This window comes from Phyllobates terribilis, unplaced genomic scaffold, assembly GCF_046119375.1.
Source record: "Phyllobates terribilis strain yellow unplaced genomic scaffold, ASM4611937v1 Scaffold_5__5_contigs__length_657084704, whole genome shotgun sequence".
Lineage (NCBI taxonomy): Eukaryota > Metazoa > Chordata > Amphibia > Anura > Dendrobatidae > Phyllobates > Phyllobates terribilis.
The window spans coordinates 193,828,536-193,972,714 of record NW_027362765.1 but is presented as its reverse complement, the minus strand read 5'-3'; positions in this window follow the sequence as shown (position 1 = coordinate 193,972,714).

The window sequence follows — 144,179 nt, the reverse complement described above, 5'->3', positions numbered from 1 at the left end:
AAATTAAAAATAATTTTTTGTCTGCATCTAGCTCTGAAAAAATATTTGGCCTTCTAGCAGTGTGTGGGACTTTCTCTATTAGTCCATCTATACTGACCTCCATCAGGTTGCAAACTGAATATATTTTTTTTCTGCATCTACCTCTAAAAAAATATTGGGCTTCTTGCTGTGTGTGGGACTTGTTCTATTAATCCATCTATACAGACCTCCATCAGGTTGCAAACTGAATATAATTTTTTTCTGCATCTACTTCTGAAAAAATATTTGGGCTTCTAGCTGTGTGTGGGACTTGTTCTATAAGTCCATCTATACTGACCTCCATCAGGTTACAAATTGAATATAATTTTTTTCTGCATCTAACCCAGCAAATAGTTTTGGCCTAATACCACAGTTTGGCCACTCAGCTCTGCTCGGTTCCCATCCATTGTTTTTTTGTGCAAACAACTCCAGAGTTGTGAATTAGTTAACCACCAAAATGAGTGGAAAAGGCCTGCTGCTGGTGGAAAGGGGAATAGGTGTGTTGGGAAGGGGAAAAAAGGTTGTGTCCGTGGGGTAGGTGTTAAAGCAACAGTAACATCTGCAGAAGAAAGACCATCTTCCAGCCAAACTAAAATGTCTACTTCTTTTAGCGGACAATGTGATAAGATCCCTTTCTTACGGCCACGCCAATCGCTACAAATTCCAGATGAGGCACAAAAACAGCAGGTGCTTCAACGGATATCAAGTGCTCCTTTAAGTGGGCTCTCCTCCACATCAACTTCAACATCACAAATACTCCAGTCCTCAAAGGTGTCACCCCAATCGCACTTGCTTCCTCACAGCTCCCAAATCTCCAGCTGCCCATCTGAGTATGAGGTAGAACAGATGGTTGAGTCTGCAGAGCTGTTTACTCATACTATAGCCTGGGAATCAGAGGTCGACTCCAGCTCTTCTGTGAATCCAGGTGAGGAAATGATCTGCACTGATGCCCAGAATCTTTATGAATCGGATCCAGGACCAGAAGCAGAAGGTTCTGACCATAATGTAGACCCTCATTCCCAAACTGTAACTCCTGTTGGTGGAGACAATGAGGAAGACGATGATGAGACTCAAATACCTGATTGGAGCGACAACTTTAGTTTTTTGTCAGGGCAGGAACAGGTTGGCTCTGAGGACGACGGGTGTGATAACGCACAGGGTGATGATGATGAGGTTGGAGATCCCACTTACTGTCAACCCACAGTCAGCCAAGAGATGAGGTCAGCAGAGGAGGTGGAGGAAGATGCTAGTGACGACGAGGTCAGGTTGCGCCTTCCTGGACAGAGACGTAGTACTGGAAGCACGTCAACAACTGCATCCTCAAACACAACTCTGCCTCTCACCACAAGTCGTGGTGGCTCTTCAGGTCGCATGGGTGCTAAGCCTTGCATAGCCTGGGCATTTTTTCAGATCGATAAAGATGACCCAACTCGTGTTATCTGTAACATTTGTCAGCAAAAGCTAAGTAGAGGCCAAAAAATACATAGTTTGAGTACTTCATGCATGAACCGGCACATGGATATGAAGCATAAGTTGCAGTGGTAAGCTCAGTGTGCTACAATGCGGCCTAGCCGGCCGGGCCAACCACCGTCTGCCATATCTTGTGCATCCGCGGCCTCTTCATCCTCTGTGACTGGGGGGACAGCAGTCACACCTGTTTTGGGGCGCAGACCTGCCACCTCTTTACCCGCAACAGCCAGCGTGATTGGCAGGTCATCATTTTCTTTGGAGGTGGTAACACCAGCTGGTGTTGAGCGCTGTCCGACATCGATAGCACCACCTTTGGATCAAAGCAACCTAACATGTCCGCCTGCATCTTCCTCACAGACCGGCAGTTTGCCGGGGACACCCTTATCAACCCCGTCTAAGCACAATAGCCAGCCCTCGGTCCCTCAGATGTGGTCAAGTAAAAGACCATTTCCTCCTAGCCATGAGAAAGCTAAGAGGTTGAATTTCACCATCTGCAAGCTCTTGGCTACAGAAATGCTGCCTTTCCGCCTGGTGGACACAGAGGATTTTCGAGACCTTATGTCCGTCGCAGTGCCCCAGTACCAGTACCCAGTATGCCCAGTCGGAACTACTTCTCAAAGAAAGGTGTGCCTGCGCTTCACCAGCATGTCGCACACAACATCACCGCTTCTTTGAGAAACTCTGTGTGTGACAGGGTGCATTTCATCACAGACACTTGGACGAGTAGGCATGGACAGGGGCGTTACATGTCGCTGACTGGGCACTGGGTAACTATGGTGACAGCAGGACAAGGGGCTGCTGTCCAAGTCTTGCCGTCCCCACGAGTTGTGCGTCAATCCTCTTTATGTCAAAGTTCCTCCACTGCTTCTGCCTCCTCAACCTCCTCTCGGTCTTCCACGTGCACCCAAAGCCTGTCTGGTCATGCCACAAGCTTTCTAACTGCGCATAAGGGATCCTGCACACCTCCTTACTATGCTGGCAGTAGGGCTCAACGTCATCAGGCGGTTTTTACTTTGAAATGTCTGGGAAATGTGAGTCACACAGCTGAGGAGTTGTGGTCAGCTCTGGAGAACCAATTTCATGAATGGTTGTCTCCACTGGATCTGAAACCAGGGAAGGCCGTGTGCGACAATGCTGCAAACCTGGGTGCGGCCCTTCGCCGGGGCAATGTCACACACGTGCCTTGTATGGCTCACGTGTTGAACCTGGTTGTCCAGCAATTTTTAGCCCACTATCCCAGACTAGATGGCCTTCTGCAGAGGGCACGGTCGCTGTGTGCTCACTTCCGCCGTTCGCATCCCACAGCTCAGTGACTTACATCTCTACAGAAGTCGTTGGGCCTGCCACTTCACCGGCTAAAATGCGATGTGCCTACCCGGTGGAATTCAACTCTGCACATGTTGCAGCGACTGTGGCAGCACCGACAAGCCCTGGTGCAATACGTTCTGACGTATAGCCTGGGCCAATGAGATCCGGAGGTGGGGCAAATCACGCTGGAGGAGTGGTCTCAGATCAGGGACCTATGCACCCTTCTGCACAGTTTTGAAATGGCGACGAAGATGTTTAGTGCTGACGATGCCATTATCAGCATGACTATTCCTGTGATTTACATGCTGGAGCACATGTTAAACAGAATTCGGAGTCAGATGGTGGCACAAGAGGAGGTGGAGGAAGTAGAGGAGGAGGAGTTGTATGCGGAAGGGCTAACATCTGCAAGGTCCAGACGGTCGGCAGCACCAAGGCGGCAGGCATGTGAGGGTGGGGGAGATGGTTTTACCAGGGCGCATGGTAGCAGCCAAACTAGTGAGGAAGGTGCAGGAGCCCAGGAAGAAGTGGAGGACGAACTGATGGAAGACTCATCAGATGAGGGAGACCTTGATCACATTTCTGTTGTGCGAGGTTGGGGGGAGAGGACAGAGGAAGGAAGCATGATTATTACCTCGCCACCAACACAACAGGGACTTGGTGCTCCTGGATGCGCAACACACATGAGTGCCTTCATGCTGCACTACCTGCAACATGACCCTCGAATTGTGAGAATTAGAAATAATCCTGACTACTGGGTTGCCACACTGTTAGATCCCCGGTACAAAAGTAAATTTGCAGAAATTATTCCTGCCATAGAAAGGGATGCACGCATGCAGGAGTATCAGCAGAGACTGTTGCAGAATCTTACATGTGCTTTTCCACAAAACACCAGTGGTGCACGTAGTGAATCTCACAGTTCCAACTTGCCAACCGTGGGACCGTCAAGTGTTCAGCACTCAAACCGTAACAGAACCACAGTATCTGCTGGTAACATCAATTTTGCGGAATCATTTCACCACTTTTTTAGCCCATCCTTTGCAAGGCCACAGGAGACAAGAAGTCTGACACATAGTCAACGCCTAGAGACGATGGTACAGGAGTATCTCCAAGTAAACATTGAAGCCATGACTGTGTCACTGGACCCTTGCTCTTTTTGGGCTTCCAATCTGGATAAATGGCCGGAGCTAGCCACTTACGCCTTGGAGATCTTGTCATGCCCCGCAGCCAGCGTTCTGTCTGAACGTGTGTTCAGCGCTGCTGGTGGTGTGCTGACAGATAAGCGCACGCGGCTCTTCACTGATAATGTAGACAGACTCACGTTCATAAAGATGAACAAATCATGGATCCGAAACGACTTTTCTACCCCTGTGTCATCCTGGGGAGAGTAAAAGCTTGATGATTGGTTAAAATCACCCTACCAACCGTTTTAAGCTTTCAAATTACTAATCATGTTTATCTGTATCTTGACTGGAAAATAATTTGGGCTTTGTAGCAGTGTGCAGCACTGATCCTATTAGCCCATCTATACTAAGCTCCACCAGATTTAAAATGAATAATAATTTTTAGCTGCATCTAGCCCGGAAAATAATTTTGGGGCTCCGAGATGCGCAAGACACATAAGTGCCTTCTTGCTGCACTACCTGCAACATGACCCTCATATTGTCAGAATTCGAAGTAATCATGACTACTGGGTTGCCCTACTCTTAGATCCCCCAAACTTTTCGATCAACCTTTTCATTTTAATAAAGACCAAAAAAATGGTCATTTTTGAAATTATAAGCATTAGCAGGTTATTAGAAACTGAAATCAAACAGTTTTCAACTCAAAACTTTATTCTAGGTGATGTTACATTTTCACATAGGACCCCTTGTTCGAAAGGAGCTTCTGAACTCTCTCGTCCATTGAATTTGTCAGGTTTTGGATGGTTTCTGCTTCAATTGTTTTGCATGAGGACAGAATACCCTCCCAGAGCTGTTGCTTAGATGTGAACTGCCTCCCGCCATCATAGACACTCCTTTTGATGATGCTCCAGAGGTTCTGAATGGGGTAGAGGTCAGGGGAGCATGGGGGTCACACCATAAGTTTGTCCCCTTTTATGCCCATATCAGCCAGAGATGCAGATGTTTTATGTGCAGCATGAGATGGTGCATTATCATGCAAAAAAATGATCTTGCTGTGAAATACATGGTTCTTCTTCTTGAACCATGGAAAGGAAGTGCTGTTTGAGAAAATCCACATTCATTATGGAGTTCATCTTTAGCGCCTTCAGGGATCCTAAAGGGGCCGACAATCTCTCTCCCCATGATTCCAGCCCAAAACATTACTCCACCTCCTCCTTGTTGGCGCTGTAGCCGTGTTTGCGTGGGGTGTCCATCATCCAGCCATCCTCCACTCCATCCATCTGGACCATCGAGCCCTGCACGGCACTCATCCGTGAACAAAACAGTTTTGAAATCAGTCTTCATGTAATGTTTGGCCCACTGGAGCCGTTTCTGCTTGTGTGAAGTGGATAGAGGAGGTCGACAGGATGGCATATGCACAGCTGCAAACCTCTGAAGGACCCTGCATCTTGTTGTTCGGGGGACGTTGGAGGCACCAGCAGCTTCAAAAACTTGTCTGCTGCTATGACAAGGCTTTTTTGCCGCTGCTCTTTTAACCTGACGTAATTGCCTGTAGGAAAGAGTCCTCAATTTGCCCTTATCAGCACGCACACGTGTGTACTGTGAATCAGCTACATACTTCTTGATTGCCAAGACACTTCATCCTGATCATCGCACAATGTTGATTGTAGTCATGCCTTGACCTAAACACTCCACAATTTGTTGCTTCTCAGCAGCCGACACATCCTTTTTCTTTCCCATTTTGGCAGAAAATGTAGGCTGCTTAATAATGTGAGACAGCCTTCTTAAGTAGTCTTGCCTTTCATTGGACACACCTGCCAAACTAATTAGCACAGGTGTTTGCAATTGCTTACAGTGATATAAAGAGCCCTGACACACATCACCATCAATGAGTTTAACTGACAAACAAACAAATTTTTCCCTTATCACTCCTAAACACTTTTTGCATAATAATTTGGAACACAGTATACATGTGCTTTTCCACAAAACACCAGTGGTTCACGCAGTGAATCTTACAGTTCTAACTTGCCAACCGTGGTCTGTATGGAGTTGTTCAATAAAGGGCCCAAAATTAAGATAACATAGATGGGAGAGGTCTCTATGAATAGGAATTCCTAAGTATTTGATACCCTGTGAGGGCCAGGTAAAGGGAAAGTTGGACTGGATGGAATCCTATATGGATTTGGGGAGGGAGACATCGAGGGCCTCAGACTTCGCTGCATTGATTTTAAAATTTGACCATGTAACAAAGTGATCTATTTCAGCCATAACAGCATGGATGGATATATGTGATTGAGTGATATATACTAGTACATCATCAGCAAATAGAGAGCACTTGTACTCGGTGCCTCCCACCTCAATCCACCTAATATTGGGGTTATGGCGAATTGATGAGAGCAGGTGCTCTGTCACTAGGATGTATAAGAGAGGGGACAGAGGACATCCCTGCCTTGTCCCATTGGTGATTGTGAAAGGTGATGAAAATGTTCTGATGCACCCCCTGGGCCTTGGGACACCCGGAGCCGGACCCTTTTTGGTGGATGCTGGTGGTTGTAGTCTTCGTGGCGGCGACCCGGTTCCGTGGCTCAGGGTGGTCAAACTAGTGGCGGAACTATTTATGTGGTTTTGATGTTTAAATGTCCGACTACGCCACCCGTGGATTGCGGTCAGAGTGAACCGCCGCTGCAGGGCAGACCGCTGAGGCTGGTGTTGTGGGTGCAGCAGAGCGTAGCATAACTCCCCACGGGAGGAGTATAGCCTCAGGGCAGTGTATGCGGAGGATGGGGGTGATGGTGCAGGGCAGCAGCAGTAACGACACGGAGTCAGTGATGCAGTCCAGGGCCTTTACTCACAGTTCTTATTATCCAGACCACGTCTGCAGGTAACGGCTGCCCACGTCGTACTGTGCTCACCAGGTGAGGGGCTCAGACAACTCCCAGATAACTTTGGAGCGCTTCACAGGACCCCCTTTGTGTGTCCTTTGTCTGGCCTTTCTTACCAACCCTTCTGTCCGGCTGCCTCGGGCCTCCTCTTGGTAAACTTGGCGCCAGTTTCCCTGACCCTATGTGCTGCCCTCCTAGTGGGTGTAGCGAGGGGCTGCGCCACATAAAATGTCACAGCCTCCGGTTTCTAGCTGAGGGTCGTTTCCTGCCTCCACTAGTTTCGGGGACCGGTCTCCCCCTTTGGCCTGACCCCTCCATGCAGGTGGATTCGGGCGTGCGGTGGCGACTCGCCCGTCCGCACCCCTGGGATCCCTTCATTCCTCGTTCCTGGAGCCTTCTCCGCTCCTCTTCCTTCCTTCTCCCTCTTCCAGGCCTGGGCCTCTGTTACTAGGCCCGCCTCCGGAGCAGAGCTCATGCAGAGCCCCTGCTCCCTGCCACTTCTGCTCAGACTTCTCTGCACTGAACTAAGATGGTGCCCATCTTTTATACTCCCTTCTCAATGCACCCAGGAACTGCTTCCTCCCTGCTCCTGCTCTACAGGGTTCCCCTTCCTCAGTGTTCCCTCCCCCCACTCCAGCCAGGGACAGGGACTGTCATGCCCATCTCAGGGGCATATTGGTCGCCCTGCCCCACGGCAATGTGGTGTAATGCATGTAGGTGTCGGGTCCTGATCCACACTCCATCCTTACCTGAGAGTGAGATATCACACCTCTGGGTGAGGTGCAATACCTCTGTAGCAACCGAGCCCTCAGGGTGCTACAGTTCCATTTATCTTCAGCCTAGGTGACGTATTGTGATACAGGGCCGTGATTTTGGCTATAAAAGGGTCCCCTAGACCCCTACCCCAAGCTTTTTAAGAGAATCATATATGGCGTGCCAGGAGACTCTATGGAATGCTTTCTCAGCATCCAACGAGAGTATCTAATTACAAATTTTTAACTTCATCTAGCCCAGGAAATACTTTGTGCCTAGTAGCAGTGTCTGCTAGTCAGCGGATTATCCCGGCTGTTAAGCAAGCTACACCACCTGTAGTTTGGACACTTAATTTTTTCAAAGGAAATGCTTCGGGACCACGGGATACTCAGTGAAGAGCATCAGGAAGCACCCCAAGGCATAGGGGCTGGGACTGGCAGTAGGATGCCTTGCGGTGGACAGCCGAGCTCGATCCTTATAAAAGCTTTTTAACTGCAGCAGCTTTAGTGGACGCTACTGGAGCTGGAATTACGCGGCTGCTGGCATGAGACTTGCCCTCCAATAGATCCTTGTAAATGGATTTAAAGTGTATTCATTCAAATTAGAGAGACAATTTAAATTAAAAAGCTTAGAGCTGCCTCCACCACAGGGGGGCTCGCTCGACCCACCAGCGGACAGGCACCAGTATTGGGAGAGGGGGGCTGGCCGTCAGGGTTCACCGCGGCTCTGGCACAAACCCGGCGACACGGAGGTGGCACGGGCAGGAGCGGACTGAACGTGTCGGCTTCTCACTTTTTGGATTTTAGAAGGGCATGACATGCCTATATCTGTGTCTCCCACTCCTTTTACTCCTCCACCTCTTTTCTTTTCTCATGACTATATGTACTTGTCACTTTTCCATGTGTTAGTTGTGTCTTCTGAGCAGTTTGTCAGCTTTTGGACACCTTTGAAGGTGTTTTCTATGTGTTTCTATGTGTTTTTGTTTGCCTGCCATTGCTTTTAACGGTGTTCGAAGGTGTTCGACGAACAGTTCGACGAACAGTTCGGCGAACACACTGGTGTTCGACGAACCGAACCAAACTCGAACACTACGGGGGTGGCTCAACACTAGTCGTAACTTGTTACTGTGGCTCAGCTCTATGTGTTTTTAAATTCTTAGTGGGGTTTTTCCCAAATTTTGGCAGCCCTTGCAGTCACAGCATGGGCATTACCACTATAGGAGACCCACTCCTTTTTACTGGAAACATTTTTTTTTACTGAGACCCTCCTCTATGTCTCTTCAAAGGGGTATTAGGTTGCGTCCAAATTTTTGGCAGCCCTTGCAGTCACTGGATACGCAATAACAGTATAGGAGACCCACTTGTTAATAATGGGAACAACAAAGCAAAGCCGGCTGAAGGCTCTCTAACAATAACTAGGGCCGACTGCTGGCCTTTTAAGAATAGTAAGGGCCATCTGATGTCCCTGTAAAAATAGGCTTTATGACTTTCAGAGTCCCTCCATCATAAATAAAAAAGGATGTGTCTGATGATGTGTCACACACCACATTGCCAGATAAGGTTGTAAAATGTTAAAATGACATTACCCGGTGAATGCATTTGTCTTAAAAAATAACGTAAAAAAAAACAAAACAATAGGATCTTTCTTTAGTATAAAAACAGCGTCACCAATTTAACCTCAATATAATCACATTGTTCAGCTCATGCACTTCCTCCTCCATCTCCGAAATGATCTCATCAGTCACAAGCTGACAGCACTGAAGCACTGCCTTGGCCAAGCGGCAACAGGCTGTGCTGAAGATAACATGCTTAATGCTTAATTGACAAACCACCCAGTGCTGCCGAGTTGTTGAAAGCTGTAACATAGCAGCCTGATCTGTGGCTCTCACCGCTGAACATACAGTCAGGCATGGTCGTGTATGACAATGGGCAGAACCTGGTGATGGAGAAATGACAGCCGGGGTAGATACGGTTTCCCTCTATGCCAGTCCTTTCACCGAGCTAAAGAATATGGCTTTGGTGAAATACAACTCCCACTGAGAAGCTCTTTCAGATTGAAAAACATTGTGCCCACCAGAGGATTTGATTCTGAGGGCTAACCTTTCTCACCCGCTCAAGAGCCCCATAGCAGCTGCAAAGTTAGCGCTATCATGAACTCTCCTGAGGTAGAAGCCAAGGCACACCAGAGGTTTCTCTGGTGGGACCGTCCAACCCTGCTGAGAAGCAGTCCTTGCTAAGAAAAGTGTGTGGGAAGGTTCTCGGACACTCTATGGCTGCTTTTTTTACTGAGGAAACACACGCAAACACGGGGAGAACATACAAAGTCCTTGCAGATGTTGTCCTTGGTGGGATTTGAAACCATGATCCCAGTGCTGCAAGGCTTCAGTGCTAACCACTGATCCAATGTGCTGTGGTTCACCCCCTAATATCTAACAGGCTGGAGAAACTTGCACCTACTGCCACTCTATCTTCAGCTCCTTTGTGAGAAAATGTATTTGGGCAGCCACTCAGTCTACCAAATAAAATTCTTGAGAAGGAAATTGGGGATGGCTTCGCTACTGGGGGCAGTGCTAATACCATGGCGTCGTACCATAGTTTGCTGGAAATATTCCAGGCTGGTAGTAGGCAAGCAAATTCCCACAGAAAAATACCAGCAGTAATGTTCAGGCCACATTTCAAGTGCAAGCAACTTTAGAGGACTTCCTGGGAGAAATGACACGCAGAGTAGATACGGTTTCCCTCTATGCCAGTCCTTTCACCGAGCTAAATACAACTCTCAGCCAAAAAAGTTGTGGACTGGCTCCGTCCCGTCCCTGTCCTTATTCACCTGTCCACGTGTTTGTGGTTAGGCGGTCCTTCCCAGTAAGTGCACTGGGGAGGGCACGGGTAATGTTGTGGGACCCGAGGTTGTGGAAGGCGGAGGCGATACCGGGAAATATAGTGGCGACTGGGGACCAAGTATGGACACCCGGCCGCCGCCGGCATGAGGTTGTGAAAAGTTTCCGCCTCCACGAGCTTAAAAGGCCATAATCTGGCAGTTTAGTGTTGCAGCCTGTGGGTGGGTGGGTGGCTGGCTGCATAATTGCACTTGCATTCCAAGTAACCGAAAACTAAGCAGATGGTGGCCTCTATCATCATCATTGCCTCACCTCGGCACTATGAACTCTCCTGAAGGAGAAGCCAGGGCCCGCTGGAGGAGTCTCCGGTTCTCTGGTGAGCCCGTCCAACCCTGCCAAAAGCAGCCCTGGCTAAGAAAAGTGTGGGGGAAGGTTCCCAGACACTATGGCTGCTTTTTTAATGTGGATCTGCCATGCTGATGCATGTTATTTCTCAAAACGCATTACAGATCAAGCCATTGTCCAACTCTGTATTCAAGAAAATAAATGCGCAAAGAAAGATGTGTGTGTGTGTCAAAGCTCCACCGACAAGTGTGAGTTGATGTTTGACGGGCTGCCATTGCTTCTGCAACAAGCTCAATTACAGGACTTCCTGGGAGAAATGACAGGCAGGGTACATACGGTGTCCCTCTATGCCAGTCTATTTACCGAGCTAAATACAACTCTTAGCAAAAAAAGTTGTGGACTGGCTCCATACCGTCCCTGGCCACATTCACCTGTCCACGTGTTTGTGGTTAGGCGGTCCTTCCCAGTAAGTGCACTGGGGAGGGCACGGGTAATGTTGTGGGATCCGTGCTTGTGGAAGGCGGAGGCGATACCGGGAAATATAGTGGCGGCTGGGGACCGAGTATGGACACTCGGCCACCGCCGGCATGAGGTTGTGAAAAGCTTCCGCCTCCACGAGCCTAAAAGGCCACATTTCAAGTGCAAGCAGCTGTCAAAAATTTGGCAGTATAGTATTGCAGCCTGTGGGTGGGTGGATGGCTGCCTGCATATTTGCGCTTGTGTGGCACTCCAGGAGTCCGGTTGCCACAGTGGCATTGCCTCCCTCACAAGGGGGTGATACCATGCCTGGAAGCATGGAGGGGTCCCCTAATCAGGTTTTGCTAGCATGCAACACTTCCTGGCTCCAGACCAGCAAGGGGAGCTCCTCTCCTTAACAACTGGGATCTGGAGGCGGGGTTAGTTAGTGTGAGGAGAGCAGACAGGAGTTGAAGTCAGGACGTCGACGAGGAAGGACCTAGGGAGTGGAGCTGCACGACAGTTCACCCCAGAGGAAGCGCAGAAGAACCGGACACTGGAGTCCGAGGTTGTGGGGCACCGAAGGCCCAGCAGCAGAAACTGAAGGGCAGGAGACTGCAGGTATCCTGGTCCCATCAGACGCCCGAAGGCTCAGCAGCACGATAGGGCCCAGCACGGCCACGTGGGAGCGACACTCCAGGAAGGCCCGAGCTGCCTGCCATACGGGTGAGAACAAAGACGTTTTACGCAGGGACGAGGGCCGCAGCATAGCTATACGCAGCAGGGCCAAAGAGGTAGTGCAAAGGGAAGGCCTACAACTCCACCTGGCTAGGTGGATCACCCAACTTGCTTCCAGGCCGCCCGGACCTCTACTACCAGCTAGTACCCGTGCCCCGGGTCTGCCTAACCATCGCAAGTAAAGATAAGAGGAAACCGCCATTAAGTTGTGGACTGATTATTAACTGCACCATCCTCTGCACTACACCATAACAGCAACGTCTACACTGCCCTGGAGCTAAGCTCTACTTGTGGAGAGCTAAACCAACTCTGCTGCATTAACAACAGCTCCAGAGGACCTGCTTCGCAGCGGCGGCTCCCTTTAGCCGCATACCACAGGTTGGCGTCACGAACATTATATATAGAAACTCTATTCCCTTTCAATAATCCCCCTTTTATTGACCGCCCTGGGTCACGGACCGGGTCACCGCCACTGTGACATCCCCCAGCATCGACCGGCCCGGCTACCGATTACCCCACAGCCCAGGGGTCACGTCAACTTGGCGTCACGAACAGGATACACGAAGCCCGGTAAAACCGGGTCCTGTGTGCCATAGACTTTACTGAACTGTGTCATCACGTCATTTGCCGTCCGCCAAGGGGAAGCAAGAGGCCCCAATCCTGAACCGTCGGGTAAGCGATCCCTGCCGCCTGCAGAGCAGCATACTGGTACGTCAGCAGAAACCCAGGACCTGGCTGAGGTTCACTAGGGGGTAGGAAGATGCCCAACCTGGGAGAGGATTCAGCCGCCACTGTAATGCCGTTATCAATGCCATACATACCAGAGGCTGCATGGTTGCCCCAGTACTCAGGGGAGTTGCACACCCTGAGCGACTTTGAGGAGAGACTGCACAGTTTGTTTAAAGTGTACCCCCTATCTGAGGAGCAAGAAGTCAGCATCCTCAAAGGCCAGCTAATCGGTGCAGCCCAGAAAGAGGTGAAGTCCTGGCCGGGCAGGGACAAAGGCACTGTTAAGGAAATACTGGCCCGGTTGAAGGATACCTTTGACACCCGCACCGCAGCAGAAATTAAAATGAAGTTTTACGGGTGCAAACAAAGGGTGCAGGACAGTGTACGGGACTATGCTCTAAACCTGCAGGAGGTGCTGCAGGCTATTAAATAGGTAGACCCCAACAGTGTGCGAGACGAGGACAGATTGCTAACTGAGCAGTTTATTGAGGGGCTCCTGTCTAACGCTCACCGGACAAAGTTGCGCATTATGGCTCGGCAAAACCCTGATCTGGACTTTGCGCAATTTAAAGACCGAGCCATCCGGGTGCTACGAGAACCAAGCCCAGGTGGCACTGCACCCCCCCTGGTGCCCAGCTATCACATACCACCAGGAGGTGGCATCCTTTTCCCCAGCACCTGTGGAGGCTGACGCGCAGACCCTAGATAATGACTCGTCTGCAGACCTATGCCTTCAGGTCCAGGAGCTGACCAAAAGTATGGCTGCACTAACCAAAACCATGCAGGCCATGCAAGTGTCTCCAAAGGAAAGGATCCAGCTGGCTTCCAGTCCAGATGACGTCCCATGGCGACGGCAGAGAAAGATTCCACCGACCAGAGGGAGAAACAGCGATCGCTACGACCAGAACGGACAACTCATCTGTCGCTGTTGTCAAAAGGCGGGGCACCTCGCAAGATTCTGCAATTTAAAATGGGCAACCCCTGGGGCAGAGGGCCAACCCCCAGGAGTAAGACGACCAGGTCCATAAAGCTGGCGAGACAAGTACGTGGGAGGACGACCGGTCCTACCTGTCGTGCTTGATGGCATCCCGATGAACGCATTGCTGGACGCTGGTTCCCAGGTGACAACGATGCCATATATCCTTTATAAATGATACTGGACTGATTCAGACATTACCCGCAGTCCAGATGAACATCTTAACACCTATGCCAGAAATGGTCAGCCCTTGCCTCAGGTGGGGTATAAAAAGGTGACCATAAAGATTGGCCGAGTAGAATTGCCATCACAAGGAATGATTATTGTTGATATTGATCGCCGAGAAAGTCATCCTATGATAATGTCGAGCCCAGGAGATGGGGATGAGTCGGCGTCCGGGCCTTGTTACGGCCTGACCCTGGGGGATGTCGCGGTGGTCGGCTCCCGGACCCGTACCCTGGGCCTCTCTTTAAAAAAGGGTTAATGATTATGTTACTAAGTTCGTGACGCCACCCGTGGTGTCTGGTGAGGATCACCAGCGCTGCGGCAGCCCACTGAGGCCGGTGTTAAGGCAGCTTGCGTGGTATAGCTCCCCACAGGTGGAGCTAGGCCTCAGGGCAGTGGGGATTTAAGGATGCAGGACACATGGGACCCAGCCAGGTCAGAGCAAGAACAGGGACAGACACGATAGTCACTTCAGTACCTTTTACTGATGGAAATTCAGGCACGTCCCAGAGCACTGTAGGGTGAAGGATCCTCCCCAGTGAGCGGGTGTAGGGCCTCCTGTTTCTTGCCTTTGTGTGGTAAGTTTCTGACCTGCCTGGAGCTAGGCCTAACCTGGTTTCTGTACTTCACCGGCTGACTTTGTGGTAGGGCCTTCTCTTGGAACACGCGCTCCCAGGTTGCGGGGCCTCCGTGACTCCTGGCTCTGGTACGTATCAGCTCTTGGGTGATCCTGGGACTTGAAGTCTTCCAGAGGTCTCCGGTTGTCTCTACAGGGGGATATACGGCCCTGTAGACGTGGACCCGGTGTCCGGTATATGTTTTCTGGAATGAGCTTGTACAGCTCCTCTGCCCCCAATGCTACTCACTCCTCTAGCCTTCGGCCTATTCGGGGCCCTCACTAGGCTATACACACTAGCGGCAGCTTGCTGCGCTTCACCGATCTTATGGCGCCGACACACCTTGAGCTCTAACTGAGCTCCCTGAATCTAGCTAGCAGGAGCCTCGTGCTCCACTGCTGAACTATTAGCTGAGTTCTCTAAACTAAACTGAGCTCCACTGCAGACTGACCTCTCTCAGGCTTCTCTACTGCAGGAACTGCTTACTGCCTAGCTCCACCTTCCATTTTTATATCCCTAACGGGCTCCCTCTGGTGGTCTGAGGTGGAAGGTGGAGGTGTGTGTGTGCTGTGGGGGCCTCTTGTGGAGGAATCCTTTAATGCACCCCTATAGGATCTGTGGCTCCAAGCACAGCTGGGCGCCACATTCCCCCCTAGCAAAGCTCAGCACTCCCGGGCTGAAGTACGTTTTAGAAAACGATAAACATTAACAATAACAATCTTCCCTTTATGGGAGGCACATTCTTAAACGTTGCATAACATTCTAAATAACAAATTTATACGTATTGACCATAAGCAACCTCAGAATTTAAGTCTCCTTTGGTGAGGTTCCCCGGAAGGATGTCCATCTCACAAGGCAGAGTACTTGGTAGTTTGAGGGACCTGTCCCAAACCCTCAACGTAGGCCCTGGGGTGGCTGCAAGGCATGAAGATCCTGAGTTGGACCTCCAGTAGAGCCACTCCAGACAGGTTTTACTTCTGAGGTCACCTAAAAGGGCACTCCAGGGAGTGCAAATATTTACAAGAAATAGTTTTTGGGCTGCACATAGTCCTCAGCCACAAAGTTCTGTATGTCACAAGGAAAGTGTCCGTATCACTTAAACTGTTCTTCAATAAGGCAAAACACGAAGTAATATACATATGCACGAAAACTCACAGAATTACAGTTCAATACCCCAGGGGTAACTATCTACACTTGTCAGAGTTTAGCTATCTTACTGATTATACCTGACAGGGGGTTGACCTTTAGTACTACCCGTGGACCTGCGTGGTACTGGAATGCGTGAGGCACTAATAGGTGCTCTACCTCCCAATGTGTCAGTACTAGGTGTGGAGGGGCTACTAGGCTGCATTGACCTCTCTACAGGACTGGCAAGTATACCATAGGCTGGGCCTTCTTGCTCTGCTCCAACCGGGGATCCTTCTTCTGGGGACTTTTCTTGAGCTGGCTCCTCTTCAGCACTTACAGGTTCTTCTTGCTGTGGGTAGAAGGTAATTACAGGGATGATTACTGCTCCTCCTAGTTGGGGCCAATCTGCTGGGAAATCTCCTAAGTCAGTGTGTATTACTGCTTCTTTAGGCTCCTCCGGGATAGTGAGAGGCACCTCTCCTTGGGGCTTTAGCAGGTCTGGACACAACTTTAGGTGATCCCTGGATATTGTTGCAGTCGTCCTTCCTCCGTCTGTACTAATTACGCAGGTCTTCTTATTATCAAATCTTGAATTCAACACAGTGTATGGTTCCCTCTCCCACTGGTCATCAAGTTTGTGGTTTTTTCTTTTCCTTTTTAGTACTACTTCACCAGGTGTGAAGGGTTCTGCTTGGTCACCTCTGTTGTATTGAGCTTCCTGCTTGTCCCTCACCCGAGTGAGATTGTCTTCGACACAGGCTTGTACTCTTCTGTACTGCTCCTGTCTGGCCATGTCCCAGTCCTCAGTGGTCACATCCGCTTCTGGTTCTACAACACCAAGCTCCAGGTCCATGGGCAGCTTTCCTGGCCTTGCTCGCATGAGATATGCCGGAGTACAGTTGGTGGAACATACTGGTATGTGATTGTACAGATCTACTAGGTCAGGTAGTAGGTCTGGCCATTGATTTCTCTCCTCAAGTGGTATGGTCTTTAGCAGGTCGATGATGATGTTATTCATCTTCTCACAGAGACCATTGGTTTGTGGGTGGTACGGTGTAGTTCTTATCTTCTTACACCCGTATAGATGGCAGAACTCCTTGAACAACTCAGCCTCAAAGGCCGGGCCTTGGTCCGTCAGCACCTGCTCAGGATAGCCATGGGGTCTACAGAAATACGCTTGGAACGTCCATGGACCAGAACATCTTGTAGAGGACATCGGGCATTATGGTTACCTGAGATCCTGTGTCCAGCAGAGCGTGCGTCGGGATGCCGTCCAGCACAATGGACAGGAAAGGTCTTTCTCCGACGAACCTGTTGTACCAGTCTGAGGGGCCTGGCTGAGTTACTCCTGGGTGTCGGCCCTCGGCCCCAGGGTTTTCTCGTTTAAAGCACAATTCTGGGCGGTGTGTCCGGTCTTGCGGCAGCGGTAGCAGGCAGGGTCCTTCTGTGGACGGCGTTGGTCACTGATCCTTGTAGAGGGTGATGTTGTCCTCCTCCTCCTTCGCATCCAGGGGACATCCTCAGGGCTATCGGCTAACAGGATTTTCCCTCCTTCCTCGGGCTCCGTCCGCAGCTGCAGAGCACTCAGCACAGCGGTCAGGGTTTTGATCAACTGGCGCCCTTCAGAGCGCAGACTGTCCTGCTCTCTAGGGGACGTTGCTGGAACCTTGGCTTCAGCAGCCACTGGGGAAAAGGGGGGTGTAGCAGACACTGGGGTAGCCCCACCCTGGTAACATAGGATGGCATTTGTTTCCAGGGGCTACAGTCCTTTTATAGCCATGTCCTTAAGATTGTCAAAGGTGGCATCTGGATGATCTAAGGACCACCAACGCACAGTCCTGCTCTCCTCTGGAGACCTCAGTCCCCGGACAAACTGTTCCTTCAGCATTCTGTTCTCATTTTCGATGCTGGTTGGACTAACCTGTTTCAGAGCCCGCAGGGCCCCTTGTAGACGCCAGGCATAGTCCCGAACATTGTTCTCCGGCTGTTGAGAACAGCTGTAGAACCTCATCCGGAGGTCCGCCTCAGTATGATCCTTAAAAACAGTCTGTAGCTTTTTAAAGATTGCGGACACTGACTCCTGGTCTGCGGCCGACCATGTTTCCACTTCCCATTCCGCAGCACCAGTCAGTTGTCCTAATACAACAGCAGCCCTCTGCTTGCCTGTCATAGAGTACATGTCCAAGATACCGCATATCTTCCGTTTGAATCCAGACAGGGTATCTGGTTTGCCGTTGTACTGGGGCAGCCACTTTGCTCCAGGAATGTACGGTAGAGTTATGGGGATGACAGGAGTTACAGGTGCTGCTGGTGGAGCGGCCGCCTCGGCCTGCCCGGCGTCGGGCGCGGGTTGAACATCAGGGCCGTTAACCGGTATTCCGGCGTCGTGCTGTTCCTCGGACATTCTGACGCCCCCCTAGCGAACCGTGGCCTACCTTCCTTTCTTTTCTTCCGGTAGGCCGCAGCTCCGCAGGTGACGGTCGTCTTCAGGACCTTGCGTCGCTTGTGTCCTATGTCAGAGCGTTCAGCGACGCTCCTTGCAGGACCTGACGCTTCCTGGTTTGACGTCGAGGCATGGGGCGTGTCCGGGGCTTCGCACGCTTTTGCAGGTACGCAACTCAGTTTCCCGTGGTTACGCCCTTCTTCTCGCTCGGTGGCCCAACAATGGCGGCAATCTTCACCACAGTTTAGCATACACAGTTTTTAATTAAAGGCACACAGTACCTGGTGGCAACGGGCATAACACTCCGTCATTGTAGCGGGCACGGAATCCTGTTTGTGACACCAGGAAAGAGAATGTCGAGCCCAGGGGATGGGGATGACTCGGCGCCCGGGCCTTGTTACGACCTGACCCTAGGGGATGTTGTAGTGGTCGGCTCCCGGGCCCGTACCCTGGGCCTCTCTTTAAAAAGGGTGAATGATTATGTTACTAAGTTTGTGACGCCACCTGTGGTGTCTGGTGAGGATCACCAGGGCTGCGGCAGCCCACTGAGGCCGGTGTAAAGGCAGCTTGCGTGGTATAGCTCCCCACAGGTGGTGCTAGGCCTCAGGGAAGGGGGGATTTAAGGATGCAGGACAGATGGGACCCAGCCGGGTCAGAGCAAGAACAGGGACAGACACGATAGTCACTTCAGTACCTTTTACTGATGGAAATTCAGGCACGTCCCGGAGCACTGTAGGGTGAAGGGTGCATATCAGGATCCTCCCCAGTGAGCGGGTGTAGGGCCTCCTGTTTCTTGCCTTTGTGTGGTAAGTTTCTGACCTGCCTGGAGCTAGGCCTAACCTGGTTTCTGTACTGCACCGGCTGACTTTGTGGTAGGGCCTTCTCTTGGAGCACGCTCTCCCAGCTTGCGGGGCCTCCGTGAATCCTGGCTCTGGTACGTATCAGCTCTTGGGTGATCCTGGGACTTGAAGTCTTCCAGGGGTCTCCGGTTGTCTCTACAGGGGGATATATGGCCCTGTAGACGCGGACCCGGTGTCCGGTATATGTTGTCTGGGGTGAGCTTGTACAGCTCCTCTGCCCCCAATGCTACTCACTCCTCTAGCCTTCGGCCTATTCGGGGCCCTCACGAGGCTATACACACTAGCGGCAGCTTGCCGCGCTTCACTGATCTTATGGCGCCGACACACCTTGAGCTCTAACTCCCTGAATCTAGCTAGCAGGAGCCTCGTGCTCCACTGCTGAACTATTAGCTGAGTTCTCTAAACTAAACTGAGCTCCACTGCAGACTGACCTCTCTCAGGCTTCTCTACTGCAGGAACTGCTTACTGCCTAGCTCCACCTTCCCTTTTTATATTCCTAACGGGCTCCCTCTGGTGGTCTGAGGTGGAAGGTGGAGGTGTGTGTGCTGTGGGAGCCTCTTGTGGAGGAATCCTTTATTGCACCCCTCTAGGATCTGTGGCTCCAAGCACAGCTGGGCGCCACAATAACCTTAGGCACCAATGTGATAGAAAATTGTCTTGGAGAAATTATTGTTTTGTTGCAACAGGTTGCAGAGACTGCCAGTTCCAGTCAGCATCGAGTTCTGCAGAAGGAGATCAGATCCCTGATGAAAAGACAACAGGGAGAGCTGTCTGGTGGAGAAGTCGGCAGTGTCAGGATGAGTGATCCATTCCCCATTGCAATGCCCCCTAGGAGTGAAATGTTCATATGGTATCAGGCAGCAATCGGTCTCAGGGGTCAAGATTATCAGGCCCTGGTAGAACCCGTGTACTCTGATAGTAGGCCCACCATCTTGTCAGCCCGGGGGGTAGTCGATGTCCGCAAGGGGAGAGTACTGATACGCATCCTGAATTGTGGGGAGGAAGAGGTTCATTTACCCTGGTGTGCTAAGCTGTTCACTGTCAGTAACAATGCAATAAAGGCAGTGGAACCCTTGCCTCCATCCAAACCAGCGGAGGATAATGGCTCCAAGGGGCAGATGGAGGATTGGTGTCAGAAGCTACAAGTGGGCACTGACTCCACCCCTTTGCACCAAAAGCATGGAGTATACCGGGTGGTCCAAGAATATGAGCGAGTCTTCAGCAAACACCCACTAGATTTTGGGCAGGTAAAAGTGGTCCAACATCATATCCCCACGGGAGATCATCCGCCTATTAAAGAGAGGTACCGGCCTGTACCCCCAGCTCACTATCAATGTGCCAAACGAATGTTATGGGAGATGAAGGAGGCTGGGGTGATCAGAGATAGTTGTAGCCCCTGGGCAGTTCCATTAGTTCTTGTTAGAAAGAAAGATGGTACAATGAGGATGTGTGTTGATTACAGGCAGATTAACCACATTACACATAAGGATGCCTACCCATTACCCAGAATTGAGGAATCATTAGCAGCATTGAGATCAGCTAACTATTTCTCCACTTTGGATCTCACCAGTGGGTACTGGCAGGTTCCTGTGGCAGAGGTGGACAGAGAAAAGACTGCGTTTACAACACCAATGGGCCTCAGCGAGTTCAACTGCATGCCGTTCAGGCTCTGCAACACCCCAGGAACCTTCCAGCGGTTAATGGAGTGTTGCCTAGGACACAAAAACTTTGAAACCGTCCTGCTGTACCTAGACGACGTAATCGTCTACTCAAAGACATATGAAGACCACCTGGCCGAGGTGTTCGAAACCTTACCTGGTTATGGCCTGAAAGTAAAGCCGTCTAAGTGCCACCTGTTAAAGCCCAAGGTGCAGTACCTAGGTCATGTGGTAAGCGCCGAAGGTGTAGCACCAGATTCGGAAAAAGTCACTGTGATCAAGGACTGGCCAAGACCCTCCACTATCAAGGAAGTGCGGCAGTTCCTCGGGCTGGTAGGCTACTACAGGAGATTTATGAAGGGTTTCACCTGTTAGAACTCTCCTGTTAGGTTTTTTTTAGTTTGCTGGTCACATGACCATTTTTGCCTATTTAATCCGGCTCCGCCCTCCTGGTCTTGCTGGACTTCATTGTATTTACTACTCTTGAGCTAGCTTGGTGCTCTGTTGCCGTTCTCTGTTAGTTTTGCTAGGTCTTCTGACCTCTATGCTTTTTGTTGTGTTTGTCTTTGACTGCTACTATTTCTGCTAGGAGGTGTCCAACTTATCCCAGTCCCTAGTTCTTGTAGGGATCCCTCCCTCACATCTATAGGTCTTCGTACAGACTAGCCGAGGACTTTAGCGGGTCTGATCGCAGGATCAGGTTCCCCGTTACATCGTAGGGATCTAGTTTAGTTCTATTGTAGGGACAGTTCTCCTGTCTTTCCTTAGTCCCTGTAGCAGATCATAACAGTAAGTCCAGCCTTAAAAAAAAAAAAATTTATCTAAGGAAAGACCTCCAGTTTTCCATCATGGTCTCGGTTCAAGATTTGGCTCAACGCTTGCAGGGACTCTCTCTGGAGGTGGCCGAGCTCCAACAACACGTGAGTAGCTGTTCTGGAGCGCATTTTGTGGAACCAAAGGTACGTCTGCCTGATCTATTTTTTGGCGAACAACAAGATTTTTTTTCTTTTAAAAATGCTTGTTTATTGTATTTTCGTTTGAGACCCGGATCCTCTGGTGATGAATCACAGCGCATAGGGTTCATAATGTCACTTTTGCGCAAAGATCCTCAGGGATGGGCCTTCTCTCTCCAACCTAGTGATCCGTGCTTTAGATCAGTGGATAGTTTTTTTTCTGCTTTGGGTTTGTTGTATGATGATCCTGATCGTGTCTCATCTGCTGAGTCTGAATTGAGACGTTTGAGGCAGGGATCAGGTAATGTGGAAAAATATTGTTCTCATTTCCGTCGGTGGTCTGCCCAGGTGGGGTGGAACGATTCAGCTTTGAAAAGCTGGTTTCTTGCAGGGCTAGGTGAAAGGGTTAAGGATTTACTGATTGCTTATCCCACACCTGGAAACTTGCAGGAGGCAATGCAATTAGCTATACGGGTGGACAGGAGACTGCGTGCAAGGGTTAATGAGAGCAAATCCTCTGCTATGTCAGCTCCGAGTCCTGAGAGGGTCTGTGCTGACAATGGAGAGCCGATGGAGATTGGGGCGATGACACCCCGCTCTCAGGAAAAAGACCGCAGGCTTTCTGAAGGGTTGTGCTTCTATTGCGGAAATTCTGGTCATTTTATTAAGAACTGTGTGCTTCGTATGAAGAAAGAAAAAAAAATGGTCAGTTATGCCCGTATTGCCTGTTTAAATTCTAAGGGAGTATTTCTATCTGCCACTACTGCTGCTCAGGATGAATTAATTGAATTTCGGGTATTTGTGGATTGTGGTTCTACTCTGAATGTGATTGATGGGGGATTCTTGGAAAAACTTAGATTAGAACCTAAAACTTTGTCATCCCCTATTGCTGTGGTTTCTGTTGATGGCTCTCCCTTGAAGAGTGTTACTCATAAGGTCTGTGAATTTCCCCTCACTATTAATGGTATTCACCAAGAAAATTTGGATTTGGTGGTATTGGATAATTTGCCTTCTCCAGTAATATTGGGGTTAAAATTGCACAATCCTATACTGGATTGGTCTACCAATGAAATTAAGTCCTGGAGCCCTGTTATGACAAGTGTTGTAACGGCCGTATAGCTGCTGTGGATAAAGGGGAATTGCCTGTACCTATTCAGGATTTTTGGAGAGTTTTTTCTGAGGAGGAGTCACAAATTTTGCCTCCCCATAGAGACTATGATTGTACCATTGAATTTGTCCCTGGAGCGACTCTTCCTAAAAGTCGTTTATTTAATCTTACTATTCCTGAGAGAAAGGCTTTGGAGGAATACATACAGACAAGCTTGGCCGCCGGTCACATTAGGCCTTCCAAGTCTCCTGTGGCTGTTGGATTTTCTTTTGTAAAAAAAAAAGATGGCGGTTTACGTCCTTGTCTGGACTTTCGTGAGATTAATAAAATTACTGTACGCAATCCTTACCCACTGCCATTGATTCCTGATTTATTTAACCAGTTAGTGGGGGCCAAGTGGTTCTCTAAAATTGATCTCCGGGGGGCATACAATTTGTTGCGCATGAAGGAGGGTGATGAATAGAAGACTGCTTTTAACACTCCTGTGGGTCATTTTGAGAATCTGGTTAGGCCTTTTGGTCTTACCAATGCTCCAGCATTTTTTCAGAATCTTATTAATGACATCCTTAGACCTTTAATCGGCAAAAATGTGGTTGTGTATTTGGATGACATTCTGATTTATTCGCCTGATCTGGAGTCTCATTGGCGGAGCGTACGTGAGGTATTACAGTTATTAATGGACAATTCGCTTTTTGCTAAGCTGGAGAAATGTGAGTTCGCTGTACAGAGAATTAGTTTTTTGGGCTACATTATCTCCAGTGAAGGTTTTGAGATGGACCCGGTTAAAGTTCAAGCTGTGCAGGAATGGCCTAGGCCTATTGGTTTGAAATCGATACAGAGGTTTTTGGGTTTCGCCAATTATTACAGAAAATTCATAAAAAAAATTTCTGTTATTGTCAAACCGCTGACCGATCTCACCAGGAAAGGTGCTAATGCGGTTCAGTGGACTTCTGAGGCCATTGAAGCTTTTGTGTTTCTAAAGGAGAGGTTCACCTCTGCTCCCATCCTTATGCAGCCTGATGTGACTAAGCCGTTTTTGGTTGAGGTTGATGCTTCTTCGGTGGGGGTCGGTGCGGTGTTGTCTCAGGAAAACAAGGATGGAGTACATCCCTGTGCCTTTTTTTCAAAAAAATTTTCTGAGACTGAACTTAATTACGATATTGGTAATCGGGAATTGCTGGCTATTAAACTCGCATTTGAACACTGGCGTCACCTCTTGAAAGGTGCTGAATTTCCCATTCAGGTTTTCACTGATCATAAAAATCTGATCTATCTTGATGCTGCCAAGCGCTTGAATGCCCGTCAGGCTAGGTGGGCACTTTTTTTCTCGCGGTTTAATTTTTCCGTTACTTACATCCCGGGTACCAAGAATGTTAAAGCGGATGCTTTGTCTCGCAGCTTTTCTCCCATGGTCGGTGTTGAGGAGGAAGAGGAGAGCATTTTACAAGAAGGTGTTGTGATTGCTGCTTTGGACTCCGTTTTGGAGGATGAGATTCTTAAAGCTCAGGAGAATGCCCCATCTAACACTCCCCATGGGAGGTTGTTTGTGCCTAGGACCTTTAGGAGAGATTTGTTTGTTGAGTGTCATGAGTCTCGGTTGGCAGGTCATCCAGGAATTTCTGAGACCAAGAGACTTGTGGGTCGCAGTTTTGGTGGCCTGGATGGCAGAAGGAAGTCATTAAGTGGGTGCGCCAATGTACTGTGTGTGCTAGCTCCAAGTCTTCGCATGCTCCTGCTGCGGGGTTGCTTTGCCCTCTGGAGGTTCCTAGTGCACCTTGGACACATCTGGCTATGGATTTTATTACTGACCTTCCCCCCTCTGAAGGTTTCACGGTCATCTGGGTGGTCGTGGACCGTTTTAGCAAGATGTGTCACTTGGTTCCCTTCATCAAACTGCCTTGCGCTAAGACACTCGCTAAGGCCTTTGTCAAGGAAATTGTCAGGCTACATGGTGTTCCTACTGACATTGTTTCTGATAGGGGACCTCAGTTCGTGGCTTGTTTTTGGCGTGCCTTTTGTGAAAGGTTGGGAGTTCATTTGTCGTTTTCATCTGGATATCATCCTGAGTCTAATGGCCAGACAGAAAGGAAGAACCAGGATGTTGAGCAGTTCTTGCGTTGTTTTGTGGCAGACAATCAAGAGGGGTGGTCTGAGTTTCTGCCACTTGCTGAATTTGCTCTTAACAACCATACATCCTCTTCTGCTGGGTGTTCGCCTTTTTTTGTTGTTCTGGGAGACATCCGTCTTTTGGGTCATTCTCCAAATTGGTTTCGGCTGTGCCTGAGGAGGAGAGTTTTTCCGGTGATTTGGAGAGAGTTTGGACGGATGTGCGTGGTAATCTTCAGGAGGCTAACAAAAAATCTAAGAGGTACTTTGATAGGAAACGGCAAGAGGTTTTGTTTGCTGTTGGTGACCTGGTTTGGTTGTCCTCTAAGAATCTGCGATTGAGGATTCCTTCTAAAAAATTGGGTCCCAAGTTCGTAGGGCCCTTTAAGGTGCTTCAGATAGTTAACCAATCTGCTGTTAGGTTGGAGGTTCCTACATCCTGGAAGATTAACCCAGTGTTTCATGTTTCTCTGTTGAAAAAAGCTGATGTGTCGGATGGTGACGCCTCTGCCACTGTTCCTCCGGTGGTGGAGGACGGGGAATATGAAATTTCATGCATCCTAAATTCTAGACGGTATAGAGGGAGTTTGCAGTATCTCGTCGCTTGGAAGGGTTTCGGACCTGAGGATAACTCATGGGTGAGGGCGGATGATGTTTCTGCTTCCAGACTGGTCAGAGCGTTTCACAGGAGGTTTCCTGGTAAGCCTGGGCCTAGGGGATCCGGAGGATCCTCTTAGAAGAGGGGGTACTGTTAGAACTCTCCTGTTAGGTTTTTTTTAGTTTGCTGGTCACATGACCATTTTTGCCTATTTAATCCGGCTCCGCCCTCCTGGTCTTGCTGGACTTCATTGTATTTACTACTCTTGAGATAGCTTGGTGCTCTGTTGCCGTTCTCTGTTAGTTTTGCTAGGTCTTCTGACCTCTATGCTTTTTGTTGTGTGTTTGTCTTTGACTGCTACTATTTCTGCTAGGAGGTGTCCAACTTATCCCAATCCCTAGTTCTTGTAGGGATCCCTCCCTCACATCTATAGGTCTTCGTACAGACTAGCCGAGGACTTTAGCGGGTCTGATCGCAGGATCAGGTTCCCCGTTACATTGTAGGGATCTAGTTTAGTTCTATTGTAGGGACAGTTCTCCTGTCTTTCCTTAGTCCCTGTAGCAGATCATAACATCACCAAGATAGCGGCACCCATGCAGGACCTCTTAGTGGGCCAGTCCAAGAAGGCCAAGAACCCGAAACCTCCGTTCAAATGGGGTAAACCAGAAGACCAATCTTTCACTCAACTGAAAATGGCTCTTACTGGAGACGAAGTCCTGGCCTACCCCGACTATGGCCAACCCTTTGTACTCCATACAGATGCCAGCAACGTGGGATTGGGAGCAGTGCTGTCCCAGGTACAGCAGGGCAGAGAGAGAGTGATTGCCTATGCCAGCAGGAAGCTCCATCCTACGGAAAGGAACCCCGACAACTATAGTTCCTTCAAGTTGGAGTTTTTAGCCATAGTCTGGGCTGTAACAGAGTGCTTCAAACACTACCTCGCCTCCTCCAGATTTACAGTCTTCACACACAACAACCCTCTGACACACTTGGAGACTGCAAAGCTTGGTGCCCTAGAGCAACGGTGGATGGCCCGACTGTCTAACTACAAGTTTACCATCAAGTATCGGGCGGGGCATAAAAACACTAATGTTGATGCGCTGTCCAGGATGCCCAACTTGCCAGATGGGGGAGAAGACCCGAAAGATCTGGAGGAGATAGAGCTACCCGCTTTCCATTGTCACGGGCTCCCACTGTGTGAGGGACAAGCGCTCCGCCAACAGTGAGGCCACGTTCAACCCATTGCCCCACCATGGATGGGCAGAGACGCAGGATAGCGACCCGGCTGTCCGCCTGGTAAAGGAGTTGCCGACACAAGCTGACTCGCACCCTGATCCAGATACTCCACAGGAGACCCAACAGTTGTGGAAGGAAAAAGACAAGCTGTTCATCTATGAGGGAAAGCTGTGTCGAAGAAGCATCAACTCCCGGACACACGAACTAGTCTGGCAGGTGGTAGTCCCGAGGCGGGATGCGCCAATGGTCTTAGAAGCATACCACGATGGAGCAAGACACTTCGGGTGGAAGAAGTTGGAAGCCCTGCTACGTGAGCGATTTTACTGGGCTGGCATGAGGAAAGCAATTGAGAGATGGTGTCGAGAATGTGGTCCATGCAACCTGAGACGGAAAGACCATGACAGCCAAAGGGCTCCCCTGCAGCCCATAATCACCCAACAACCACTTGAACTGGTAGCCTTGGACCACGTGAAGCTAGCCCCAAGCCGGTCAGGCTATGTCTACGCTCTCACCATAGTAGACCACTACTCCCGATTCCTTGAAGTAGTGCCAGTGAAAGATCAGACGGCTCAGACGGCAGCCAAAGCGTTTCAACAACACTTTTGTCTCCCGCACGGTTACCCTGAACGAGTGCTTACCGACCAAGGTCCAGCCTTTGAAGCAGAGGTGTTCCAGGAATTCTGTAACTTGTACGGCTGCAAGAAAATCAGGACGATGCCGTATCATCCCCAGACCAACGGTTTGTGTGAGAAAATGAACCAGGTGGTAATAGACCTGTTGAAAATGTTGCCGCTTGAAGAACGTAGCCTGTGGCCAGAGATGTTACCAGATTTGGTGGACCTATATAACCACATCCCAGTGAACTCCACCAAACTGTACACCCGCTTACCTGATGAGAGCAAGACCTGGTAAGCTACCCATCTACTTAGACATGGGAGACTTAACACCAGAGACGACATCACCAGATGCAGATTGGGATACAGAGCGGCAGCAACAATACCGCAAGGTGCAAGAATGTGTGGAGAGAAGTTTGTCCCAGGCGAGACAGAAGCAGGAGAAAACTTACAATCAGCACGCACCTGCAGTTCCCTTATCACCTGGAGAACAGGTACTCAAGAGGAAGAGACGAGTCCACAAATTAGATGACCAGTGGGAGGTTGAGCCATACACCGTCCTACCCTCAAATTACGATAACACCAAAGTGTGCCTCATCAGTAAAGATGGAGGGCAAACTTCAGTGGCAGTCTCAAGAGACCACTTGAAAATATGTCCTGAACAGTTGAAACACAGAGAAGAAGACCAAGACAGCCCTCAGCCCACAGAAGAGGTGGAACAAACGGTCCAGCCAGTCCTTGTAGCATTTCCCCGGTCTTGGACGCAGGTGAACAGAGCAGTTGTGGTACCGGTCCTGACCTTCCTCCAAGCGGCCTCACCAGAATCTGCAGAGGCTCCAGAACAGCAGAGAGACCAATCGGCCTCAGAGACAGATGCTTCATCAGCAGCAGATCAGGAAGATCTACCCTTTGCTAGCAGTGAACCTGTCGTACCCAGGATGAGCCAAAGAATTCGTAGGAGATTACCCAGCCTACCAGTGTTACCTCAGACTACCCGTAGTGTAGTTCACACTGAACCCACCACACCAGGGGTAGACACTAGGGACCAGGGTAGGTCAGTGACAACAAATGTACTACGTAGATCGACCCGGAGTACTAGAGGTCAGCTCCCTGCCCGCTGGAGGAACTAAAGTGTAAGAGAACTAAACAGGACTAGGTGTGGTCAGGACAATGTTGGATATAGTTACTAATTGGCCTAGAAAATAAATCACAGGCGTGGCTGAAGACCAGGCCCACCGAAAGAGTGCCCTGAAGCCATGCCCGGGGACGATACACAAAGTGGGTTGATCTGGTTCCCACCAGCCAAATTTCAGTTACCCGGATTGTGGCGTAAAGACTAAGCACCGCAGTGACTGCAGTATGTTTTTGCTTGGGTTTTTGTAGTTTTTGCTTTTTGATATTTTGTAAACTGTTTGTAATGTGAATTGTTATGATTGTTAATTTTAAAAAGGTATCCTCAGTCCGGGAGTACTAAAGTTAACTAGAGGGGAATGTGGCACCCCAGGAGTCCGGTTGCCACAGTGGCATTGCCTACCTCACAAAGGGGTGATGCCATGCCTGGAAGCAAGGAGGGGTCCCCTAATCAGGTTTTGCTAGCAAGCAACACTTTCTGGCTCCAGACCAGCAAGGGGAGCTCCTCCCCTTAGCAACTGGGATCTGGAGGCGGGGTTAGTTAGTGTGAGGAGAGTAGACAGGAGTTGAAGTCAGGACGTCGATGAGGAAGGACCTAGGGAGTGGAACTGCACGGCAGTTCACCCCAGAGGAAGAGCAGAAGAACCGGACACCGGAGTCCGAGGTTGTGGGGCACCAAAGGCCCAGCAGCAGAAACCGGAGGGCAGGAGACTGCAGGTCTCCTGGCCGCATCAGACACCCGGAGGCTCAGCAGCACGATAGGGCCCAGCACCGCCACGTGGGAGTGACACTCCAGGAAGGCCCGAGCTGCCTGCCACACGGGTGAGAACAAAGACGTTTTACGCAGGGATGAGGGCCGCAGCATAGCTATACGCAGCAGGGCCAAAGATGTAGCGCAAAGGGAAGGCCTACAACTCCACCTAGCTAGGTGGATCACCCAACTTGCTTCCAGGCCGCCCGGACCTCTACTACCAGCTAGTACCCGTGCCCCGGTCTGCCTAACCACTGCAAGTAAAGATAAAAGGAAACTGCCATTAAGTTGTGGACTGATTATTAACTGCGCCATCCTCTGCACTACACCATAACAGCAATGTCTACACTGCCCTGGAGCTACTGTAAGCTCTACCTGTGGAGAGCTAACCCAACTCTGCTGCATTAACAACAGCTCCAGAGGACCTGCTCCGCAGCGGCGGCTACCTTTTGCCGCATACCACAGGTGGCGTCACGAACATTATATATAGAAACTCTATTCCCTTTCAATAATCCCCCTTTTATTGACCGCCCTGGGTCACGGACTGGGTCACCGCCACTGTGACATTCCCCAGCATCGACCGACCCGGCTACCGAGTACCCCCACGGCCCAGGGGGCGCGTCACTTGCATTCCAAGGAATGGAGTAGGGACAACTGAACACTGCAGTGGGATGAGGACATGGACGGTGATTGTTGCAAGTCTGCAACAACAGGTGCATGGCGGGAGGCATCTTCGCATGCGCCAAGGATCACTTATGATGGGCACACTTTTAGGCAGTGACCTGGGAGTCAGAGATGCTTCCAGAGGTCTTCCCCATGCTGTTCCCAGGACTTTTCAGCACTGTATGCATGTGTCTGATGATGTGTCACACACCACATGGCCAGATAAGGTTGTAAAATGTTAAAATGACATTTCCTGGTGTATGTGACGCGCCCCCTGGGCCATATTCTTTAGGGGAATACCCGGAGCCAGATCAGATGGGGGTTGTAGTCTCCGAGTGGCTGTGACCCGGTCCGTGCCCAGGGTGTCAAGCTCAGAGTATGTGGCAGTCCTACAGATGTTACAAAGTTCGTTATGTCGACTACGCCACCCGTTGGATTGCGGTCACTACGGCCGCCGCTGCAGCAGGGTCCGCTGAGGCTGATGGTGTTGGTGCAGCTTTAGATAGTATAACCCCCAACGGGAGGGGTATGGCCTCAGGGGGTCAGGTGCAGAGGATGGGGGTTGTGGTGGTGCAGCGTAGATGATAATTAAAGACAGAGTCGGGTTGTGCAGTTCAGGGTGTTTACTTACTGCAGATATTCCGGTCACTCCGGCCTTGAGTGACCACCCGAGCCGTGCTGCGTCCACCAGGTCCTGGATTCAGCCAACCCCCAAGCAAGTCCGGAGCGTGTCCCTGAGCCCTCCTTCTTGTCCTTTCTTCTGACCGTCCCCACCAGGGATCCACCTAGGTCCAGCTCCCTCGGGCCTTCTGTTGGGAGACCCTTGGCCTTGGGTTCCCTGACCCTACACGTGGTTTGCCTTCAGGGTGGATGTGGTGGGTGGCCGTGGCAGATCCTGCCCACGGCCTCCGGTCTCTGGCTGAGGTATGCTTTAGCCCCCACCAGTTTGGGATCCGGTACCCTGTTGCCAACTCTTCACCCTAGGGTTGTACTTGGGTTCTCAGAGTTCCTTCTGTCTCCCCCTCTGGGTCTTTCTTTCTCTCCTCTCTCACTCTTGCTCTGGGGCTGCTCTGCTCTTCTGCTTTCTTCCTCTGACTCTGCAAAAGACTGACTGACCTCTCACAGACTGACTGACTGACCCTGATCTTAGATGGTGCCCACCTTAAATACTCCCTCTATGTGTGAGCTCAGGTGACCAGCACCCAATGAGCTCCTAACTTTACCCAGGCTGCTCCCCCTATCTGCCCCTACACTACTGGGATGTACCACCCCCCTCCCACTCCAGCCAGGAACAGACTCGGTCGTACCTGCACATTTCTAAGTGGGAGTACCGTTGGTCTGTTCCTCGGAAATGGGATGTGTGTAGTGCATGCAGCTTTCTGAGCTCAGTTCCACACTCCATCCTTACCCGGGAGTGGAATATCACACCTCTGGGTTGAGGTGCAATACCCCTGTAGCAGCCGAATCCTCAGGGTGCTACATTCCCCCCTGGTAAATCACAGCACGTCCTCGGGCTGTAAGATATAAAAACACCAAAACATACAATTTTTGCATAAACAACATAATAAAAACATATAAAACATATATATCAGCAATAAAACTTTTTTTCATAAATAACATTCTCGTAGACTTCTCTTGCTTCTAGCTCCTCCTCCGGACACTGTGCAACGTGTGCCCGGGAAAAGTGCAACAGTTTCTCTAGAAAAATGGTCTTCCTATAAAACCGGTAGGGGGCGCTTTAGGAAGCGCAACTATATACAAGGGGATATGGCCGCTCTCAGTCCTCGGCCAGGTATTTAGGAAAGGGATGACCGCTCTCAGTCCTCGGTCAGAGGGATTAAGGGAAATACGGGTAACAGTTCAATTCTCTGGTCCCAACGGGGACTATAATAGCAGCAACGGTTCACTGTGCCCCGACGGGCAACCATATACAGCTTCTACTCTGCTGTACTCAACGACGTCGTCCTCCTGCTCTTTCTTTGTGGACAGTTTCAGTTTCAGACCCGTTCGGGCACGTATGCTGGGCAAACAGATCTTCTCCCAGATGCGGCACTCTTGGTTTTATGGGCGCGGTGGTGGTAGCGCCCGGGTTGCCCAGGCCTTGCGGCCAGGCCTGGGGCACCTGGAAAGTGAAGGGCACCGTAAGGACGGCGGCGCCCTGGGCTACTTGGCCCTGCGACTAGGCCGGTGGCTCCGCAGAGGAAGGGGGCGCTGTTGGTATTGCGGCGCCCGGGGGTACTAGGCCCTGCGACCAGGCTGGTAGTACTTCCTGCTTGGTCACGCTCGGGGTCGAGGCGTGTGACGTCACAGGGGTCGCGGCTGCGGCTTCCGGTTGAGGCCTAGTCTGTGGCGGTGACGTTGCGGTTACGGGCACGGCAGGGGGTACTTCGGGCTCTGCGACGGGGAGCTGGGGCAGGCACGCGGTTTCCCGGTTTGGGGTAGAGACGTCCCCTTTACCTGCCTCCTTTCGTTCGGCTCCCTTCTCGGCGCCGTCTCCGGCCTTCAGTCCTCCTGCGCCATCCTCAGAGGCGGTCTGTCTCCTCGTCTCGGGTGGCGTGCTCCGCTGACGGGTTCTTGTCTGCTGGGCCATCTCTCGGCTCCACTCCGCTAACGTCTCTCGCTGCACCCCGGCCATCCTCCGTGCGAGGCCCTCCAGCGCAGTCTGTGCACACTCCCGATCTCGGGGGAGCTGTGCCAGGACCTCCACTAAGCCTAGTGGGGTCGTTGCTTCTAGCAGGCTCCTGACCAACGGGTCGGTGCTGCTCTGCTCTCCTCTCGTTGTCTCCAGCAGGCCTTCTGGAGTGGCGACCGGCAACAGGCTCCTGACCACTGGGTCGGTGCTGCCTGGAGTGGCGGCCCGCATCAGGCTCCTGACCACTGGGTCGGTGCTGCCTGGCTCTCCCTCCATCTCCGGGTAGGCTCTTTCTGGACTCTGCTCCAGGCTTCTTGTCTCCGGGTGCGCTCTCTCCCGACTGCTCCAGGCGACACCCATCTTTGCTCTCTTCTTCTCAGTCCTCCCACTTCGAGGGCGGTCCCGGGGCCACTTGGTGATTGTCAGCTCCAGGGGCAGTTCTTTCACGCTGACAGACACCTCTAGCATCACAGTCTCTGTTGGTGGGGGCGGTTTCCACTTTTGGCGCCATTTTCGGTCCTGGCCCACGATGGGAGGCGGCCTCTTGCCATCCTCTGGCACGCCCATAATGGCGTCCGCTCTGACAAGGCGGGAAACCTTTGGAAATGGCGGGAATCGTCTCCCAGTGGCGGGAAACTCTGCAGATGGCGGGAAAAAGCTGTTAATGGCGGACAACCGGCGGGAATCGACCTGTGATGGAGTCCGATGGCGGGGACCCTCCGGAACCGGCAGGAGACTTCTTTTTGAGGTAAACTTGTTCTTTTCTTCAGGCACGCAGTACCCGGATGTTGCGGGCACGTTATCCTGCCGACTACGCCAAAGTTGACGCGCCCCCTGGGCCATATTCTTTAGGGGAATACCCGGAGCCGGATCAGATGGGGGTTGTAGTCTCCGAGTGGCTGTGACCCGGTCCGTGCCCAGGGTGTCAAGCTCAGAGTATGTGGCAGTCCTACAGATGTTACAAAGTTCGTTATGTCGACTACGCCACCCGTTGGATTGCGGTCACTACGGCCGCCGCTGCAGCAGGGTCCGCTGAGGCTGATGGTGTTGGTGCAGCTTTAGATAGTATAACCCCCAACGGGAGGGGTATGGCCTCAGGGGGTCAGGTGCAGAGGATGGGGGTTGTGGTGGTGCAGCGTAGATGATAATTAAAGACAGAGTCGGGTTGTGCAGTTCAGGGTGTTTACTTACTGCAGATATTCCGGTCACTCCGGCCTTGAGTGACCACCCGAGCCGTGCTGCGTCCACCAGGTCCTGGATTCAGCCAACCCCCAAGCAAGTCCGGAGCGTGTCCCTGAGCCCTCCTTCTTGTCCTTTCTTCTGGCCGTCCCCACCAGGGATCCACCTAGGTCCAGCTCCCTCGGGCCTTCTGTTGGGAGACCCTTGGCCTTGGGTTCCCTGACCCTACACGTGGTTTGCCTTCAGGGTGGATGTGGTGGGTGGCCGTGGCAGATCCTGCCCACGGCCTCCGGTCTCTGGCTGAGGTATGCTTTAGCCCCCACCAGTTTGGGATCCAGTACCCTGTTGCCAACTCTTCACCCTAGGGTTGTACTTGGGTTCTCAGAGTTCCTTCTGTCTCCCCCTCTGGGTCTTTCTTTCTCTCCTCTCTCACTCTTGCTCTGGGGCTGCTCTGCTCTTCTGCTTTCTTCCTCTGACTCTGCAAAAGACTGACTGACCTCTCACAGACTGACTGACTGACCCTGATCTTAGATGGTGCCCACCTTAAATACTCCCTCTATGTGTGAGCTCAGGTGACCAGCACCCAATGAGCTCCTAACTTTACCCAGGCTGCTCCCCCTATCTGCCCCTACACTACTGGGATGTACCACCCCCCTCCCACTCCAGCCAGGAACAGACTCGGTCGTACCTGCACATTTCTAAGTGGGAGTACCGTTGGTCTGTTCCTCGGAAATGGGATGTGTGTAGTGCATGCAGCTTTCTGAGCTCAGTTCCACACTCCATCCTTACCCGGGAGTGGAATATCACACCTCTGGGTTGAGGTGCAATACCCCTGTAGCAGCCGAATCCTCAGGGTGCTACATATGCATTTGTCTTGGTTGAAAGAAATTCAAAAGTGCAAAAACGCATCAAAAACGCTACGTGTGAACATAGCCCAAGTTGTGGAGGAGTATTTTTGTTTTTGGCTATTTATTTTGCCTTATATACAAGTCATTACCCTGGAAAGGATGTTCCTTAACATATTTCCCTGGAAAATCCATTTTGGTTTCGTTTTTGTATGTTTTATTGTGAGTCCGTAAAAGTGGTGTAATACTCTGACCATGTTGCTGACAGCAGTGATCTGGGAGTCAGAGATGCTTCCAGGGATCTTCCCCATGCTGTTCCCATGTCATTTGAGCACTGTTCCCATTGATTTGGGCAATTTTTAGGCCCTTTGCAGACTGCCGGGGAGAGCCGCCTGAAAAATGCTCGTTTCCCATAGACTTACATTGGGCTCATTTGAATTTTTATGCCCTTAAATAAGAGAGATATATCCAGGGGTGGATTAAGAGGAGCAAGGGCCACACACACAGATACCCACACACACACACACACCTGATGTATCAGGTGACATGTCACATGATCCCCTGTGATAGATCATGTGATAGTTCACGTGAAATTAATTTGGCACAATATTAATTATAATAATTTTTTTTAGGCTGTGTGCCCACTATGCGATTTTTAAGCGTTTCCGCAGCGGCAATTCCGCAGAAGAAACGCTTAAAAACGCTTGGTAGAAGGTCTGCCATGTTCCCCAATGATAATCCGCATGTGCTGTGCACATGCTGCGGAAATTTCCGCTGCGGATTATCATTGCGGAAAAATCCGCAGCACTACCAATTATTCTGCGGAAGAGAGGCGCTTTCGCCGTCATTGACTTGCATTGGAACACATGGAATCCGCATCACTGCATCTGTACATGCAGAATCCATGCGTTTCAATGTGCGGATGGTACTCGGGTTTGGAGAAGAGGAGACTCTCCTCCGGACCCGGGTACCATAGAACCTGTAAAAAAAGAATAAAATAAAAAATAAATATTATACTTACCTTCTGATGGCCCCCGGTGTCTTTATCCGATGTGTCCTGGCTTGCCGGCAGCTCGCGATGGTCTGAAAAGGACCTGCCGTGACGTCATTTAGTCATGTGACGGGTCACGCAACCGCTGACGTCGGCAGGCCATCAGAAGGTAATTATATATTTTTTTTTTACCATTCTTTTACGGTCACACTATATAAATCCATGCCGGTTGCATGGATTTATATAGTGTGACCAAGTTGTCAAGCACTTTCCAAGTGATGCTAAAATCGCTTGGAAAGCGCTTGTCAACCCGAATGCAGAAATGCATGTGAAGAACGCTTCACATCAGCAAGTCCCTGGCAGGAAAAACGCATGTACAATCCGCATGTACAATCCGCATGTACAATCCACATGCGTTTTTTCTGCCAGGGAGATGCAGAAACGCTCAAAAAAAATCCTGAGCATTTCTGCATCGTGGGCACATAGCCTTACATTAATTGTATGACTCAATATTGAGCACACGCAGCCATCTATACACAGCAGGAGGCCACACATAGCCATCTATACACAGCAGGAGGCCGCACGTAGCCTTCTATACACAGCAGGAGGCCACACGTAGCCATCTATACACAGCAAGAGGCCGCACATAGCCATCTATACACAGCGGGAGGCCGCACATAGCCATCTATACACAGCAGGAGGCCGCACGGCGCCATCTATACACAGCAGGAGGCCGCACGGCACCATCTATACACAGCAGGAGGCTGCACGGCGCCATCTATACACAGCGGGTGGCCGCACTGCGCCATCTATACACAGGGCGAGGCCGCACGATGCCATGAATACACAGCAGGAGGCCGCACGGCGCCATCTATACACAGCAGGAGGCCGCATGGCGCCACCTATACACAGCGGGAGGCCGCACGGCGCCATCTATACACAGCGGGAGGCCGCACAATGCCATCTATACACAGCAGGGGGCCGCACATTGCCATCTATACATAGCGGGAGGCCACACAATGCCATCTATACACAGCAGGGGGCTGCACGGCGCCATCTATACTCAGCAGGAGGCCGCACACAGTCACGCACGCACACAAACATATACAGACATATACATACACACATAAACACATTTGAAACACAAAAATACATATAAACAGACATCACACAATGATATCTGCCTGCACACACACACACACACATACACACACACACACACACACACTCACCATCCCCCGGCTCGGCTCCAGTCCTCCTGGCTTCTGCTCCTCTCCGGTGGTAAGTAGCAGTGCAGGCCGGGTGCGCACTGCGTGACGTCACAGCTAGGAGACACGGCCGCGCACAGTGCCGTGTCTCCTAGCAGTGACGCGGCCGGGCCAGCACAGGGAAGTTAACTGATGCAGTGCTGGCCCGGCCGAAGAAAAAGCAGCGGTCGTGCGCCGCTACTGGGGGAGCGGTCCGGGGGCACCCCCCTGCCATTGTCTGCCGGTATGTGCCGCGGCGCCGCACATATAGTGAGGACAATCTGGCCATAGACACCCCGGAGCCCCGGGCCCCCTGGAGGTTCGGGGCCCCGGGCGGTAGCCCAGATCGTCCTCATTATAATCCGCCTATGGATATATCACACAAAAAAGTTAATAAATAACATTTCCCACATGTCTACTTTACATCAGCACAATTTTGGAAACATTTTTTTTTATTAGGGAGCTATAAGGGTTAAAATTTGACCAGCAATTTCTCATTTTTCCATCAAAATTTACAAAACCATTTTTTTAGGGACCACATCACATTTGAAGTCACTTTGAGTGGTCTTTATGACAGAAAATACCCAAAAGTGACACCATTCTAAAAACTGCACCCTTCAAGGTGCTCAAAACCACATTCAAGAATTTTATTAACCCTTCAGGTGCTTCACAGGAATTTTTGGAATGTGGAAGAAAAAAATGAACATTTAACTTTTTTCACAAAAATGTTACTTTAGATCCAATTTTTTTTATTTTCGCAGGGGTAACAGGGAAAAGTGGACCCCAAAATTTGTTGTGCAATTCCCCCTGAGAAGTGCACCATGCAGTTTGTTGTGCAACTTCTCCTGAGTAAGCAGATACCCCATATGTGGGGGGAAAACCACTGTTTGGGCACATGATAGGGTTCAGAAGGGAAGGAGTGCCATTTGACTTTTTGATTGCAAAATTTGCTTTAGTAATTAGTGGACGCCATGTTGTGTTTGGGGAGCCCCTGATGTGCCTAAACAGTGGAAACCCCCCCACAAGTGACACCATTTTGGAAACTAGACCACTCAGGGAACTTATCTAGATGTGCGGTGAGCACCTTGAACCCCCAGGTGTTTCACAGAAGTTTATAACATTGAGCCGTAAAAATAACATTTTTAAATTTTTCCCACAAACATGTTTTTCAGCCCCCAATTTTGCATTTTCATAAAGGTAACAGGAGAAATTGCACCATGCAGTTTGTTGTGCAATTTCTCCTGAGTAAGAAGATACCCCATATGTTGGGGAAAACCATTGTTTGGGCGGACGGCAGGGTTCAGAAGGGAAGGAGCGCCATTTGACATTTTGCTTGCAAAATTTGCTTGAATAATTAGCGGACGCCATGTTGTGTTTGGGGAGCCCCTGATGTGCCTAAACAGTGGAAACCCCCCACAAGTGACACCATTTTGGAAACTAGACCCCTCAGGGAACTTATCTAGATGTGTGGTGAGCACCCTGAACCCCCAAGTGTTTTAGAGAAGTTTATAACATGGAGCCGTGAAAATAAAAAAATCAAACTTTTTCCACTAAAATTATGTTTTAGCCCCAATTTTTTTATTTTCACAAATTTTTGTGCAATTTCTCCTGAGTACGCCAATACCCCATATGTTGGGAAAATACAGTGTTTGGGAGCATGGCAGAGTTCAGAAGGGAAGGAGCACTGTGTGACTTTTTGAACGCAAAATTGGCTGGAATCGAGAGCGGACGCCATGTCGCGTTTGGAGAACCACTGATGTGCCTAAATAGTGGAAACCCCCCGCAAGTGACCCCATTTTGGAAACTACACCCATCAAGGATTTTATCAAGGGGTATAGTGAACATTTTGAACCCAGAGGTACGACACAGAATTTGATAACATTAGGTCATCATATTGAATAAGTTGTCATTAGTCTTGAGCACAAGTGCTCACTACTTGAGTTTGCATCGGGTACTCAGGTATGCACCATGTATCGTGGGTGCTCGAGTGACATGCTCGAGTTCCCGCCCGCATGTTTCACGGTTATTAGACACCCAAAAAAAAAACATGCGGGGATCGCTCGTGCATGGCAGGCAATCCCCGTGAGGTTTTTTGGCCGCGAAGCATATGAGGCGGAGACTCGAGCATGTCACTCGAGCACCCGCGATACTCAGTACATAACTGAGCACCCGAAGCAAACTCAAGTAGCGAGCACTTGCGCTCAACACTAGTCGCCATATCTTCATCTTCTTTTTTTTTAACTTTTGAAAAAAAATCCCAACCCTAACCCTAGCCCAACCTTAGCCCAACCCTAACCCTAGCCCAACCCTAACCCCAACCCTAGCCCAACCCTTACCCCAACCCTAGACCAACCCTTACCCCAACCCTAGCCCAACCCTAACGCCAACCTGAACCCAAAACCTAGCCCAATGCCCAACCCTAGCTCAACCCTAACCCAAACTCTAGCCCAACCCTAACCCCAACCCTAACCCTAACCCCAACCCAAACCCCAACCCTAACCCTAGACCAATCCTAACCCTAGCCCAACCCTAACCCTAACCTTAGCCCAACCCTAACCCTAGCCTAACCCTAACCCCAACCCTAACCGTAACCCTAGCACAACCCTAACACTAACCCGAGAGTTTATTTTTTACGCCATTTCTCGTGCGGTATAAGTGATTAGACGACTTTATTCTTCGGGTCGGTGCGATTACAGCGATACCAGAATCATATCAGGTTTGTATGATTGACAGCTGTCACACACTAAAAGACGCATTTTTTTATAAAATCTAGTTTTTGCATCACCATATTTTGAGAGCTATAATTTTTCCATATTTTGGCCGACAGAGTCATGTGATGGCTTGTTTTTTGCAGGATGAGTTGACATTTTTATTGGTGCCATTTTTAGGCACATTACATTTTTTGATCGCTTTCTATTCTTATTTTTGGGAGGCAGAATAAACAAAAAACAACAATTCAGGAATTGATTTTTTTTTACATTTTTTATGCTGTTCTGCGTGTGGTAAAATTTATAAGGCAGTTTTATTCTTCGGGTCAGTACGTTTACAGCGGCACCACATTTATATTGTTTTTCTATGTTTTGGCGCTTTTACACAATAAAAGCTATTTTATAGAAAAAATTATTTTTTCACATCGCTTTCTTCTGAGAGCTATAACTGTGTGCGGGCGCGATCGCAAAGACGTATTAATACGTGTCAGGCTCTTAAAGGGCGCAGATATGTATTAATACGTCTTGGGCTTTAAAGGGGTTAAAACTACAATTCTGCCTCACTGAAAAGTCCCTGGTCAGCTTGGTCAGCTCAGCTCCACCCCATCTTCAACTCCTGGTGCAGCTGCTCTGCATTTCCGCCTGACAGGGACTTTGCAGTCATGTAGAACTGTAGTTTTAATGCTAACTCATGCGGGAAAATATACTTCCTGTTTCTTCATAGAGCTTAGAAGGATTCAGCTATGTTATTTTTAATCATGTGATGTCAAAGACAAAATGAAAAAGAGAAGAATTAAGTAAGTAGATGGGCAAAATGATCAATTGTAAGTACACAGTGCCATATAATATGATGACTGCAATATATCAAGAGGATAAAACTTTGATGGGAGTGCTTCTTTAAACATTTAAAGAGGAGCTGTAATTTGCCATCAATATGAATATACAGTGGGTATGGAAAGTTTTCAGACCCCTTTAAATTTTTCACTCTTTGTTTCATTGCAGCCATTTGGTAAATTCTAAAAAGTTATTTTTTTTCTCATTAAAGTACACTCTGCACCCCATTTTGACTGAAAAAAATCAGAAAGGTAGAAATTTTTGCAAATTTATTAAAAAAGAAAAACTGAAATATCACATGGTTATAAGTATTCAGACCCTTTGCTCAGACACCCATATTTAAGTCAGATGCTGTCCATTTCCTTGTGATCCTCCTTGAAATGGTTCTACTCCTTCATTGGAGTCAAGCTGTGTTTAATTAAACTGATAGGACTTGATTTGGAAAGGCACACACCTGTCTATATAAGACCTCACAGCTCACAATGCATGTCAGACCAAATGAGAATCATGAGCGCAAAGGAACTGCCCAAGGAGCTCAGAGACAGAATTGTGGCAAGGCATACATCAAGCCAAGGTTACAAAAGAATTTCTGCATTACTCAAGGTTTCTAAGAGCACAGTGGCCTCCATAATCCTTAAATGGAAGAAGTTTGGGACCACCAGAAGTCTTCCTAGACCTGGCCATCCAGCCAAACTGAGCAATCATGGGAGAAGAGCCTTGGTGAGAGATGTAAAGAAGAACCCCAAGATAAGGCTTAGGGGAGACCTCATAAACATGTATAAATACATCAGGGGGCAGTACAGAGATCTCTCCCATGACCGTTTATACCAAGGATGGTGACAAAGACGAGGGGGCACACTATGCGTCTGGAGGAAAGGAGGTTCCTGCACCAGCATAGAAGGGGATTCTTTACAGTCAGAGCCGTGAGACTCTGGAACTCTCTGGGAGAGGAAGTGGTGATGTCCAACTCACTTAATGAGTTCAAAAGAGGCCTGGACGCCTTTCTTGAGACTAATAAAATTACATCTTATGCTTAGTGATAGTTAATTAATCCAGGGATTTAATCTGACTGCCAGTTTGGTGTCGGGAAGTGAATTTTTCCTCAATGATGTAAATTGGCCTATACCGCATGTTTTTTTTTTGCCTTCCCCTGGATCAACGCTGCGGAATAGCTGCAGTGCACAAGAAATAGGCTGAACTGGATGGACGCTTGTCTTTTTTCGGCCTTATAAACTATGTAACTATGTAACTATGTAACTAAGATCACTGTAGCTGAGCTCCAGAGATGCAGTAGGGAGATGGGAGAAAGTTCCACAAAGTCAACTGTCACTGCAGCCCTCCACCAGTCGGGACTTTATGGCAGAGTGGCCCAACAGAAGCCTCTCCTCAGTGCAAGACATATGAACGCCCGTATAGAGTTTGCTCAAAAACACATGAAATATTCCCAGCTATGAGAAATAAGATTCTCTGGTCTGATGAGACAAAGATAGAACTGTTTGGTAATAATTCTAAGCGATATGTGTGAAGAAAACCAGGCACTGCTCATCACCTGCCCAATACAATCCCAACAATGAAACATGGTGGTGGCAGCATCATGATATGGGGGTGTTTTTCAGCTGCTGGGACTGGACGACTGGCTGCAATTGAAAGAAACATGAATGCGGCCAGGTACAGAGATATCCTGGATGAAAACCTCTTCCAGAGTGCTCTGGACCTCAGACTTGGCCGAAGGGTCACCTTTCACAAGACAATGACCCTAATCACACAGCTAAAATAACAAAGGAGTGGATTCAGAACAACTCTTTTACCATTCTTGACTGGTCCAGCCAGAGCCCTGACCTAGACCCAACTGAGCATCTCTGGAGAGACCTGAAAATGGCTGTCCACCAACATTCACCATCCAACCTGATGGAACTGGAGAGGATCTGCAAGGAAGAATGGCAGAGGATTCCCAAATCTAGGTGTGAAAAAACTTGTTGCATCATTCCCAAGAAGACTCATGGCTGTACTAGATCAAAAGGGTGCTTCTACTCAATACTGAGCAAAGGGTCTGAATACTTATTACCATGTGATATTTCAGTTTTTCTTTTTTAATACATTTGCAAAATTTTCAGTCAAGATGTGGTGCAGAGTGTACTTTAATGAGAAAAAAAAATGAACTTTTTAGAATTTACCAAATGGCTGCAATGAAACAAAGAGTGAACAATTTAATTTAAAGGGATCTGAATACTTTCTGTACCCACTGTATTTTACTTGGGATAGATGTTCTCCTGAATCAAGCACTGTTTAATTTTTACTCCTCTACTTTCTGCACCCTCTTCCCTGAATATAAATCTAGTCTTGTTAGCCAAGTGTGCATGGTCCTTAAGACTTCCATAGAAAAGAGTTGATAACCACACTAATTGGGTTAAAAATCCCGGATTTATATACATGGAAGACAGAGCTATAATCTCAGGAATGTGGAGGCACAGAAAGCAAATAATAATAAAGCCAGATACAGGAAAAGATTGGCATTTACAGCAGATAAAAAATGCATATTTACAGCAAGTGACAGGTTTACCATAACGGTACCTGATGAGCTTAATACAGCTATTGCTTTGATAGTATATTGTGCAGTTTTTCTTTTTTTATGTAAACTTTTAATACTTAATTTGCATAGCCAGAAAATAATAATGGAAAGCAGAGAAAGTAGATTTGATTTTCCAGGGTTATTGTTAGCTTCAAATAGGGCGTTTTCGAGAAACAATTGAGAAGCATGTAATAGCTCCTAAAACTACTGAAAATGAAATTGCTAATAAGAGAAGTCTGTTTATAGGAAAAACATATTCCCCCACTTGATACATCACCTTTAACATACTATATGTTAAATTCTTTATAGGTGTATATATCCTTTGGCAGAGTAGGAAAATTAGATTTTCCTATTTGCACACAGAGCATATAAGGCACAAAGGGCTAGTTTGGATTATAGAGATCTGTGATGTCTGACTTGCACAAGAATTAAGCAGGTTTTGATCCATTGTATATAACTGCTCACTGGAATTTGTACTATGCTATTTGGACCTCTAGTTATAGTTATTCCAAACTAACTGGCCAAAAACTAAGCCAGGAAACAAATAAGAAGCTGAAAGCAAATTCACATAAGCATCTACAGAGTGTGTTTTCAATTTTTGGAAAATGCCCTCAATGATTTTGACCACATTTTTCCCCTTACATGTAGTATGAATTATATTGACAATATGTTATGGAGGCGCTCGTCATATGATGAAGTCATCTGAAAATAATAGTAACAGTGACATAGTACAGTATGTAGGAACATCTACTGAAGCAAAGAAGGGAAAGTAATGTATCCCATATGCAACTTGTAGACATATACAGCTGATATATTGCAAGTCAGATTTACTATGATAGATTATATGCACAAGAATCTAAGTAGATGAGATACCGATAGGAACAACTGATCTGTGAGCCCCCAGAGTAATATAAATTGCATAGATATTGCCCCTCTAGTAGTTAAGAAGGAAATAAATATTTATAGAGTTTTTTCATTCATCTGAGCACATTATTATGGTTAATAAATAGTGATGGGTGAGCACTAAAATGCTCGGGTGCTCGTTGCTCGGGTCGAGCACATTGGAATACTCGGGTGCTCGACCCGAGCAACGAGCCTAATGTAAGTCTATGGGAAACTCGAGCATTTTTCAGGCGGCTCCCCCCCGCGGTCTGCAGAGGGCCTAAAAATTGCCCAAATCGAGGGGAACAGTGCTCAAATGGCATGGGAACAGCATGGGGAAGACCCCTGGAAACATTTCTGACTCCCAGGTCACTGCTGTCAACAATGTTGTCAGAGGTATTACGCCACTTTTACGGACTCACAATAAAACATACAAAAACGAAACCAAAATGGATTTTCCTGGGAAATATGGTAAGGAACATCCTTTTCAGGGTAATGACTTGTATATAAGGCAAAATAAATAGCCAAAAACAAAAATACTCCTCCACACCATAGGCTATGCTCACATGTAGAGTTTTTGATGCGTTTTTGAACTTTTGTGTTGCTTTCAACCATGACAAATGCATTCACCGGGAAATGTCATTTTAACATTTTACAACCTTATCTGGCCATGTGGTGTGTGAGACATGAACAGACACATCCTGTTTCATTTATGAAGGAGGGACTCTGAAAGTCACAAAGCCTATTTTTATAGGACCATCAGGCAGCCTTTACTATTCTTAAAAGGCCAGCAGTCGGCCCTCACTATTGTTAGAGAGCCATCAGCCGGCTATGCTTTGTTGTTCTCATTACTAAAGAGTGGGTCTCCCATACTGTTATTGTGTATGCAATGAGTGGCAGGGCTGCCTAAAATTTGGACGCACACCAATACCCCTTTGAAAATTTGGATGCACCCCAATACCCCATGGAAGAGACTTAGAGGAGGGCCCCTTGAAAACAACGTTCCCATTATTAGGAAGTGGGTCTCTCATACTGTTTGCCTATGCAGTGAATGCAAGGGCTGCCAAAAATTTGGACCTAATCCAATGCCCCTTGGAAGAGACGTAGAGGGCCTCATGAAAAAATGTTCCCATTATTAGGAAGAGGGTCTCCCATAGTGGTGCCTATGCAGTGAATGCAAGGGCTGCCAAAAATTGGGAGGCACTCCAATGCCCCTTGGAAGAGACGTAGAGGGCCTCTTGAAAAAATGTTCCCATTATTAGAAAGTGGGTCTCCCATAGTGATGGCCTATGCAGTGAATGCAAGGGCTGCCAAAAATTGGGAGGCACTCCAATGCCTCTTGGAAAAGACATGAAGAAGGGAATCATAAAAAAAGTTCCCATTAGAAAGGAGTGGGTCTCCTATACTTGTAATGTGTATGGGCTAACAAACATTTACCCCTGGGGGGTACACATGAACATACTGTATAAAAAATTTTTTTACGGGCATCATCAACACCCTTTAAAAAAATCATGTGGGTGTTGCATCATGGACCACGGTCACCCTGGTGATATGGTGGTGGAGGATGAGGAGAAGGAGGAGGACAAGAGCAAATAGACAAAATCAGGAAGCATATACCCATGTGTGGGGGTGAAAAGGTGCATGGGAATACACCTCCCAAAAAAAGACACTGGATTTTAGTTTATGTTACGCTGCTATCATTCAGTGGTGTTGAGAATAGAGATGAGCGTTGTTCTACTCGAACTGTTCGCCAATCTCAAATTCGAGCTGTTTTGGGCGGTGTTCGAGCCGGTCGGCGAACACGAACAATTTGAGAAAAATTCGGCTGTTCGAGGTTATGTTCGATAACTGTTCGTGCACCAAAATCATAACTGGATTTTTTCTCAGTAATGATGAAAATTAATGTTAATACGCAGTTTGAGTGTACAGTGGGGCGGGGGGAGGGGCAGGGGATGGATCTCTGCAGGAACAATGAAGATCTCCATTTTTTTTTCTCTTTCCCGCATTTGCAGTGGGGAGGTGCAATCTGTCAGCCTATCAGCAGCGCACACACGGAGCGAAGTGCTTTTTTTCACACAAGCAAGGGCATGTGTGATTGGCAGTGTATGTCACATGTCCTTGCCCTATAAGACCAAGCCATTTTCCCCGTCGCCACCATTTTCTCACTGCTGCAGCTGCGTGTTAGACGGCACCGCTGTTGCTGTGTGCGCTATACCTTGTTAATTTCAAGCCACTTTTCGCACAAATATACAGATAGCTTGGGAGTAGGGAATAGTTGTGATTGCAGTCCTTTTAAGGACTAGGTTACAGCATTTCCTACGATTTTTATCAAGCAGGTCTGTGCTCTTAAATAGATAGATTGTGGGAGTAAAGACTAATTGTAATTGGAGTCCTTTTCAGGACTAGGTTACATCAGTTCCTATCAGTTTTTGCCAGGCAGGTCTGTGCCAGTGCTGTGCAAGTTTTTTTCACAGCATTTGGCTGAATCTAGCAAAGCTAATCCTTTTTGGCCTACTGCAGAGTGTGTTAGTCAGTGGAGGAGCCTATCTGTGTTGCAAGATATACCACCTGTGTATAGAATACCAATTTTTTTACTGCACCTAGTGAAGTAAAATCTTTTGGGCATAGCATCATTCTATTAGTCCATCTATACTGACCTCCATCAGGTTGCAAACTGAATATAATTTTTTTCTGCATCTAGCTCTGAAAAAATATTTGGGCTTCTAGCAGTGTGTGGGACTTGGTCTATTAGTCCATCTATACTGACCTCCATCAGGTTGCAAATTAAAAATAATTTTTTTCTTCATTTAGCTCTGAAAAAATATTTGGGCTTCTAGCAGTGTGTGGGACTTGTTCTATTAGTCCTTCTATACTGACCTCCAGCAGGTTGCAAATTGAATATAATTTTTTTCTGCATCTAGCTCTGAAAAAATATTTGGGCTTCTAGCGGTGTGTGGGACTTGGTCTATTAGTCCATCTATACTGACCTCCATCAGGTTGCAAATTAAAAATAATTTTTTTCTGCATCTAGCTCTGAAAAAATATTTGGGCTTCTAGCAGTGTGTGGGACTTGGTCTATTAGTCCATCTATACTGACCTCCATCAGGTTGCAAATTAAAAATAATTTTTTTCTTCATTTATCTCTGAAAAAATATTTGGGCTTCTAGCAGCGTGTGGGACTTGTTCTATTAGTCCATCTATACTGACCTCCATCAGGTTGCAAATTAAAAATAATTTTTTTCTGCATCTAGCTCTGAAAAAATATTTGGGCTTCTAGCAGTGTGTGGGACTTGGTCTATTAGTCCATCTATACTGACCTCCATCAGGTTGCAAATTAAAAATAATTTTTTTCTTCATTTAGCTCTGAAAAAATATTTGGGCTTCTAGCAGTGTGTGGGACTTGTTCTATTAGTCCTTCTATACTGACCTCCAGCAGGTTGCAAATTGAATATAATTTTTTTCTGCATCTAGCTCTGAAAAAATATTTGGGCTTCTAGCGGTGTGTGGGACTTGGTCTATTAGTCCATCTATACTGACCTCCATCAGGTTGCAAATTAAAAATAATTTTTTTCTGCATCTAGCTCTGAAAAAATATTTGGGCTTCTAGCAGTGTGTGGGACTTGGTCTATTAGTCCATCTATACTGACCTCCATCAGGTTGCAAATTAAAAATAATTTTTTTCTGCATCTAGCTCTGAAAAAATATTTGGGCTTCTAGCAGTGTGTGGGACTTGGTCTATTAGTCCATCTATACTGACCTCCATCAGGTTGCAAATTAAAAATAATTTTTTTCTGCATCTAACCCAGCCAATAGTTTTGGCCTAATACCACAGTTTGGCCACTCAGCTCTGCTCGGTTACCATCCATTGTTTTTTTGTGCAAACAACTCCAGAGTTGTGAATTAGTTAACCACCAAAATGAGTGGAAAAAGGCCTGCTGCTGGTGGAAAGGGGAATAGGCGTGTTGGGAAGGGGAAAAAAGGTTGTGTCCGTGGGGTAGGTGCAGAAGAAAGACCATCTTCCAGCCAAACTAAAATGTCTACTTCTTTTAGCGGACAATGTGATAAGATCCCTTTCTTACGGCCACGCCAATCGCTACAAATTCCAGATGAGGCACAAAAACAGCAGGTGCTTCAATGGATATCAAGTGCTCCTTTAAGTGGGCTCTCCTCCACATCAACTTCAACATCACAAATACTCCAGTCCTCAAAGGTGTCACCCAAATCGCACTTGCTTCCTCACAGCTCCCAAATCTCCAGCTGCCCGTCTGAGTATGAGGTAGAACAGATGGTTGAGTCTGCAGAGCTGTTTACTCATACTATAGCCTGGGAATCAGAGGTCGACTCCAGCGCTTCTGTGAATCCAGACGAGGAAATGATCTGCACTGATGCCCAGAATCTTTATGAGTCGGATCCAGGACCAGACGCAGAAGGTTCTGACCATAATGTAGACCCTCATTCCCAAACTGTAACTCCTGTTGGTGGAGACAATGAGGAAGACGATGATAAGACTCAAATACCTGATTGGAGCGACAACTTTAGTTTTTTGTCAGGGCAGGAACAGGTTGGCTCTGAGGACGACGGGTGTGATAACGCACAGGGTGATGATGATGAGGTCGGAGATCCCACTTACTGTCAACCCACAGTCAGCCAAGAGATGAGGTCAGCAGAGGAGGTGGAGGAAGATGCTAGTGACGACGAGGTCAGGTTGCGCCTTCCTGGACAGAGACGTAGTACTGGAAGCACGTCAACAACTGCATCCTCAAACACAACTCTGCCTCTCACCACAAGTCGTGGTGGCTCTTCAGGTCGCATGGGTGCTAAGCCTTGCATAGCCTGGGCATTTTTTCAGATCGATAAAGATGACCCAACTCGTGTTATCTGTAACATTTGTCAGCAAAAGCTAAGTAGAGGCCAAAAAATACATAGTTTGAGTACTTCATGCATGAACCGGCACATGGACATGAAGCATAAGTTGCAGTGGGAAGCTCAGTGTGCTACAATGCGGCCTAGCCGGCCGGGCCAACCACCGTCTGCCATATCTTGTGCATCCGCGGCCTCTTCATCCTCTGTGACTGGGGGGACAGCAGTCACACCTGTTTTGGGGCGCAGACCTGCCACCTCTTTACCCGCAACAGCCAGCGTGATTGGCAGGTCATCATTTTCTTTGGAGGTGGTAACACCAGCTGGTCTTGAGCGCTGTCCGACATCGATAGCACCACCTTTGGATCAAGGCAACCTAACATGTCCGCCTGCATCTTCCTCACAGACCGGCAGTTTGCCGGGGACACCCTTATCAACCCCGTCTAAGCACAATAGCCAGCCCTCGGTCCCTCAGATGTGGACAAGTAAAAGACCATTTCCTCCTAGCCATGAGAAAGCTAAGAGGTTGAATTTCACCATCTGCAAGCTCTTGGCTACAGAAATGCTGCCTTTCCGCCTGGTGGACACAGAGGATTTTCGAGACCTTATGTCCGTCGCAGTGCCCCAGTACCAGATGCCCAGTCGGCACTACTTCTCAAAGAAAGGTGTGCCTGCGCTCCACCAGCATGTCGCACACAACATCACCGCTTCTTTGAGAAACTCTGTGTGTGACAGGGTGCATTTCACCACAGACACTTGGACGAGTAGGCATGGACAGGGGCGTTACATGTCGCTGACTGGGCACTGGGTAACTATGGTGACAGCAGGACAAGGGGCTGCTGTCCAAGTCTTGCCGTCCCCACGAGTTGTGCGTCAATCCTCTTTATGTCAAAGTTCCTCCACTGCTTCTGCCTCCTCAACCTCCTCTCGGTCTTCCACCTGCACCCAAAAGCCTGTCTGGTCATGCCACAAGCTTTCTAACTGCGCAGAAGGGATCCTGCACACCTCCTTACTATGCTGGCAGTAGGGCTCAACGTCATCAGGCGGTTTTTACATTGAAATGTCTGGGAAATGTGAGTCACACAGCTGAGGAGTTGTGGTCAGCTCTGGAGAACCAATTTCATGAATGGTTGTCTCCACTGGACCTGAAACCAGGGAAGGCCGTGTGCGACAATGCTGCAAACCTGGGTGCGGCCCTTCGCCGGGGCAATGTCACACACGTGCCTTGTATGGCTCACGTGTTGAACCTGGTTGTCCAGCAATTTTTAGCCCACTATCCCAGACTAGATGGCCTTCTGCAGAGGGCACGGTCGCTGTGTGCTCACTTCTGCCGTTCGCATCCCGCAGCTCAGCGACTTACATCTCTACAGAAGTCGTTGGGCCTGCCACTTCACCGGCTAAAATGCGATGTGCCTACCCGGTGGAATTCAACTCTGCACATGTTGCAGCGACTGTGGCAGCACCGACAAGCCCTGGTGCAATACGTTCTGACGTATAGCCTGGACCAACGAGATTCAGAGGTGGGGCAAATCACGCTGGAGGAGTGGTCTCAGATCAGGGACCTATGCACCCTTCTGCACAGTTTTGAAATGGCGACGAAGATGTTTAGTGCTGACGATGCCATTATCAGCATGACTATTCCGGTGATTTACACGCTGGAGCACATGTTAAACAGAATTCGGAGTCAGGTGGTGGCACAAGAGGAGGTGGAGGAAGTAGAGGAGGAGGAGTTGTATGCGGAAGGGCTAACATCTGCAAGGTCCAGACGGTCGGCAGCACCAAGGCGGCAGGCATGTGAGGGTGGGGGAGATGATTTTACCAGGGCGCATGGTAGCAGCCAAACTAGTGAGGAAGGTGCAGGAGCCCAGGAAGAAGTGGAGGACGAACTGATGGAAGACTCATCAGATGAGGGAGACCTTGATCACATTTCTGTTGTGCGAGGTTGGGGGGAGAGGACAGAGGAAGGAAGCATGATTGTTACCTCGCCACCAACACAACAGGGACTTGGTGCTCCTGGATGCGCAAAACACATGAGTGCCTTCTTGCTGCACTACCTGCAACATGACCCTCGAATTGTGAGAATTAGAAATAATCCTGACTACTGGGTTGCCACACTGTTAGATCCCCGGTACAAAAGTAAATTTGCAGAAATTATTCCTGCCATAGAAAGGGATGCACGCATGCAGGAGTATCAGCAGAGACTGTTGCAGAATCTTACATGTGCTTTTCCACAAAATACCAGTGGTGCACGTAGTGAATCTCACAGTTCCAACTTGCCAACCGTGGGACCGTCAAGTGTTCAGCACTCAAACCGTAATAGAACCACAGTATCTGCTGGTAACATCAATTTTGCGGAATCATTTCACCACTTTTTTAGCCCATCCTTTGCAAGGCCACAGGAGACAAGAAGTCTGACACATAGTCAACGCCTAGAGACGATGGTACAGGAGTATCTCCAAGTAAACATTGAAGCCACGACTGTGTCACTGGACCCTTGCTCTTTTTGGGCTTCCAATCTGGATAAATGGCCGGAGCTAGCCACTTACGCCTTGGAGATCTTGTCATGCCTCGCAGCCAGCGTTCTGTCTGAACGTGTGTTCAGCGCTGCTGGTGGTGTGCTGACAGATAAGCGCACGCGGCTCTCCACTGATAATGTAGACAGACTCACGTTCATAAAGATGAACAAATCATGGATCCGAAACGACTTTTCTACCCCTGTGTCATCCTGGGGAGAGTAAAAGCTTGATGATTGGTTAAAATCACCCTACCAACCGTTTTAAGCTTTCAAATTACTAATCATGTTTATCTGTATCTTGACTGGAAAATAATTTGGGCTTTGTAGCAGTGTGCAGCACTGATCCTATTAGGCCATCTATAATAAGCTTCACCAGATTTAAAATTAAAAATAATTTTTAGCTGCATCTAGCCCGGAAAATAATTTTGGTGCTCCGAGATGCGCAAGACACATAAGTGCCTTCTTGCTGCACTACCTGCAGCATGACCCTCATATTGTCAGAATTCGAAGTAATCATGACTACTGGGTTGCCACACTCTTAGATCCCCCAAACTTTTCGATCAACCTTTTCATTTTAATAAAGACCAAAAAAATGGTCATTTTTGAAATTATAAGCATTAGCAGGTTGTTAGAAACTGAAATCAAACAGTTTTCAACTCAAAACTTTATTCTAGGTGATGTTACATTTTCACATAGGACCCCTTGTTCGAAAGGAGCTTCTGAACTCTCTCGTCCATTGAATTTGTCAGGTTTTGGATGGTTTCTGCTTCAATTGTTTTGCATGAGGACAGAATACCCTCCCAGAGCTGTTGCTTAGATGTGAACTGCCTCCCGCCATCATAGACACTCCTTTTAATGATGCTCCAAAGGTTCTGAATGGGGTAGAGGTCAGGGGAGCATGGGGGTCACACCATAAGTTTGTCCCCTTTTATGCCCATATCAGCCAGAGATGCAGATGTTTTATGTGCAGCATGAGATGGTGCATTATCATGCAGAAAAATGATCTTGCTGTGAAATACACGGTTCTTCTTCTTGAACCATGGCAGGAAGTGCTGTTTGAGAAAATCCACATACATTATGGAGTTCATCTTTAGCGCCTTCAGGGATCCTAAAGGGGCCGACAATCTCTCTCCCCATGATTCCAGCCCAAAACATTACTCCACCTCCTCCTTGTTGGCGCTGTAGCCGTGTTTGCGTGGGGTGTCCATCAACCAGCCATCCTCCACTCCATTCATCTGGACCATCGAGCGCTGCACGGCACTCATCCGTGAACAAAACAGTTTTGAAATCAGTCTTCATGTAATGTTTGGCCCACTGGAGCCGTTTCTGCTTATGTGAAGTGGATAGAGGAGGTCGACAGGATGGCGTATGCACAGCTGCAAACCTCTGAAGGACCCTGCATCTTGTTGTTCGGGGGACGTTGGAGGCACAAGCAGCTTCAAAAACTTGTCTGCTGCTATGACAAGGCTTTTTTGCCGCTGCTCTTTCAACCTGACGTAATTGCCTGTAGGAAAGAGTCCTCAATTTGCCCTTATCAGCACGCACACGTGTGTACTGTGAATCAGCTACATACTTCTTGATTGCCAAGACACTTCATCCTGATCATCGCACAATGTTGATTGTAGTCATGCCTTGACCTAAACACTCCACAATTTGTTGCTTCTCAGCAGCCGACACATCCTTTTTCTTTCCCATTTTGGCAGAAAATGTAGGCTGCTTAATAATGTGAGAGAGCCTTCTTAAGTAGTCTTGCCTTTCATTGGACACACCTGCCAAACTAATTAGCACAGGTGTCTGCAATTGCTTACAGTGATATAAAGAGCCCTGACACACATCACCATCAATGAGTTTAACTGACAAACAAACAAATTCTTCCCTTATCACTCCTAAACACTTTTTGCATAATAATTTGGAACGCGGTGTACATGTGCTTTTCCACAAAACACCAGTGGTTCACGTAGTGAATCTTACAGTTCTAACTTGCCAACCGTGGTCTGTATGGAATTGTTCAATAAAGGGCCCAAAATTAAGATAACATAGATGGGAGAGGTCTCTATGAATAGGAATTCCTAAGTATTTGATACCCTGTGAGGGCCAGGCAAAGGGAAAGTTGGACTGGATGGAATCCTATATGGATTTAGGGAGGGAGACATCGAGGGCCTCAGACTTCGCTGCATTGATTTTAAAATTTTACCATGTAACAAAGTGATCTATTTCAGCCATAACAGCAGGGATGGATATATGTGATTGAGTGATATATACTAGGACATCATCAGCAAATAGAGAGCACTTGTACTCGGTGCCTCCCACCTCAATCCACCTAATATTGGGGTTATGGCGAATTGATGAGAGCAGGTGCTCCGTCACTAGGATGTATAAGAGAGGGGACAGAGGACATCCCTGCCTTGTCCCATTGGTGATTGTGAAAGGTGATGAAAATGTTCTGACGCACCCCCTGGGCCTTGGGACACCCGGAGCCGGACCCTTTTTGGTGGATGCTGGTGGTTGTAGTCTTCGTGGCGGTGATCCGGTTCCGTGGCTCAGGGCGGTCAAACCAGTGGCGGAACTATTTATGTGGTTTTGATGTTTAAATGTCCGACTACGCCACCCGTGGATTGCGGTCAGAGTGAACCGCCGCTACAGGGCAGACCGCTAAGGCTGGTGTTGTGGGTGCAGCAGAGCGTAGCATAACTCCCCACGGGAGGAGTATAGCCTCAGGGCAGTGTATGCGGAGGATGGGGGTGATGGTGCAGGGCAGCAGCAGTAACGACACGGAGTCAGTGATGCAGTTCAGGGCCTTTACTCACAGTTCTTATTATCCAGACCACGTCTGCAGGTAACGGCTGCCCACGTCGTACTGTGCTCACCAGGTGAGGGGCTCAGACAACTCCCAGATAACTTTGGAGCGCTTCACAGGACCCCCTTTGTGTGTCCTTTGTCTGGCCTTTCTTACCAACACTTCTGTCCGGCTGCCTCGGGCCTCCTCTTGGTAAACTTGGCGCCAGTTTCCCTGACCCTATGTGGTGCCTTCCTAGCGGGTGGAGCAAGGGGCTGCGCCACATAAAATGTCAGAGCCTCCGGTTTCTAGCTGAGGGTCGTTTCCTGCCTCCACTAGTTCGGGGACCGGTCTCCCCCTTTGGCCTGACCCCTCCACGCAGGTGGATTCGGGCGTGCGGTGGCGACTCGCCCGTCCGCACCCCTGGGATCCCTTCATTCCTCGTTCCTGGAGCCTTCTCCGCTCCTCTTCCTTCCTTCTCCCTCTTGCAGGCCTGGGCCTCTGTTACTAGGCCCGCCTCCGGAGCAGAGCTCATGCAGAGCCCCTGCTCCCTGCCACTTCTGCTCAGACTTCTCTGCACTGAACTAAGATGGTGCCCACCTTTTATACTCCCTTCTCAATGCACCCAGGAACTGCTTCCTCCCTGCTCCTGCACTGCAGGGTTCCCCTTCCTCAGTGTTCCCTCCCCCCACTCCAGCCAGGGACAGGGACTGTCGTGCCCATCTCAGGGGCATATTGGTCGCCCTGCCCCACGGCAATGTGGTGTAATGCATGCAGGTGTCGGGTCCTGATCCACACTCCATCCTTATCTGAGAGTGAGATATCACACCTCTGGGTGAGGTGCAATACGTCTGTAGCAACCGAGCCCTCGGTGCCACAGTTCCATTTATCTTCAGCCTAGGTGACGTATTGTGATACAGGGCCGTGATTTTGGCTATAAAAGGGTCCCCTAGACCCCTACCCCAAGCTTTTTAAGAGAATCATATATGGCGTGCCAGGAGACTCTATGGAATGCTTTCTCAGCATCCAACGAGAGTATCTACTTACAAATTTTTAACTGCATCTAGCCCAGGAAATACTTTGTGCCTAGTAGCAGTGTCTGCTAGTCAGCGGATTATCCCGGCTGTTAAGCAAGCTACACCACCTGTAGTTTGGACACTTAATTTTTTCAAAGGAAATGCTTCGGGACCACGGGATACTCAGTGAAGAGCATCAGGAGGCACCCCAAGGCATAGGGGCTGGGACTGGCACTAGGATGCCTTGCGGTGGACAGCCGAGCTCGATCCTTATAAAAGCTTTTTAACTGCAGCAGCTTTAGTGGATGCTACTGGAGCTGGAATTACGCGGCTGCTGGCATGAGACTTGCCCTCCAATAGATCCTTGTAAATGGATTTAAAGTGTATTCATTCAAATTAGAGGGACAATTTAAATTAAAAAGCTTAGAGCTGCCTCCACCACAGGGGGGCTCTCTCGACCCACCAGCGGACAGGCACCAGTATTGGGAGAGGGGGGCTGGCCGTCAGGGTTCACCGCGGCTCTGGCACAAACCCGGCGACACGGAGGTGGCACGGGCAGGAGCGGACTGGCCGTGTCGGCTTCTCACTTTTTGGATTTTAGAAGGGCATGACATGCCTATATCTGTGTCTCCCCCTCCTTTTACTCCTCCACCTCTTTTCTTTTCGCATGACTATATGTACTTGTCACTTTTCCATGTGTTAGTTGTGTCTTCTGAGCAGTTTGTCAGCTTTTGGACACCTTTGAAGGTGTTTTCTATGTGTTTCTATGTGTTTTTGTTTGCCTGCCATTGGTTTTAACGGTGTTCGAAGGTGTTCGACGAACAGTTCGACGAACAGTTCGGCGAACACACGGGTGTTCGACGAACCGAACCGAACTCGAACACTACGGGGGTGGCTCAACACTAGTTGAGAAGTCTGGCCCAATCCAGCCCTTGTTCATTTTTATAAGAGTCAGCCTGTCAGAATTTTCAGTTGACAGGCGGATGCGCTTATCAGTTATATTTCCACCAGCGGCACTAAAAACCCGCTCTGATAAAACGCTAGCGGTAGGGCAGGCCAGGACCTCCAAAGAGTAGAGAGCCAGTTCATTCCACATATCCAGATTGGATACTCAATAATTATAGGGCACAGAGGAATCACGGAGGACGTTGGTACGGTCAGCAACGTACTCCCTCAGCATCTTCCCAAACTTTGCACTCTTTGTGAGTACCCCGCCTGTGCGATGGGAGGGTCTGAGAAAATTCTCCCAGAACTTTGACAGTGTTCCCCTGCCTCTGCTGGATTGGAGTTGTGTCTCTCTCGCCTGTAGTCCTTGGTTGTCCAACGAACTATGACCTCTGCCACCAGCGTTTTCAGATGGGAATTTTTTTAATAGTTCTGCAAGAAGGGCCTTCTGGTACTGCCCCATTTTTGTAGACCTGTCCGCCTCAGGAATAAGAGATATAAAGTTCTCCTTGTAGCGTGGGTCTAGAAGTGTCACCAACCAGTAATGACTGTCATCCAAAATTTTGAGAACGCGAGGATCATGGGAAAGGCAGCGTAACATAAACTCAGCCATGAGTGCCAGACTGCTAACAGGCAAGACTTCCATGTCCTCACAAGAGGACGACTGACCATGCCCTCCTCCTCCTCCTCCTCTCTGTCCTCAGGCCATCCACGCTGAACAGACGGTATGACTGTTGTGCAGGTAGTACCGTCTATAGAGCATGAAACTACCTCCTGTTCTTCCTCATTGTTACCCAATCCACGTTGGGATGAGATGAGGCTGGGCTGTGTGTAATCACCCTGCATGGTTCCTTGCTCCATCTCATCATGCTCCGCCTGCAATGCATCCTCTTTGATTGTGAGCAGAGAGCATTTCAGAAGAGAGAGAAGCAGGATGGTGACGCTAATTATGGCATCATCGCCGCGCACCATCTTGGTGGAGTCCTCAAAGTTTTGGAGGATGGTACATATGTCTGACATCCATGTCCACTCCTGAGGTCTTCAGTGTGGAGTCTGAACTGAATACCAACGGCCTTGTTGATGTTGGTACTCAACAACTGCCCTCTTCTGCTCACAAATTCTTCTCAACATCTGCAGTGTAGAGTTCCAAAGCGTGGAGACATCACACACCAGTCTGTGAGCCGGAAGTTGCAAACTTTGCTGAAACACGGCAAGGGCGTGCGGAAGCTGTAGGTGACTTTCTAAAATGGGCACACAAGCGGCATACTTTAACAAGCAGATCCGACAGCTCCGGGTAAGATTTGAGGAATCGCTGAACCACGAGGTTAAGCACATGGGCCAGGCATGGTATGTGTGTGACCTCGCCTCGCCTCAGAGCCGCCACCAGGTTCCGGCCATTGTCACACATGATCATGCCTGGCTGTAGGTTCAGTGGTGTGAGCCACAGATCTGCCTGCTCTTTCAGAGCTGTCCATAACTCTTCAGCATTGTGCGGTTTGTCATCTAACCATATTTGCTTCAGCACAGCCTGTTGCCGCTTGGCCAAGGCAGTGCTGCAGTGCTTCCAGCTTGTAATTGATGTGGTCATTTTGGAGATGGAGGCTGAAGAGGAGGAGGAGGCTGAGGAGGATGAGGTGCAGGAGCTGTAGACTGTGGAGACAACCCTAATTGACCTAGGGCCCTCTATCCTTGGCGTCATGAGGACGTGTTCCGTCCCAAGGTCCGACTGGGTCCCGGCTTCCACTATGTTAACCCAGTGTGCCGTCAGTGAGATGTACCGTCCCCGCCCACAAGCACTTGTCCACATGTCTGTGGTTAGGTGGAATTTCCCAGTAACTGAATTGTTCAGGGCACGGCTAATGTTTTGGGACACGTGCTTGTGTAATGCGGGGACGGCACACCGGGAGAAATAGTGGCGGCTGGGGACGGAGTACCGAGGGATGGCTGCCGCCATCAGGTTGTTGAATGCTTCCGTTTCCATGAGCCTAAAGGGCAACATTTAGAGCGCAAGCAGTCGCGAAATGTGGGAATTTATTAGTGTGGCCTGTGTATTTGCACTTGCGTTCCACGGACAGGGGTATGGAAATCTGAATGCTGCGCTGGTACAAGGATGTGGATGTGCTTCCTGATGCTGCTACTTGAGAGTGTGCAATGCCAGGTGCAGGGCAGGAGGCATCTTCGCATGCACCATGGACAGGGGAAGACCTAATAGTTGTTCTGGCAACTTCCTTTGTGTTGGTGTTGTGGGTAGTGGTTGCTTGCCTTCTGTCTGCGGCCACCACACTGCTTCTTCCTGCTTGTTGGGGTGTTCTGCCTCCCTTCCCTGTGTGCTGCTGTCCTCGCTCTGCATGTCCTCCTGCCAGGTTTGGTCAGTTACTATATCATCCACCACCTCGTCTTCCACTTCCGCACCCTAGTCCTCCTCCTGACTTTCTGGCAGTTGTGTGTCATCATCGTCCACCTCTTGTGACACTTTCCCACCGTTGCCTTCGTATGACCATGGCTTCTCAAATATTTGGGCATCGCTACATGCGATCTCCTCTTGCCCCGCTTCAAGTGGACCGGGCGAGAGGCCCGAATATATAAATGGAAAAGTGAACAGCTCTACGGTGTGTCCAAGTGTGGGATCAGTTTTCTTCGGGCACTCGGCATGGTGGGAGGAAGGAGGATCAAGTGAGGAATATGCAGTCCAGACTCACGGCTACTGAGACTTGACCATGTGGAAGACGGTGGTGGTGGCAAAGTGACTGGAAGCATTATCCGCTATCCAACCAACAACCTTTTGACACTGCTCTAGGTTCAATAATGGTGTGCTGCGTTCCCCTATTAATCGGGACAGGAAGGTCGGGCGAGAAGATGTGGGTGTTTGATGTGGCACAATTTCAGCTTGCCCACGGCCTCGGCCACAGCCTCTGCATGCACCATCACCATCACGTCCAGTTCCCTGTCCCATGCCATGCGCCTTGCCCATTATAAATGGAGGACAATATCTTCCACACTCACTAAATATGGCTGAAATTGGAGCGAAGTTATATGTAACTGTTTTGAATAGCAAACCGGTGTCAAAAACTTCGCTAACACATTGAAACAAATTTTTAATGGAGGCCAGAAATGGCAATGTTTCTGAAAATGTATATGTGATCCGTGTGACGGAGAAAACACAGTTTTAAATACCTGGCCTGTAGGTAACTGTTTTGAACAGCAAACCGGTGTTAAAAACTTCGCTGACACAGTGAAACAAATTTTTAATGGAAGCCAGAAATGGCAGTATTTTCTGAAAACATATATGTGATCTGTGTGATGGAGAAACCACAGTTTTAAATAGCTGGATTTTTAGCGCTGTAATATGGATAGGACCTGGCTGTATTCTGCAGTGCCAACAAGCAAATGGCGCTTAAAAACGGTGTTCTCTGGATTGCTTTTTAAGCAAATAATGAGGATTAAGTTCCCAAAAAAAATTATTCCTGGCCCCTGAGACCTGGGCCTTTGTCTAGAAATATCTAACTGCAGCAGAAAGCAGAATTGGAATGGAGCCTCTTTTGCTATATGCACTGCAGTCTGCTATATACACTGCGTTCCAGCCTATATACACTGCCAGCCTGATATCTCTGCAGATGGATTAGTCCTCTGAAGGACTGTTTGTTGAGATGGATATGTGTCTCTAATATAGTTTGGTACACCTACACTAACTAAAAACAAGGAAATTTCTCCCTAGCTCAGTAGCACCTCTCCCTACACTGTCTGATTGCGGAGTAGACTGACGAGCATGGCGGCGCCAGGTCTGATATAGACCTGATGACGTTGTGCAGCCAGCCAATCACTGTAATGCCACAACCAACATGGCTGCGGCATTACAGTGAGTGGCAGGCAATCCCTGCATGTTCATTGGCTCTGTAAAGAGCGCCAAACATGCAGGGAGGGGACCCGAGCATCTGCCCGAGCATCTCGCAAGTACTCGGCGAGCTCCGAGCATCTCGAGTACTGAGATGCTCGGGCAAGTACCGAGTACTTGCGAGTATGCTCGCTCATCACTATTAATAATTTCTTTTATAAGAACTGAAAATTTTAGTTATAAGATTGTTGTCAATGCAGGGTTTTGTAGCATTTGTAAATTTGAGGTCAAGTCAGCTAAGCTTTAATTCTGTTAAGAAAAATGGCAAAACTAGAAACAAAAATATAAAAAAACCTCAAGTTAATTTACACAAATCTACTTTGGTTGATTAAACATCAAGATTCAGTAAAGAGCTATCTCTCCTAAATTCCATCATAAATAAGCATACTGGTATGTCGATAGAGAGAGTGGGAAAAGTCACTGTCACTGTCCTCTGATACTGTCTTGTGACCAAACCTTTTTGACTCCTATTGCGTTACAGTCCTCAAAGGTAAGGTTACAAAAAAGAAAAATAGACTAAGCACACCTTTAGTATTAAGTGAATTCACAGGTGCACAAATACGCTATGTGGCCATTGTACAAATATACACAAACACGATATGTCAGCACACTGCGACTAAAGAATACTTGAACTGCAAATGTTAAAAACGTAAGATACATTTTTTGATCAAAGAGCTCAAAAGACATCCAATCATGTCAAGGTGTACCTTTTAATATGAATGGTCCCTAAGCACTATATGTTATACCTCTCTATGTGGAAAACCAGCCTCATGTGAATGATAAAAGATATACTTTGACATGGTTGGATGACTTTTGTGCTCCTTGATCAAAAAACACTAAGTACATTACATCTTTGACGTTTGCAGCAATATTGAAGTTCATGTATTCATTAGTTGCAGTGTGCCGATGCATCGTGTATGTATGTTTGTATATTGGCCACATAGCGTATTTGTGGACCTGTGCATTAATTTAATACTAAAAGTGTGTGTGCCCTATTTTTCTTTTTTGTAGTATAGATCGGGGGGTGGTCCCCTCCAGGGCTCAACATCCTTATCCACCGATCTTTCCCGCACAAGGTTTTCATTGCGAGCTATTCCTGGTTTCCTTTTCATTCCCCATTCACATGGTTTGCTATATGGAGAGGTAAGACATTTAGTGATTAGGGATCATCCATATTAAAAGGTACACCTTGACGTGCTTGGATGGCTTTTCGCCCTTTTATCAAAAAACACTAACTAAGCACCTTACATTTTTAATGTTTTCAACAATATTGAAGTTCATGTATTCATTAGTTGCGGTGTGCTGACACATGGTGTATGTATATGATCAAAAATAAGGTTGTCCTGGCAAGCACTGAGGGAAATCAAATGACAAATGTTTAATTTTTCTACAGGGTCATCTCAGGACAAATGAAGCACTAAATTGCAATTAATAGACTCAAGAAAGTTAGATGGTCATAAGTCAAAATACCCTAAAAATGTATTTAAAAATAGGTTTTCCAAACAATTTAACAACCTTTTTTAATCTGTTTGGCCAGCAGTAACATGGATCTTAAGAATACCTAAGAATCCCTTTAGACTACAAGATCTGTATGATACTCCATTAAAGGTGGCCTCAGGGGCAATCAAACTGATAAAATACCCCTTAAAAACTGGAAGAATAAACTCAGCCAAATGGGAGAGTGGTCACAGAAATGAGAGCAGAACCATATACAGTCCTGTGCAAAAGTTTTTGGTCGGTGTGGAAAAATGCTGCACAGGAAAAATGCTTTCAAAAATAGAAGTGTTAATAGTTTCTTTTTATAATTTAACAAAATGTAAAGTGAATGAACAAAAGAGAAATCTAAATCAAATCAATACTTGGTATGAACATTCTTTACCTTCTAAACATTATCAAAGCATTGATTCTTCTAGGCATACAAACAACTCAGCAGGGAGGTTGCTCCAAACACCTTGGAGAACTAACTACAGATCTGTATATTTAGGCTTGCCCAAGTCCTTACCTTCTGTCTCTTCATGTAATCCCAGACAAACAGGATGAGGCCATATCATCACTTTTAGGACTCCTTGCTATCTTTTGCTCATTCATTCAGTGTTTTGTTAATTTATAGAAAAAAATTATGAACACTTCTATTTTTGAAAGCATTCTTACTTTGCAGCATTTTTTCCACATCGACCTAAAACTTTTGTACAGTACTATATGTTAGTTAGGATTTACAGTATAATAAGCTTATTTTCTTGCCAATAATTGGCCTATCATAAAGATAGAATCTGGATTTTGAGGCCACCACCATTCAATAAAGTACTGATTTCCTGACATAAGAGGAGATCAGAATAGTGTTCATGTTCAGATGACTGCTTCTGTTCTTTCATTTTAGCAATCAATTGTGGTCTCAGCTGTGAGGGGTAGAGGGTGGTAGTAGTGGCGAGGGACTGCTGTTGTGATATATGCTTCCCCTGACAGCTCACAAATAAAATACAATGTCCGTGTTGTATTGTGCTTTGCATGTCGTGTAAAACACTTACAGTTTTCTGTTGCTTCTCCATCTTCTTTAGGAGTCCAGAAGTTAATGCAAACAATCACTTGCACACTCTGTTCTTTTTATATAAAAAAAACAACTTTACTCAACTTCTTTTGTTCAGTTCTGGTCACAGATACAGCAGTCACAGTTTCAATAGCAGATACAGTACAGCACATGTTCTGATGCCCATCCTGAGCTCTCCCTGCATTCCCTGCTACCTCAGGCTCTGCAATGCCTTCCTCTTCCAATACAGTTTTCATGCTTCCTGAGCCATTATTCTGCTGGTTCAGCATCCCACTGAACAAAGTAGAGGACGTCCGCATACTGTATATACTACCCTTTTGTGTGCTCCTTGTACTTCCTATGGCTCCACGATTAGTCTGCTTCTCCAGTGTCCTCTCTTCTCGCTGCATGTTACCTGACTTTCCATCCCCAGGGCCCTGAACTTCTCCTCAGTCTTCCTCCAGCACAGACTTAAACGTTACCACTAATGACGACATCTCTGACAGAACTGATTCCTGACAGGAATAACCATTGCTCTCCTCTGGCCAAAACTCCTCCCCCTTTTTTAACTGGACCAATCAGCAACCGTCTCCGCCGGTCGCTGGGCAAACTTCTCCCTTCACCAATGAACTGCCGTATTCACCCACTAATAGCGTACACTAAACTTCCTATACTCTACACTATGCCTTATCTTCTATATACTAATAGGCCACCACTGCCTATCAGCCCCAACATTTCTCTCTATCACTAACCAAACGCTAGGCAGTGTCCTATATCTTCCCTATATACCACATACAAACAACATTATACAATAATCACAATACATTACATTAACTGTGTACATGAATGCCTATAAAACAATGCAGATTTATATATTAGTATAGTCACCAAATTATAATACAAACACTGTTTAGAGAGGGAGAAGCATATGACAGCCCCTGTCACACCCTTACACAGCACTTTGGGCCCCCAATAATCAAAACCTCTGACGTTACAAAAGCTTTCTAAATGTGCAGTTACTTTTTCATTTAGACGCTTACTTCGATATAGTTTAATGCTTTTCTGCATGAAGTCACGTTTCTTTCAACACAAAGAGTACCTTGACTTACCTGTGTAACCTGTAGCACTGATCTTCATATGTTCCAGATGATGTACTGTAAACTAGTTGACTCTGGGAATATCTACATCAAACCTTCCCTCAATCTGTAACTCTAGCTAACTCAAAGTAAGAAGTATGAATACCCAAGATTTGCACCACTAGAAAAGGCCCCTTCAACACTGATTTCAGCATATGTATCAATATTAATATTAAAGTGCATAAAGACCAGAGATACCGCACATACAACTCCTGACGAACGTTTCGCTTTTCCAGAACTATGACTTCTGGTATAATGACAAAGAAACAAATATTGTTCATGCTATAGGCCAATTTTGTCAAGCCCCTGACACTTTTTATAACAATGTGTATGATCAAATTACAAAATTATTTTGACTCTTTTTCATTCAAAAATCTGGGGGTAAACTGGTTCCCCGGTCCTGTATACTAGTAATGCCACATTTCTAAATTAGTGTGCACTGGGAGAATATGGTACAAGCTGCACTTTTTGCCAGTATAAGTCAATGTTCTATCTAGTGTCCTTTATGACTGTAAACAATGTGGATTCAAGGGCTATGAATCACTATGAATAGTTACACCTTCCAACTCATGTAATTACTGTAATTATTAGTATGATTTGTTCCCTTTTATCATTTTGGATTTCAAAAATATGCTGTGTGTTCTGTAATATATGTTTCTACAACTAAAGATGGTAATTTACAAATTGAGTAAATCATTTAATATTGTCTTCAACATTGCCATCATCACTGAGTCTTATCCACATGGCCTTCTGTGGCCTCCTATAGAGCTGTAATAGGCCATGCAGAGTAGAACAGAGGACCATACTATACCTTAGTACAACCCCTGGCAAAAATTATGGAATCACCGGGCTCGGAGGATGTTCATTCAGCTGTTTAATGTTGTTGTAAAAAAGCAGATCACAGACATGGCACAAAACTAAAGTCATTTCAAATGGCAACTTTAGGGCTTTAAGAAACACTAAAAGAAATCAAGATTAGTAAGGGTAATTTTTTTCAGACCAAGCAGAGGGAAAAAGTTATGGAATCACTCAATTATGAGGAAAAAATTATGGAATCATGAAAAACAAACACACAAAGGAACACTCCAATACATCACTAGTATTTTGTTGTACCACCTCTGGCTTTGATAACAGCTTGCAGTCTCTGAGGCATGGACTTAATGAGTGACAAACAGTACTCTTCATAAATCTGGCTCCAACTTTCTCTGATTGCTGTTGCCAGATCAGCTTTGCAGGTTGGAGCCTTGTCATGGACCATTTTTTTCAATTTCCACCAAAGATTTTCAATTGGATTGAGATCCGGACTATTTACAGGCCATGACATTGACCTTATGTGTCTTCTTTCAAGGAATGTTTTCACATTCCCCCACTATTCCCACAAACTCAGTCCTGTTTAGGCCCGTTACCTTCGGTGTTGCAAGCTAGGGGGTTCGTGACTCGGTGTCCTCTACAAGGACCCTTTTCTGAAAGGCCTCTATGACTAGCCAGTCAATTTTCCTCAGGATCTTGCTATCCCTGGCCTTAAGTCTGCTCTACCTTGGATCACTCTTTGGCAGCACTGCTCACTTAGCACTCCAAATTCTAACTCCCCAATTACAAGAAGCAGTCACTTGCCCCAACACTATACCCTTCACACTATGGGCTAGTCCCAAACATTAATTCTGTCTTACCCTACCGTCACTACCTAAACTAAGGTCAACTATCTATCACTATACTACCTATCTTATACCCTATGCCTTACACTGTACATTACTAACCATATACTATACTTATCACACTCTATATCACAATATATACAAAGATGCAGGACATTATTCACATTACATAATGCACATCACGTGATTGATGCCTTCAGGGGTAGGAATGCGACAGCGCATGTGCAACCGCATCATGTCAAACTATAATTTGTAGCTGAATTCTTAGGGTCAATATTGATTTCTGCCAATTATTCTCTTCAAAATCCTTGTTGGATTTATCCACATGAAATTTCAAAATACAGAGTGATTAGCAGAAGTGAACACTAAGAACCTAGATCCACAGTTTTTTGTATGAAATGGGAAATAGTCAGTGATAGTTTTTAATTAAAGTGATTGTCCAAATTGTAATCTTGTCCTTTCCTTGTACTGTTACTGGTGTTCTAGCTCAGCTTTATTCACTTGAATGGTACTGATCTGCACTATTTTTTCAGGATAAAAAAAAGCAGACTCTATTTCCTTATCGTGGACAATCCGTTTAAATTTGGGAGCATTTGAATCCTGGTGCCATCTTGTCTTCTTCATTTCTCAAATTGCCAAAAGTTTACAGAATCGCCTTTTGTAGAAAACATTTAATAAACAAAAATTAAAAAAGCGATTAAAGTTTCTGAAGCTAAAAACTAGTGCATACATTATTTTCACAGATACTTGAAAATATAAAAGCTGAGTGAATGATTTTCTTTTTTTAGTTTGCCCAACAAACAGGTCTTTATGGCTTGTGACACAAATTATATGGTTGGGTAAGGCTCATTTATCAACATAGAAGGCAATGTTCTTTACAAGTCTCGCACTCCATAAACATGTATTTTGCTACTATCTAGGCAGAAAATCTGGCAGGCAATTTGTATTAAAGTTTCCAAAGAAGCTAAAAGGGAACAGCATCATTAAAATTACCCAATTACTGCCTGGTAAATGGAGGGATAAAAGTATAAAGTTACTGAGCACATATCACACACTGAGTTTTAAGGAGGTTCCCTAAGATAATCACTGGAGAACTGTGTTCAAGGGATATTTATAAGGCAGTATAGATACTGTATGACATGTGTATATATATGTAAAATATAATGTACAAATTTCTGTAAACATTTATCCCATGGGAGCAAAATGTTACAAATGTTACCCCATATATATATATAAATGCATCTACACTGTGTTCCAAATTATTATGCAAATAATATTTTCTCAGATTTTCCCAAATTACCTATATGAATTGCAGTCATTGTAATTTTCCAGTCAAATAACTATTAGAGTACAATTGAAAGGTTTTTGTACAAACTGCCTATGATAACAGTATATTTTTTAAAAATTAAAAAACTCAAACTGCACTCAAAATGCATGTTCCAAATTATTATACACAGCAGAGTTTTCAACCTTTTCATTTTAATAAAGAACAAAAAAATGGTTATTTTTGAAATTATAAGCATTAGCAGGTTATTACAAACTGAAATCAAACAGTTTTCAACTCAAAACTTTATTCTAGGTGATGTTACATTTGCACATAGGACCCCTTGTTCGAAAGGAGCTTCTGAACTCTCTCGTCCATTGAATTTGTCAGGTTTTGGATGGCTTCTGCTTTAATTGTTTTGCATGAAGACAGAATACCCTCCCAGAGCTGTTGCTTAGATGTGAACTGCCTCCCGCCATCATAGACACTCCTTTTGATGATGCTCCAGAGGTTCTCAATGGGGTTGAGGTCAGGGGAGCATGGGTGTCACACCATAAGTTTGTCCCCTTTTATGCCCATAGCAGCCAGAGATGCAGATGTGTTATGTGCAGCATGAGACGGGGCATTATCATGCATGAAATGATCTCGATGGTCCAGATGGATGGAGTGGAGGAAGGCTGGTTGATGGACACCCCATGCAAACACGGCTACGGCGCTAACAAGGAGGAGGTGGAGTAATGTTTTGGGCTGGAATCATGGGGAGAGAGATTGTCGGCCCTTTTAGGATCCCTGAAGGGGTAAAGATGAACTCCATAATGTATGTTGAGTTTCTCAAACAGCACTTCCTTCCATGGTTCAAGAAGAAGAACCGTGTATTCCGCAGCAAGATCATTTTCATGCATGATAATGCACCGTCTCATGCTGCGCATAACACATCTGCATCTCTGGCTGCTATGGGCATAAAAGGGGACAAACTTATGGTGTGGCACCCATGCTCCCCTGACCTCAACCCCATTGAGAACCTCTGGAGCATCATCAAAAGGAGTGTCTATGATGGCGGGAGGCAGTTCACATCTAAGCAACAGCTCTGGGAGGGTATTCTGTCCTCATGCAAAACAATTGAAGCAGAAACCATCCAAAACCTGACAAATTCAATGGACGAGAGAGTTCAGAACCTCCTCTCGAACAATCGGTCCTATGTGCAAATGTAACATCACCTAGAATAAAGTTTTGAGTTGAAAACTGTTTGATTTCAGTTTGTAATAACCTGCTAATGCTTATAATTTCAAAAATGACCATTTTTTTGCTCTTTATTAAAATGAAAAGGTTGAAAACTCTGCTGTGCATAATAATTTGGAACATGCATTTTGAGTGCAGTTTGAGTTTTTTATTTTTTAAAAAATATACTGTTATCATAGGCAGTTTGTACAAAAACCTTTCAATTGTACTCTAATAGTTATTTGACTGGAAAATTACAATGACTGCAATTCATATAGGTAATTTGGGAAAATCTGAGAAAATATTATTTGCATAATAATTTGGAACACAGTGTATACTCTCAATCCTTGTAATTTTAAGCCAAAAAGCATATCATAAACACACACCTAAAGAAATGAGGCTTTGTTGAAAGGATAAAAACATCTTTAACATCTATATCCAATATTTAACAATATATATACATAAATTAAAAGAGCATGTAAGTACATAAAATTGAGGCAGTCCAGATAGGAATACAAGAGGGTATTCCTGGAGGATAACATAGTTCAATACTGATAGATAGTAATCTTAATAAATTATGCAAATAAAAATTATATTGATGGTATCAATAAACAGGGATAAGATATAACAAATATATATATATATATATATATATATCAGCTATAGAAATGTGATTTCACATATATACACATAAGCGTAACCTGAAAAATATGGTGCCAGCATAATAGACCACTCATAGGTATCTATATCATAATACGAGGGGCGTTAATTAAAGATTTCCCCTTACCCAATTCCTGTGGACTGAGAGCATTGAAACTTGGCACAGTTATTAGTCCTTCTCTACATATGTGCCACCTAGAGACACACACTTCTCCCATCTCTTTAAGCAGCTGTAAACACCTCGCTTGTAGAAGTCGACAGGTTGCTCCAAAAGCCACATTGTGAATTCGGAAATCAGAGTCTCATCATCTGGAAAATGCTTGCCCTTCAAAAATAACTTCATTTTTGGAAAGAGGTGGAAGTCTGATGGTGCGAGGTCGGGTGAATAAGGGGGATTAAATTTGCTGATGATACAAAGCTAGGAGGGATAGCTAATACTAGAGAAGAGAGAGAGAGGATTCAAAAAGACCTAAATAAACTGGAGCAGTGGGCAGCAACCAACAGAATGGTTTTTAACAGGGAAAAATGCAAAGTACTACATCTGGGCAATAAAAATGAAAAAAGCATATACAAAATGGGAGGAATAGAGCTAAGCAACAGTACATGTGAAAAAGACTTAGGTATACTAATAGATCATAGACTGAACATGAGTCAACAGTTTGATGCAGCAGCAAAAAAGGCAAATACAATTCTGGGATGTATTAACAGAAGCATACAGTCTAGATCACGTGAAGTCATTATCGGACTTTACTCCTCTTTGGTCAGACCTCATCTGGAATACTGCGTCCAGTTTTGGGCACCACATTTTAAAAAAGACATCGACAAACTGTAGCAAGTTCAGAGAAGAGCAACCAGAATGGTGGCCGGTCTGCAAACCACGTTCTACGAGGAACGGTTACAGGATTTGGGAATGTTTAGCTTGCAAAAAAGAAGACTGAGAGGAGACTTAATAGCTGTCTACAAATATCTCAAGGGCTGTCACATTGTAGAAGGATCATCTTTATTCTCATTTGCACAAGGAAACACTAGAAGCAATGGGATGAAACTGAATGGGGGGAGACATAGATTAGATATTAGAAAAAACTCTTTGACAGTTAGGGTGATCAATGAGTGGAACAGGCTGCCACGAGAGGTGGTGAGTTCCTCTTCAATGGACGTCTTCAAACAGAGGCTGGACAGATATCTGTCTGAGATGATTTAGTGAATCCTGCTTTGAGCAGGGGGTTGGACCAGATGACCCAGGAGGTCCCCTCCAACTCTACCATTTTATGATTCTATGATTCTATAATTTCAAAGCCACGGGAGCATGCTTCCATTTTGGCAACATGTGAGTTGTGAACTGGTGCATTGTCTTGCAGAAGGAGGACACTTTTGGAGAAAATACATAGAAACCAGAGCCGTTGCTTGTCTTGTAATACAGTTAAAGTAATGATGGGGTTTTGGGTTACATTTTGAGATTTGTTGTATGCATACTATTAAGAAATAAGTCTAGGAAAGATCATTATGAACTCTATTCTTAAGTAGCTATCAATTCTGGACAATTAAAAATGGAATATGAAAGACAATGTATTTACAAAATTTAGACTAGGTTTAATACAATCTTGCCTAAATCTTCCTTTACCTGGGGCAATGATTCAGTTTGCTGCCTTAGGGTATGAGCACATGTTAAGTACTTAGTACAGAAATTTTTGCACCATTTCTGCATATCTTGGCAGGAAAAATGTAGTGTATAATGAGTGCATTTTTGGTGCGTTTTTGATGCGCTTTTTAAATGCATTTTTGGTGTCGGTTTTTCCCTACTCATTAGTATGGGTGAAATCTGTAGCAAAAAAAGCTGAAATAAGTGACCTACTGCAGATTTAAATCTGCATCAAATCACTAGTCACAAATAGGTAACGTGTGCATGCGACTTCAGATGATTGACAGCATGTTTACATGGGCCAATATAATTGAGAATAAGCATTCTTATGAATGCTCATTCATCTATTCTGCCTGTCTAAATGCACCTTTATTCTGGCACTTAGATACCCTGTTCAAAGCAGAGAATTTTGATGGTACCTCTGATGGAAGCGAGCCCATAGAGCAGATGCCTCATTGGCAACGCTATGAGCTGGGCCTATAAAGCTCCCTGTATGAATATTCACCTAAATAACTTTCTTATTTCGAGTTTGAATGGATGAGTTTATTGAGTTTGTCAGCATGGACAAAATATTCAATGTAAGATATTTATTATGCCATTGTTTCAGCACACAATGGTGTTTGGTTGAATTTGTGTTTGCAGCAGTTGATTATTACTTGCATGAACCCAAAAGACCCTACCACACTTCATGTAAATGTGTTAGTAATATCTTCATCTTCCTGGCTATTAAACCACTTCCCCGAAATGTTACATAGTGTTATCTGGCTTCCTCTTCCACACATCTGATCTCTTCCTGGCTGCCGGGAGGCTTGAATATAAAAATAAACTGTTTTGTCTCAAGTCAGTGAACACACAGCCCCGAAACTGATGAAGACACACCTTTGCCCCCAGCCAAGTAACAATACCATCATGTAAACAGAGGCAAGCACATGGATATACACATTTTTCCAAAGCAGTTGGATCGAGATGAAGCTTTGGATATTGTATTATAGAGTCACAAAGGAATGGTTGGATGTTCTGAGGGTAACCTGCACACTTCCTTCATTTATTTAGCAGGCGGAATGCTATAAATAATGGATGTGGCATCTGCCATCAAACAAGTTTTTCTAAAGGAACTTATGTCAAGGTCACTGGAGGTTACAGTAAACCAAGGTGGACCTTTCTTATGCTGAGAATTGACTTTGAGTCTATGCTTGTTGGGAATATTAGCTGTATTAGTCACATTTATCATATTTTGTTTTTCAGACTCTGCAGTTTTACACAGAATGTACTTTAGACTTCTTTGTCATGGATGATAATGGGTATTGAAGTACTTAAACTTTTGTTTTCAAACTCAAAGGGAAGACAGTTTCATCATAAACTTTCTTAGGCTTCCAGAGGTAGGCTTACTATTCCACCATTATAGCAGCCCCCTGAAGACCCATTATCAATCCACAGTTGCATGACCACTTGGAGCATGATTTCAAGTGCAATGAAAGAGTTTGTACCAAGAATGTTAGTTATCCCATTTTTGGCTTTCTTTGGCAACTTAAGAACAACAATGAAGTGTATCATGGTAGAGACAGGTCAGGATTCATGAATGTCCCAGAGAAGCCCTTTCATAATTGTAGATTAGTATCAAAACTGAGGTTCTAGTTAAAAAGTATGGCATGAATTTACGATTTTGGTTTAAAGTTTTTAAAAGGATGGTCTAAAGCAAATTTAATTCGGGTTAGATGTAAACCCTGATGAGTTTGGTAGAACAAATACCCTTTCAACCTGAATATTTTTGAATAAATTAATTTAATTTAATTATTTTTACTAACAACAGAGAACGTTAATGTATCCAATTCTTTTTTAATGCTGAAATATAACAATGTATAATTACATATTGTATAATATAAATGACAATGCTAATAATAATTTTTCTCGGAATGTAAGTGAAATGTGTAAAATCACAATGCTGCCACCTGGAGATTTTAAGTTTGAATGAAATGCTTGAATTTTTTAGTAGAAGTAGAATAATATTATTTAGACTTGGAAAATCTGTTTGATAGGGGCAAACATTATATTTCTGTCTACATACATTTTGTATACAAGAAAAATGGTTTAAGGGATACGTGCCATGCTATAGAAACCAATTAGACTTAAGCTTCATTTTCTAAAGTGGATTAAAACGAATAAAGGAAGAATTTGTTTGGATGACTTATCAGAGATATTGAGTTTCCCTAATGCTTATAATAATAATAATAATAATAATAATAATAGACTTTTTATTTATAAAGCGCCAACATATTTCACAGCGCTTTACAATTCAGACAATGCAGTAATGCGCCATACCCAGAAATCCACAGTCAAATCCAGGGTGGTTGGAATACAATGTGCTGGTTGTCCATAGGGTATCAACAAGCTTCTCTACATATAGCCCAAATATTTGGACCAGATGAAGGAAAGACTTTCTAATCTTCTATAAACCACTGAGCGAGTGCACTAGACTCTCTAACATTCCAATTAATCTCTTTGTAGAGGGATGGTGTATGCTTTCCCTATTCTCCAGTTCAGTATGGTCATTTGAAGCCACTGATTCTTAAAATGTAGGGTGTTCCAGAATTGACAGACTGACAAATTATAAAAATGAAATAGGAGTCATTGGACAAGTTCACTAAAGAGGTTGTTTCATGAAAATTGCATTTTTATATATATCCTGTTATAATATACCGTATGGGTGATAATATGAGCAAGAGCAGAGAGTGACTTTAACATTAATTAAAGGGATGACATTTAATGCCACATGTCCCTGGAAAGTACATGGCATGGAAATGCATGGTTGGTCACAACCTCCTCCTCCTGACTTCCTGGAGTTTCTATAGCCAGACTCGGGGCTATTAGGTAATGGCTGCAGGACCGGACAAACCATTGGGCAAATCTGGCAAATGCCAGGTAGGCTGGTTCAGCCGTGGGTAGCATTGATTGCAGTGCTGTTAACAGCTGTGTTGGAGCACAGAGACCAGCTTCCTGCTTTGTTACTTACTTCAGCAGGATGCAGGCTACTTTCATTGCAAAACAGGATAGAAAAGGAGAAGGCAACTGTGTTTTATGGGGAGCCTAGATATGGTGAGTATAAGGTTGTTTTTGTTTATATTTTTGTGGGCTATGATGACCATCATACTGTATGGAGAGATGTGTGGTGAGACTACCATACTGTAAGGGGGTGACCATCATACTGTATGGGTGCTATGGAGGGACCATCATACTGTATACAATGTAGTGCGGTGGTGTTCACACTGTGCGGTAATGAGGCAGTGACCCAAGGAAAGTTCAACTTAAATGTCTTTATTTGCAAAAACTCACAACGTAAACGCAAATGATGTCCTCCGGATCGCAGCCAGATGGTCCAAACAGTATGTGTAAACTTGTTGCTGCGCTGTTTCACTCTGAGGTACACCAGTTATGTTACCTTCACAGGCCTGTGTTATGCTTTCACACAGGCTTACAGTGCCCAGAGCCTCCTGCATTGCAGTTAGCAAACAAACCACTGACCCACCCAAACCTTTGCTGCAGGTTTTTAAATGGAAACTGTGGCCATGAGCCACTTGTAAGACCCGGGCTGGAGGGAGTGATCCACCCCACTACCATCCTGAGAAAGCACAAAAACAAACGATACACAAGCCTCTAAGTTTTATGAAGGTATATCAAAGTTTATTTAGGGATAGTGGCAAGCACAAAAAGGGGGTAAAGTGCAAGTGCAACCGGTAAAACCTAAAACACGCAGCTCCACATGGCAAACGCTAAAATTAATGAATGTACATATATAATTACATCATTCATGTCTAATGTGCAAGGTCCTGAAGGATGGTACCATGAGTAAGATTGCAACAGAATACATCTCAGTATAACTATATATTTTACCAACAAGGTACTGCCTTTATTTTAGCTGTTACACCAAATTAACCATAAGTTATAAACTAGAAGATATGGTTTACAATATAGTACCCTTAGTTGTTAATTAATGAATTATTCATTCAACTTAATACATCTGAAGTCATGTATCAAACATATAAGGTCCGCAAAGTGCCCTGTGTATACATACCAGGGAGTCACATGCCCCCGGACAAAGGGACACCAAAACGCGCGTTGGGGCGTCCGCTCCACGTGTGCAACTCCTCAATATATGCCCTTGCATCCATCTGGCCATCCTCTGTTGTCTGCCTGTGACTCCCTGGTATGTATACACATCAAAACTGGTCGCTACAGTAAAGCATAAATAATGTTTATTAAATCTGTTATTGTAACGTTCAAGCCAAGTGCCTCCCGTAAAGGGAAGAAAAATAGTTACATTCATAAAATTATTATTGATATCATTGTAACCTGTTTTAAAAAATTTGTTTCAGTCCGGGAGTACTGACTTTTACTAGGGGGGAATGTGTGACACCCTGCGGCTGCAGGCTGTCACAGAACTCCTGGGTGTTGCACAGATGGATTCTCCCCAGTGGCCTCAATTCATGCAGACACCTCCACCCAAGTCCACTAGATGGAGCCCTGTCAGGTATATATATACTGGGGGATGGAGTTCAGGAAGTCAGTCAGTGGGAAGCAGTGATTGTGACACGATGCTGCAGCACCAGACAAGCTGAAGTCTGTGTGGCTGAAAGCCAGGCTAGGCCCAAGCTGCGGGCTAGTCTGGCCAGTGAGAGCCTAGAGTGGGCTAGAAGGCAAGGAGAAGAGAAGAGCCATGAGGGACCGAGGAACCACAGAAGGTTCATCCCCTGATGCAAGCCGGGCACCGGGCCCGAGCATATTGGGATCTCTATGCCCAGTAGGGAATCCGGCATACTGAGGAGGATTTCATATCCCTCAGTCTACCCTTGAATACCGCACATTCAGAGAACTAAGTACCACGAAGGCCCCAGCGTCCAGGGATTGTGGTAACCAGTGGGAAAGCCCTCGCTGCCAAGCAAGACGGGTGAGAGAAACATCAAGGGAGCTAGACCCTGTTCCAGGCAGGTCAGAATCTCCAGGGAGAGAGACAGGAAGATACAGAAAGGAGGCCTTACACCCGCTCACTGGGGAGCAAGTCCAGAAGTGCACACCACCTACAAGTACCCCGGACCGTACCTGACTACCGTCACCAGTAAAGGTACTGAAGCGAACCCCTGTGTGCGTGTCTGTTCTTCCTCTGACCCGGCTGGGTCCCCTCTCTCCTGCATCCCTTCACACCATCCCTGCCCCGGGGGCCCGCTCCACCTGTGGGGAGCAGAAACACCTCAGCTGCCATCCCAATGCCCCCGGAGGTCTGAAGCAGCGCTGGTAATCATTACCAGGTACCACAGGTGGCGTCACAAACTATTTACTTTATTTTTATTTTCTATCCAAGTTCCAATTCCCCTTTTCAAGAGTGACCCCAGGGTACGGGCCCGGGAGCCAACCACCGCGACATCCCCAAACCAGGTAAAGGCCCGGGTACAGAGTCATCCCCATCCCCTGGGCGCGTCAATTGCACCCCACTGTTTCTGTCAGTTTTTTCTACCACGCTAACGCTCCTGCACTACAACGCCCAGCATCACCATCTGCACCTACACTGCCATGCAGCTGTGCTCTGCCTGTGAAGAGCCCCACCAACCCAGCTGCCCTAACATCTGCTCCAGAGGTCTGCAGCAGCGCCGGTACCCATTACCGGGAACCACAGGTGGCGTCACAAAACAAAACTGTTAACAAAACCCCTTTTAAAGAGTGACCCCAGGGTACGGGCCCGGGAGCCGACCCCCGTGACATCCCATAGAAGGTCAAGGCCCGGGTACCGAGTTTCCCCCATATCCCCCTGGGCGCGTCACTTACACATAGTTGTAGAAAAAGGTTGCCTCCATCAACCCCAAAACGTGTTTCGCTAAAGCTTTATCAAGGGGTGGTCTTAGGCTAGTGCTGAAGGTCTTTATATATCCCCATTGCCAGGTGGAATAATTAGTGCATGAGGGTGTCACCATACCCCTATTTAAGCAGACCTATATTCGGCACGCCAAGCAACACGTGTATATCAGCAGGTATGTGGGGTCATAATGTCATCGGCACTGGGATATTTCATGCGGAAGTTAGTGGCACTAAGATACTACTCCCTTAAGGCAAAAAAAACAGAAAAAAATTATAGGGAGAGGTTATAGGATGTATAAATATAATTTACACCCACAAGCAGATGAAGACGTGGAGGACCTGAGAAGTTCTCCTATAGGTTTAAGAATGCAGAATTGGTGACTTGTTTCTATTATACCTTTTCTCTGATTGTTCCTCACCTGCTTTTGGCTCCCACTCCTGAGAAAAAATGCTGACCGAATACTGACCAAATACTGATAGTGGGGCCATGACCTAAGGAAGGCTCTCGGTCAATGATAGGACAGCCCAGTGGACCCAAAATCCCAGAAAGAGCAGAGGTTTAAATAAATAAAACACAGGTTATACTGAATATTTTCTCACAAGACTACATCAATCCGCTCTGCTGCCCCTGCTCTATATCATGGTGTCTGCAGATTGAACTCTATTTTCATGGTGACAGGTTCCCTTTAGGAGCCACCACCTGGTCATCCTTGTATCTTACATTATAATCTCCATGTTGTGGTCACTTATCCTGAGTAATTAGACTATGCTATATTATGAGTACAGTATGTAGTCTGCCGTATGACATCTATAGATACTCGTGTTGATAGAGCTGTGGTGCAGCTGCAAGTTCCAGACAAGACACAGATCTCCATCACAGCTGGAGACGCAGACTGGCCAAGTCTGATGAAGACCAAAGTGCTGCTCATCATTTATTAAACCAAGTTATATTAGATAAATTTACCATTGACACTGCTTGACTCTTATAATAAAGAACATATGTGAGAGGACTACGTTTTGTATGGAAAAGTTTGTGCATCCTGCCACTTCTGCTTCTAGTCTTCTATATGGAGTGACAGATAAATGAAAACTTACACTGGACTTTCTGTGTCCTGAAGTATAGTGTTCTGTGTAAACCTATACTATAGGGGTGATAGTGAAGGCTCATCCATCATGTTCCACTGACATGATACATATTATTGCCTCCACCGTCTCTGCTTGCACATTAAAGTTAAACCCTGCTGTTTACCAGACTTGTCAGATGGAGCTGGATTTCTGAGTCTTGTCTTTCCATGAATTTGGCATCAGCTGTTATGGAGTCTTATACATTGTAAGTCAATGTTTAGTTACACTTGGCGCCACAAGGCATGTGCACCGCCTAACCATACACATGAAAACAAACAGGCAATTGGCTATAAGCATAGGTGCCAACATAATGAATGAATTCAACTGTGGAATCGTCACATGTCAGCATCATGTCAGATATTCAACTCTGGATACAATAAAAGTAGATAAAAGTAGAAAAACTAATAGAAAGATACACACTGCGTGCAGACATTGAATATATAAATTTTAAATACATTACTACTATACAGACTATACTTATAAAAATTGAGGTACGTATAGTGAATCTATATGTCAGTTTTTTACCAGCAGCACAGATGACAAGGGCCAATACAAGTCAATGGGTCTGTAGAAAACACATACAGCACATGGATGGCATCTGCGTGTCATCCGTGTGCTATACGTGTGCTGTACGTGTTTAACATTGCAAAGTATAGGAGAAGCTTTGGAATTGATTTTTCTTAAGCCATACCAGAAAAAAACAGATGGCACACTGATGACCCACGGATGACACATTGATGGCTCACTGATGACACACTAATCCAAAACACTGATGACATCGGTACCGGTATTATATGGACGTGTGAAGGGAGCCTAAGACTGATGGAGGAGTGCTCAGCCAACTAGGTAAACGGTCACTATCTCCAATTTTGTACTACAAGAATGAAATTTGTCCAGAACCTCCTAATAAGAGATGCGAAAATCGATTCACAGTACTCTGGTCCTTCAGCCAGGTCAATAATCTGTGACCGCTGGACTGGAGCTCTGCAATTCTTCCCATGTCCCGGCTCTTCTTGTGTTTAACTGGACTGGCGTGACCTCACATGTGCATCAAACCACAAGGATGATGTTGCTAAAGCCTGGCTAATCAAAAGAAGAGTCAGGAATGCCGAGAAATAAAGAGATTTGTAGGGTTCTCTATTCCTAACAGAATAAAGCAAATGTGAATTGGTACTAGCTGCTATGACTGCATTCTGTACAAACCAAAGAATACAGCAGCTCTATGTGAGCCCTAAGATGTATACATTGAACATTTGTGTTTTAAACTGCATTACTGCTGTTTAAAATTCATATTCAATGTTTGCATATATATTGGCTCACACACAGTATGCTTCTGCCATCTTTGGTATCTATCCATTTATCTTCATAATCTTTAATCAGAGGTGTTGCTAGTTCTAAAGATCTGCTTGCCTGGTGCCTGGATCTCACAGTGCTCATTTGATCTCCAGATGGAGAGCAAAGGCTGAAATGGAGCAATTGAGGCTGGAATAGAGGATTATCTTCTACAGCAATGAGTCCCATTTTGTCTTGGACCCAGTGATAAACAGAGATTGGTCTAGAGACCATATAGGCAATGCCATGAGAAGGACGCCATAAGGGAATGTCATACCGGTCCTACTCCCAGTGGCATGTCCATTTCTAGGCTTCATGATGCTCAAGCATGCGTGGTCTACATGTACTACCACGGTCTGCAGTGTCTAGGAACTTGTCTCCCGTCAAGAGCATTTGGATTGTCATTAGTCGTCACTTGCAAATGGAGCTGCCAGCATTGGACCTTGATGATTTTCAAGCCCAAGTCAGTGAGCCAGAACATTCCTTAGACAACCATTAATAACCTAATTGGTAGGAGACAAGGCATGTAAGTGCTTATATTTCTGTGTGAGATGTTTTTGAAAAATGTAATTTCATCATTTGCATATAATTAACATGTCTATCGATCCTGTGATTTCCATACGTCCATGACTTTTCTGTCTTGGTGCTGCAATTTCAATGTTGAGGAGCATATATCACAGCATGGCCATTGTCATTCATCTTAAATGAAGCAGTGCAGTACGAAAATAGCCGCTATTGCTTTTATGTTTGTCTCTACCTATCTGTCTATCTTTCTATCTGTCTGTCTATTTATCTGTGTTATCTATAACAAAGAAAATGACGGCACTTCCACTACAAGAAATAGGTGTGAACAGGTGCTTACTAAGAGGAGCTACCTCCATGTACAATGAACAAACAAAGTAGCACTCTGTAACGCTGATTATGTAAATATCAATATTGCTAAAGTATATCAAATAGAAAAAAGTAGGCAGCACTCCAACATTTACCAAAAAATACAGTGGACTTTAATCAGCCCATGTTGTGTGGGGACATTTCATTTGAAGTGAACCTTTCTCAGGCTTGAGAGAATTATCTAATCTATCTACTTATCTATCTACTTATCTATCTATCTATCTATCTATCTATCTATCTATCATCTATCTATCATCTATCCATCTATCTAATCTATCTATCTATCTATCTATCTATCTAATCCATCATATTTCCAACTATCAAATTATTTTGCATTCTCACCTACAACATCACACAATAGAAAATTGATTTCATATGTGAGTTAATCACAAAATTTTATGGGTTAAATGACCCCAAGCTGTTAGTGAACATGTCTATATTAAACCTCCGTCACGCAGCGCATAACTGATCCATCAGACACCTTCTATCATTACCACTCTGCTGCCAAACATCACTCATGTCCAACATTTTATTTCTTCTCATTTCATTGTGTAAGTGCTCATCTTTGATTTGTGGTATGTGTTCCAAATTAGGACTTTTTTTGTTAGTAAAATACATAGAAGCTGCTATCATAACAATCCCAGGCTTGGCCGAGGCACAAGATACACCATTTAGTGTATTTATTTAGGCATTTAGTCTATAAGTGTTCATGTGGTTTTGATTCGGCAAAGTATAGCCAGCAAGACTTTTCTTATTTCTCCAATAACTGCAGATATTACTCCTATATTGCAGCAATTAACATGACCGAGCAAGATTTGAGTTATTTAATGATTGGAGACACAGTTAACCATTAATGCGATGCGGTCATGGAGCAGAAATCTCCTTCCTGTCGATACAAGACTGGAAATGAAATAAAGTTATGTACATATGATACGCATCAATGGAAAGTTTTCATTGACATTAGTGTAAATGCTATTTGTAGATGGTCGGAGCTCATGATACGAAGACAAGTGGCACTTCATAGGTGCTCCTCATGTCCTACTGCAAAAATAGTGTCACAGATCGCTTCTGTAGAAAGCTCCTTCTCCTCTGCCAACACATGCAGAGCTTTCTTTAACCCCCTCTTGACATAATCATTTCTCATTTTTATATACAGTACAGACCAAAAGTTTGGACACGCCTTCTCATTTAAAGATTTTTCTGTATTTTCATGACTATAAAAATTGTACATTCACACTGAAGGCATCAAAACGATGAATTAACACATGTGGAATTATATACTTAACAAAAAAGTGTGAAACAACTGAAAATATGTCTTATATTCTAGGTTCTTCAAAGTAGCCACCTTTTGCTTTGATGACTGCTTTGCACACTCTTGCATATTCTTGATGAGCTTCCAGAGGTAGTCAGCGTAAATGGTCTTCCAACAATCTTGAAGGAGTTCCCAGAGATGCTTAGCTCTTGTTGGCCCTTCTGCCTTCAGTCTGCGGTCCAGCTCACCTCAAACCATCTCAATTAGGTTCAGGTCTGGTGACTGTGGAGGCCAGGTCATCTGGCGTAGCACCCCATCACTCTCCTGCTTGGTCAAATAGCCCTTACACAGCCTGGAGGTGTGTTTGGGATCATTGTCCTGTTGAAAAATAAATGATGGTCCAACTAAACGCAAACCGAATGGAATAGCATGCCGCTGCAAGATGCTGTGGTAGCCATGCTGGTTCAGTATGCCTTCAATTTTGAATAAATCCCCAACAGTGTCACCAGCAAAGCACCCCCACACCATCACACCTCCTCCTCCATGCTTCACGGTGGGAACCAGGCATGTAGAGTCCATCTGTTCACCTTTTCTGCGTCGCACAAAGACATGGTAGTTGGAACCAAAGATCTCAAATTTGGACTCATCAGACCAAAGCACAGATTTCCACTGGTCTAATGTCCATTCCTTGTTTTCTTTAGCCCAAACAAGTCTCTTCTGCTTGTTGCCTGTCCTTAGCAGTGGTTTCCTAGCGGCTATTTTACCATGAAGGCCTGCTGCGCAAAGTCTCCTCTTAACAGTTGTTGTAGAGATGTGTCTGCTGCTAGAACTCTGTGTGGCCTTGACCTGGTCTCTAATCTGAGCTGCTGTTAACCTGCGATTTCTGAGGCTGGTGACTCGGATAAACTTATCCTCAGAAGCAGAGGTGACTCTTGGTCTTCCTTTCCTGGGGCGGTCCTCATGTGAGACAGCTTCTTTGTAGCGCTTGATGGTTTTTGCAACTGCACTTGGGGACACTTTCAAAGTTTGCCCAATTTTTCGGACTGACTGACCTTCATTTCTTAAAGTAATGATGGCCACTCATTTTTCTTTACTTAGCTGCTTTTTTTTGCCATAATACAAATTCTAACAGTCTATTCAGTAAGACTATCAGCTGTGTATCCACCCGACTTCTGCACAACACAACTGATGGTCCCAACCCCATTTATAAGGCAAGAAATCCCACTTATTAAACCTGACAGGGCACACCTGTGAAGTGAAAACCATTTCTGGTGACTACCTCTTGAAGCTCATCAAGAGAATGCCAAGAGTGTGCAAAGCAGTCATCAAAGCAAAAGGTGGCTACTTTGAAGAACCTAGAATATAAGACATATTTTCAGTTGTTTCACACCTTTTTGTTAAGTATATAATTCCACATGTGTTACTTCATAGTTTTGATGCCTTCAGTGTGAATGTACAATTTTCAAAGTCATGAAAATACAGAAAAATCTTTAAATGAGAAGGTGTGTCCAAACTTTTGGTCTGTACTGTATATTTTATCTTTATATTTATATATCTTTATATATCTTTATATTTATTTTGATTTTAGTGCTTCGAGTTTTTTCATCAACAATGAAGTATCAGGGTATGTTTCATTGCAGAACAAGTTGTATTTTATGTTGATCACATTTAATATACCATAAAATGAAAAGCTTAAAAAAAAGTGTAGTGGAATGGAAAAAACAGCAATCCATTGTTTTTCAGGATTTGTTTTAAAACATTAACTGTGCAATAAAAAGTATATGTTTTTGTTGTGTTTTACTACTAGAACAAAGTTGTTTTGCATCGCCGTATTCTAAGAGACCTTTTATTTTTAGTTTTTCCACCTATGTGACTATGTGAGGCAGTGTTCCTCAACTCCTCAAGAGCCACCAAGAGTTTATGTTTTCAGGAATTTCTTAGTATTACCCAAGTGATATAATTATTGTCTATGCTGGTGATGCAGTTATCCCCTGTAAAATGCTAATTAAATCCTGAAAATATGACCTGTTGGTGGCTCCTGAGGGCTGGAGTTGGGGAACACTGGTGTAAAATCTTTTTTTCCAGGGTGTTTTTTTTTTTAATTCCATGTTTTTTTGTGGAACTTTATGTGACCAAAATCTCTAATTCTGTATTTTTCATTTAGTTTTTTTTTGACACATAACATAAATATGGGATTATATTTTGAAAGTTCAGACTGTTACAGATACTGCGATGCAATTATGCCAATTTTGTATATTTTTTATTGTTTATTTTTATGTATGAATGGACAAAACTTAATGTAATGTAATTAAAAGTAGCGTATTGTTTTTATATATTTTTGAGCAGTTTTTACATGTTTTTTAGGCTCACTCGAGTGCTTTAACATGAGTTGGTTTGACCACTTGTATAATACAGTGCAATACTTCTGTATTGCAGTTTATTTTCCTGTCAGCTTTTTCCTAATAATCATTCCTCGGAAAAGAGTAGAAACATGGAAGACTGTGGGGTTTTTCTTAGGCCCCAGGCTGAAATAACAACCAATCAGCACCCTATGATTAGCACCTCATGGGGTGATGGGATAACAGACACTCTTCCCTTTGACTAACCACTTAGATGCCTTTACCGCTATTGACTGCAGCATCTGAAGGAGTTAAACATTCGTTATAGCAGAAGTCACTTCCATAAGGTTGGCAGATCTTATAGAGGAGGTCAGGAAGGGGTTAAGAAGAAATTTTAGCTGGGTGATATAAAATAATTGAACTAAATTGCATTAATATAACCCCAAACCTATGTTGAAACACTTTGCTGTACCATGAAAAAACGATTACGACATTAAAATTGTCCCCAAGAGATATGGCATTCAACCTCGGAATACATAATGTATTTGAAGACCTAGTATGTAATACTGAAGTGCAACTAGCGATGTAGGATATTAACAATCACCAGTTTATGGTTCTTATGTCAGTGCAAATTACAGCATGTAATGTTGGGGCTTCTAAAGTAGAATGGAAAAGAATCTATACATAGTTTCTTCAAAATACTGAAGATATTTGAAAAAATGTAAACATTGTATGAGTACTAGTATATATGTGGTTTATGATCTTAAATGATCTGAATCAGTCATTGAACACTTAAAGGTTGTATTGTTTGTACATAGTGATAGATCTACTGATACTTTCCTATCTAGAATCACATATATTGTAATATTATACATTGGACCATATGTCAAACCGTGCTCTGCTACATCCATACTTTTATATTGTAGGTTAATACATTTCACTTTGTAACGGAAAGCATGTACAACCAGCATGATTTAGTGTGAATTTACGATCAGCACATAACTTTAACTCCTTTCTTATTGTCCAATGATACTATGTAAGGTATTGGCAGAAGCTGACAAACTCCAATTGTGTCCCTTGGTCCATAGAACTAGATTTTCCAAAGTGTTTGCCAAGTGTATTTCCTTTCCAGAACCCCTGGCTTATCTCATCAGGTTCCTCATTTCCTCACCCATCTCACTTCCATCCTCTTGCTTTCCATTTCCCTGACTTCATCATCTTTCTTCTAACCTCAGTTTAATTACCCGTACAACTCTTGGATTTCTATACCACTGGTGTGCACAATCCATCCTCCTGCACTAGAAACACTAGATGGATGAATTTAGGTTAACTTTCCATATTAGTGATTTCAAGCCTAACAAGGATTTTCCTGTTGTCCCCTACTGGTTGGTTTCAGATTCATCATTGGGCTATTAATCAAAATCTGTGGACTTCGGCTGCACTAAAAAAGGAATAATGTTACTGAAAAAATACTTTGACATAAGTAAAGTTATTTAACAACAAGAACTCTATAGAATCAATAAAACTTTTCATGTTATAAATCCAGTCTCTGATTTTCAAGTTCTAACCTATAGCCACCAAATTATATGTCACTTAGTTAGCATCCTAATGATCCATTCGCTGCATCCTTTTAGACCCATATACCAGCAGAAATTGCCTTTTATACATTGCTCTCACTATATGGTAATGCGAGCCATGCCGGTCGAAGGGCGAGAATAGACCAACCTTGGCACTTGCCAACCCAGCTCCTGTGCTTTTGAATGATGAAATAATGGCTCCATCTGTCAAAAGCAGAGGAGCTGGATTAACAGGCGCTAAGGTTGGTCCGTCCTTTGATTGTTTGCCCCTTATTACCATGTAAAGAGAATGATGCATAAAGATAATTTCTGCAGGTATGCTGGGCTGTAAGGAATGGATTGTTAGAATCCTAATTAAAGGGAAAATGTCACCTGAAAAAGCGCTATTGATTTGTAGATATAGGAATAATCTGCAGGTTAATAGCGTTATTAACCTGCCTGTACCCTTACTTAGTCAAACGCTGTGAGGAGAAAATGACCTTTAGTCTCCTCGGCAGCATTCTGGTTTTAGTCATGGGGGTGGGTTCAATTCCCAAAGCGGAGGTTGTAACCGCACCCCCATCCCTGACTGACACTTGCTCTGCAGTGCACACGACCATTTATATTGGGCGAGTGCTATCTGTGCTTTTGACAGATAGCACTCGTATCCATGTTATTCTATGGGAATGTGCACATGTCTGATTGTTTTTCTCAGACCGAGTGGTCTAACGAAAAAAATTGGTGACATGTCCGATTTTGATCCAAGTGTCAAAATTCGGCAATGCATGTCCGTGTTTTCATGGAAAACACGCAAATTGCCTCTTCAGAGAAAAAGAGGACTTGAACTCTATAGCGCCACCTATTGGAAGCAGCAATCCTACAAGTCATAATCAACCCTTTAACGAGTCGTGCAATATGACTTAGGATAAAAGCCAAATCAGAATCTCAATTTGCAGGCTGTTGACCCTCGTCAGTGCAAAGTATGAGAACTGATTTCGCTAGATGAGAGGCTCTGGACTGAGGTCTAAGGGGTAATGTTTCTCCTTGTGGAGAGTGACATACCGGCTCTGGCATGTCAAGGTGCTCCTCTGGGAAATTTAATATGCAAATTGCCTCTTCAGAGAAAAAGAGGTCTTGAACTCTACAGCGCCACCTATTGGAAGCAGCAATCCTACAAGTCACAATCATGGAAAACACTGGACCGAACTTGGATAACCGAACTTGGATAAATCAGTCTGATTTTCACAGACTGAATGAATGGAGAAGGTGGAGAAAAAATTTTTCTCCACCTCCGAGAAAAACTAATGTCACTCTGATCAAACTATAATCAAACTCAGATCAGAGTCAGATTAGCATAATTTGACTGGTTTTATCTGAGAGAAAATCGGTGATGTCCACCTCTCCTGTGTTTCTTGTCACCACTTGTGAATATCCTTTCAGTAGATTCAGATGTTTTACCTGGCCACCATTGTGGATGGACTGGTTGAAAAATTAAAAAGAGGAAGTTAAAAAAAAGTTAAATGTAAAGATGATTATTTTTTTTATAAGTAATAAACATAATAAGTTTAAAGGGCAAACTATTATTTTCATGGTCAATTTATTTTCAACAAGCTTTGCTTAAATCAATAGCACAAGGGTTATAAAAGAAACTTTGCAATATAACTTTATATTATCAGAGCCACTTATTCTCCCCTTGACGAGTGAACTCATCACTTCCTCAAAAATACAGCTAAATTCAGGTTAGCTCAAAATTAAGTAGATGCCAGCTCATTTGTATGGAGAAGAGAGGTGAGAGGAGGGACAACACTGTTCCTTTAAAGTAAGTGTTTCTTATTTAACCCTTGAGTTGGTCTCACAGCTACACTTCTGAGTATTGATGTATAATATCCTCCATCCTGCTACTGCTTCTAAATGTGTGCTATAGAGAGATAAGAAAGCAGAGCTGTGTGTTATTATAACTAACACAGTACATCACAGTTGAACTTTATTTCATTACAAACACATTTGGAGCTGCAGCTTTCTTCTCACAGTGCTGTCAGCTCTGCTGTACTTACCTTCCCCCATACTGGCTGCTCATAAGATGTGAGCTGAAGAACTATGAGAGTACAACTGCAGCTGCAAATGTGTTTGTAAGGAGACAAAGCTCAGCTCTGCTGTACTGTGTTATTTCTAATCACACACAGCTCTGCAGTGAGATCAGGAGAGCAGACTGTCAGTCATTATGTGTCTCACATCGGTAACATCCCCTTCAATTTAAAATAAGCTCTGGAGGCAGACCCTTAGGGAGATATGTGTCCGGCCCAAAGATCTTAACAATTTGTATACATATTAAGAAAAATGTGTCTTTCTCTGGAATAAGATCACGGATATCAATGTATCTTTTTATTCAATTTTGTATGACCTACATGCATTTATAGATGGTTTATGAGGGTTTATCCTACTGACAGATGCCCTTTAAAGGGAATCTGTAAGCCTGTTTTTGCTATGTAATCTGAAGACAACAGGAGATAGAGACTGAAGAAAAGAACTCAGAGATGTATCATTTGTCAAAGTGCAGTGCTGTTGTTTACTAACTGTGAAAGATTTATCACTAAGAGATTAACATTGCTGGACTAGTCTGGCAACCCTCTCCTGTGATAAGTACCTCACAGTCTATGGACTTTGTACACAGAGATCCTAGGGTGGGTGGGGTTAGCTTCCTCAGCTCTGCTTCACTCTAAATCTAAAAACTCTGATTGTTTCAGAACTGCTGCACCCTGTAATCTAAGTGATAAATCGTTGGATTCAGCTTCTCTTTGCCTACATTGGCCTGCCCTCAGATGAGGTAGCAAAAACCTACTGACAGATTCCTTTTATGAGTTAACTTCCTGCATTGTAATATCTTTAAATGTCTTCCATCTAACTGATGTTCTGAGGGTATGCTACAGAAAAATTGTTAGAACTCTCCTGTTAGGTTTTTTCTATCTTGCTGGTCACATAACCTTTTTTGCCTATTTAATCCTGTTCCGCCCTCCTGGCCTTGATGGACTTCATTGTAATTTCTACTCTTCAGCTAGCCTGGTGCTTAGTTACCTTTCTCAGTCAGTTTAGCTAGGTCTTCGGACCTTTATGTTCTATGTTGTGTGTTTGTCTTTTACTGCTACAATCTCTGCTAGGAGGTGTCCAACTTTATCCCAGTCCCTAGTTCTTGTAGGGATCCCTTCCTTGCATCTATAGGTCTTCGTACAGACTAGCCGAGGACTTTAGCGGGTCTGATCACAGGATCAGGTTCCCCGTTACATCGTAGGGATCTAGCTTAGTTCTATTGTAGGGACAGATCTCCTTTCTTTCCTTAGTGCTTGTAGCAGATCATAACAAAAATAGAGGAACAGGAATGTCTCATGATTATGTGAGCAGTGTAAAAAAAAAGCTACAAGAAAAGAAAGTGAGGAGACTAGTGCGCACATAGGGTGACACTGAGTGATATGTTAAGAGTAGGGGGTGAGAGATTGTTCACCTGATGGAGTTGTGATTGTCACAACTCCGATAAAAGTCTGTGTTAAAATCAGTCGCTGCAGTCACACCAGCAGGTAGAAGATCTTTTTCTGTGTATAATGGGTATAGAATGGAGGATAGGCATTTGAAGATGACTGCGCTGCTGTAGCTGATGAGAGTTGCACACTCCAAGGTAGATGCAAGTAGCTTTATTTACACATTTCTAGTTCGAACTGATCCCTTTTTTAGAATAACTACAGACAGTTGTGTAGATATTTTGAAAAAGGATTCGGTTCGAACCTGAACCGAGTAAATAAAGCTACTTGCATCTACCTTGGAGTGTGCAACTCTCATCAGCTACAGCAGCGCAGTCATCTTCAAATGCCTATCCTCCTCCCTATGCCCCAAAGAAAAGCTAGTCTCCATTCCCACTGGAGTTGAGCTCAGGGAAGACTGATAGTTAGATATTAAACTTATTAAGGAAAAACTGCTAAAAAATACAGCCAGAATTCTAAAAGTCATAATTTCCAAAATAGTGCTGTTGGATTGGGTCAATATCAGTGTTTCTGGTCATTTAGATCTGCTTGACTTCCCTTACTTTTTATGTCCATCAAATATATAAAAAAAGGTTTTGGTTTACAAATATAGTAAATGTTAATAGCCACTGGTCAGAGTTTACTTGGTATGTCAAAAATAATGCATATAACCCATGCTAACTACAGACATTGTGAGGATATTAAAAAAAGATAATATGCAAATGACTGTAATCTTACTTATATATTACCATATTTTGTGTTAAGAAACATCAGATTTAATTAAATTGTGTAACAAAAATGTAATGAAATCTACATAGTAAAATTATCACGATGAGTATAAATTGTTGAATGGACGTCAGCTCAGTAAGTGGCAGATTATTGCAATGTTTTGCATTCTAAAAGAGTGAAAATAAATTGGATTAGCTAGATTCCAAGTTGTCAGGTATGCTGGGATTTTTGTCATTCTAACATCCTATTCATATGAAACCTAATCTCAGAAGCATACTGACCCGAGTCTACATATCTGCTCAATATTGTGAGGGTGTATTTGTCAAGCACCATAAAGTGTTGTTGTTGCTGGCATTCAGTGTTCACAGAGAAATTCTTTTTTGGTCATGCATCCCATCAATTTATCATGTACACTTCAGTTTTCTCAGCTGGAGCCAACTTGCAACTCGAGGAATAGTTATTTAGAGAGGACGGATGAGCCAAAAAGTAGTTGTATGAAGCATATAGGACATTTTTCAATTGCTTGATCCACGGTGTCACTTTTCATCTATCTTCCCTAGTCAAAGTGTCAGGGAGCTCATTGTTCAGAAAGAAATGACGACAAGATCAAGGACCACACTGATTGAGGCTTTGAGGTTTCTGGACCAAATTTTCAATGTTAACGGAGAAGCTTCAGTGATCATAACTGGGAAATGGTGGGTAAAGTAGATGTTCAAATATTTCAACGAGAAAAAACATCTCCAGGGTTTCTTGAGGACAATGTACAGTAGAAGAACATCAACTACAAAAGACATAGTAGATGTACAGGCTTTTAGACTTGCAGAATGAGATGAATAGGAGTAAGGTAGACATATGTGCTTCATTAATATCTTTTTATATCCTATAAATGTGGACTAAGCCATGTTACCTGTGAGGATGCCCTATTGCATTGAATGTGCATCTCGAAGTCTGGGCTCCACCTAATGATGGAGTATCCTGACACACAGGAAATCTTGCAGACACACTGCTTTCTGGTAAGTTTCAGGAGGCTTCAGCAGCATCCAGAAGGCCTGACAACTCTTTCAGGAGTCTGGGAGGTCTCTACTTTTCTAGTAGTCTTCTGGACATTTCAGAAGAGTTGGCAAGTTTGTAGTTGTCTATGAAAATTGTCAGTGTTAAAATAGTTTGTACCCCAATCGTTCACCATTTTTTGCATAGTATGCACAAAACCCCACATAACTGATATCAATTGGCTGCCATTGGCATGTGTTGCTTTTGATACATCTTTATGTTCAGGATGTTAATCTATATATATAATCGTCTTATCCCATCTGTCTGTCTGTCTGTCTGTCTGTCTGTCCAGGAAATTCCGCTTCGCTCATTGGTCTGGTAGCGGCCAATCAGAGCCAGGGGATTTCTAAAAAAAGATGGCGGCCGTTAGCGGCTCATCTGCGGGACGGAGCTGAGCGGCGATGCAGCCGGGAGATGAGCGCCGCGAGGCGCTCATCTCCCGGCCGGCAACAGGAGAAGGAACCCGACCGCCGGACCCATCTGCGGGACGGAGATGCAGCCGGGAGATGAGCGGCGCGAGGCGCTCATCTCCCGGCCGGTATCAGCGGAAGGACCGCCGGCGCCGCTGACCTCCATGCGGAAGGGAGGACCGGGGAGCGGCGCTGCGGGTCGGGATACTTCTGCTGCGAGCGCCCGCGATGTCCCGGGTTCTCGCAGCGTAAGTAGCCGCACAGGCAGCGCCGCTCCCCGGTCCTCACCAAGACAATTCGATGATTGGTCGCGGTCTTCGGACCCGACCAATCACTGATCTTAGCGCAAAACTTAAACACCGCTGTGCTGATTGGTCGCCGACGCTGCCCGCGACCAATCACCGATTTGGGCGCCAAATTTAAATATCGGCCGCAACCAATCACCACAGCGGTGTTTAAATGTGGAGCCAAGATCGGTGATTGGTCGCGGCCGATATTTAAATTTGGCGCCCAAATCGGTGATTGGTCGCGGCCGATATTTAAATTTGGCACCCAAATCGGTGATTGGTCGCGGTCAGCGTCCGCGACCAATCAGCACAATAGTGTTTAACTTTGGCGCCAAGATCAGTCATTGGTCGCGGGCCAAGACAGCGACCAATCACCGATTTGTGCGGCAATTTTAAATAGCGTCCGCGACCAATTGGATGTAAGCGGCGCTGCCTGTGCGGATACTTCCGCTGCAAGAACCTGGGACATGAGCGGGCGCTCGCAGCAGAAGTATCCGGACTCGCAGCGCCGCTCCCCGGTCCTCCCTTCACACCCTAGCCGCTGATTTCCCACTGTATCCGCATGGTGTTACAAAGGTCCGGAAATTTGTGTTAAAAATCGCTGATTGGTCGCAGGCGCTGCCCGCGACCAATCACCTATTTGGGCGCCAAATTTAAATATTGGCCGCGACCAATCAGCACAGCGGTGTTTAAATGTGGAGCCAAGATCGGTGATTGGTCGTGGCCGATATTTAAATTTGGCGCCCAAATCGGTGATTGGTCGCAGGCAGCGCCATCGACCAATCAGCGATTTTTAACACAAATGTCAGGACCTTTGTAACATCATGCGGATACTGTGGGGACATCAGCGGCTAGGGTGTGAAGGGAGGACCGGGGAGCGGCGCTGCGGGTCGGGATACTTCTGCTGCGAGCGCCCGCTCATGTCCCGGGTTCTCACAGCGGAAGTATCCGCACAGGCAGCGCCGCTGACATCCATGCGGCTAGGGTGTGAAGAGAGGACGGGGGAGCGGCGCTGACATCCAATTGGTCGCGGCCGCTATTTAAATCTGCCGCACAAATCGGTGATTGGTTGCGGTCTTGGCCCACGACCAATCACGGATCTTGCCGCAAAAGTTAAACACTACGGTGCTGATTGGTTGCGGACGCTGCCCGTGACCAATCACCGATTTGGGTGCCACATTCAAATATCGGCCGCGACCAATCACCGATCTTGGCTCCACATTTAAACACCGCTGTGCGGATTGGTCGCGGACGCTATTTAAATGTGGCGCCAAAATCGGTGATTGGTCGCGCCCAGCGTCGGCGACCAATCAGCACAGCGATGTTTAAATGTGGAGCCAAGATCGGTGATTGGTCGCGGCCAATATTTAAATTTGGCGCCCAAATCGGTGATTGGTCGCGGGCAGCGTCCGCGACCAATCAGCACAGTACTGTTTAACTTTGGCCGCAAGATCAGTGATTGGTCGCGGGCCAAGTCGGAAACCAATCACCGATTTGTGCGGCACATTTAAATAGCGGCCGCGACCAATTGGATGTCAGCGACGCTCCCCGGTCCTCCCTTCACACCCTAGCCGCATGGATGTCAGCGCCGCTGCCTGTGCGGATACTTCCGCTCCGAGAACCCGGGACATGAGCGGGCGCTCGGAGCAGAAGTATCCCGACCCGCAGCGCCGCTCCCCGGTCCTCCCTTCACACCCTAGCCGCTGATGTCCCCACAGTATCCGCATGGTGTTATAAAGATCCGGACATTTGTGTTAAAAATCGCTGATTGGTCGCTGGCGCTGCCCGCGACCAATCACCGATTTGGGTGCCAAATTTAAATATCGGCCGTGACCAATCACCAATCTTGGCTCCACATTTAAACACCGCTGTACTGATTGGTACTGACCGGGGAGCGGCGCTGCGGGTCGGGATACTTCTGCTCCGATCTCCCGCTCATGTCCCGGGTTCTCGCAGCGGAAGTAGCCGCACAGGCAGCGGCGCTCCCCGGTCCTCACTAATACGATTCCGCTCCTCACCAATACGATTCGCTGATTGGTCGCGCTCTCCACACCCGACCAATCAGTGATCTTGGCGCTAAAGTTAAACACCGCTCTGCTGATTGGTCGCGGCCGCTGCCCGCAACCAATCACCGATTTGGGCGCCACATTTAAATAGCGGCCGCGACCAATCACCGATCTTGCCGCCACATTTAAACACTGCTGTGCTGATTGGACGCGGACGCAGGACGCGTCCAATCAGCGAGATTGGCGCCAAATTTAAACAACGCTCTGCTGATTGGTTGCGGACTCCAGCCGCGACCAATCAACGAGATTGGCGCCAAATTTAAGCAACGCTCTGCTGATTTATTGCGGTCGCTGGCCGAGATCAATCAGCAGTATTGGCGCAAAATTTAAACACCGCTCTGCTGATTGGTCGCGGTTGTCGGCCGTGACCAGTCAGCAGTATTGGCGCCAAATTTAAACCTCACTCTGCTGATTGGTTGCAACCACCGGCCGCGACCAATCTGCGTTTTTTGTGCCAAAATTAAACAACGCTCTGCTGATTGGTCACGGTTGCCGGCCGCGACCAATCAGCAGCATTGGGGCCAAATGTAAACCCCGCTCTGCTGATTGGTCGCGGTCGCCGGCCGCAACCCATCAGCATTATTGGTGCCAAATTTAAACCCTGCTCTGCTGATTGGTCGCGTCCGCCAGCCGTGAACAATCAGCGAGATTGGCGCCAAATTTAAACACCTCTCTGCTGATTGGTCGCAGTTGTCGGCCGTGACCAATCAGCAGTATTCTCGCCAAATGTAAACCTCACTCTGCTAATTGGTCGCAACCACCGGCCGCGACCAATCTGCGCTTTTTGTGCCAAATTTAAACACCGCTCTGCTGATTGGTCGCGGCCGGCGACCAATCAGTGATTTTGGCGCCAAATTTAAACCCCGCTCTGCATCGCTCTGCTGATTGGTCGCGGTCGCCGGCCGCGACCAATCAGCACTATTGTCGTCAAATTTAAACACCTCTTTGCTGATTGGTCGCGGTTGCGACTAATCAGCGATTTTGGTGCCAAATTTAAACACCGCACTGCTGATTGGTCGCGGCCACCATCCGCGACCAATCAGCGATTTTGGCGGCAAATTTAAACAACACTCTGCTGTTTGGGCGCGGCCGGCGACCAATCAGCGATTTTGGCGCCAAATTTAAACCCCGCTCTGCATCGCTCTGCTGATTGGTCGCAGTCGGCGGCCGCGACCAGTCAGCAGTATTGGCGCCAAATTTAAACACCGCTCTGCTGATTGGTCGCGACTAATCAGCGATTTTGGTGCCAAATTTAAACACGCTCTCCAGTCCTCACTAACACGGTTCGCTGATTGGTCGCGGCCGCCGCCCGCGACCAATCATCGATATTGCCGCCAAATTTAAACACCGCTTTGCTGATTGGTCGCGGTTGCCAAACGCGACCAATCAGCGATTTTGGCCCCAAATTTAAACACAGCTCTGCTGATTGCGCCTGGTCGGCCGCATACCTATTCTAGAATACCCGATGCATTAGAATCGGGCCACCATCTAGTAAGTTCATAAATGGCTTATTTTTATTTTAAAAAAAAGGTGCATTGTTCAAGTGACATTACCTGCTTGAAGAAAAAGCAATGAGGTCGGCTGGCGACATAGGAAGTGCTGCGGTGGAACAGTGGCGGTCCAGTAGGTGAACTTTTGTTTTCTTTTTTGCACCACTCTGGGTCCAATATTAACATAAAAATTAGTAGTAGACAACCCCAAATGAAGCAATAACTGCTCTGGACAGGAGCATATCTATAGAAAGTTCAGAGACAACTAGTGCGTGGGAGAGTCCAAAAACCTCTCTTCTACATACAAAGACAACAGTGTTATATATGGTACATGGTAAGTGAGGACGCCTTTCAGATTTTGTACTAGGTCCCAAAATATACCTTTGAACTTGGATATGCCAAAATACGAACAGTAATTTACCTGTAACTCACCCTTTAACCTCATTATAAATGCATGTATTAGTACAGAATGTATTCATTTCAGCAATAATAAATTCATCATTATCCAATTCACCTCAACATTACCCTGGCCTTATGAGGACTATAAATTAACTAAAACAACTCCAGCTAGAATGAGTCTAGATGAATGCGTGCAAGAAAAAATAGCTATCGATTACAATGTAACTGGGACTTAAATAAAGAATAGGATTCCGTGTTTTTTCATTTTTAACCTAAGTATGCGTGCCAATAGATTCTAGGAAATAAGCACATGACAGTTTAATGATTCTGTCTTACTCAATGAAGAACATACGCTATTTATTGTTTGTAAAAGGAGCAATAATAATTTCCCATGAATCGGCAACTGCGGAGATGCAATAGTTTAGTAATGAATGTAATAAATGTACTGGATATCACTGTCATTTCATGTTTAAGAGCTGCAATATGTTCTTATGCCAACAATAAGAAGCATTTATTAGACAATTCCCACCAGGCGCTTTAAGACTGTATCGTTGTAAGGAAGTATCTGAACTGCGAGTAATAACTTTCCATCATTTCCATCCAATTTAACCATAAACAATTGGCAAAACATAGTCAGCACTTGGAGTTCTAACATTTATTGGAAAATGACACCAAGTAATTGTCTTTCAGAACTTCCAAGCCTAGTGAAGCAGAAAACAGAAGTTCATTTGGTGACTCTGGAGTAATTTACACATATGTCCACTACATTCTATTTATATCAGAGGTACAAATTGTAATTCCATCACACCCACCTCTTTTAAATTCATCGATCAGAAGGAGTTATGACGTATGTTAGGTAGAGGTCCAGTGAGTCTCCAAGATCCCCAGTAGTCTCCAAGAATAAGGTGTCCTAAATTTCTATTCTTGGTCAGGGAGCACTCTGAATCTGCTCAGAAAAAGCATATCTATAAAATGTGATCATACTAATCCTCACCAAGCCTAATATAAAAAGATTTGAGATGCTCTTCCTCTGTTTCTATAGTTTTTATCCTATTGTCCTGGTTCCCAAGACGGATGTGAATGCCAGGAACTTCAACCCTCTAAGGTAAAGTATGACAGCTGATGAATGGACAATCATTTTTTTAAAGGGTTTGTGCCATCATATCCACAGGGGGTAGTATGCTGGCTCAATGGTAAGCACTGTTGCTTTGTAGTGCTGGGGTCCTCTGTTCAAATCCCTATAAGGAAAAATCTGCAGGGAGTTTGCATGATCTCCCCGTGTTTGTGTTGGTTTCCTCTGGATTCTCCGGTTTCCTCCCACACTCCAAAGATAGGGAATGCTAGGGGATACTGATAGGAAATAGGGGATATTGATAGGTAATTTAGAATGTGAGCCCCAATGGGGATAGTGATTATAGCATATGTAAAGTGTTGAGGTATATGATGGAATTATATAAGTAAAGCATAAATAAATAAATAACAATGGGATATGCTATAAATGCCTATGGGATGCAGGTTTCACAGCTGGGGCCCACATCTATCTTAAGAATGGTGCTGGAAATGGAGAGGTAGCTAAATCCAATCACTTATATGGGAGTTATGCAAATTGGCAAATATGATTTAAATGGAACCTATACTTATTACACATTTGTGGCTTATCCAATATTTAAAATGGAAATATCCTTGCTTCTCAGAAAAAAATGTGATGAAAGTTGTGTTGAAAGCTGTTGTCACTTCCCTTCTCCCCATTTCTCTATGTGACATGCAGAAGTAGTGCTGTTGCTTCAAAAGCATCCAGCAACTGTTACAAATAACACAAGCACAGGAGACAGGAAGTGTTGTGCTTCAGAAGCATCCAGCAACTAGAGGGGTTAACACGGTCACAGGAGATAGGGAGTGTTCTAGCAGAGCCCAGGGGGATTTTGGGGAACTTGTTATTGTAGTCTGGCTGAAGCCGAAGAGAAAGGTGGTGTGTTATCTGGAGCTGACAGAAGGCAACTGAACAGGATTCAGATCAGGAGAGAAACTAAGCACAGCTCAGATAAACTCCCTGAACTAACAGTGCAGAGTATTATTGGGCAGGAAGTTAAGGCCTGGAAGGAATTGTGTCACAGGGATCATCTCCCTCATCAAACCTTCCCCCTCTCCATCTCCATGCAGGATAAAGAATGTTGTGTACTATTGTGTCCTTGTGAAGGAAAAGCCTGTAGTTGTATATGCATAGAAGTGTGCTGCTAAGAGATCTAATCTATGCTGAATTATGCTACTGAAGAGACTGTAATACTGTGCCTTGTGAAGAAACTACTGTATTGTTACTGGAGCCGGTTGCTCAAGAAACTCAGACTGTACTGTAATGAAGATTGTTGCTGTAATATCCCTGAATTGCACTGGCCGTGCTTCAGATTAAATTGCACTGTTAAACTGTTGAAAAAGACTCTTGTCAGATGTGTCTGGTCAGCAATTTAATCTATCGTGTGCCTGAGAGAAACTGCAGCCTATGGTCGCCCTGAGTAACGGTTCCTCCAGGATTCCAAAGAATTCATGAAACCCGTCTCGCCCTATCTGAACCTAGCGGCATGCGTGTAACATCTATCTCAATACATACAAAAATAAATTACTTAGAGAAAATAACTTCTAAGGGTCAAAAGATTTGAAAACTGTGACTTTAATGTGCAGTATGATTTGATTGAAAGCAAGAACAAATAAGGATTAGCAGGATATCCACTAAGACTCATCTGTGAGGAAAATACCTGTTAATCCTCTTTTCATTGGTGATTATGCTCCTTGCAATCTAGTCTCTATATTATAATTATATTTACTTTATGCACTGTCTTGTGGGAGGTGTTAGGCACAGCTAAATGATGTATTCCTACTATAGCACATCACACTGTAGAATGATGGACCCCCACTAATGAAACGTTGATGGCCTATCCTAAGTCATTAATGTTAAAGTCCCCAAAAACCCTTTAAACAGCAGTCCCATATAATTTTTAAGATTACTCCCCCACTTTCACATTAAGACAAAAATGCAGTATTTGGCTCCACTGCTTTGAATATTTACTGAATACAGTTGCTTCAGTAAAAAGTTGTAAATGCAAAGATACATCGTACAGTACAAGTTGTAGACTGCCCAGGGATCTAACATCCTATAAATCTATGAGCAGTAACTAAGCTGCGTCAACCATCAGCCTGAATCAACATATCTATAAACTCACCTATTCATATTAATAGCTTCCAATCCTGTAAGAGTCACAAATATAAACAGTCAGGGAAAACACAGCGATACTTTACTTCCTACCTGACAGCTAGTGAAAAGAAAAGTGTAGAATGTTCTCAATGGGAAGCTATATCAATGAATAGTACATTGACTTTTCTAGGGAAGTGAATTACTGTAATTTGCTGAATTTTCTGGTAATTTTTGCAAAAAAATAAGAAATCATGATATTATTGTGTAAAAAATTTCCTAAATATTACCAATCCTTTTGTGCAGTGGCATACAAAACAGAGGGAAGGCCATAAAGATACTGTATCAAAGATTAAAATGGCCTACATTATTGTTCTGGGTTCTTGCCACCCAGGACAGAAGTAGAGAAGTAGTGTAAATTTCCACATGTAGTTTCTATAAAGAAGTGGCGTATGTTTCCATTTTCACCACTTTTCCATGATCCTTCGGCAAATTCCTAAAACCCTTGTTTGCCAAGAATGGAATTTCCACTGAAGAGACTACATCCAGTAGCAAAGGAAATGAGACAAACTAGAACTTGACTTCATCTCTCCCAGGGACTTATTTCAGCCTTATAGTCTTTATGGTATGTATGCCATGTTTTTAGGACAAACAGGAGTGGAAAGAGGGAGTACTCCAAATAAAATCTCAATCTAAAATGTTCTTTAAAGAGGTATTCCGGCCACATTATGAGTTAATATGGTAGATCGATGACACATAAGAAGCCACTCTATACTATTTAAAAAAATGTTCACGGATTTCTCTTATATTTTCCTTTCTAGTAGGAGGTTGTGTGTCACTATCATAAACTACTGTATGTTCAATAGCCAGATTTCTGATGGTGACCCAGCCAATAACCTTGCTTCCTTTCCATATCACTTAAATCTCATTATCCTGCATCATTCATTAACAATTCTGGTGGTATCATGGGCAAAGCTACAAAAGTTATTAAAGTTTACTAAAGTAGATAGCCTAACAGCTAGTTTGCGGTATGCAATTAAAGGGCTCATGGCTTTTCAAATGGCTTCGGCTTGTCACTGGGAAAACCCAGTTAGTGAAATTATTCCTGTATTGTGAATTCATCTCTGGTGCATTATACCTGTGCTATGAAGTCACTGTGTGTATTAACTCTTGTTCATTGACTTCACTGCATTTTTTCATAATTGTGGGTATAATTTATGTTATAACATTACTAGGATATCACGCTGCAAAGAACGTAAAATGTAAATGTAATTTTATAATAGTCTTTCTATGTCACAGGTATTACATAGTGTTTCTGAGTGGTGTGGTCCTGGACCTGAGACCCTCACCAATCTCTCAAAGCACCACTCTACAATACCAGCTGCACACAAAGTGGTGCACATGCTAAATAGTGTTACTGATCCGGGTGGTGGAACCTCTGTGCTGCGGTGCAAGGAGGGACCAGAGGGGCGTGACTAAGTACCTACTCGGCCTGACCGAGGTCGCACGGCAGCTCAGTCGACTCCGTGAACCAGGGAGGGACTGAGCAGGGGAACCAGGTGCCACTCTGGGACCGAACTTGTATGAGAGCAGGTGACTCCCACGGGTCAGATGGCAGGAACTGACTGGTACAGCGGATGAGCACGGCAGGCAGGCTGACAGGTGGTCCGGGTAGACAAGCAGGCTGATTCGGCTGATAGCCAGACGGGTGTTCCGGGTAAACAGGCTGGCGGGCACGGCAGGTAACAGGCAGGTGCTTACAGGTAAGTAGGCTGGCGGGCACGGCAGGTAACAGGTAGAGATGAGCGTTGTTCGACTCGAACTGTTCGCCAATCTCAAATTCGAGCTGTTTTGGGCGGTGTTCGAGCCGTTTGGCGAACACGAACGATTTGAAAAAAATTCGGCTGTTCGAGGTTATGTTCGATAACTGTTCGTGCACCAAAACCATAACTGGATTTTTTCTCAGTAATGATGAAAATTAATGTTAATACGCAGTTTGAGTGTACAGCGGGGCAGGGGATGGATCTCTGCAGGAATAATGAAGATCTCCATTTTTTTTTCTCTTTCCCGCATTTACAGTGGGGAGGTGCAATCTGTCAGCCTATCAGCAGCGCACACACGGAGCGAAGTGCTTTTTTTCACACAAGCAAGGGCATGTGTCATTGGCAGTGTATGTCACATGTCCTTGCCCTATAAGACCCAGCCATTTTCCCCGTCGCCACCATTTTCTCACTGCTGCAGCTGCGTGTTAGACGGCATCGCTGTTGCTGTGTGCGCTATACCTTGTTAATTTCAAGCCAATTTTCGCACAAATCTACAGATAGCTTGGGAGTAGGGAATAGTTGTGATTGCAGTCCTTTTAAGGACTAGGTTACAGCATTTCCTACGACTTTTATCAGGCAGGTCAGTGCTCTTAAATAGATAGGTTGGGAGTAAAGACTAATTGTAATTGCAGTCCTTTTCAGGACTAAGTTACATCAGTTCCTATCAGTTTTTGCCAGGCAGGTCTGTGCCAGTGCTGTGCAAGTTTTTTTCACAGCATTTGGCTGAATCTAGCAAAGCTAATCCTTTTTGGCCTATTGCAGAGTGTGTTAGTCAGTGGAGTAGCCTATCTGTGTTGCAAGCTACACCACCTGTGTATAGAATACCAATTTTTTTACTGCACCTAGTGAAGTAAAACCTTTTGGGCATAGTATCATTCTATTAGTCCATCTATACGGACCTCCATCAGGTTGCAAATTGAATATAATTTTTTTCTGCATCTAGCTCTGATAAAATATTTGGGCTTCTAGCAGTGTGTGGGACTTGGTCTATTAGTCCATCTATACTGACCTCCATCAGGTTGCAAATTCAATATAATTTTTTTCTGCATCTAGCTCTGAAAAAATATTTGGGCTTCTAGCAGTGTGTGTGACTTGTTCTATTAGTCCATCTATACTGACCTCCATCAGGTTGCAAATTAAAAATATTTTTTTTCTGCATCTAGCTCTGAAAAAATATTTGGGCTTCTAGCAGTGTGTGGGACTTGGTCTATTAGTCCATCTATACTGACCTCCATCAGGTTGCAAATTCAATATAATTTTTTTCTGCATCTAGCTCTGAAAAAATATTTGGGCTTCTAGGAGTGTCTGGGACTTGGTCTATTAGTCCATCTATACTGACCTACATCAGGTTGCAAATTGAATATAATTTTTTTCTGCATCTAGCTCTGAAAAAATATTTGGGCTTCTAGCAGTGTGTGCGACTTGTTCTATTAGTCCATCTATACTGACCTCCATCAGGTTGCAAATTGAATATAATTTTTTTCTGCATCTAGCTCTGAAAAAATATTTGGGCTTCTAGCAGTGTGTGGGACTTGGTCTATTAGTCCATCTATACTGACCTCCATCAAGTTGCAAATTAAAAATATTTTTTTGCTGCATATAGCTCTGAAAAAATATTTGGGCTTCTAGCAGTGTGTGGGACTTGGTCTATTAGTCCATCTATACTGACCTCCATCAGGTTGCAAATTAAAAATAATTTTTTTCTTCATCTAGCTCTGAAAAAATATTTGGGCTTCTAGCAGTGTGTGGGACTTGTTCTATTAGTCCATCTATACTGACCTCCATCAGGTTGCAAATTGAATATATATTTTTTCTGCATCTAGCTCTGAAAAAATATTTGGGCTTCTAGCAGTGTGTGGGACTTGGTCTATTAGTCCATCTATACTGACCTCCATCAGGTTGCAAATTGAATATAATTTTTTTCTGCACCTAGCTCTGAAAAAATATTTGGGCTTCTAGCAGTGTGTGGGACTTGTTCTATTAGTCCATCTATACTGACCTCCATCAGGTTGCAAATTGAATATAATTTTTTTCTGCATCTAGCTCTGAAAAAATATTTGGGCTTCTAGCAGTGTGTGGGACTTGGTCTATTAGTCCATCTATACTGACCTCCATCATGTTGCAAATTAAAAATAATTTTTTTCTGCATCTAGCTCTGAAAAAATATTTGGGCTTCTAGCAGTGTGTGTGACTTGTTCTATTAGTCCATCTATACTGACCTCCATCAGATTGCAAATTGAATATAATTGTTTTCTGCATCTAGCCCTGAAAAAATATTTGGGCTTCTAGCAGTGTGTGGGACTTGGTCTATTAGTCCATCTATACTGACCTCCATCAGGTTGCAAATTAAAAATAATTTTTTTCTTCATCTAGCTCTGAAAAAATGTTTGGGCTTCTAGCAGTGTGTGGGACTTGGTCTATTAATCCATCTATACTGACCTCCATCAGGTTGCAAATTAAAAATAATTTTTTTCTGCATCTAGCTCTGAAAAAATATTTGGGCTTCTAACAGTGTGTGGGACTTGGTCTATTAGTCCATCTATACTGACCTCCATCAGGTTGCAAATTCAATATAATTTTTTTCTGCATCTAGCTCTGAAAAAATATTTGGGCTTCTAGCAGTGTGTGGTACTTGGTCTATTAGTCCATCTATACTGACCTCCATCAGGTTGCAAATTGAATATAATTTTTTTCTTCATCTAGCTCTGAAAAATTATTTGGGCTTCTAGCAGTGTGTGGGACTTAGTCTATTAGTCCATCTATACTGACTTCCATCAGGTTGCAAATTGAATATAATTTTTTTCTGCATCTAGCTCTGAAAAAATATTTGGGCATCTAGCAGTGTGTGGGACTTGGTCTATTAGTCCATCTATACTGACCTCCATCAGGTTGCAAATTCAATATAATTTTTTTCAGCATCTAGCTCTGAAAAAATATTTGGGCTTCTAGCAGTGTGTGGGACTTGGTCTATTAGTCCATCTATACTGACCTCCATCAGGTTGCAAATTAAAAATAATTTTTTTCTGCATCTAGCTCTGAAAAAATATTTGGGCTTCTAGCAGTGTGTGCGACTTGTTCTATTAGTCCATCTATACTGACCTCCATCAGGTTGCAAATTGAATATAATTTTTTTCTGCATCTAGCTCAGAAAAAAATATTTGGGCTTCTAGCAGTGTGTGGGACTTGGTCTATTAGTCCATCTATACTGACCTCCATCAGGTTGCAAATTAAAAATAATTTTTTTCTTCATCTAGCTCTGAAAAAATATTTGGGCTTGTAGCAGTGTGTGGGACTTGTTCTACTAGTCCATCTATACTGACCTCCATCAGGTTGCAAATTGAATATATATTTTTTCTGCATCTAGCTCTGAAAAAATATTTGGGCTTCTAGCAGTGTGTGGGACTTGGTCTATTAGTCCATCTATACTGACCTCCATCAGGTTGCAAATTGAATATAATTTTTTTCTGCACCTAGCTCTGAAAAAATATTTGGGCTTCTAGCAGTGTGTGGGACTTGTTCTATTAGTCCATCTATACTGACCTCCATCAGGTTGCAAATTGAATATAATTTTTTTCTGCATCTAGCTCTGAAAAAATATTTGGGCTTCTAGCAGTGTGTGGGACTTGGTCTATTAGTCCATCTATACTGACCTCCATCAGGTTGCAAATTAAAAATAATTTTTTTCTTCATCTAGCTCTGAAAAAATATTTGGGCTTGTAGCAGTGTGTGGGACTTGTTCTATTAGTCCATCTATACTGACCTCCATCAGGTTGCAAACTGAATATATATTTTTTCTGCATCTAGCTCTGAAAAAATATTTGTGTTTCTAGCAGTGTGTGGGACTTGGTCTATTAGTCCATCTATACTGACCTCCATCAGGTTGTAAACTGAATATAATTTTTTTCTGCACCTAGCTCTGAAAAAATATTTGGGCTTCTAGCAGTGTGTGGGACTTGGTCTATTAGTCCATCTATACTGACCTTCATCAGGTTGCAAATTAAAAATGATTTTTTTCTGCATCTAGCTCTGAAAAAATATTTGGGCTTCTAGCAGTGTGTGGGACTTGGTCTATTAGTCCATCTATACTGACCTCCATAAGGTTGCAAATTCAATATAATTTTTTTTCTGCATCTAGCTCTGAAAAAATATTTGGGCTTCTAGCAGTGTGTGGGACTTGGTCTATTAGTCCATCTATACTGACCTCCATCAGGTTGCAAATTGAATATAATTTTTTTCTGCATCTAGCTCTGAAAAAATATTTGGGCTTCTAGCAGTGTGTGGGACTTGGTCTATTAGTCCATCTATACTGACCTCCATCAGGTTGCAAATTCAATATAATTTTTTTCTGCATCTAGCTCTGAAAAAATATTTGGGCTTCTAGCAGTGTGTGGGACTTGGTCTATTAGTCCATCTATACTGACCTCCATCAGGTTGCAAATTGAATATAATTTTTTTCTGCATCTAGCTCTGAAAAATTATTTGGGCTTCTAGCAGTGTGTGGGACTTGGTCTATTAGTCCATCTATATTGACCTCCATCAGGTTGCAAATTAAAAATAATTTTTTTCTGCATCTAGCTCTGAAAAAGTATTTGGGCTTCTAGCAGTGTGTGGGACTTGGTCTATTAGTCCATCTATACTGACCTCCATCAGGTTGCAAATTCAATATAATTTTTTTCTGCATCTAGCTCTGAAAAAATATTTGGGCTTCTAGCAGTGTGTGGGACTTGGTCTATTAGTCCATCTATACTGACCTCCATCAGGTTGCAAATTCAATATAATTTTTTTCTGCATCTAGCTCTGAAAAAATATTTGGGCTTCTAGCAGTGTGTGGGACTTGGTCTATTAGTCCATCTATACTGACCTCCATCAGGTTGCAAATTGAATATAATTTTTTTCTGCATCTAGTTCTGAAAAATTATTTGGGCTTCTAGCAGTGTGTGGGACTTGGTCTATTAGTCCATCTATACTGACCTCCATCAGGTTGCAAATTAAAAATAATTTTTTTCTGCATCTAGCTCTGAAAAAATATTTGGGCTTCTAGCAGTGTGTGGGACTTGGACTATTTGTCCATCTATACTGACCTCCATCAGGTTGCAAATTCAAAATAATTTTTTTCTGCATCTAGCTCTGAAAAAATATTTCGGCTTCTAGCAGTGTGTGGGACTTGGTCTATTAGTCCATCTATACTGACCTCCATCAGGTTGCAAATTGAATATAATTTTTTTCTGCATCTAGCTCTGAAAAAATATTTGGGCTTCTAGCAGTGTGTGGGACTTGGTCTATTAGTCCATCTATACTGACCTCCATCAGGTTGCAAATTAAAAATAATTTTTTTCTGCATCTAGCTCTGAAAAAATATTTGGGCTTCCAGCAGTGTGTGGGACTTGGTCTATTAGTCCATCTATACTGACCTCCATCAGGTTGCAAATTCAATATAATTTTTTTCTGCATCTAGCTCTGAAAAAATATTTGGGCTTCTAGCAGTGTGTGGGACTTGGTCTATTAGTCCATCTATACTGACCTCCATCAGGTTGCAAATTGAATATAATTTTTTTCTGCATCTACCTCTGAAAAATTATTTGGGCTTCTAGCAGTGTGTGGGACTTAGTCTATTAGTCGATCTATACTGACTTCCATCAGGTTGCAAATTGAATATAATTTTTTTCTGCATCTAGCTCTGAAAAAATATTTGGGCTTCTAGCAGTGTGTGGGACTTGGTCTATTAGTCCATCTATACTGACCTCCATCAGGTTGCAAATTGAATATAATATTTTTCTGCATCTAGCTCTGAAAAAATATTTGGGCTTCTAGCAGTGTGTGGGACTTGGTCTATTAGTCCATCTATACTAACCTCCATCAGGTTGCAAATTGAATATAATTTTTTTCTGCATCTAGCTCTGAAAAAATATTTGGCCTTCTAGCAGTGTGTGGGACTTAGTCTATTAGTCCGTCTATACTGACTTCCATCAGGTTGCAAATTGAATATAATTTTTTTCTGCATCTAGCTCTGAAAAAATATTTGGGCTTCTAGCAGTGTGTGGGACTTGGTCTATTAGTCCATCTATACTGACCTCCATCAGGTTGCAAATTGAATATAATTTTTTTCTGCATCTAACCCAGCCAATAGTTTTGGCCTAATACCACAGTTTGGCCACTCAGCTCTGCTCAGCTCCCATCCATTGTTTTTTTGTGCAAACAACTCCAGAGTTGAGAATTAGTTAACTACCAAAATGAGTGGAAAAAGGCCTGCTGCTGGTGGAAAGGGGAATAGGCGTGTTGGGAAGGGGAAAAAAGGTTGTGTCCGTGGGGTAGGTGTTAAAGCAACAGTAACATCTGCAGAAGAAAGACCATCTTCCAGCCAAACTAAAATGTCTACTTCTTTTAGCGGACAATGTGATAAGATCCCTTTCTTACGGCCACGCCAATCGCTACAAATTCCAGATGTGGCACAAAAACAGCAGGTGCTTCAACGGATATCAAGTGCTCCTTTAAGTGGGCTCTCCTCCACATCAAGTTTAACATCACAAATACTCCAGTCCTCAAAGGTGTCACCCCAATCGCACTTGCTTCTTCACAGCTCCCAAATCTCCAGCTGCCCGTCTGAGTATGAGGTAGAACAGATGGTTGAGTCTGCAGAGCTGTTTACTCATACTATAGCCTGGGAATCAGAGGTCGGCTCCAGCGCTTCTGTGAATCCAGACGAGGAAATGATCTGCACTGATGCCCAGAATCTTTATGAGTCGGATCCAGGACCAGACGCTGAAGGTTCTGACCATAATGTAGACCCTCATTCCCAAACTGTAACTCCTGTTGGTGGAGACAATGAGGAAGACGATGATGAGACTCAAATACCTGATTGGAGTGACAACTTTAGTCTTTTGTCAGGGCAGGAACAGGTTGGCTCTGAGGAAAACGGGTGTGATAACGCACAGGGTGATGATGATGAGGTTGGAGATCCCACTTACTGTCAACCCCTAGTCAGCCAAGAGATGAGGTCAGCAGAGGAGGTGGAGGAGAATGCTAGTGACGACAAGGTCAGGTTGCGCCTTCCTGGACAGAGACGTAATACTGGAAGCACGTCAACAACTGCATCCTCAAACACAACTCTGCCTCTCACCACAAGTCGTGGTGGCTCTTCAGGTCGCATGGGTGCTAAGCCTTGCATAGCCTGGGCATTTTTTCAGATCGATAAAGATGACCCAACTCGTGTTATCTGTAACATTTGTCAGCAAAAGCTAAGTAGAGGCCAAAAAATACATAGTTTGAGTACTTCATGCATGAACCGGCACATGGACATGAAGCATAAGTTGCAGTGGGAAGCTCACTGTGCTACAATGCGGCTTAGACGGCCGGGCCAACCACCGTCTGCCATATCTTGTGCATCCGCGGCCTCTTCATCCTCTGTGACTGGGGGGACAGCAGTCACACCTGTTTTGGGATGCAGACCTGCCACCTCTTTACCCGCAACAGCCAGCGTGATTGGCAGGTCATCATTTTCTTTGGAGGTGGTAACACCAGCTGGTGTTGAGCGCTGTCCGACATCAATAGCACCACCTTTGGATCAAGGCAACCTAACATGTCCGCCTGCATCTTCCTCACAGACCGGCAGTTTGCCGGGGACACCCTTATCAACCCCGTCTAAGCACAATAGCCAGCCCCCGGTCCCTCAGATGTGGACAAGTAAAAGACCATTTCCTCCGAGCCATGAGAAAGCTAAGAGGTTGAATTTCACCATCTGCAAGCTCTTGGCTACAGAAATGCTGCCTTTCCGCCTGGTGGACACAGAGGATTTTCGAGACCTTATGTCCGTCGCAGTGCCCCAGTAGCAGATGCCCAGTCGGCACTACTTCTCAAAGAAAAGTGTGCCTGCGCTCCACCAGCATGTCGCACACAACATCACCGCTTCTCTGAGAAACTCTGTGTGTGACAGGGTGCATTTCACCACAGACACTTGGACGAGTAGGCATGGACAGGGGCGTTACATGTCGCTGACTGTGCACTGGGTAACTATGGTGACAGCAGGACAAGGGGCTGCTGTCCAAGTCTTGCCGTCCCCACGAGTTGTGCGTCAATCCTCTTTATCTCAAAGTTCCTCCACTGCTTCTGCCTCCTCAACCTCCTCTCGGTCCTCCACCTGCACCCAAAGCCTGTCTGGTCATGCCACAAGCTTTCTAACTGCGCAGAAGGGATCCTGCACACCTCCTTACTATGCTGGCAGTAGGGCTCAACGTCATCAGGCGGTTTTTACTTTGAAATGTCTGGGAAATGTGAGTCACACAGCTGAGGAGTTGTGGTCAGCTCTGGAGAACCAATTTCATGAATGGTTGTCTCCACTGGACCTGAAACCAGGGAAGGCCGTGTGCGACAATGCTGCAAACCTGGGTGCGGCCCTTCGCCGGGGCAATGTCACACACGTGCCTTGTATGGCTCACGTGTTGAACCTGGTTGTCCAGCAATTTTTAGCCCACTATCCCGGACTAGATGGCCTTCTGCAGAGGGCACGGTCGCTGTGTGCTCATTTCCGCCATTCGCATCTCGCAGCTCAGCGACTTACATCTCTACAGAAGTCGTTGGGCCTGCCACTTCACTGGCCAAAATGCGATGTGCCTACCCGGTGGAATTCAACTCTGCACATGTTGCAGCGACTGTGGCAGCACCGACAAGCCCTGGTGCAATACGTTCTGACGTATAGCCTGGGCCAACGAGATCCAGAGGTGGGGCAAATCACGCTGGAGGAGTGGTCTCAGATCAGGGACCTATGCACCCTTCTGCACAGTTTTGAAATGGCGACGAAGATGTTTAGTGCTGACGATGCCATTATCAGCATGACTATTCCGGTGATTTACATGCTGGAGCACATGTTAAACAGAATTCGGAGTCAGGTGGTGGCACAAGAGGAGGTGGAGGAAGTAGAGGAGGAGGAGTTGTATGCGGAAGGGCTAACATCTGCAAGGTCCAGACGGTCGGCAGCACCAAGGCGGCAGGCATGTGAGGGTGGGGGAGATGGTTTTACCAGGGCGCATGGTAGCAGCCAAACTAGTGAGGAAGGTGCAGGAGCCCAGGAAGAAGTGGAGGACGAACTGATGGAAGACTCATCAGATGAGGGAGACCTTGATCACATTTCTGTTGTGCGAGGTTGGGGGGAGAGGACAGAGGAAGGAAGCATGATTGTTACCTCGCCACCAACACAACAGGGACTTGGTGCTCCTGGATGCGCAAGACACATGAGTGCCTTCTTGCTGCACTACCTGCAACATGACCCTCGAATTGTGAGAATTAGAAATAATCCTGACTACTGGGTTGCCACACTGTTACATCCCCGGTACAAAAGTAAATTTGCAGAAATTATTCCTGCCATAGAAAGGGATGCACGCATGCAGGAGTATCAGCAGAGACTGTTGCAGAATCTTACATGTGCTTTTCCACAAAACACCAGTGGTGCACGTAGTGAATCTCACAGTTCCAATTTGCCATCCGTGGGACAGTCGAGTGTTCAGCACTCAAACCGTAACAGAAACACAGTATCTGTTGGTAACATCAATTTTGCGGAATCATTTCACCACTTTTTTAGCCCATCCTTTGCAAGGCCACAGGAGACAAGAAGTCTGACACATAGTCAACGCCTAGAGACGATGGTACAGGAGTATCTCCAAGTAAACATTGAAGCCATGACTGTGTCACTGGACCCTTGCTCTTTTTGGGCTTCCAATCTGGATAAATGGCCGGAGCTAGCCACTTACGCCTTGGAGATCTTGTCATGCCCAGCAGCCAGCGTTCTGTCTGAACGTGTGTTCAGCGCTGCTGGTGGTGTGCTGACAGATAAGCGCACGCGGCTCTCCACTTATAATGTAGACAGACTCACGTTCATAAAGATGAACAAATCATGGATCCGAAACGACTTTTCTACCCCTGTGTCATCCTGGGGAGAGTAAAAGCTTGATGATTGGTTAAAATCACCTCACCAACCGTTTTAAGCTTTCAAATTACTAATCATGTTTATCTGTATCTTGGCTGGAAAATAATTTGGGCTATGTAGCAGTGTGTAGCACTGATTCTAATAGGCCATCTATAATAAGCTCCACCAGATTTAAAATTACTAATCATGTTTATCTGTATCTTGGCTGGAAAATAATTTGGGCTTTGTAGCAGTGTGCAGTACTGATTCTATAAGGCCATCTATACTAAGCTCCACCACATTTAAAATTAATAATAATTTTTAGCTGCATCTAGCCCGGAAAATAATTTTGGGGCTCCGAGATGCGCAAGACACATAAGTGCCTTCTTGCTGCACTACCTGCAACATGACCCTCAGATTTTCAGAATTCGAAGTAATCCTGACTACTGGGTTGCCACACTCTTAGAACCCCCACACTCTTCGATCAACCTTTTCATTTTAATAAAGACCAAAAAATGGTCATTTTTGAAATTATAAGCATTAGAAGGTTATTAGAAACTGAAATCAAACAGTTTTCAACTCAAAACTTTATTCTAGGTGATGTTACATTTGCACATAGGACCCCTTGTTCGAAAGGAGCTTCTGAACTCTCTCGTCCATTGAATTTGTCAGGTTTTGGATGGTTTCTGCTTCAATTGTTTTGCATGAGGACAGAATACCCTCCCAGAGCTGTTGCTTAGATGTGAACTGCCTCCCGCCATCATAGACACTCCTTTTGATGATGCTCCAGAGGTTCTGAATGGGGTAGAGGTCAGGGGAGCATGGGGGTCACACCATAAGTTTGTCCCCTTTTATGCCCATATCAGCCAGAGATGCAGATGTGTTATGTGCAGCATGAGACGGTGCATTATCATGCATAAAAATGATCTTGCTGTAGAATACATGGTTCTTCTTCTTGAACCATGGCAGGAAGTGCTGTTTGAGAAACTCCACATACATTATGGAGTTCATCTTTACCCCTTCAGGGATCCTAAAGGGGCCGACAATCTCTCTCCCCATGATTCCAGCCCAAAACATTACTCCACCTCCTCCTTGTTGGCGCTGTAGCCGTGTTTGCGTGGGGTGTCCATCAACCAGCCATCCTCCACTCCATCCATCTGGACCATCGAGCGTTGCACGGCACTCATCCGTGAACAAAACAGTTTTGAAATCAGTCTTCATGTAATGTTTGGCCCACTGGAGCCGTTTCTGCTTGTATGAAGTGGATAGAGGAGGTCGACAGGATGGCGTACGCACAGCTGCAAACCTCTGAAGGACCCTGCATCTTGTTGTTTGGGGGACGTTGGAGGCACCAGCAGCTTCAAAAACTTGTCTGCTGCTATGACAAGGCTTTTTTGCCGCTGCTCTTTTAACCTGACGTAATTGCCTGTAGGAAAGAGTCCTCAATTTGCCCTTATCAGCACGCACACGTGTATACTGTGAATCAGCTACATACTTCTTGATTGCCAAGACACTTCATCCTGATCATCGCACAATGTTGATTGTAGTCATGCCTTGACCTAAACACTCCACAATTTGTTGCTTCTCAGCAGCCGACACATCCTTTTTCTTTCCCAGTTTGGCAGAAAATGTAGGCTGCTTAATAATGTGGGACAGCCTTCTTAAGTAGTCTTGCCTTTCATTGGACACACCTGGCAAACTAATTATCAAAGGTGTCTGCAATTGCTTACAGTGATATAAAGAGCCCTGACACACATCACTATCAATGAGCTTAACTGACAAACAAACAAATTCTTCCCTTATCACTCCTAAACACTTTTTGCATAATAATTTGGAACACAGTGTACATGTGCTTTTCCACAAAACACCAGTGGTTCACGTAGTGAATCTTACAGTTCTAACTTGCCAACCGTGGTCTGTATGGAGTTGTTCAATAAAGGGCCCAAAATTAAGATAACATAGACGGGAGAGGTCTCTATGAATAGGAATTCCTAAGTATTTGATACCCTGTGAGAGCCAGGCAAAGGGAAAGTTGGACTGGATGGAATCCTGTATGGATTTGGGGAGGGAGACATCGAGGGCCTCAGACTTCGCTGCATTGATTTTAAAATTTGACCATGTAACAAAGTGATCTATTTCAGCCATAACAGCAGGGATGAATATATGTGATTGAGTGATATATACTAGGACATCATCAGCAAATAGAGAGCACTTGTACTCGGTGCCTCCCACCTCAATCCACCTAATATTGGGGTTATGGCGAATTGATGAGAGCAGGTGCTCCGTCACTAGGATGTATAAGAGAGGGGACAGAGGACATCCCTGCCTTGTCCCATTGGTGATTATGAAAGGTGATGAAAATGTTCTGACGCGCCTCCTGGGCCTTGGGACACCCGGAGCCAGACCCTTTTTGGTGGATGCTGGTGGTTGTAGTCTCAGTGGCGGCGACCCGGTTCCGTGGCTCAGGGCGGTCAAACCAGTGGCAGAACTATTTATGTGGTTTTGATGTTTAAATGTCCGGCTACGCCACCTGTGGATTGCGGTCAGAGTGAACCGCCGCTGCAGGGCAGACCGCTGAGGCTGGTGTTGTGGGTGCAGCAGAGCGTAGCATAACTCCCCACAGGAGGAGTATAGCCTCAGGGCAGTGTATGCGGAGGATGGGGGTGATGGTGCAGGGCAGCAGCAGTAACGACACGGAGTCAGTGATGCAGTCCAGGGCCTTTACTCACAGTTCTTATTATCCAGACCACTTCTGCAGGTAACGGCTGCCCACGTCGTACTGTGCTCACCAGGTGAGGGGCTCAGACAACTCCCAGATAACTTTGGAGCGCTTCACAGGACCCCCTTTGTGTATCCTTTGTCTGGCCTTTCTTACTAACCCTTCTGTCCGGCTGCCTCGGGCCTCCTCTTGGTAAACTTGGCGCCAGTTTCCCTGACCCTATGTGGTGCCTTCCTAGCGCGTGTAGCGAGGGGTTGCGCCACATAAAATGTCACAGCCTCCGGTTTCTAGCTGAGGGTCGATTCCCGCCTCCACTAGTTTCGGGGACCGGTCTCCCCCTTTGGCCTGACCCCTCCACGCAGGTGGATTCGGGCGTCCGGCGGCGACTCGCCCGTCCGCACCCCTGGGATCCCTTCGTTCCTCGTTACTGGAGCCTTCTTCGCTCCTCTTCCTTCCTTCTCCCTCTTCCAGGCCTGGGCCTCTGTTACTAGGCCCGCCTTCGGAGCAGAGCTCATGCAGAGCCCCTGCTCCCTGTCACTTCTGCTCAGACTTCTCTGCACTGAACTAAGATGGTGCCCACCTTTTATACTCCCTTCTCAATGCACCCAGGAACTGCTTCCTCCCTGCTCCTGCACTACAGGGTTCCCCTTCCTCAGTGTTCCCTCCCCCCACTCCAGCCAGGGACAGGGACTGTCGTGCCCATCTCAGGGACATATTGGTCGCCCTGCCCCAAGGCAATGTGGTGTAATGCATGCAGGTGTCAGGTCCTGATCCACACTCCATCCTTACCTGAGAGTGAGATATCACACCTCTGGGTGAGGTGCAATACCTCTGTAGCAACCGAGCCCTCAGGGTGCTACAGTTCCATTTATCTTCAGCCTAGGTGACGTATTGTGATACAGGGCCGTGATTTTGGCTATAAAAGGGTCCCCTAGACCCCTACCCCAAGCTTTTTAAGAGAATAATATATGGCGTGCCAGGAGACTCTATGGAATGCTTTCTCAGCATCCAATGAGAGTATCTAATTACAAATTTTTAACTGCATCTAGCCCAGGAAATACTTTGTGCCTAGTAGCAGTGTCTGCTAGTCAGCGGATTATCCCGGCTGTTAAGCAAGCTACACCACCTGTAGTTTGGACACTTAATTTTTTCAAAGGAAATGCTTCGGGACCACGGGATACTCAGTGAAGAGCATCAGGAGGCACCCCAAGGCATAGGGGCTGGGACTGGTGGTAGGATGCCTTGCGGTGGACAGCCGAGCTTGATCCTTATAAAAGCTTTTTAACTGCATCAGCTTTAGTGGACGCTACTGGAGCCGGAATTACGCGGCTGCTGGCATGAGACTTGCCCTCCAATAGATCCTTGTAAAAGGATTTAAAGTGTATTCATTCAAATTAGAGAGACAATTTAAATTAAAAAGCTTAGAGCTGCCTCCACCACAGGGGGGCTCGCTCGACCCACCAGCGGACAGGCACCTGTATTGGGAGAGGGGGGCTGGCCGTCAGGGTCCACCGCGGCTCTGGCACAAACCCGGCGACACGGAGGTGGCACGGGCAGGAACAGACTGGCTGTGTCGGCTTCTCACTTTTTGGATTTTAGAAGGGCATGACATGCCTATATCTGTGTCTCCCCCTCCTTTTACTCCTCCACCTCTTTTCTTTTCGCATGACTACATGTACTTGTCACTTTTCCATGTGTTAGTTATGTCTTCTGAGCAGTTTGTCAGCTTTTGGACACCTTTGAAGGTGTTTTCTATGTGTTTCTATGTGTTTTTGTTTGCCTGCCATTGGTTTTAACGGTGTTCGAAGGTGTTCGACGAACAGTTCGGCGAACACACGGGTGTTCGACGAACCGAACCGAACTCGAACACTATGGGGGTGGCTCAACACTAGTAACAGGCAGGTGCTTCCAAGTAAGCAGGTGGGCAGAGCCCATAGACAGACTGGCGGACTCGACTGTAGACAGACTGTCAGTCTGGATAGTAGTCAGACTGGCGGGCAGGACTGAAGAACAGACTGGCGGACAGGACTGACTTGCAGAGGGACCTGAGGGCTGAAGCAACAATAAGAATCACAGAGCAACAACCTTGCACGGGCACTTCCATATTGGAGGAGATGCTTTAAATAGGGAAAGTTCTCCGTCCATTGGCCGGGGACTTTTTAGGACGGCGCGCGTGGACCCTTTAAGAGGGAGGGTGCGCGCACGCGCCCTAAGCACAGTGCCCAGGAAGCAAAGTGCACCAGCAGCAGCAGCAGAGAGACCGGAAGACGCCGGACAAGGAGCGCGGCGGTAAGGGGGACGGCGTCTCTGCCTGGCAGGGGGCAGAGACGCCGATGCTACAAATAGTAAGTCACAGCTCTATGAGAGTGAATGTACAGACCCATAGACTTACCGTTGTGGATATACATTGCTTTGTGCACACAGCTTATGCAGGACCTGCGGACCTCAGAGTTGTATTTTGAGCAATCAATGGTGGTCTCAGTACCCAGACCTCCATCAATCAGCAACACTTTTTAGTGCCTGCAATATATAAAAGCTTTTATAAAATAACAGTTCACTTTAAGTACACCCCCATTAAAGGCACAGTTATATTCACGATTCGCTAATTTTTTATAAATATTATGATTGCAAAATCAGTGATAAACCTACTGTTCACCATAACAATATTTATAGGGGCAACAATTGATAAAAGTAAACATTTATGAATTTTTCACATTACTGTCTACCACACAGCTAGGTTCTAGTCTTCAGTGGTGTGGACTGTGTGTGCCCAAACTCATGTGCTGTATTGGGAAATGTAGGGTACACTTTATTGTACCGCAATCTAGAATCATGAATAATAAATACAGTGACCAAATATTATACAACACTATGAGTGGATAATACTTCCATACTGGCACTAATCAACATCACATCATCATACTGTGACAGGATATTGCCACTATTACAGTTTTTTTTCATGCTGTTGCTGAATAAAAAAAATATTGCAACCCCACCACAATAATCACATATTGTCATTGAATATTACCAACATACTGAGGCGAATAGTGAATATCACCATACTTAAAGCACCACTCCAGCATATTTTTTTTCAGTGCTGGAGTGGTGCTCTAAGTGTAAGCCCCCAGTCCCAGTGATATCTCACCCTCCGGCGTCTTCACCGGTTTCCAGCACCACTCCAGACCAGCGGTTCCATCTTTTGAGCGCAATTTCTGGCAGCCAGAAGTCAGAAGCTCCGCTCACAAGCTCTCAATACAAGTTTGTGAGAGTCAGAACGAGGCTCTAATAGACTTGTTTTGAAAAGTGACCTCCGACACGCTCCAGCATGCACTGGAGCGCGTCGGTAGGTCACTTTTCACAGGAGATGGACCGGAGAGGAAGGGAAACTGATGAAGGTGGCGGAAGGTGAGTATATGAGAAACTTAATCCATTTAAAACGAATTGCTTTTTGTTGTTGGCGGCATTGTTTCAGCACACCTGCACAATAAATGACATTACATATGCAATTTAGAAAAAAATTATAACAATACAGCTAAAAGGCACTGTGACTTTCATGCAGATGTCACATCATGCCTTCACCTTGACTATCCTGCACCAATGTGTGACCACGTTGGTGTCATACACCCCCCCAAAGGTAAACTAATCAGTAACATCCAGATGAAGTTTTGATGGAAAATGTCCATAATGTCCAAAATTTAAATGTAAGCCAAAATGGTGCCAAAATAACCAACAGTTATCACCATCAAGAGAGACTATCGTAGCCAGTATAAAAGAAAAGGCCGGGAATGCAGCAGCCATTATATGGTAATTTAGGATAGTGAGAGGATGTCAGAGCTCTCCGCTTAGCAATAGAGATAAGAAAAGAAAGCCCTTAAAAGGGTTTTGCTGTAGCAGTGTCCAAATAACACCGCAAGGCAGATTCAAGTACGGGACAGCAGAAGAGAAGACTGAAACAAAACTCCGGCTTTATTATGTGCAAAGGAATTATATGACGGGAGATGAAAATAACAATATTTACAATAATGATATTATCAACATGAACAAACTATGCTCCAGCTATGGCAAAGAAAGCTAAGAACAAATAGTGCACAACAACTTTCACAAACTACTCTGAGCTAATCCCCTAGCTGGCTTTCCGCTAGTCGGGCCACGCTGCTACAGCATCCTAGCTACAGCAAACTACACTAAACCCTAATAGTTCATGCTGATGGGTCACTCACGGTTGCACAGATCAGGCGCAGATGGCGGCCACCGCTTGTTCCTGGTGTGAAAGAGCTGATGAATTCACTTGAGTCCTTTCTTTGTATACGGGATCTATTTCTGGCAGATTGCAGGCAACCCTTGTTTCACTCTCATACAAATGGCTGACACGCTGTGTTGTGTGTGATCTCAAATCCTCAATCTCCAGGGAAAAACGTTCAGGAAAAGGATAAATTTCACTTCTACTTGACACAGTCCCCAACAACAAAACTTGCTATAGTCCGTAATCTTCTCTTTCCCTAGAGTAAGGCTGTGTGCCCACTATGCGTTTTTTAAGCGTTTCCGCAGCAGCAATTCCGCTGCAGAAACGCTTAAAAAACGCATGGTAGAAGGCCTGCCATGTTCCCCAATGATAATCCGCATGTGCTGTGCACATGCTGTGGAAATTTCCGCTGCGGATTATCATTGTGGAAAAATCCGCTGCACTACCAATTATTTTGTGGAATTGCGGCGTTTTAGTCGCCATTGACTTGCATTGAATCGCATAATATCCGCATGACTACATCTGTACATGCGGATATCATGCGGTTCAATGTGCGGATGGTACTCGGGTTTGGAGAAGAGGAGACTCTCCTCCAGACCCGGGTACCATAGTACCTGTTAAAAAAAGAATTAAAATAAAAAAAATACATTATACTCATCTTCTGATGGCCCCCAGTGTCCTTATCTGATCCGTCCGGTGTCCGCGGCAGCTCGCGATGGTCTAAAAGGACTTTCCATAACGTCATTTAGTCATGTGATGGGTCAGCGGTCGCTTGACTCATCACATAACTAAATGACGTCATGGGAGGTCCTTTTAGACCACCGCAAGACACCGGGGACACCGGACGGATCAGATAAGGACACCGGGGGCCATCAGAAGGTAAGTATAATATTTATTTTTTACTATTCTTTTACCGTCACACTATATAAATCCATGCTGGTTGCATGGATTTGTATAGTGTGACCAAGTTGTCAAGCACTTTCCAAGTGATGCTAAAATCGCTTATAAAGCGCTTGTCAACCCGCATGCGGAAATGCATGTGAAGAACGCTTCACATCCGCATGTCCCTGGCAGGAAAAACGCATGTACAATCCGCATGTGCAATCCGCATGTACAATCCGCATGTACAATCCGCATGTACAATCCGCATGTACAATCCGCATGTGCAATCCGCATGTACAATCCGCATGTACAATCCACATGTACAATCCGCATGTACAATCCACATGTACAATCCGCATGTAAAATCCGCATGTACAATCCGCATGTAAAATCCGCATGTACAATCCGCATGTACAATCCGCATGTACAATCCGCATGTACAATCCGCATGTACAATCCGCATGTACAATCCGCATGTACAATCCACATGTACAATCCGCATGTACAATCCGCATGTACAATCCGCATGTGCAATCCGCATGTACAATCCGCATGTACAATCCGCATGTACAATCCGCATGTACAATCCGCATGTGCAATCCGCATGTACAATCCGCATGTACAATCCGCATGTACAATCCGCATGCGTTTTTTCTGCCAGGGAGATGCAGAAACGCTCAGGAAAAATCCGGAGCATTTCTGCATGGTGGGCACATAGCCTGGCAGTGTCTTCTTTATAGTCTCTGTGATCAGAATCCTGCAGGAGTCTCTCCCTGTTACCTCAGACATATAGGAGGTATCTACTTCCCGATTCTTTTCTCTCAGCACATACCAATCATAGCAGGGGGAGGCGACTAGTCCAAACACAAGACTCAGAGGGGAGAATGATGCCTTAAAGTCACAGAGTATTCAATGTCCAATAAAAGAGCTGATCCCCTACATTTCCACCATAAAGAATACATTTAACTAAGCAAAAAATGTGGAAATAAATGTTTTTGTAATTCACAGTTATTAAAAATTATGCTCCATTCAAAAGAATAAACAACCTTTCATCTTCTGAAATAGGCCCCCTGGCGTTATTCCATCTGCAAGCTTTATCTGTCCATCCTAATGGTTAATCAGCTGGCCGAGCATGCGCAGTTCCTGTCATCATAAAAAAGACTTTCCCCACCTCCAGTGTGCACAACGTATGTGAGATGCTCCCTGCGCTCACACAGGACTGACAGCCTGCACAGGATGCAGATTGCGGAGATGCACGAGAAGCGTGTGACGCGACCCCTGGGCCGAGTGTACACGCGTGTGGGTTACCTGGAGCCGGGTCTCTGGGGGTTGTAGTCTCCATGGCGGCGACCCGGTCCCGTGGCTCAGGGTGGTCAAACCAGTGGAAGTCTTTATACGGTTTTGTGGTTTTAATGTCCGACTACGCCACCCGTGGATTGCGGTCAGGGTGTACCGCCACTGCGAGGCAGTCCGCTGAGGCTGGTGTGGTATGCGCAGCTAAAGATGGGATAGCTCCCCACGGGAAGAGTATGGCCTCAGGGCAGGGAATGTGGATGATGGGAGTGATGGTGCGCGGGCGTCCCAGTACTAGTAGTGGTGTATGCGGTGAGAAAGCAGGATCGACTCAGAGTCTTTGTGTAACGGGTCTGGGAGGTGGAACCTCTGAGCAACTATACAAAGGGGCAGTCCTTGTAAGGAAGCGGGTGGCTCCCAGGGAAGGCGGGCAGGTAGTCACGGCAAGTAACAGGGACTGTCTCTAGGTAGAAGGGGCAGGAAGTCACGACAAGTGACGGGGACAGTCTCTAGACAGGCGGATGGTCACGGCAAGTGACAGCAGGGTAAGAGTCTCTAGATGGGCAGGTGGTCACGGCAAGTGACAGCAGGGAATCCAGGTAGGCTAGCACGCAGGTAGCAGGTGAGCGCTCCCAGGTGATCGGGCAAGAGTCTCTGGACAGGCAGGTGGTCACGGCAAGTGACGGCAGGGCCTCCAGGTAGGCTAGCAGGCAGGTAGCAGGTGAGCGCTCCCAGGTGAGCGGGCAAGAGTCTCTGGACAGGCAGGTGGTCACGGCAAGTGACGGCAGGGCCTCCAGGTAGGCTAGCAGGCAGGTAGCAGGTGAGCGCTCCCAGGTGAGCGGGCAAGAGTCTCTGGACAGGCAAGTGGTCACGGCAAGTGACGGCAGGGCCTCCAGGTAGGCTAGCAGGCAGGTAGCAGGTGAGCACTCCCAGGTGAGCGGGCAAGAGTCTCTGGACAGGCAGGTGGTCACGGTAAGTGATAGCAGGGCCTCCAGGTAGGCTAGCAGGCAGGTAGCAGGTGAGCGCTCCCAGGTGAGCGGGCAAGAGTCTCTGGACAGGCCGGTGGTCACGGCAAGTGACGGCAGAGCCTCCAGGTAGGCTAGCAGGCAGGTAGCAGGTGAGTGCTCCCACGTGTCTGGCAGGTACTTCCTGGTCCGCAGACGGACTGATCCATAGACAGACTGGCAGGTGCTGGTAGGCAGACTGTCGGACCACAGGATAGCAAGCAGGTAAGCAGATATCAGGCAGGTATCAGGCAAGTAACAAGCAGGGATCTGGCTGGTGACAGGCAGGTAACTGGTAACGGGACCTGAGGGCTGAAGCAGAGTTGAAAGGCTTTGCAACAACATTGCTCGGGCACCTCTATTTTGGAGGAGGTGCCTTATATATGGCGAGGTCCTCCGGCCATTGGCCGGGGACTCCTTAGGATGGCGCACGCGGCCCCTTTAAGAGAGGGGGAGCGCGCACGCGCGCGCCCTAAGCACAGAGGCCGGGAAGCAGCGCGCGCTGCCAGAAGAGCGGGAGGAAGCCGCCGGGCACGGAGAGGAGAGGTGAGGGGAACGGCGTCCCTGTCTGGCAGGAGGCAGGGACGCCGACGCTACACTTTGCAGTGCAGTTCAGGGTCTTTACTGATGATATTAAGGCAGACCCTCCCGGGAGTACTGGCTAGCATGAGGGGCCTGGTCAGTCTGCGAGAAAGCAGGAGTTCCCCTGGCCAGGTGGAGTTGTAGGCCTCCCTGTCTATCTGCACTCTTCCTGGCTACCTTGCTGTAAGCGAGTGGAAGTAGCCCACGTCCCTGAGTATACCGTGTGGTGCTCACCCGTATGGCTGGTGACTTGGGGCCTTCTGATAGCCTCCGCTCCTCGATGGCGGTGCTGGTCACTTCCTTGTGACTGAGCCTCCGGGCTTCTATGGCCAGAGGACCTGGAATCCCCTGCCGGCTGTGTTCTGCTGCTGGACTTAGAGGTTCCCACAGCCTCGGACTCCGTTGTCCGGTAGTAGTCTCTTCAGCCAGGACGAGCAATATATCTGCTTCCAGTCCCTGGCACTCAGCTCCTGCTCCTACAGAGCTCCTAGCTGTCTCTTGCCCTGTGTCTGGAACTTCACTCCAGGCTCTGTCTAACTAACCCCGCCCCAGATCCAGTTTATATAGGGTAGGTTCCTCCCCTATCTGGCCTGGGACAGGAGGTGTTGCATGTTTAAGTGCTCCTGACCAGGAAACCTCCCACCTGCTCTCAGACGTAATATTTCTATCACTGTGGTAACCAGACTCCTGGGGTGCCACACGTGTGTAGTGATTTTGCCCCCTGCACTCACACAGCTCTGACATCAGGGTGAGATCGTTTTGCTTCACATGCGCATGGTCAGAGCTGTGTGAGCGTGACTGCAGAGAGACGCTTCCCGCGGACACACAGCTCTGACCACGCGCATGTGACGCAGAACGATCTCACCCTGATGTCAGAGCTGTGTGAGTGTGACTGCAGAGAGATGCTTCCCGCAGACACACAGTTCTGACCACACGCATGTGAAGCAAAACGATCTCACCCTGATGTCAGAGCTGTGTGAGTGTGACTGCAGAGAGATGCTTCCCGCGGACACACAGTTCTGACCACACGCATCTGAAGCAGAACGATCTCACCCTGATGTCAGAGCTGTGTGAGTGTGACTGCAGAGAGATGCTTCCCGCGGACACACAGATCTGACCACACGCATGTGAAGGAAAACGATCTCACCCTGATGTCAAAGCTGTGTGAGTGTGACTGCAGAGAGATGCTTCCCGCGGACACACTGCTCTGACCACACGCATGTGAAGCAAAACGATTTCACGCTGATGTCAAAGCTGTGTGAGTGTGACTGCAGAGAGATGCTTCCCGCGGACACACAGCTCTGACCACGCGCATGTGAAGCAGAACGATCTCACCCTGATGTCAGAGCTGTGTGAGTGCGACTGCAGAGAGACGCTTCCCGCGGACACACAGCTCTGACCACGCGCGTGTGAAGCAGAATGATCTCACCCTGATGTCAAAGCTGTGTGAGTGTGACTGCAGAGAGATGCTTCCCGCGGACACACAGCTCTGACCACGCGCATGTGAAGCAGAATGATCTCACCCTGATGTCAAAGCTGTGTGAGTGTGACTGCAGAGAGATGCTTCCCGCGGACACACAGCTCTGACCACGCGCGTGTGAAGCAAAACGATCTCACCCTGATGTCAAAGCTGTGTGAGTGTGACTGCACAGAGATGCTTCCCGCGGACACACAGCTCTGACCACACGCATGTGACGCAGAACGATCTCACCCTGATGTCAGAGCTGTGTGAGTGTGACTGCAGAGAGACGCTTCCCGCGGACACACAGCTCTGACCACGCGCGTGTGAAGCAGAATGATCTCACCCTGATGTCAAAGCTGTGTGAGTGTGACTGCAGAGAGATGCTTCCCGCGGACACACAGCTCTGACCACGCGCGTGTGAAGCAAAACGATCTCACCCTGATGTCAAAGCTGTGTGAGTGTGACTGCACAGAGATGCTTCCCGCGGACACACAGCTCTGACCACACGCATGTGACGCAGAACGATCTCACCCTGATGTCAGAGCTGTGTGAGTGTGACTGCAGAGAGACGCTTCCCGCGGACACACAGCTCTGACCACGCGCGTGTGAAGCAGAATGATCTCACCCTGATGTCAAAGCTGTGTGAGTGTGACTGCAGAGAGATGCTTCCCGCGGACACACAGCTCTGACCACGCGCGTGTGAAGCAAAACGATCTCACCCTGATGTCAAAGCTGTGTGAGTGTGACTGCAGAGAGATGCTTCCCGCGGACACACAGCTCTGACCACACGCATGTGAAGCAAAACGATCTCATCCTGATGTCAAAGCTGTGTGAGTGTGACTGCAGAGAGACGCTTCCCGCGGATACACAGCTCTGACCACGCGCATGTGATGCAGAACGATCTCACCCTGATGTCAGAGCTGTGTGAGTGTGACTGCAGAGAGACGCTTCCCGCGGACACACAGCTCTGACCACGCGCATGTGACGCAGAACGATCTCACCCTGATGTCAGAGCTGTGTGAGTGTGACTGCAGAGAGACGCTTCCCGCGGACACACAGCTCTGACCACGCGCATGTGACGCAGAACGATCTCACCCTGATGTCAGAGCTGTGTGAGTGCGACTGCAGAGAGACGCTTCCCGCGGACACACAGCTCTGACCACGCGCGTGTGCTGCAGAACAATCTCACCCTGATGTCAGAGCTGTGTGAGTGTGACTGCAGAGAGACGCTTCCCGCGGACACACAGCTCTGACCACGCGCATGTGACGCAGAACGATCTCACCCTGATGTCAAAGCTGTGTGAGTGTGACTGCAGCGAGATGCTTCCCGCGGACACACAGCTCTGACCACGCGCGTGTGAAGCAAAACGATCTCACCCTGATGTCAAAGCTGTGTGAGTGTGACTGCAGAGAGACGCTTCCCGCGGACACACAGCTCTGACCACGCGCGTGTGAAGCAGAATGATCTCACCCTGATGTCAAAGCTGTGTGAGTGTGACTGCAGAGAGATGCTTCCCGCGGACACACAGCTCTGACCACGCGCGTGTGAAGCAAAACGATCTCACCCTGATGTCAAAGCTGTGTGAGTGTGACTGCACAGAGATGCTTCCCGCGGACACACAGCTCTGACCACACGCATGTGACGCAGAACGATCTCACCCTGATGTCAGAGCTGTGTGAGTGTGACTGCAGAGAGACGCTTCCCGCGGACACACAGCTCTGACCACGCGCGTGTGAAGCAGAATGATCTCACCCTGATGTCAAAGCTGTGTGAGTGTGACTGCAGAGAGATGCTTCCCGCGGACACACAGCTCTGACCACGCGCGTGTGAAGCAAAACGATCTCACCCTGATGTCAAAGCTGTGTGAGTGTGACTGCAGAGAGATGCTTCCCGCGGACACACAGCTCTGACCACACGCATGTGAAGCAAAACAATCTCATCCTGATGTCAAAGCTGTGTGAGTGTGACTGCAGAGAGACGCTTCCCGCGGATACACAGCTCTGACCACGCGCATGTGATGCAGAACGATCTCACCCTGATGTCAGAGCTGTGTGAGTGTGACTGCAGAGAGACGCTTCCCGCGGACACACAGCTCTGACCACGCGCATGTGACGCAGAACGATCTCACCCTGATGTCAGAGCTGTGTGAGTGTGACTGCAGAGAGACGCTTCCCGCGGACACACAGCTCTGACCACGCGCATGTGACGCAGAACGATCTCACCCTGATGTCAGAGCTGTGTGAGTGCGACTGCAGAGAGACGCTTCCCGCGGACACACAGCTCTGACCACGCGCGTGTGCTGCAGAACAATCTCACCCTGATGTCAGAGCTGTGTGAGTGTGACTGCAGAGAGACGCTTCCCGCGGACACACAGCTCTGACCACGCGCATGTGACGCAGAACGATCTCACCCTGATGTCAAAGCTGTGTGAGTGTGACTGCAGCGAGATGCTTCCCGCGGACACACAGCTCTGACCACACGCATGTGAAGCAAAACGATCTCATCCTGATGTCAAAGCTGTGTGAGTGTGACTGCAGAGAGACGCTTCCCGCGGATACACAGCTCTGACCACGCGCATGTGATGCAGAACGATCTCACCCTGATGTCAGAGCTGTGTGAGTGTGACTGCAGAGAGACGCTTCCCGCGGACACACAGCTCTGACCACGCGCATGTGACGCAGAACGATCTTACCCTGATGTCAGAGCTGTGTGAGTGTGACTGCAGAGAGACGCTTCCCGCGGACACACAGCTCTGACCACGCGCATGTGACGCAGAACGATCTCACCCTGATGTCAGAGCTGTGTGAGTGCGACTGCAGAGAGACGCTTCCCGCGGACACACAGCTCTGACCACGCGCGTGTGCTGCAGAACAATCTCACCCTGATGTCAGAGCTGTGTGAGTGTGACTGCAGAGAGACGCTTCCCGCGGACACACAGCTCTGACCACGCGCATGTGACGCAGAACGATCTCACCCTGATGTCAAAGCTGTGTGAGTGTGACTGCAGCGAGATGCTTCCCGCGGACACACAGCTCTGACCACGCGCGTGTGAAGCAAAACGATCTCACCCTGATGTCAAAGCTGTGTGAGTGTGACTGCAGAGAGATGCTTCCCGCGGACACACAGCTCTGACCACACGCATGTGAAGCAAAACGATCTCACCCTGATGTCAAAGCTGTGTGAGTGTGACTGCAGGGAGACGCTTCCCGCGGACACACAGCTCTGACCATGCGCATGTGAAGCAGAACGATCTCACCCTGATGTCAGAGCTGTGTGAGTGCGACTGCAGAGAGACGCTTCCCGCGGACACACAGCTCTGACCACGCGCGTGTGAAGCAGAATGATCTCACCCTGATGTCAAAGCTGTGTGAGTGTGACTGCAGAGAGACGCTTCCCGCGGACACACAGCTCTGACCACGCGCATGTGACACAGAACGATCTCACCGTGATGTCAGAGGTGTGTGAGTGTGACTGCAGAGAGAAGCTTGCCGCGGACACACAGCTCTGACCACGCGCATATGACGCAGAACGATCTCACCCTGATGTCAGAGCTGTGTGAATGCGACTGCAGAGAGATGCTTCCCGCGGACACACAGCTCTGACCACGCGCATATGACGCAGAACGATCTCACCCTGATGTCAGAGCTGTGTGAGTGTGACTGCAGAGAGATGCTTCCCGCGGACACACAGCTCTGACCAGGCTCATGTGACGCAGAACGATCTCACCCTGATATCAGAGCTGTGTGAGTGTGACTGCAGAGAGACGCTTCCTGCGGACACACAGCTCTGACCACGTGCATGTGATGCAGAACGATCTCACCCTGATGTCAGAGCTGTGTGAGTGTGACTGCAGAGAGACGCTTCCCGCGGACACACAGCTCTGACCACGCGCATGTGACGCAGAACGATCTCACCCTGATATCAGAGCTGTGTGAGTGTGACTGCAGAGAGATGCTTCCCGCGGACACACAGCTCTGACCATGCGCGTGTGAAGCAAAACGATCTCACCCTGATGTCAAAGCTGTGTGAGTGTGACTGCAGAGAGATGCTTCCCGCGGACACACAGCTCTGACCACACGCATGTGAAGCAAAACGATCTCATCCTGATGTCAAAGCTGTGTGAGTGTGACTGCAGAGAGACGCTTCCCGCGGATACACAGCTCTGACCACGCGCATGTGACGCAGAACGATCTCACCCTGATGTCAGAGCTGTGTGAGTGTGACTGCAGAGAGACGCTTCCCGCGGACACACAGCTCTGACCACGCGCATGTGACGCAGAACGATCTCACCCTGATGTCAGAGCTGTGTGAGTGTGACTGCAGAGAGACGCTTCCCGCGGACACACAGCTCTGACCACGCGCGTGTGAAGCAGAATGATCTCACCCTGATGTCAAAGCTGTGTGAGTGTGACTGCAGAGAGATGCTTCCCGCGGACACACAGCTCTGACCACGCGCATGTGACGCAGAACGATCTCACCCTGATGTCAGAGCTGTGTGAGTGTGACTGCAGAGAGATGCTTCCCGCGGACACACAGCTCTGACCACGCGCATGTGACGCAGAACGATCTCACCCTGATGTCAGAGCTGTGTGAGTGTGACTGCAGAGAGATGCTTCCCGCGGACACACAGCTCTGACCACGCGCATGTGACGCAGAACGATCTCACCCTGATGTCAGAGCTGTGTGAGTGTGACTGCAGAGAGACGCTTCCCGCGGACACACAGCTCTGACCACGCGCGTGTGAAGCAGAATGATCTCACCCTGATGTCAAAGCTGTGTGAGTGTGACTGCAGAGAGATGCTTCCCGCGGACACACAGCTCTGACCACGCGCATGTGACGCAGAACGATCTCACCCTGATGTCAGAGCTGTGTGAGTGTGACTGCAGAGAGACGCTTCCCGCGGACACACAGCTCTGACCACGCGCATGTGACGCAGAACGATCTCACCCTGATGTCAGAGCTGTGTGAGTGTGACTGCAGAGAGACGCTTCCCGCGGACAAACAGCTCTGACCACGCGCATGTGACGCAGAACGATCTCACCCTGATGTCAGAGCTGTGTGAGTGTGACTGCAGAGAGACACTTCCCGCGGACACACAGCTCTGACCACGCGTGTGTGCTGCAGAACAATCTCACCCTGATGTCAGAGCTGTGTGAGTGTGACTGCAGAGAGACGCTTCCCGCGGACACACAGCTCTGACCACGTGCATGTGACGCAGAACGATCTCACCCTGATGTCAAAGCTGTGTGAGTGTGACTGCAGCGAGATGCTTCCCGCGGACACACAGCTCTGACCACGCGCATGTGACGCAGAACGATCTCACCCTGATGTCAGAGCTGTGTGAGTGTGACTGCAGAGAGACGCTTCCCGCGGACACACAGCTCAGCTCTGACCACGCGCATGTGACGCAGAACGATCTCACCCTGATGTCAGAGCTGTGTGAGTGTGACTGCAGAGAGACGCTTCCCGCGGACACACAGCTCTGACCCCGCGCATGTGACGCAGAACGATCTCACCCTGATGTCAGAGCTGTGTGAGTGTGACTGCAAAGAGACGCTTCCCGCGGACACACAGCTCTGACCACGCGTGTGTGCTGCAGAACAATCTCACCCTGATGTCAGAGCTGTGTGAGTGTGACTGCAGAGAGACGCTTCCCGCGGACACACAGCTCTGACCACGCGCATGTGACGCAGAACGATCTCACCCTGATGTCAAAGCTGTGTGAGTGTGACTGCAGCGAGATGCTTCCCGCGGACACACAGCTCTGACCACGCGCATGTGAAGCAAAACGATCTCACCCTGATGTCAAAGCTGTGTGAGTGTGATTGCAGAGAGATGCTTCCCGCGGACACACAGCTCTGACCACACGCATGTGAAGCAAAACGATCTCACCCTGATGTCAAAGCTGTGTGAGTGTGATTGCAGAGAGATGCTTCCCGCGGACACACAGCTCTGACCACGCGCATGTGAAGCAGAACGATCTCACCCTGATGTCAGAGCTGTGTGAGTGCGACTGCAGAGAGACGCTTCCCGCGGACACACAGCTCTGACCACGCGCGTGTGAAGCAGAATGATCTCACCCTGATGTCAAAGCTGTGTGAGTGTGACTGCAGAGAGACGCTTCCCGCGGACACACAGCTCTGACCATGCGCATGTGACACAGAACGATCTCACCCTGATGTCAGAGGTGTGTGAGTGTGACTGCAGAGAGACGCTTCCCGCGGACACACAGCTCTGACCACGCGCATGTGACGCAGAACGATCTCACCCTGATATCAGAGCTGTGTGAATGCGACTGCAGAGAGATGCTTCCCGCGGACACACAGCTCTGACCACGCGCATGTGACGCAGAACGATCTCACCCTGATGTCAGAGCTGTGTGAGTGTGACTGCAGAGAGACGCTTCCCGCGGACACACAGCTCTGACCAGGCGCATGTGACGCAGAACGATCTCACCCTGATATCAGAGCTGTGTGAGTGTGACTGCAGAGAGACGCTTCCCGCGGACACACAGCTCTGACCACGCGCATGTGATGCAGAACGATCTCACCCTGATGTCAGAGCTGTGTGAGTGTGACTGCAGAGAGACGCTTCCCGCGGACACACAGCTCTGACCACGCGCATGTGACGCAGAACGATCTCACCCTGATGTCAGAGCTGTGTGAGTGTGACTGCAGAGAGACGCTTCCCGCGGACACACAGCTCTGACCACGCGCGTGTGCTGCAGAACGATTTCACCCTGATGTCAGAGCTGTGTGAGTGTGACTGCAGAGAGACGCTTCCCGCGGACACACAGCTCTGACCACGCGCATGTGACGCAGAACGATCTCACCCTGATGTCAGAGCTGTGTGAGTGTGACTGCAGAGAGACGCTTCCCGCGGACACACAGCTCTGACCACGCGCGTGTGAAGCAGAATGATCTCACCCTCTGAAGGTGTGGAAATGACCTCAGCACTTTCCCTGAATTATGATATCACTGTGTATTATATTATCTTTTGCTGACTATAATATTCCTGTGCTATCACATCACTGCATACTTTATCTTTATGCTAAATCATCATTGCATGCATTTAAAGTGTATTGTATGCACTGTCTTTGTACTGACACATCACTGTCTGCAATATCCCTGTACTAAGGCATCACTGTGTGCAAATGTCCCTGTACTGACACATTGTGTGTTGTCCCTGTACTGTGACGTGACTGTGGGGATTATCCTTGTATTGAGACATCACTGTGGGTATCATCACTGTACTGTAGAATCACTGTATGCGTTAACTCTGAACAGAAACACTGCTGTACTGTGACCTCACTGTAGGCATTATCCCTGTACTGTGATCTCACTATAGGCATTATCCCAGTACTGTGACCTCACTGTAGGCATTATCCAAGTACTGTGACATCACTGTAGGCATTATCCCTGTACTGTGACCTCACTGTAGGCATTATCCGTGTACTGTGATATCACTGTAGGCATTATCCAAGTACTGTGACATCACTGTAGGCATTATCCCTGTACTGTGACCTCACTGTAGGCATTATCCGTGTACTGTGACATCACTGTAGGCATTATCCCAGTACTGTGACATCACTGTAGGCATTATCCCTGTACTGTGACCTCACTATAGGCATTATCCCAGTACTATGACATCACTGTAGGCATTATCCCTGTACTGTGACATCACTGTAGGCATTATCCCTGTACTGTGACATCACTGTAGGCATTACTGTAGGCAGTGACATCACTGTAGGCATTATCCGTGTACTGTGACATCACTGTAGGCATTATCCCTGTACTGTGACATCACTGTAGGCATTATCCGTGTACTGTGACATCACTGTAGGCATTATCCCTGTACTGTGACATCACTGTTAGCACGTATCCCTGTACTATTACATCACTGTGTGCATAATTATAACGTGACATCACTGTAAGCATTATCCCTGTTCTGTGACATTGCTGTGGGCATTTATCCTTGTACTGTGACATCACTGTAGGCATTATCCGTGTACTGTGACATCACTGTAGGCATTATCCGGGTACTGTGACACCACTGTAGGCATTATCTCTGTACTGTGACCTCACTGTAGGCATTATCCGTGTACTGTGACATCACTGTAGGCATTATCCGTGTACTGTGACATCACTGTAGGCATTATCCCTGTACTGTGACATCACTGTAGGCATTATCCGTGTACTGTGACATCACTTAGGCATTCTCCCTGTACTGTGACATCACTGTTAGCACTTATCCCTGAACAATTACATCACTGTGGGCATAATTATAACGTGACATCACTGTAGGCATTATCCCTGTACTGTGACATCACTGTAGGCATTACTGTAGGCAGTGACATGACTGTAGGCATTATCCGTGTACTGTGACATCACTGTAGGCATTATCCCTGTACTGTGACATCACTGTTAGCACTTATCCCTGTACTATTACATCACTGTGTGCATAATTATAACGTGACATCACTGTAGGCATTATCCCTGTTCTGTGACATTGCTGTGGGCATTTATCCTTGTGCTGTGACATCACTGTAGGCATTATCCGTGTACTGTGACATCACTGTAGGCATTATCTGGGTACTGTGACACCACTGTAGGCATTATCTTTGTACTGTGACCTCACTGTAGGCATTATCCGTGTACTGTGACATCACTGTAGGCATTATCCGTGTACTGTGACATCACTGTAGGCATTATCCGTGTACTGTGACATCACTTAGGCATTCTCCCTGTACTGTGACATCACTGTTAGCACTTATCCCTGTACAATTACATCACTGTGGGCATAATTATAACGTGACATTACTGTAAGCATTATCCCTGTTCTGTGACATTACTGTGGGCATTAATCCTTATACTATGACATCACTGTGGGCATTATCCGTGTACTGTGACATCACTGTAGGCATTATCCCGTACTGTGACATCACTGTTAGCACTTATCCCTGTACTATTACATCACTGTGGGCATAATTATGTGACATCTCTGTAGCCATTGTCAATGTACTATGACATTACTGTGTGGATTATCCCATCACTGTATGCATTAATCCTGTACAGAATCATTATTGAAAGCATTTATACCTGTAGTGTGACCTCACTGTAGGCATTATCCCTGTTCTGTGACATTACTGTGGGCATTTATCCCTGTACTATGACATCACTGCGGGCATTATCCGTGTACTGTGACATCATTGTGTGGATTGTCCCTGTTCTGAGACATTACTTTGCATTATTTCTGTGTGTTAGAAATAGATAATTTCTGCATATTGGCGACAAAAATAATCATAAGATGCTATGTTATTGTTAATGTGGACATAGTGGAGTTTTTCTGGCTATTGTCCTCTTCTCTCAGTGTTAGGTCATCACTTTTTTTTCCAAAGCTGAACGGATGTCCTGCAAATTTATATGGTTCTTGTATGACACTTGAGCAAACTGTTGCTGAAAGTTTTTCAGGTGATCTTTTATATATTGTATATAGATTGTGTACATACAATGGGTTGTATTGTTATACAGAACTATGATGTAATATACATGCACTAATTGTAATAAAACACCTTGCCACTCTTCCTCTAAATTTCCTGCAATGAAAAATGTGTTTATCTAAGATATAAGAGATCCAATATTTGCGGAAATAGAACAGTGACCCATATTATGTGCAGCATAAGGAAGACATCCAGAAAATGACTTTTATATATCATTGAAATGTATTGTTAAGTTTTTCACCACATGCTCTTCCCTTAGTGAATGCATTGGCAGTTCTGCTCATAACTACCTATTTAGGGAATGTGATAGTTTAATAGGATAATTGTACGCCTCTGTGTGTGTCTCTGGGGTAGTGGTCTATGGAAGCACATGGGTTAAAACGTGACTCATTTACAAACAGACCTTTCAAGGAGAATAGTTGGGGGGTATGTAGTAGGAGTGAGAGAGGAAATTAAGGAAGCTGTTTTTTTTTTTAGGAAGGAGTACACCATATGGTTAAAGGGGCACTTAAGGCCAATGAAATGTAATTTATGAGTCGCTATCTAGAGTAAAGTGTGGTAGTGTATATCCTGAAACTGACTAGTAAATATGCATTAGTGCTAAGAAAATATTTGCACGGCTGAAAAGGTCTTCATTTAGAATTCTTTGTCTACCTGAATTTTGGAACAAGTTTTATTCATGAAGATCAGCACGCCAAATTTTCTACAGTAATACCGACCTTGGGCTCCGTGGTTTATATTGCCGTCTCACAGCTTTGGGATTCTAGTGTGGAGTGGGACAACACATTTCTCTTAAATGGAACCTGTCACCAGGTTTTCCCAATATAAATCACTGCCACCAACTTTAGCGCCTGTTTTACAGTATTCTAGGAAGATGTAAATGAGCTTCCAATCCCCTCTGCATAGCCCCAGAAATATGTTTTATAAGGCCCACATACAATGCGGTCCGGCTCGATGGGCATCTCTGGTCTTGATCCAGCACCTCCTCTCTGGTAGCAAATACCGTCCTCCTGCCCTTCTTCATGTGGATGACATGTGCTACATCCTCCACAGTGTCTCCAAATTGCGCTCCTGAGCAGGCACACTTCGCTCTGCCCTCAGCAGGGCAGGGCAAAGTACTGTAATGCATATGCGCTGGGAGAGACCAAAGAGCGCCGATGACCTAGGAGTAAAGCCTGTGCATTACAGCACTTTGCTCAAACCTCAGCAGGCTAGAGAGAAGTACACCTGTGCAGGAGCGTGATTAGGGGGACACTGTGTGGATGACGTAAAACGCGTCATCCACATGAAGCAGGCAAGGAGAACAGCATTTGAGACCAGAGAGGAAGCGCCAGATTTCAGCACTTGAGGCAGTGACAATAGGGTGAGTACCAGACTGGTGATGGTGAGGTGTAGAGGGGTCGGAGAGGTTAGCCATAAGGTGACCATAAGTATTTTATAACCTTTTGATGTCACTTTACAGTAAAGAAAAATGGCAGCCATCAGCTGCCATATTGCTGAACCAGTGTGGAAGCAAGTTACAAAAAATCTGGAATTTGTCAAAGGCGGATTTTTGTAATATTTAAGTAGAATGAATTTCTACATGAATATATTCACTCATCTCTACAAATGGATCCATAACAGCTATTGCTAAATGATTATTATTATTTATTATTATTATAGCGCCATTTATTCCATGGTGCTTTACATGGGAAAATGGGTGTACATAGTAAAAACAATTACAATAATCTTGAACAAAAACGAGCCACCAACTGGTACAGGCGGAGAGAGGACCCTGCCTGCAAGGGCTCACAATCTATAAGGGATGGGTGAGGATACAGTAGGTGAGGATAGAGCTGGTCATGCAGCGCTGTGGTGTAGTGACGGTTACCGCAGGTTATACGCTTGTCGAAAGAGGTAGGTCTTCACATTCCTTTTGAAGGTTTCCACGGTAGGTGAGAGTCTGATATGTTGGAGTACAGAGTTCCAGAGTAGGCGGGATGCACGGAACAAATCTTGTATGCAGTTGTGGGAAGAGGAGATAAGAGGGTAGTAGAGAAGGAGATCTTGTGAGCATCGGAGGTTGGGTGGCGCCCCTGAGGGTTCGGTCGCCACAGGGGTACTGCATCTCTTTAATGAGGTGTGGTATCTCTCCTTCGAGGTCAGGATGGTGCAACTGTCAGGACCTCACCTCTGCATTCAACACTACACCTCTCCCACCTTGGGGGGGCTCATATGCACCAAGGTGCTGCCCCAGCCCGGATAAGTGGAGAAGGGGGGAACCAAAGTAAGGGGGAACCTAGTAGTGGGTGAGGGTGGAGGACGCACATTTAGGTTACACTTAATAATTCACATTTAATAAACAGCCATCTTGGGTTTATGGTATTTTGATTGTGATCTTCATCACTGAACGTGGCTTTCTGTGTGAACCTACAGTTGTTTGGGACACGGTCCTCGTACTCTGGCCTTGAGTCGAGGAGCGGGCAAGAGTTAACGGCTGTCTCTATCTGGTCAAAGTCCCTACCCAGGAAGGCCTGGAGGGAACCAGAGGAGACAAGCTCCGTAGGCAAACGGATCCCAGGGGGATGCAGACGGAGCGGTATACGCCACCTGTCCTCACTGTTCTGGCCTAGTCAGAGGGATTCCTGGTGCCAAAAGGGGTACCGGCCCCCGATATCTGACTCTGTCACTTCAAGTCTTAGTCAGAAAAGCCCGGAGGCTCAGTGGATCCCACCGGGTAACGGACGGAGCGGAGTTGCCACCCGTTCCCTTGTTCTGTGCATAGTCCAGAGGGAGACCCGACCTTAGTACACGTACCACACACATGGACAGGAGAGGACCTAGTGGGAAAAGTCTAGGAACACTCTGGTGCGGGGTCCTGACCAAAGCACCTGAACTACTCGGAGGTTGTCGACCCCCCGGTCCTGGTGGCCGCAGCGCGCCGTGAGGAGCAGGGAGAAGCCTTGCAGCTGTGCATTTGACCGTGAGTAAAGCTTGGAAGACTACCCCTATGGCCTCCGGTTTCTTATTACAACGCGGCACCGCACGACACCGCACCACATCTCCCACTACAATCCCCATCCTCCTGTTTCCTCTGCCCTGAGGACCTGCGCCGCCTGTGGGGAGTAGCATCATCCGAAGCTGCCACTACATCCCACCTCAGAGGACTGCCGCAGCGCTGGTGGCCATCACCAGACATCACAGGTGGCGTAGTCTTTCACACCACTCGAATCTCTGTCACCATCCCTCCTAGCCCTTTACTTTTTATGTGACAACTCTGGGCACGGACCGGGCCAAGGCTGCGACTGCATCCACCTTGCACAGTGGCCCGGCTCCGAGTACCCCAACTCTCAGGGTGGGCTAGCGAGTGGGGAAGGAGAGGTGTCCCCTAGTCCAACCGACTCGGACGTATTTTCATCCTGTCATCTCTCTCCTCCACCCGGGCGTCACAGTTGCGTGCAGGTAAGTACTGGGAGACTAGGCCACAGATGTATGGAGAAGACAGGTTGTGGATGGCTTTGTATGTCATGGTTAGGGTTTTGAACTGGAGTCTCTGGGCAATGGGGAGCCAGTGAAGGGATTGACAGAGAGGAGATGCAGGGGAATAGTGGGGGGATACGTGGATTAGTCAGTCAGTTGAGGTTAGGATAGATTAAATGGGTGCTAGAGTGTTAGAGGGGAGGCCACAGAGCAGGAGGTTGCAGTAGTCAAGGCAGGAGATGATGAGGGCGTGCACTAGTGTTTTTGCAGATTCTTGGTTGATGAATGTGCGGATCTGGGAGATATTTTGGAGTTGGAGTTGGCAGGAGGTGGAAAAGGCTTGGATCTGAGGTTTGAAGTAGACATCCGAGTCAAGGGTTACCCTGAGGCAACGAGTTTGCGGGACTGGGGAGAGTGGGTAGCCACTGACTTTGATGTATAGGTCAGTTGGTGGGGGGGGTTGAACGAGATGGTGAAAAAATTATGCATTAAATTTTATCCATGTTAAGTTTTTGAAATTTAACAAAGAAGAAAGATGAAATAGGGGACAGACACTGTGAGATTTTGGTTAGTAAGGAGGTGATGTCAGGTTCAGGGAGTTACTTTAGATCTGTGTCATCAGCATAGAGGCAATACTGAAAGACTCTATGAGCTGTCCCAGGCCGAAGGTGTAGATGGAGAAGAACAGGGGACCTAGGACTGAGCCTTGGGGGACATACGACAGATAGAGGGCGAGATGAGGAGGTGGTGTGTGAGTGGGAGACACTGAATGTCCGATGTTAGTTATGAGGAGATCCAAGATAGGGCCAAGTCTGTGATGCCAAGAGATGAGAGAATTTGTAGTAATTGGGAATGGTCGACTGTGTCAAAGGCAGGTGACAGGTCCAAGAAAAAGAGGACAGAGTAGTGTGTTAAATAATATGTGTCTGTTAGTAGTGTGTTAAATAATATAATATAATGTGCGTTTTAGTAGTGTGTTAAATAATATAATTTACTAAGAAAATGTATATGAACTGTTTTTTGGTGAAAAATAAGTATTAAAAAGATATAACTGCTCATGTATATGATGAAAATTAATTAGGTTTATTTATGTACAAGGATCACTTTGTGAAGTCAATATTACCAGAGAAAAGAACTATTCATAGATTTAATGGCTAAAATAATTGTATTCATTTGGGGAAAGGAGTGAGACTTCCTAGGAAGCCCAGAAAATGGCTTAAAATGATTTCTTGCAGTCTCCAGAGCCTCTTCTCAGAGACTAAACATAAGCGAGAAGAGTCGGACAGAAGCTGTTTATTATCAGTAAGCGATACGTGTGCGTCGTCCTCTTCTAATAAGTGGCATATTATTTGTCTGTGTTATAGTTATACAAACTGGGAGAGATTGACTGAGAGCATTCTAGTGTTCACTCGATTACCTGGTTCCCACGTGGCATTGTTAGAGACCTGTAGTAATAACAGCCCTGTCTGATGTAATTCGGAACATTACCCGCACTGGGAACGCCAACCTGTAACTTATCACATGAGTGACAAACCTAATGTTTTGTTTTCCAGTGCAGAGGTTAACACACAACAGATGAGCAATTAAGATTTCTTTTGAGAAGATTAGATCTTTCATGAGGGAAGTGGGTCAAGGTAGGGGAACTGGTTAAGATAAAAATTGAAGGTGTATGGGTTGTCTTGACTTGTCAGCCCTGGCTGCTTTGGAAATATGGAATTCCTTTGACTTGTTGAGGTTTAATCATACTTAGGGGCCTTTGGAGCCGTAAGACCTTGAGGAACAAACCTGATTTTTTTTTCTGTTTCTTCTCTCCTAAAATCAAGATGGATGTTACATATTCAAGAGATAAGAAAAATGGAAAAAAAAAGAAACATTTTAATGAATAAATTCCCCCCAAAACCCACTGAATAGGAAAATTAAAGGAATTGGCCTCAAGCTATGTTTCAACTCCAGAAACAGACAAGAGTGATGCTATATCTGGGGTAGGGGGGAACACGCTATTGGTTCTAATCCTTGACAATCACTTTAAAAACTGGAAAATTAGTTCTAAAATAAATAAAAATGAAATGGAATAACACCAAAGAATGAAAAAGAGGTGTATATAAATAGAAAAATTGCTTCATGTTTCATTTTATACTAAGTAGGTATGACAAGCAAATATAGTAACATAGTTGGGAAACTTAAATAGACACAAGTCGGGCAAGTTCAACCAATTATCCTACACTGTCAATCCACAGGAAGGCAAAAATCCACATGAAATTCTTTCCAGTTTCATACCTTCATTATATTAGGGGGAAAATACCTTTCCAACTTTCAAATATGGGAATCAGAATGAATCACTGCACCAACAACCTATCTCAACATCAATCTTCAGTCAGCTTCATTCAGAACCTAAACACTATCTAAAATTGAGTTTCTGGTTTGGCTTTTATCCTAAGTCATGGCAAGGCTCGTTAAAGAGATGATATTGATTTTTAGGATTGCTACTTCCAATTGATAGCACTAGAGTACAAGTCTTTTTTCTCTCTGAAGAGGAAATTTGCATATTTCATTTTTCAGAGGAGCACTGCATGGCCTATAAGTCTCTTTACACTGGCATGTCAGGTATGTCAATCTTCACAAGGAGACATATTATCCCTCAAAGCCTAATTTTAATGGACTTATCTATTAAAGGAACCCTGTCAGCACATAATGACTGTTCAAACCAAGTAGTGGCACTCAGTGCTTCATGATGTTGCCAATCATTTCTATACAGCTTACCACCTGCTTGCTTTCCATCTATCTCCACCTTTGTTTGGCTCTGTGAAGCCAGAGCTGTCAATGAAATTAGGGGGGTGGAAATAGAGGGAAAACAATTAGGTGGGAAGGAGTATTTAAATGATTGGCCTCGTCGTGAAGCACCGAGTGGCGAGACTTAGTCTTAACAGTCATTCTGTGCTGTCAGAGTCCCTTTAAACAAGCATAAATGTATATTTGAAGGGGGTCTGGCTGCTGAGACTTCCACTGATGCTGAGATAGGGAGGAGGGTGAAAAGTGGGGATTAGGAGGGTGGCAAAGTTCCCTTTGGGATTGTGGGGTTAATTCTCTATAGGAGTAGTGGTCATACATGCTCACCACCACTCCATTTCACATAGGGAACTTTGAGCTTCTCAGTTCTTGAGATCCGTGTGGGTCCCAGCGATCAGATCATAAATTTATCATCTAGATGGATCTCTAATGAGAGTTCTTTCTATGGGCTGACAAGCTGCGAAGTGCCTGAATTTTAAAAATTTGCCCCATCATCTTGTATTCCACTGCCTCCATTTGATTTTAATAAACGAGTACTAGATGAGCAACTTCTTCTATACAGTAATCCTCAACTGGGCCCTGGCTTTGGTGTAACTCTTCTAACCTCTACTATAACTGGAAGGCAAAATGAGAGAGGAAGAGTCTCCATATGTGTAATTTATCAGTAAATATCCAGAAAAAGAGTTGTCACAGCATCTTACATGTTGTTAAGTGTGCATCTGTGTCACAAGAGGTCCCTTGTCAGCCTTTAGCAAACTGTTTCCAGCAGTAAGATAGTAAAAGTAGTTATTTTACGTTTCCCGAAGGACATTGTTGAACAACACTAACATCTCATGTGCCCCTGACAGGGTTTAACCTTTTCATAGCAAGAGCAAAATACACCAGGTCATTTCAGAAAGGTCCCAGTCACTTGGAAGCAGCTGTAAGGATTGAGCAATCAAAATCTGGAAATAATTAGGTGCTAGAATTTTAAATAGGAATTGATCTAAGAATTAATATTCATATGGAAATACAGGGATCAGGTAAATATCTACAGTACATAGCTTCTGGTGACAGGAATAAAAAAAAATTATACATGTAGTGATGATTCTCGAGGGTACTGACTAAAATTCTGAAGTGAACCTATCACCAATGGTCAACAAGGCTGACATCTAGTGGAGGACACTCGCTCAGTGTAGAAGTCAAATCCTAAGCTACAATTTACAGTTTTAACATATTTGTTCTGTTTGAGCATGAAACTTTCACTTTTCGTCTTTAAACATAATTCTACTTTTAAATAATATTTTATGCCTATATATTGTTTAAAAATATACTCAGTACATTAAAGAAAGGGTGCATTTACACTGACCAATTATCAAGAATGAGCATACCTAGGAACACTTGTTTCCTGATAATTGGCCAGTATAAACAGGTTGAGAATCACCTGACGAAGAAGCGAAACATTCGTTTATCAGGGGAAATAATTTTTAAGCTTGCTTATAAATCATTGTTCTCGGCAGCACATTTCCTATTAATACAGGAGATATGTTGATGAAAATTGACATTCTACGCGCACAGAATCATGTTTTACCGATCATTCTGTGTATATTGGAAGTGCTTGAAACTAGCCACACGGCGATCATTTAATTACCTCACTCATGTAGTGTAAATAGACCGTTACTTTGTTTTTCTTATCATATACTTGATTTTGATTTGCATCAGTCTGTTGTCATATATAACTGATTTCAAAATTTCTCTTAGTTCTTCTTCTTAGTGTTGAGCTGACATTACATTTCTCAAGAATCATCTACTTTTTCAGTTTGATATATATGATTCCAGGTGATTTAATGTTTATACCAGGCCAAGGACAGTACCATGATGGAGAAAAATTGTAAAGTATGTAATATGAGTAATGTTCAATACAATTTGTGCCAACAATCCCAATTTTGCTGCCACAATCCCACAAACTAACCACCATAAGGGGCAAGGTTTATGCAAACTCCACCTAGACAAGGGTGTTTCTGGGCATTTTGGGGCAGTCCTGGTTAGTCTCTGGGGTGGGTATTAAATGTTGGAAAGAATACAATAACATATCTTTCCATTGATGCCCAAAGCACAAGCATTGCGGCGTACCTGGGCAGAATCAAACGAAACTGGGAGGTTCTTCTAATTTAACTCTATGGGGACAATGCCGTATAATTTTGACACTAAAGACTAATTGCCTCACTGTGCAGTGCAAGTAGACCAAGCCATATGTTAAAAAATCCTAAGTATTATTCCAATAAGTATTATTCCATGGAATATTTGGTTCACATTTCACATTCAAGACCACGTTCCAATTGGTTGAAAGCAAATTCCAATGATATAACATATACAGTATACATTAAACACATAAAATTCCATCTAAAAATATCACTGACCTAATGATTGAGACATACGTTGAACAGTAGGAAACTTCTCCTAGGTAAAGGCCACTGGCAGAGCAAATCCCAGAAAGCACCAAACCACCATTATTGAAACCAGACATAGTTAATTGAAATGGCATGTTTCCCAAAAGCTGCATTCACATGCTACCTATGTCTGCAGACTGGAAGCGCCTCATGAATAATGTCTGTTCTGAAAAACAGGAAGCTACATGTAATTTTACATAATAAGGGCAGACAGTTCAATAGACATCTAGGTGACTCTTCTAATGAAACATGGCAAGACTCACAGTATCCCATTATAACAAGGTTTCATAACAGTATGCAAAGCAAATGGAAGAGGCTAATAATACCATTTTGTATGTTTGGCTTTATTCATATTAGCATTAATTGTGGCAGTTTTCAGTATTGTGAAGTCTGGAGTGTTATTTTTTTTGTCAAAACATACCCCTAAAAGGCCCCTTTAATGTTTATATGGTTTGTAAGTACCCATTGTTAAAGGCTCACGTCGTGATGTGGATTTTCTAAGCTGTAAAGCAGGGTGAGCAGCATGGTTGGAGGTGATGGTGCAGCGGTGTGGGTCTTGATAGCTGACAAATGTAGATTAGTGAAGACACAAATAGCAGAATATGCAGGACAACAGACAAACCAGAAAATAGGTAGCACCAGGTAAAGCTGAGTCACTGAGCTAGGTGTGCTAATAGATGCAAGAATAGTAACTGTATAGGAAAAAGGTATCTTCCAGCAGTGATGCAGTCAATCACAGGAGTATAGAAATGTATATGCAGCCTGGTATCTTCCTGCAGGGCAATGATTAATAGCAGCAATATATGTAACCTGCAACTTGTAGCAATGAATTTTTAATGCAGGATAGCAGTGAAGTATGTGCATACTGAGACTTGCTTGAAGAGATGCATTGCCTTGATTGCAGAGGCTATGTGTGAACAACAGTGAAAACAGTTGCAAGAAGTTGATAATTTGTTTGCTGACTGGTAGATGTAGACGACACATAATAAGTTGGACTGAGCTTAGAAATAATACTGGTTGCAGCATGGAAGAGTTGTAGAAGAATAGATGATAGACTTATGGCTGGAGCTGAGCCAATTGAAGTAGAAGTAAGCTTCTGATAACATTGAGGTAACTGTGGACAAGCCTACTTACTATCTAAGCATCTGGCCTCTATCTGAGTGGCCCTTAAAGAAGCACTCCTATCAGAATTGTTCTTAATATAATGCAATCATCATATTATATAACACTGTGTACTTACAATTGCTCATTTTGCACTTCTACCTAGTTAATTCTTATTTTTCCATTAGGTCTATAACATCACATGATTAAAAACTAACTAGCTGAATACTTCTAAGCTCTATGTAGAAACAGGAGGTCAGATTTCTCTGCAAGAGTCATGAGTCACTGTAAAAGTCTATGACAGGGGAGGAGCAGAAAAACTAGGTCAAAAGTTCAAGAAGGGAATGAGTCATGCAGGGTCAAGATACTTCCATTTTCTACATAGAGCCGAGAAACAAGAAGAATTAGCTGGGTGTAAAGGCAAAATGAGCAATTGTAAATACTTTACAGTGCTATATCATATGATGATTGCAAAATATTAAGAAGCTAAAAACTTTGATATGAGTGCTTCTCTCAAAGACCGAGGGTGATGATGTACATGGAATTCACTGGTTACCTGAGAAACCCTACAGTGGACTATTATAAAAGGAAGGTGAGCATAGGAAAAGGAAGCAAGGCCCAGCGCTGGAGCCATGACAACTGAGTAATACCCATTTGTAAGTTAATGCAGGATAGCTCTCATAGACCCATTCTAAATAGAAGTTGGTAAGCTCATGTGAATGAGCTCTACCGAAATGTAACTAATGACATTTTTGTACAATTTATGTACATAAAAAGTGTTATTTAGTGATGATCGAGCACTAAAATACTCAAGTGCTCGGTATTCAAATAAAGCAGATCGGATGCTCAGACGGGCTCAATTCGAGTACCAAGTATAATGGAAAACAATGGGAAACTCGAGCATTTTTACGGAAGAACCTATCAGGAAGGCTACGGAGGCAGGAAAATAGCTGAAATGAATGGAAACAGCTGATAAATGGAATGGGAACAGCATGGGAAAAACGCCTGGATGCATCTCTGACTCCCAGGTCGCTGCTGGGAACAATGTTGCCAGAGTATTATGCCACTTTAATGGACTGACAATAAAACATACAAAACCGAAGATAAAATGGATTTTACATGAAAAAATGTTAGGAAACATTCTAATCTGTATAATGACTTCTATATGAGGCGAAATTTAAAAGAGAACACACCCTGCTTCTCCACACTTTAGGCTGCGTGCCCATGATCAGTAATGCTACCATTCTGCATGCAAGCATAGTTGATGTGATTAGTGATGAGCAAGCATGTTCGCTACTGCTCGGTGCTCGCCCGAGCATCTCACTGCTTGAGATGCTCGGCGCTCGCCGAGTATTTCCAGGGTTGCTCGGCAGGAGCCATGCTTGTCACAGTCACTCCCGAATCAGACAGTGTAGGGAGAAGTGCAGCTGAGCTAGGGAGAGATTTGCTTGTTTCTAGTTAGTGTAGGTGTACCAGACTATATTAGAGACACATATCCATCTCAACAAACAGTCCTTCAGAGGACTAATCCATCTGCAGAGATATCAGGCAGGCAGTGTATATATGCAGGCAGGCAGGGTATATAGCAGACTGCATTTCATATAGCACAAGAGGCTCCATTCCAGTTCTGTCTGCTGCTGCTGTTAGATATTTCTAGAAATAGACCCAGGTCTCAGGGGCCAGGAATAATTTTTTTTTTGGACTTAATCCTCATTATTTGCTTATAAAACAATCCAGAGAACACCGTTTTTCTGCGCCATTTGCTTGTTGGCACTGCAGAATACAGCCAGGTCCTTTCCATATTACAGAGCTAAAAATCCAGCTATTTAAAACTGTGGTTTGTCTGTCACATGGATCACATATAATTGCACTGAAAATACTGACATTTCTGGCCTCCGTTAAAATTTTTTCAGTGTGTCAGTGAAGCAATTCACACCAGTTTGCTGTTCAAAATAGTTACCTACAGGCCAAGTATTCAAAACCGTGTTTTCTCCATCACACGGATCAAATATACGTTTTCAGAAAATACTGCCATTTCTGACCTCCATTAAATTATTTTTTCATTGTGTTAGCAAAGTTTTTGACACCGGTTTGCTGTTCAAAATAATTACTTACAGGCCAGGTATTTAAAACTGTTTTCTCCGTCACACGGATCACATATTTGTTTTCAGAAAATACTGCCATTTCTGGCCTCCATTAAAAATTTGTTTCAGTGTGTCAGTGAAGCAATTGACACCAGATTGCTATTCAAAATAGTTACGTACAGGCCAGGTATTTAAAACTGTGTTTTTTGTATCACACGGATCACATATTTGTTTTCAGAAAATACTGCCATTGATGGCCTCCATTAAAAATTTGTTTCAGTGTGTCAGTGAAGCAATTGACACCAGATTGCTATTCAAAATAGTTACCTACAGACCAGGTATTTAAAACTGTTTTTTGCGTCACACGGATCACATATACGTTTTCAGAAAATACTGCCATTTCTGGCAAGGCACGTGGCAAGGGATGGGGAACTGGACGTGATGGTGATGATGGTGCATGCAGAGGCCGAGGCCGTGGGCAAGCTGAAATTGTGCCACAACAAACACCCACATCTTCTTGCTCGACCTTCCTGTTCCAATTAATAGGGGACCGCAGAACACCACTATTGAACACAGAGCAGTGTGAAAAGGTTAATGGTTGGCTAGTAGATAATGCTTCTAGTCACTTAGCCACCACCACCACGACCTTGTCTTCCACACAGTCAAGTCTCAGTAGCTGTGAGTCTGGACCGCATATTCCTCACCCTGAACCTCCTTCCTCCTACCATGCCAAGTGCCCAGAGACAACTGATCACACACTTGGACACTCCAAAGAGCTGTTTACTTTTCATTTAAAGAATCGGGGCAAGAGGAGATCGCATGTAGCGATGCCCAAATATTTGAGGAGCCACGGTCACATGAAGGCGATGGTGGGAAAGTGTCACAAGAGGTGGACGTTGATGAGACACAATTGCCAGAAAGTCAGTAGGAGGACCAGAGTGCAGAAGTGGAAGACGAGGTGGTGGATGATATAGTAACTGACTCAACCTGGCAGGAGGACATGCAAAGCAAGGACAGCAGCACACAGGGGGAGGGAGGCAGAGCACCCCAACAGGTAGGAAGAAGCAGTGTGGTGGCCACAGAAAGAAGGCAGGCAACCATTCCCCCGTAACACCAACACGAAGTAAGTTACCAGTACAACTGTTAGGTCTTCCCAAGTCTGGTTGTTTTTTAAAGACTCTGCCGATAACCCCAAAAAGGCCATTTGCACAACCTGCCAGGCCAGCATCAGCAGGGGTGGCAAAACGACCAGCCTGACCAGTACCAGCATGATCAGTACCAGCATGATCAGGCACATGGCAGGAAAGCACCCGACTTTGTGGGCTGAACCCCAGGGTCCAGGAACAGTGTCTGCAGGTGGCACCATTGCTTCTTCTGCTGTTGTGCGTGCAAGCTAATCCCCTGTCCATGGTGCATGTGAAGATGCCTCCTGCCCTGCACCTGTCATTGCACACTCTCAAGTAGCAGCATCAGAAAGCATGTCCACATCCTTGTCCCAGCGCAGCGTTCAGTTCAAATACGCAGCCAACGCCGAATAGGCCACACTAGTAAATTCCCACATTTCACGAACGCTTGCGCTCGAAATGTTGCCTTTTAGGCTCGTGGAGACGGAAGCATTCCACAACCTGATGGCGGCGGCCGTCCCTCGGTACTCGGTCCCCAGCCGCCACTATTTCTCCTGGTGTGCCGTCCCCGCATTACACAAGCTCGTGTCCCAAAACATTAGCCGTCCCCTCAATAAC